The 106,868-nt window shown below is 40.3% G+C and overlaps 3 protein-coding genes and 1 long non-coding RNA gene across 11 annotated transcripts; 1 reads left to right on the forward strand and 3 right to left on the reverse strand.

Annotated features, from left to right (window-relative positions):
- Positions 1-2,449: 2,449 nt before the first annotated feature.
- Positions 2,450-3,890, reverse strand: LOC135186216 (uncharacterized). Its single transcript, XR_010306768.1, has 2 exons — positions 3,584-3,890; positions 2,450-2,883 (listed from the first exon to the last, which is right to left on the reverse strand). It is a non-coding gene; the product is annotated as an uncharacterized LOC135186216 (long non-coding RNA).
- A 289-nt stretch (positions 3,891-4,179) lies between these two features.
- BMAL1 (basic helix-loop-helix ARNT like 1) lies at positions 4,180-54,936 on the forward strand. Of its 2 annotated transcripts, XM_064163778.1 has the most exons (19): positions 4,180-4,310; positions 31,270-31,393; positions 31,668-31,815; positions 34,763-34,783; positions 35,770-35,808; positions 37,354-37,395; positions 38,164-38,321; positions 39,662-39,741; positions 40,739-40,831; positions 41,727-41,844; positions 43,890-44,039; positions 44,859-45,105; positions 48,077-48,183; positions 48,512-48,662; positions 50,008-50,096; positions 50,459-50,567; positions 52,247-52,340; positions 53,597-53,699; positions 54,284-54,936. In XM_064163778.1, the coding sequence occupies exons 3-19, from the start codon at positions 31,676-31,678 to the stop codon at positions 54,442-54,444; spliced, it is 1,902 nt and encodes a 633-aa protein (XP_064019848.1). In that variant the 5' UTR covers positions 4,180-4,310; positions 31,270-31,393; positions 31,668-31,675; the 3' UTR covers positions 54,445-54,936. The 2 variants fall into 2 exon arrangements, with proteins under 2 accessions (XP_064019848.1, XP_064019847.1); XM_064163777.1 differs by lacking the exons at positions 4,180-4,310; positions 34,763-34,783 and having other exon boundaries at positions 31,285-31,393.
- A 336-nt stretch (positions 54,937-55,272) lies between these two features.
- BTBD10 (BTB domain containing 10) lies at positions 55,273-82,165 on the reverse strand. 7 transcript variants are annotated; one of them, XM_064163780.1, is made up of 9 exons: positions 82,061-82,165; positions 74,897-75,055; positions 64,196-64,389; positions 63,260-63,545; positions 60,933-61,035; positions 60,114-60,234; positions 58,854-59,051; positions 57,742-57,852; positions 55,273-56,416 (listed from the first exon to the last, which is right to left on the reverse strand). In XM_064163780.1, exons 2-9 carry the CDS (start codon positions 74,995-74,997, stop codon positions 56,106-56,108), a joined length of 1,425 nt encoding a protein of 474 aa, XP_064019850.1. In that variant the 5' UTR covers positions 74,998-75,055; positions 82,061-82,165; the 3' UTR covers positions 55,273-56,105. The 7 variants fall into 7 exon arrangements, with proteins under 7 accessions (XP_064019850.1, XP_064019851.1, XP_064019852.1 ...); XM_064163781.1 differs by having other exon boundaries at positions 74,897-75,026; positions 82,061-82,159; XM_064163782.1 differs by having other exon boundaries at positions 74,897-75,021; positions 82,061-82,158.
- Positions 82,166-85,407: 3,242 nt separating this feature from the next.
- PTH (parathyroid hormone) lies at positions 85,408-86,483 on the reverse strand. Its single transcript, XM_064163989.1, has 2 exons — positions 86,398-86,483; positions 85,408-85,669 (listed from the first exon to the last, which is right to left on the reverse strand). Exons 1-2 carry the CDS (start codon positions 86,481-86,483, stop codon positions 85,408-85,410), a joined length of 348 nt encoding a protein of 115 aa, XP_064020059.1.
- Between the last annotated feature and the right edge of the window lie 20,385 nt (positions 86,484-106,868).

Below are 106,868 nucleotides of genomic sequence, written 5' to 3' on the forward strand. Positions count from 1 at the left end.
AAGACTGAAATTGTTTGTCCTGAATATTCCACAAAGACTGAAAAATATTATGGAGAAGTGTTTAGTATTTTTTAACTCCCTGGGTTTAGCCTCATTTTTCTTATTGGATTCTTCTTCCTGTTCTTGTTATGCTGCCAGTTGGATTGCAAACTCCTGTGATTTCCTACTGCGTCTTAGAATATTAATTGGTGTTCTTGGAGACCATAGGGCTGAAATCAATGGATTGTATAAGAATGTTCTTTTTTTTTGTCTGAAACACACTTCTAGCTCTTGAAATTGTGACAAAAGTTAGAAACATGCAGAATGGATTTTAGAAAGTTCAGAAGAAAGCAAGCACATGAAAAGTCAAGTTATTGCTTCATATTAATGATTTTTTAATGCTTGAATTTGGGAATACTGTGGTAGGAAGTATACTCTTTAAAGTAACAAGTGTTTATACACACAAGAGCAGAAAAAAGTAGTATTTCTCTGTCTTAGGTGTTGTAATAAATCAAGAATTTGAAGAACTGCGAAAAGAATGAGTAAGCAACAGCTCATTAAGAGCAACTGCTGTATTTTAAAGAGGTTTGAGCCAGCCACACATGAGCTGTGACAGACCATTGTAAATAGAACACCACTACAAAGTTTTTTTGCATCATTTTTTGCCTCTACAAACACTTAAAGACACAGATTCCAGTTTATTCTGTCCTCATAACTGGGTTGAAGCATGGCATCATCTTTGTGTAACAGGGTGAGAAATGTATCTATGGGTTTTTTAAAGTACAGACAGAACAAGAAGTCAAAGTATGAAGCTTACTAAGTCTTGTTAATTTTCTATAAACTATAAGTTCTGCTGCAGGTAAGATCATAGCTTGTTTGTGAAGAGTCAAATTGAGGAAGAGTTTGGATTAAAAAGAGGAAAGTTAATGCTGATCTAGTTGGAGATGTCTCTGCTCATCGCACGAGCAGAGACCTTAGATGAGTTGACCTTTGAGGGTCCCTTCCATTCTAATGCAATCTTTGAAGCTGCGAATGTCTGAAAACCTTTAAACAAAAGGCAGCTGTTTAAGATGTTGCAAGGCAGGTGGATCTACAGTCAGGTGCTAAAACATATAGCACATCTTGGACTTATCTTGTAATACATTAAACAATAAGCACATAAAATACTATCTTCAAACTACTACACAAAAATCCACACTCCAAAAGCTCAAGAGATTTCTGACCCTCTGTATCTCTCACTAGGGTCATGAATCAGATTTCAGAGAAAACACAACTAAAACATCAAAAGACTAATTTGGCAGGTTAATGCTGCACATCTGCTGTTGTTACAGATATAATAGTTGGGACTGCTTCAAGGCAGCCCCTTCCCAGAATAATAAAAAAAAAAAAAATCAAAGAAAATCTCCTATGAGATTACAGAAAAAGAATGAAAATTTGCAGATTCTAAAGTGAAACCACTGAAATATGGCCACCTTGTAATTTAGGCAGGCTGCATTTTAATGAAGATAATCCCTGTCTGTTTGACACAATGTCCAAACCCTAAGTTACTGTAGCACTCAAATGTGAATATACTAAAGCAAATCAATTGGTCAGAACATAGGCTAGTTGTGTTCTACCCTAACTCTCTTCCTATTTTTAAATCATACATTTAAACCAGAAACTAACGTAGATGTTAGTGTTTAAACATGGTATTATCACTAACAGCTACACTGAAGAATTAATTTACTACCTTCTTAAAAAAACAAACCCAAACAACAACAACAAAAAATACAACAGAGGACCTGAAAATTAATCAGGTCAGAGTTGACAGGATGAGGAAATGCTTTCGCTATTTTATCAGCCACACCTGCGCACAGTGCCCTGAGCAGAGCACACAACTGAGCCAGTTGTTCCTAGCAGGTTCCACAAGCCACGGTGTGATCTCAGTTTCAAGTGCTCCTTCAACTACTACCCTTCAAGGAGAAAGAGTTCTACCTTTGTTCAAGTCTGAGCTCTGTTTTTTCCCCTTTTCCCCCACCTCCTTCTCCCTCTCTCCTCCTCTCCTTTTCTCTTCTCGTGTGGCAGAAAATTAATGCAAATTATTTTCTAGTAACAGTAGCTGAACTCAAGTCTTGTTAAACTTCAAACTGTCATTTTTTAGTTCTTCAGTGATAAACTTTGCACCTTTGAACTTTCAACGTATAACAATAACCTGTAAAATAATTTACTAGCCTAGAGAGAGAAATTCCTTCTGCTGAACACTAAATTTAAGGACACTTGCAGAATAGGATTGATATATATCATCATATGCTGAAAATCAGAATTTGATTAACCAGATGCTGTTATTTTCCTTTGTATCTCATGAATAGAAACTTCAGTATAAAAGCAATTCAAAACAATCATTTACTGGGAAATATGACATATGGCCTGCTAAACTGCTTTCCCACAGCAATAGCTGAAGATCATTACTCTTGGCATCATTTCCTGCGACAGTCACTGGGCTCATTAAAACTGACAGTATGTGACTGAGTCCATAAGGAGGATTATTTCTGCAGGTGTGTATTAAAAATGATGACTTTTGAGAATGGAGTAGGCAAAGAGAATTCTCTATCTACCTCTACCACTAAAACAGTATGGTAAAAAGAAGAGATGCATTTTCTCCTTTTTATTCATGATATGTATTTCCTTCTTGCTAATGTACAGTATTTAACTTGTTATCCTGGAGGACAGAAATACCCTGACGCAAACAGAAAGTTTCCATCCAGCAGGGGCCACTTGTTGCCCATATTTAGTTCCAATTCATTTAGGTGAAAACCATACCTTAATGCTCTCACAGGATGAGTTCATCTTCTGCAATAGTGGGTTGGAATAACCACAACCATGCTATGATGTGATAATGCTGCAATCTGAGCTTCTCCGGTGATGCTATAATAGTAAATGTAAACCAAACATTTGTGATGTGGCATCATAAGACAGGAAATGTTAAGGCAATTATAATGTGGCAATGATAATCTGATGTAGCAATAATACAATCACATTTGGTGAATGTTTGCATTTGAAAGCAGCTACGCTGTGATTAAGTTCTTGCCACACATCCCCTTTACACATCATCAGTGTTGCATGGATTATCTAAATTTAGACACGGTGCAGTAGGTGGCTTTACTGTATTCCCTCATTGGCCTTTTTCAGGTTGAATGAATACACTTCTGCTTACAACAGCACTGGTATTGAAACTAATGCTTTGGCAACATTCTGAAGGGTACCATGAGGCTCTTGTACATGGGCTCAAAACATGGTGCCTAATTCATCAGCTTCCTGACTCAATATTGTGTACAGGCACACACATATGCCATGTGCAGGATGGCCACAAGGCCAGGAATGTCAAATTCCCAACATGAGGAGCAACACTATGCTGCAGCTGAGGCAGCGGTGGGCTGACAGACAGACGCCATCACAACCTGGTGACGGCAATCCCACAGCTGGCAAAAGCGGAGGCATTGCTCATACCAGGAAGAAAAAGCCCGGCCACAAGGCACTCCAGCTGGCTGCGAGTAGGACCCATCTCAGTGAGGCGAGGCAGGGCTGCGGCTTCGAGCCGGGCTGGGCACTGATGCCGTATGCTCACCACTGCGTGAGGCGAGGCGAGGCCTAGGCACAGGATGCCACCTTGCGGCCTAGGACAACGACGTCACGGCTGCTCTGCTGACCTCAACCCCTCAAGGGGTGACGTCATGGCCAAGGCAGACGTCCCACGAATGACGCAGAAGCAGGGGCGAGCCCCAGCAGCAGCAAGGCACAGAGGGCGCTGCCGAGAGGGCGCTGCCGACAGCGCTGCCGCCACTGCGCCGCGGCGGGAACCGGCAGCCAGGGGGCACGAGCCCGCGCGGCACGAGCCAGCCCCCACATCCAGGCCCGCGCGGCCGCCACCGCCCCCAGGCCTCGCTACCGCGCACGCGCCCCTCCCGCGGCCCATCGGCTGCGTCCTCGGCCAGGGGGCGGGATCAAAGCTCCCAGGCGCCTTTGTGATTGGCTGTCACTGCAGGGGCGCCCGGGGATTAGCTCCCGCACAGGAGGGCGGGCGCTGCCCGAATGCTGGGCGGCTATTGGGCAGGGCGGCCTGGAAGCCGCTCACCCGTTGGCGGACGGGCGCGTCCGGTCCGGGGCCGAAGGAGGGAGCCATTGGCTGGAAAGTAGGTTAGTGGTGCGCCGTTGGGTGGCAAGCCAGGCGGAAAGTAGGTCAGGGACGGGGGCTGCCTGCGCCGGGCGCCGCTCCGGGCGTGCGGCGCCTTGCCGAGGGACGGCGACCCCCTCCCCCCCGGGGCGCGGCGGCGGTGGGGCGCGCGGAGCTCGCGGTGAGTGCGTGGCGGGTGCTGGGCGATCGCTGAGGCAGCGGTAACGGGCGGTGGGCTGCTGGGCGAGAGCGGCCCGCGGCTCCGGCTTGGGAGGCGGCGGCCCCTGAGAAGGCGTGGGGGGGGCCGGTGAGTGGCCATCCCGAGCTGCTGCCTTCCCGGAGCTACTGCCGCTGGCAGGCCGTATGAAGCTACCTGCCCCAGGAGGGGTTGAGGGCTGCGGCTTTCCCGGTGGGTGGAGGCTGGGCCAGGGGAGGAGGGGACAGGGGAACTCCCCGGCGTCAGTAGTGGGTTGTCCCTCTTGGAGCTAGGTCGGGACGGGGGTCACGGACGGAGCGGCCCCGGTACGGACCGTCTCGGCAGTGTGACAGAACCCGGAGGTGACAGGGCGGACGCGAGTCGCGGCCGATTGTAGCCCAACCCGGGCCCGCCGCCGGCACGGCATCTTCTCCGGACCCCGAGGGCAGAGCGGGGGCTGGAGTTCCGTGCATCCTCATCTCGGTGAAGGTGGAGAAAGGGGACAAACCCGGGGGTGCAGGAGCTCAGAGGAGGCAATGCTGGGCTTATTCCTCCTCCTGGGTTTGAGTTAGTCCCCAGGGGGTGTGGAGGCTAAGGTAAGTCACTGGACAGAAGTGTTGGTGCCCCGTCGCCTGCAGCAGGAATCCATTTCTGCAACCTCTGTCCAGTAGCTGACGAGTAAGTCGGGTGCCATGTGATATTAGGTGAGACCCGAAGCGTGTACGTGTTACACCCCAAAATAATGGTAGTGTTGGAAATGCCTTGGCTTGTATGGGACGGTGGCCAGTCCTAGCTGGGACAGCTAGAGCCAGGCTGCCAACCCCACGGCAGTGGGCTTCTTGGTTCCAAGCAGTGCAGCTCACTTACCCCCTGAATGTTTCATGGTGCACCCCGGGTCCCGAGGCAGTCCTGTCCGCCGGTGTTACTTCTCAGACCCATTCTGAGAGCGGTACGTGCGTGTTTGCTGTCAACAGAACAGATGTTTTCTTCACCACTGAATGCAGAACACTAGGAACATGGAAGGTGGCTTCCCAAGATCAGGATTTTGTGCTTAGGGAGGCAGGGGAATCAGTTTGCATTTTTAATTGCTGAGGTTTCTGTTACTCCAGTGCCTCAATTATAACAGTTTTGGAAGGATTTTAGTGCCTGAAAATAACGGTGCAGAAACAAGTGGGTGTGTTTCCTTGCTTTTGAAACAAACATGCTTGCAGCAATTTTTGTTTCTTAGTCTCCAAGGTAGGAAAGGTCAGCTGCAGAGAGCAATCATCTCTTTCATCTCTTTACAAAATTCATTTGGTCTTTAAGTAGATCGTTCTCCCCCCCCAGATTCTGATCCTTGGACATTCAAAATAAAATTATGATTTTGGTATTAAAGTACTTATCCTGCCTGTTTATGAATGGGAGTGACTGATAGTACAATGGCTGCAGCTAACTTTGGAAGGGAAGTTTGTTTAACTATTTATACTGGCTGACAGTTTCTGTACGTGGTGTTGCAGAAGGCTGAAGTTAAACTCTGCCCTTGAAAGAATGCTTTGTATCCTCTAGGAATATGTAAATGTATAAATAGCTATTTGAAGCATCAGAAACTGTAGACCTAACACCTGAATATTTTAAACTACATTTGTCTGTTAAGAGGAAGGTCTTTAATACTTCTGAGTTTTGTGGGTTCATATTTTCTCTTATGCCTACTTGTAAAAACAAAGTGTGTAAAATAACCCAATAAATAATTGTGGCTATAGAATAATGTGCTGCTTTATCCCATATCCTCTTCCATGCTTTGTATTTCTGTTGTCTGTGACAGTTGTGGTGTATGGTGCTGTGTAGACTCAAACTCTGTAAAAGAGGTGCATCAAGAGACTGTCTAGATGAGAAAGAAGTACCACAGAGAACCTAAGGATAGCTATTTTGTTTGGTTTGTTACAAGGTCCTTCAGGATAGACACAAATGTATCAGTAAACTAACTTAGCTGTCTTGGGGAGTCTATAAAGCCAAAGCTAAAGAATTAAGACCTGTTACCATGTCACTGTCACCACCTGCTGCCAGGAGACCACCTGTATTTGGGAACCATCCCTAAGGATGTATTAGGAAGATAGTATTTATACGGGGAATTTATTTGAGATGTTTCCTTTGGGGTTTTGTTTTGTTTTGTTTTCCTTCAAATACCTGCTCTTGGAGATTTTTTTGAGAAACCAGAAACAGGAACAAGGGAGCACTCACTGGATTTATGTGGCAGAGCTTCAAGTTAAGAGTTCATTAATGCTATCCAAGAGTGTGATGACAAAGCTGAGACCTAATGTGATAGCTGCAGCCTGTCTGCTGCAGATGAGTAAGACCATTTTTCAAAGTCAATTGATATCAAACACACTGGAAATGCCAAGAGATGTGTAGGTTAATTAGTTTAGATGAGCAGAGAAGCACTGTTTTCATGCTCAGATTCAATATTTTAAGCTGTTTCCAACACAGAGCCAGTGGTTTGTGCAGTTTTATTTGGACAGGAGGTACAGGAAAACCTGAAGGAGTGCACTGTTAAGTAAAACAAAGTGAATTTTCTGCATCCCTTAGTGTCTTTCTTTTTTAGTTCTATAACTTGTACGCTTGAAATTTTTAACCTTTGTTACCTGTTTTATACCTGACTCAGGCTTTGAAAGTGGGCAGAAAAGTAGTGGAGAGCAGTTACCTATTGGAAGGAACTCTGAAGTTAGTTGTCTTTAATAAGAGATATGTAAATGTGTATAATACACAAATGACTGCAAAGAGAAGCCCAGATTAATACACATTATTGACCTTGTGTAGCTCACTCGTTCTCAGTTAGTTTACAGAGTATAAAGAATGCTTAAGGTTTCTCTATTTAATACATTAAACATGGTTTGAAACTCATTTTTGGCCATCATTGTACCTCAGACTAAAATAATTGGCTTTGATAAATGTAGTAGTTGAGATAATACTGACTTGAACTCAGCATCAACTTTTGCACTTAGTTGTTGAAAGCTCTTCTTGATCGGTTCGTAGAAATTGCTTGAAGAATAAGTTGCTTTATGGCAGTTTTAAAAGCTGTGAAAGAGCTTTCAGACTTTCTAAGAGTTGCTGTAGATAAATTCTAGATAATGGTCTAAAGTAGAGCAGAGGTATAGCCTGCCTGTTGTGCATGAGTATAAATAAATGTATGTGTGTGGTAGTCTTGCATTGCGGTAGTAAATATGTTCCAGGTTGAGTTAGATCACATGCAAACTGATGACTTTTGCATACTCCAGTGGTGGTAGGAGAAAGTCAAAGCACTGAAACACAAATGAAATGATGCCCTTACAAAACAAGCATGCCTTTCATTTTTAAGAGTGTATTAAGCTATTTAGAAAGCTTATTGAGGTTGCTTGCTGTGTTTTTTTTTCTCTTTCTTTATTTTTTTCTTTTAAGTTCTTTCATTTTTTAAAAAGAGATCCCAGTTGTAATAATCCAGTTGTTTTTATCTATGTTTAATCACTATGAGTATTGTCAGAAAACTTGTGTACATTTAATAGAGCTGCATATCAAGGTGAATTGCTTGCTGGCATGAATTACATATTCCACTTGCCTTTTTTTCACCTCAGTTTGTTGAAAAAAACTGCAGTAAGGCTACTTACCAAGGCCCAGGCTTCATCTCCTTGGAAACCTGATCTTTCACCAGATGTTGAGAAATGTAATTTCTTTTTTAATCCATTCTGAAGAAGAACAGAGATCAAAACAGCATCTCCAGGCTTTCTTAGTCTGGAATGTTCATTATGTAAAAAACAAAGTCTGACATTTCATTCTCTGTCCCAAAGATGATTGGTAATTTCTGTTGCATTTGACATCACTTAGAAGTTACTCTGGCTTTTGCTAAAATTCCTGTACTGGTTGTATAGTTTTATTCCAGAAGTGGCTACTAATGTTTTCATGTGTACAGTGCAGGACTGGTTGTGTTCCCTGTGCCTTCCTTGTCTGCAAATATTCATCTTTCCTCTCTGTGTTCAGGTCATCTTTTCTCCTTTGCAGCTGCAAAAAAATCTTAGCCAAGGCATACAGAATTTGTAACCTTTTCAATCTCCTGCCATTTGAGAAGCTGTTACTCAATGTCTCCAATGTCAGACGCACTTGCAGGTCAGCTGCTGGTGTCCGAACAGCTTGTGATGCGGAGCTGAAGCTATGCTGTAGTTTAGTAGGTTGGTCTTGTGTAGGAATGGTGCCAGTAGGCTACTTACAGAGCAAGGATTTTAGAATGGTGAAACAAGAAACCACATTTCTTGTGGTCTAAGGTGTTGATGTTCTCTTCTAACTTTAAAAAAAAAAACATTCATGTGAATATAAGCAGCTGAGGAAGACTGTTGTAGCTTTCATGTTTGTTCTGACAGTATTAGTAACCTCTGTTTTCCCACAGGTAGAAGGTAATTCAGTGGCACTTTGTGTAAAGGAAGCAGAAAACTTATTGCTAGGCCCTTAATGATGGCATGATGGAAATCCATCTTGGGAAGTGCAGTTGTTGTAGTTCTGAGAATACACAACTAAGTGGTGCATGTTTTTCAGAGATAAATTCTGGGGTCCAGAATACATGGCCAAAAAATTAGGTGGTAGCCTTATATTAAAATGTGCTTACTGATGTTGTCTTGGCTATGTTTGGTTTTCCAGTTTGCAGTTCCAGACTAGAATACACACCTACATGGTATGTATTGGTGTGTCTCTCAAATCCATTTAATATGAAGGCATTTTATAATAAGTCTATATGCAGGCATTTACCTTAATTTCTTTCTGTGTCAGCTAAAAGTAAGTGAATGGAATACATGTGTTTTAAAGATTGGATGTGTTCTTTATACAAGACTGCACAGAAAACTCTAGTTAGGCTTACCTGCTTGGGATTGATGTAGACTTTTGAGGGGGAATTAAAGAAGACTGCCAGAGAACTGAGAAATGGTTAATTGCTCTTGATGTGAGGAGTTTTACCTTGGAAATTTCCTTAAAGTGGTTTTGCCTTTTCTAGTTTTTCTAGCAAAAAAGGGATAGGAACAGAAAGACTTTAATAGAAATTGTTAAATAATGTTATACTGCAAAATATTAATGGAGCGAAGTGAGAAGAAAAAAGCTAGTTCCTAGTGGAAAAAAAAAAACCCAAACCCAAGCAAACAACAAAACAGAAGAAAAAAAACCCAACAAACTATTATGTATTTTAACCTTTTTTGAATAATGGTTTTTTTTTGTTCTGTCTTAAAATAGGTTTAGAGTTTCCTTGAACTGGTTTGATTTTGACTTGTTATAAATAGATTTCTTTTTCTTATCTATGTCTTCTTCTAGGAGTGTTATAAAATTTAGGACTTCTGTTTTTAGGAAGCAAAAGTGTATATTAAAAAGTAGTAAAACTTCTGTCCTTCATGTTGTATGTGTGCATTGTGATTGCATTGAGTGTGACGTCAAAATGGGCTTGCTTTGGGTATTTTTATCCTTCACTCAAGGACCTCAGATAACTCTGACTCCTCCTCATTTTGGTCTTTATGCTGTAGTTTGGCTAGCATCATACTAGTTTTTGTGCTCAGCATTTTGTTCTGTAGTGACACATGAGTCCTTTGCAATATCAGTTGACAGTTGGCTGAATCTGGACAGTAGTTTTGATAATTTGAATTGGATTGCTATGGATAATGTAGCCTCCATCAACTCTCCTGCTCCTTCCTGGCCAACCATTTCCACCCATGTATATGCTCTCTCTGATCAGTGGTGATACATGTTTGGGCAAAAGCACTGAACTGAGGCATCTGCTGTAGCTCAAGGACAAGTTTTTTGTTTTTTTTCCTGCAGAGACTGATTTGAGATTACTCAGTTCACTGGTACAACTTGTGGCTTTGTAGGTTAGGAAACAGCACAGCTCATGAAATGAGTCGTCCTGAGGGAGAGGTAGATAAGACACTAAGTGTGAAGAGTGCTGTTTTAAATATGATATGTTGCAACCTTGACTTGGAAGGAGAGAGTTCATGGCAGAATAACATTGGTTTAAGCTGTGTTGGGTCACTTCTTTCATTAAATACACATAAAAATTCGATTAAAAATCTGATGTTGATACTGATGCCCAGAAGCCAGAAAAATAAGCAACTTTTACTTCCATCTCTGGGGCTCTACACTTGAGCTTTTCACTATTTATTGTGCCATTGAATAACATTTATGTTTCATATCAAGACAGAGTAACTCAGCTAGACCTCTGACTCTCTTCCCTTTTCCCTTGCTGGCCCATGTGCTTCTGGGATTCCAGATAAACAAATATAGAACAGTTTCAGATAGGCAAATCTCTCAGGAGCTCGTTCACCGCAATCACCTGACTCTACTGGAGCAGAACACTTACATGTCCAAGTTGTTGTCAGACTGATAATTTATCTAAAATTGTCAGAGACCCAGCAATGTCTCCAGTTGGGCTTGCCAGGAAATCTGGAGGAAATGGAATATAGGAAGGAGACTGAAAGGAAGACGGTTTTATTTTTCCACCAAGACAACATTAATTGCATACACCTCTGCTGCCTTTTGGGGAAGGGAACTGTCTGAGAAGCTGCAAAACAAAGCAACAATTCCAGAGTTTTTTCACTTGCAATCCTTCTTTTTAACTGATTCTCTTACTTGGCGAAGATCTCATGTTGCAGTCTGTCTACATGCACTGTTTTCTGGAAGCAGAACTCTCTAAAACCTACTCGGAGAAATATTGGCACTTCAGTGTGTTCTTGGTCTTTCTTGATCTTGAAAGGCTATTTCTCATCAAATAGCCATTGAGGGGAGCTCTCCTTGTTTACAGTGTCAAAAGTCTGTGTTCTGTATGACTGTGATGTGCATTTTAAAAATAGATTTGCTAATACTTTGGAACTTAATTTGGAATATAAATGCAAAGAAGGAAAAGCCTTAAGTCAGCAGATAACAGGAGAATCTTTTACCTTCTACTCCAAATGAATTAATGGTTTAGGTCTTTTGTTTGGTTTTTCAGAAATAAACAGGGCCAAAAAAATCCTCCATGGATAAAAAATACTCCTGGTGAGGAAAAAGTCCCTGTTGGTATCTCGTTAAGACCTAGGTAGCACTGCAGCATATTGACAATCTTTTGTCTGTAGGCAAACTGATTTTTATTACTCTACCAGCAACCTTACAAGAGTTTTGAGGTTCCTTTAAATGCTTAAGTTAGTCTAGGAGAGTTCCAGATGCTTTTCAGGCAAAGTTAATGTGCCTCTTAGATTTGCTCAGACAAGTAGTTCAGCTTCCATGGGTTCATTCATGGTGTGCTGTATAACTTGTGTAATCTACTTCCTTTGGCACAGCTTTCAGAAGCATACTTCTTATGTTTTAAAACAGATATTTTGACTTGTCCTCTAGTTTGAGGGCATTTCTGTGGCTTGCTGTTTGCCTGTAGCCCTAAACATTTTGGAAAGATGACATCCTTTGACAAACCTGGAAAAGTACTGATTTGTTATTCATCAATAAGACCTTCTCAGTTTTTCTGCTGACGTTTGGTGAGTTCTGGAAGCTGGGTAACTGGTCTCTGACTTACTTAGACACCAAACTCAACATTGTTATTTTTTTGCACCCTTAAAGTTGACTGTATGAGGCTTTTTGTTCTCATGATGTCTCAGTTCTGTGAGCACTTTGTTTGCTTTTTTGTGTGTGTTGTGGTGATGGTGATGTTTTGGAATGATTCTGTGTTGGCAACCAGGTCACAGAATAACACTGGTGTAACCTCTGAGGTTTGTCTGTAGGAGTGGCTGGTGAGTGGAATTCAGAGACTTTAGGAAGCAGGAAAAGAAACTTTCCTGGCCTACTAATACCTGGAGGAATCTTGATGGACTAGCAGGTTTCTCCTTAAAGAACAAACAATAGGAATAAATACAGTTAACTCTTGCCCTTTCTAATAAACCTAATTGCATGTTGTAATGAAGTACTATAGTTTTCTACCTTCAAAGACCACACAGCGTATCCTCTTTAACTCCTCCCTATGATGTAATTTGGCTGTGTCCTTGTTTGGTATGTAAGTGTCTCTTCAGTCATTCTTTATGGTGCAGTTCTGTATTTTCCATGCATCCTTCCAAAAGTGCACTCATCAGAATGATTTCCACATGTGAGCTAATCATTGTCTTCCACTCGTAAGAGGGGCGGTCAGTTGGTTCCTGCTGGCTTCCTGTATCCTTGTGTTCTGCTTATCATCATAGTTTTCACATTCTTACTAGTCAGTCTGTAGACAGCAGTCATCCCAGTGTCATTTTGCTGTCTTGATGCACTATGCTAATACAGAACAATGTTTCCTAAGTCCAGCTTGCCTAGATGGTGAGTAGCATTTGTACAGGTTATTTCTTGACTCTGTTCCTGTGCATTGGACATTGATTTAACTTGGGTGTTGATAAAAGAACCTTCTATAAAAGGAGTAAGTTTATTCTAAGTGGCAGCTTGGCAACAAAATAAATACCATTTTGTAGAGTTATTCTTGCTGTAATATCCCTGCAGAAGTTAACCTCTGTGTACTTGTGCTCAGGTGTGTGTTTGCTAGGTAAATTATATATACACGTATTGTTGACATCCTCCTCTCTCCCCCTCCTTTGTACAATACTGGTACTTGTGTTGCTCTCTAAATCACCTTACTGTGATCTACTCAGACTTGGAGCTTTTTAAAAAAATATTTTTTGGCAGGATTAGTTTCATCTATTTTGGATTTCTGAGCAGCTCACTCTGAGGTTAGCTTAATGCCAGTACTGTAAGGGAGTGCACAGCTGAGAGATGAAGCTAGGAGGCTAGTAAGTCTTGCAGACACACTTAATTACAAAGGCATAAATGTTTAGAGTTCTCATCGAATAAAAAAGTAAGGATTCTGTCACATGAATCTCCCAAGGAAGGGTCTATGCTGCCTTGTAAAGTCCACATAGCCCCAAATTAAATCAACTAGCTAACCAATTCATGCACTTCTCTGATCTAAGCAAGAATTAGTCAGAAGCATTGTTTCTGGCAATTTCTACTTGGCTTTGTCCCTGATGTTATGCTAGTCTGGATTTGTATCAATTATACAGTGGCAAAAGAGACTCCTACTGGTGAGAGAGCCACCTAGTGCAGGTTGGTCTGTTTAGTTATCACTCCAGTGGTCTATGTTGCTTGGTAAGATCTCACATAAGAAATGCACTGCCAAACAGTTGTGCATCTATATCAGACTTAAGAGATGAAGATTTGAAGTGGCTGAGAATGGGAGGGCCTTATTGACTGGGAGTTCCTAGAGTAGTGTTACCGAGAGATGAAGAAATTGATTTTTGGCTTGGTAAACAATGATATCAAGCTGGATTCAAAGGTGGTTTGATCTATGTTTCACTCTCCTGGACTTCTTTAAATGTTTATACAAAAGTGAAAAGAGTTCAAGGAATAAACTGTGTTTTGCAAACATAACCTTACAGCATGAGGTCAAAGAACTTCAACTAGACTTAATTAGAGGGGGGAAAGGCAATTCAGTGGATGCACCCTTCAGTTAATGACCTGATCAGAGTACATGGTAGAAGAAAACAAAATGAGAAAAAGTAGCTGGCAGGTGACCTACTCAAATTCCTGTTAGGAAAGTTGGAAGTTTTGAACAATAGGAACTAGGCATTGGAACAAAAAGATAGGAGGAAAGTTATAGATCCTTGCAACGTACCAGTTCACCTGGGATATCTTTCTACAATAAACTTTGGCCTAAATTGCAGCATATCAGGTACTTGAATAAAGTAGTAGATGAGGTTGCCTCCTATTGCAAAGGAGATCAGAGAAGTGATCATCCAAGGGAACGAATCTGAATGAATCTGGTGTTGGTATTAAGATAAAACATACTTATCTTTATGCTACTCTGTGCTTGAGTAGGAGGAAGTTAAAGGACATACAGCCTTAACCAGTCTCTGAAGGAGAGGGAGGGCCAGAAAGACCTGTAACAGAGCATAGGACCATCAGTAATGACTCTTTTGCAACCTTTCTTTGAAACAACTTAAAAGGTTAAAAATACTACTGGGGACTCTCATACTGTTACTCAGTATAAGGCACAGGTAAAATGCAATACCCAAGAGTTTTGTTCAGCAATATTTAGAAGCAGAGCAAACCTCGCCTTTGGGCTATACTCTTACTAATTAAAGGGAGCAAATGACAACATTTATTTATTTTTAAATAAGAATATAAAATTTTAGTATCAATGATTTATATATTAAAAAAACATTGGTACTTGGTGGAGGCAAAAGTGGGACAGAAACTTTAGGAGCTGATACAATCAGGAAAACAAAGATGCAGTGATTTAACGTGAAGATAATGAAAGGACATTTATAGTTGTAAGTTCAGGTAAATATTTCCTGTGTAGTCAGTTACCTGAGAATTTATGGACTATAAACTTAAGCTTATACCTCTAGGAACAGAAAATAAATTCAGTTTGTATGGAAGAAGAGGCACAACCCTTAAAGACTGCTGAAAAGGGTTTAGTAGGTATCCTTTAAAAAAACATGTTTTAGTTGAGCTCCAGATGTGTGACTGAAGCAAAAAACACATAGCAAAAGAAAAAACCAAACCCAACCCCTCGAAAAACTCTATTGAAGTTAGGGCAAAATGGCAGATGAGAGTCTAGATCATATTCTGAAGTGAGCATTGCAGAAAAATAAGACTCTGAAAACCACCAGAAATACTTATATCTAGTGACAAGTGTATGATCCCCTGAAATATGTGATTCTTTTCCAGTCCATTCTAAGCATGTTTGTCTGGTTGGAATTTTCCCCATGGTTACCATAGATACTTTTGCTACTTTGGCTCCTTTGGCCTCCATAGATGAGCATTGTGAGCACTACTTGATGATTTAATTTTAACTTCCTACTGTAGGTAAGACTTAGAGCAGAGAACTGTGTGTATATACTGGAATGCTTAGTAACGTGAAGCATGGGACTGCTGTGAGTGTTTGTTCTGGGTGGTTTGTGCCTGCACTCCTTACGTGTTTCTCTGCTCAGTGCTGTTGTTTCTTGGTGCTGCATAGGAACTTAGTTGTTAGCTGGGTTTGAAATTCCACTTATGAAAGCAGATACTTAACATACAAATTTTGTTTCCTATAGTAGCCTAATTTACATTTGCCTTGATAAATAAACTCGGTGTAATGTCTACTCTTTCACTTGGTGTTGAGTGATGTTATGGTCATAGCTGTAAGTTAGCTAATTTAGACCACAGGTAAGCTAGAAAGGGTTTTTTAAAAGGATGTTGTATACTTTACACCTTAATTATGGATGTTCCATGTATGCTGTAGTTGTATGTAGAAGTTTTCTTTGAATATTTACAAATAGAGATAAAGTTCTTTTGCTACTAATGAAAGAAGGGAAGAGTGACCATTGCATGCCACAAAAAAGACCCAATTCCTGTAGAGTCCTGCCTCAAGCAGTGGCTGTGGGTGACTGCCTGGTGAAGACTAAGATTAGTGCAAGCATGTGTGCTCTAATACTGGCCCACAGTTACCTTCAGCTTTGGGGACTTAACAAGCCAGATGTGGTGGTAACCGTCAGAAGAATTCCTTTCCATGAATTGGTCCTGCCTCTCTTTGGAAACCACATGAACTCTGCTGCTTGTCAGAGACTTTCCATAGCATGCCTATGTCCTGCATAGAGAGCTCTGTTGTTTTGTGTTTCAGATAAGCTGTCTTTGTGTGGCATTTGGTGATTTTGTGGATCTTGACCTTGTTAGTTTTCTAAGCTGAAGAATACTGGCTTACTTGATTGTTCCTCGTGCAGAACTCATTGACTGTCTTGTTCCAGTGAGTGAAAGTAGAAAGTTTTCCATTTTCCAATAAATCTGCTTGCTGTGGATTTGGGTGATGTCCAAGTCATCCTCCGTACTATTCAGGAGCTGTAAATAATTATGAGCATTTGTTAGCGGTAACTAAGGGACTGTATTATTAATATTTGTGGAAATAAGATCATCTAAACCCACTTAAACTTTTTTGTGGAGGAATGTGAACTGTCTAGTGGTCCTTCCTAGGCCCTTTGGGATCAGACTGCGTAGGTCGTGGAATGTTCTCTTTTGGAATAAAACAATGGGTTGGAAAAACTTCTGTTTGCAACTCTTAGTCAGATGTCCCTTTGCTCTGTGTTATATCCCCTCGTCATTTGGAGGGGGTTGTTGCATGGGTGGCTCTCTGATGCAAGAAAAAGCAATCATTAACAAAAATAAACTCAACAGCCTTCATTTTGACCAAAAGCTCTTTTGTGTTGTGTGTGTGGCTGTGCTTTGTTGTTTTGGTTTGTTTTTTTCCCAGGAAGTTATCTTTCCCTTTGGTGTTGGCAGGATTTTTTATGGGGCTGGGAGGATTTATTGTGTGTGTGTGTATGTGTATGACACCCTGTTCTTCTCCACTTGCTGTATTTTCTTTTTTGTAGCAGTTAAGATGTCTGCACAGCATAAGGGCCCTGTTAAATGAATTGTTGGTGTTCCCTGATGGTTTCTCTGCCTTTAATAAAGGCTGTCATAATTTCATAATGAGATTCTTGTTCTAAAAACAACAGCAATTTAAAAACACTTTAAAAGTATGCCTTCAGTCTTGACTGTTGATTTAGATGAGATTAGATGTAAAAGCCTGTCTGTAAAAATGCAAGTCTGAGATTTGTATACAGATGCATCTCTGGGCAATGAATGTCACAGGTTTGGTGGTTCCAAGTATCAGCATTGATGTACAAAACAGGAATGTTTTATCAGTCGTTTCTGTAAAGACCTTTCCTACTGCTGTAGGCCTTTCTCAAGAAAATAAAGCTTATACTCCCACTGAAGCAATGAATACAGAGAGGATAGGAATAGTCCTCTGCTGGGCTTGTCTATTCATAACTTGTCATTCACAAAAGAACAAACTCCTGAGCAGAGAAAATGTCAGAGCAGATGTGGATCAGTAGGAAGGTTTTAGCACACCTTGCCTTGCTCAAACTATGCAGGGATTCGCATGTTGCAAACAAAACCTAATGGAGTGCTGTGAATAAGCTGGAAGTGCAGCTCAAGCATTTAAGAGGGATATTTTAACCACTTCATGCTGTTGAAAGGGATAGTTCTGCCTCTCTTTGGCATGTCTCACCTCCTTGCTTGGCTGTCATCTGACCTTTCAGTGAGATGGTTGAGCTTGCTAACCACCCAGAATAACTGCTTTCTGTCAAGGTTTTGTTCAGCCTGATGAGCAGATTGGTTTAAAACACAGTACAGGTAAGCTTTGGGGACTGCATAAAGTCTTTGCTGGAGTGCTGCAAGAGAAATTTGGGGGAAGAGTGACAAGGAAGAGAAAAAGGGAATAAAGCCATCCCTTTGACGGCACTAAGGTGTTCTATCAGCTGTTCTGTGGAACTTGGCTGTGAGCATCTCATGTTTACCCTGAGCTAGACAAATATGGCTTTCCAAGCCATGTACCTGTTACTGAAGTACTTGCCACTCTGAACATGAGTGTAAAAGACAAGAAATACTCTATGGTTTCTCTGCAAAGTATCACATGATTTGCTTCACCACATCTTACTATGAATGCCCACAAAGTCCCTTCAGGACTTAACCTGTTACAACGTGGTCTTGCCCATGGTTGCAGCCTCTCTGGGATGTGCCTGCTCTTCTCATGGGCTTATCCATGGCCATGGATGCTTTGGGGTGTCATGCTCCTGTATGTACTCATGCATAGGTCATAGTCCCTTTGATGTGAGATCACACTGAAATTCCAGTCTGACCAGTACCACAGGACAGAAATAGCATCAATGCTACTGCCATCTGCCAGCTCATGACCATGGCCATTGACATTCATTAAATTATTCTCAGGCACAACAGAGTAAGATGATCAGCAGCACATCAAGCAGTGAAAGCAAAAAGCAGCCACTAATGAGAACTAGTCTCTAATGTACAATATGGCAAGCAAGTCCCATGGCAAGCACAAGAGTCTGTCAATTAATAGCTAAACAGCAGTAAGAGCTATAAATTCAAACTAGTACATTCCAATCAACTTGCCATTGTCTCAAAACCTTTGAGCCCCATGTTAGGCATCAGCAAGGACTGTTGTGGTTTAACACCAGCCAACAAGTTAGCCCTATGCAGCTGCTCTTTCACTTCTCCTGCAGTGGGATGGAGAAAAACACTGGAAGAGTAGAAGTGGAAAAAATGTTCTGAGTTGAGATAAAGAAAATGTAATAGGTAATGTAAAAACTGTGTGCACAAACAAAGCCAAACAAGGAATTCATTCACTGCTTCCCACCAACAAGCAGGTACTCGGCCACCCCCGGGGGAGCCAGGCTCTGTCACACGTCACTGGTGACTTGGGAAGGCAAACGCCATCACTCCAGGTGTCCCCCTCCTTTCTGCCCTCAGCTTTATCTGCTGAGTGTGGTATCATATGGTATGGAGTATCCCCTTGGCCAGTTGGAGTCATTTGTCCCAGCTGTGTTTACCTATGCACCCATCCTGCTGATGGGTTTTCCTGAGATCACCTGATGTGTATGTTGATCCTGGGCCAGCCAGTCTCAATGCAGAGAGCTGAAATGACAAACTGGTAGACCAGAAGGTGATGACAGCCACAGAGTGGACCAATGACCAAGATCTGCAGAGCTGATGGCTATTTCTTGAGGAGTTTGTGCATGGTACAATTCCACTTTCCCACAGCCTAATCTATATTAAGCCCACTGCTGAATCATAGAATCAACCAGGTTGGAAGAGACCTCCAAGATCATCCAGTCCAACCTAGCACCCAGCCTTATACAACTAACCAGACCATGGCACTAAGTGCCCCATCCAGGCTTTTCTTGAACACCTCCAGGGGTGGTGACTCCACCACCAACCTGGGCAGCCCATCCCAATGCCAATCACTCTCTCTGTGAAGAACTTCCTCCTAACATCCAGCCTAGACCTCCCCCGGCACAACTTGAGACTGTGTCCCCTTGTTCTGTTGCTGCTTGCCTGTCAGAAGAGGCCACCTCCCCACCTGGCTACAGCCTCCCTTCAGGTAGTTGTAGACAGCAATGAGGTCCCACCTGAGCCTCCTCTTCTCCAGGCTGAACACCCCCAGCTCCCTCAGCCTCACCTTATAGGGCTGTGGTCCAGGCCCCTCACCAGCTTTGTCACCCTTCTCTGGACATGTTCCAGCACCTCAACATCTCTCTTAAATTGAGGACCCCAGAACTGGACACAGTAGTCAAGGTGTGGCCTGACCAGTGCTGAGTACAGAGGCAGAATAACCTCCCTTGTCCTGCTGGCCACACTGTTCCTGATCCAGGCTAAGATGCCACTGGCTCTCTTGGCCACCTGGGCACACTGCTGGCTCATCTTCAGCTACTATCTACCAGCACCCCCAGGTCCTTTTTTGCCTGGCTGCTCTCCAGCCACTCTGTCCCCAGCCTCTAGTGCTGCTTGGGGTTGTTGTGGCCAAAGTGTAGAACCCTGCACTTGGCCTTGTTAAATCTCATCCCACTGGCCTCTGCCTATCCATCCAGCCTGTCAGGGTCCCTCTGCAGGGCTCTCCTACCTTCCAACAGATCAACACCTGCTCCTAGCTTGGTGTCATCTGCAGACTTATGATGCTGGACTCAATCCCTTGGTCTGGATTGTCAGTAAAGATATTGAACAGGACTGGGTCCAGCACTGATCCTGGGAGAACACCACTAGTGACTGGCTGCCAACTGGATGTGGCACCATTCACCACCACTCTCTGGTGCTTTTCTCCCAGTTGCCTTTCTCATCTGCTTCCAGGATACAGCACTTAGTTATTTTTTTCTCCTATTCTTCTCACATAGTTCATGGTACAACATCTTGCTTATGAGGAGAAACTGAGGGATCTGGGGCTCTTTAGCTTGGAGAAGAGGAGACAGAGAAGTGACCTCATTAATGTTTATAAATATGTAAAGGGTGAGTGCCGGGAGGCTGGAGCCAGGCTCTACTCAGTGATGCCCAATGACAGGATTAGGGGCAATGGGTGGAAGTTAGAATCATAGAATCAGTCAGGGTTGGAAAGGACCACAAGGATCATCTAGTTCCAACCTCCCTGCCATGGGCAGGGACACCCTACCCTAGATCAGACTGGCCAGAACCTCATCCAGCCTGGCCTTAAGCACATTCAAGGATGGGGCCTCAACCACCTCCCTGGGCAACCCATTCCAGTCTCTCACCACTCTCATGGTGCAGAACTTCCTTCTCATGTCCAGTCTGAATCTACCCACCTCTGGCTCTCCTCCATTCCCCCTGGTCCTGTCACTACCTGAATTTGAGACATAAGAAGTGTCATGTAAACGTGAAGAGGAATTTTTTCCCTGTGAGGGTGACAGAACACTGGAACAGGCTGCCCAGGGGAGTTGTGCAGTCTTCCTCTCTGGAGATATTTAAAGCCTGCCTGGGCATGTTCCTGTGTGATCTGGTATAGGTGATCCTACTCTGGCAGGGAGGTTGGACTGGATGATCTTTTGAGGTCCCTTCCAGCCCCTGACGTTCTGTGATCTCTTATCATACTCCAAGGCCCCACACAGACATGAAGGCCATTAGCTAATCCCTGGATTCTCACACTCCTCACCGGTGGGGTGCTGTGAGGAGCAGAAAATTACTCTGTGTAAGCACTGCTCAGCCATGACCAAACCATCCCTGAATTACGAACAGTTTTCAGCACAAATCAAAACCATTGCCCCATACTAGCTACTACTAAGGAAACCAACTCTACACCAGCTAAACCCAGCTCATTCACTTTGCAAAGAGTTTGCAGTTCATCCAAGAGAGTAGGAACCGTAAAAGGCAGCCAGTGCTGCAGCAGAAGCAGCCAAGAGTATGCCGCTTATGCATTCAGTATGTGGTATGATGACACATCTAACTTTACTTTTAATGTCCTGTTAAAAGACTTCTCTTAATTGTTGTTTTGGTTTTACAGTCGTGTAAAACTGGTGAAAGTGTGAAGTGAGGCTGGAAGAAGCTGTCCCATAGAAGTGCTAAGCGCTGCTGTTGGGCACCGAATGGGTCAGCCTTCGGTTATAGCAATTCTGCTCCTGACACACCGTGTCAGTGTCGGTGCTGGCCCTAGGTGGGTGTTGGGAGCCTGCCCTACTTCCCAGTGTTCGCCGTTGCTGTGGATCCAAACTACTTTATGCGAGCCTCTCTGAAAAGCAGAGTATTGGATAATGCCCCAGTGTGAGCTGTCATAACTCTGAAGTGCTGCCTTTCTCAGCAGCAGCAGCAGCTCGCTCATTTGAAAACAGGATTTGGGGAGTGGGGGAGGTTATTATTTCTGAGACATTGAGCAAGACTGAAAATAGTATCTGTAGCTTTTTTTGATGTTCACGTCTTTGCATGCTTTATAGAGAACGTGCAAGTGCTAAATTGTTGCAGCATCTCAGTTTTCACTTGTTAAATTTGGATTTAACTAGCAAACAGTGTGATTTCAGGAAACCAAATTGCTGAGTGTATTCACATTAGTGTTTAGTGCTCCACATATATCAAAGGGACTCCGGGTGCAGAGACAGATAGCTGAGGCTGTTTGCAAGAGTGTATGGGCTGCTCGGGGAGGTGGTGGAGTCGCTGTCCCTGGGGCACTTCAAGGCAAGGTTGGACGTGGCACTTGGTGCCATGGTCTAGCCTTGAGCTCTGTGGTAAAGGGTTGGACTTGATGATCTGTGAGGTCTCTTCCAACCCTGATGATACTGTGATACTGTGATGTGTGGAGGGGTTATCTTCTTAAACCTGGAAATTGGGGAGTAACTGAGTTGTAAATGTCTGCTTTTCTACACATGCTGTAACACAGAACAGTAGCTATGCCATCACTCTATGCTCTGCAAGTGTTTCTTAGCAGGCTACCTACTCATCTACTTAACAAAAAGCTGTGACGCCTTCCTATCCAAAAAACAGTGGTGTAGTGGGAGAAAAAAGTTAACTTGAGCCTCTAGTGTAGTACCGAGGTAGACTGAAGGAATCAAAGAAGTGTAGATTCAGCCAGGTTGGAAGAGACCTCCGAGATCATCCAGTCCCACTCATCACCCAGCCCTATCCAATCAACTAGACCATGGCACTGAGTGCCTCATCTTTTCTTGAGCACCTCCAGGGACAGTGACTCCTCCACCTCACTGGGCAGCCCATTGCAGTAGCAAATACTGGGAAGAAGTACTGGTGCTCAAATAGATGGAGTGATAGGACTAGGGGGAATGGAGGGAAGCTGGAGATGGGTACGTTCAGACTGGATATGAGGAGGAAGTTCTGCACCATGGGAGTGGAATGGGTTGCCCAGGGAGGTGGCTGAGACCCCGTCCCTGGAGGTGTTTAAGACCAGGCTGGCTGGGGCTGTGGCCAGCCTGATCTAGGGTAGGGTGTCCCTGCCCATGGCAGGGGGGTTGGAGCTAGATGATCCTTGTGGTCCCTTCCAACCCTGACTGATTCTATGATTCCATGATTCTGTGACAGCTGATTCTGTCTAAAGTTAAAAGGAGCTTTTAAGAAACCAGTGGAAAAAATGGAAGGTGTTGTAGATATGTGTGTGAGACAACAAAGAGGTGACTTGAGTGAGGAATGGCCCAACTTCGTTCTATAGAGGCTGCGAATATCTTGCTTTTCACTAGGCCTACTTTAGGATCAAAGGGAACCTGACAGCCTGTCAAGTGTTCTTTATTAGACTGGCAGAATGCTCAGAGCAGGGACAGCTTCCTCCAGCCAGAGATGGAATTTAGCAGGACAGTGCCAGATGTGCTTGGGTTGTCGTACTGTGACTGTAAACCAGAATCCACTGTGTGCATATGTTTATCAGTGTTTGAACCAGGTAATTCAACCCAAAGGGAAGTGCAGGAAACTAGGTTTGTCACCTCAATAAATGCACTTCAGAGGCTGAAAAAAGTGTGTAATGGTTCAGCCTATTCAACTGGAAAATTGCTAACATACCTGAATGCATAACATTTAAAAGGCAAGTGAGAAAGTATTACATGTAGTATTAGTCATGGCAGAGCTCAAACATGTCTGGCTTTGATGCCTACTATGCTCCAGTATGAGGAGGGAAGAAAACCTAGCAAAGGCAGAGAAAGATTTGGTGACTGGAAGCTGGAGTAACTGGTGGAGTGCTGGAATTGTGCTTTGTTAATGAGAAAAGTGGATTGTGTTAAGGCTTATTCTCCCTTGGCATCTTTTGAATCAGTTCATCCTAGTGCAAGTTATACTAAAGCACAAGCAGTGGTTATAAGCTTAAGTCCTAGAATGGCTTCCACATTGTCCCAGGTCTCTGGTCAGACTGGGTAAGTGTTAAGGGTGAGATCTGACCTTTGAAGTAATAGAGGAAGGGTTTTGCTAGCCTGGTGTTTCATATGGAGACCTTTTAGAAGACCCATTTCTTAGAATTTCTTGTGAAATGATTTTGCCTTCCTGCTACTGAAAGACACCTTTGGAGATTATGAAGTGCAGAAAGAATATGTGCTGAATTGTGAGGAATAGGAGTTTCATTTAGCTATAGTAAGGGAATCAAAATTGCCCAGAGCATATCACTTAGAATGACAGCTAGGCTTTCAGATATTTGTAAGCTCTAAATTAAAAGACATATGTTTACAGAATCACAGAATGGTAGGGGTTGGGAGGGATCTCTGAAGATCATCTAGTCCAACCCCCTGGTAGTGCAGCATCACTTACCCTAAATCACACAGATGAGTTTTGAATGCTTCCAGAGATGGAGACTCCACAGCCTTTCTTGGGCAACTGCTCTGCCATTCTGAAAGGGAAGATTTTTTTTCCTTACATTCATAAGGAACCTCCTGTGTTTCAATTTGTGTCCACTGACTGTTGTCCTGACAAAGGCAGTTAAACAATAAGTGTTTTGAGTGTTAAATGAGTAAAATTAGACACCCCACCCAAAGGACTTGTTTCTGTTGTTTTAAGTCATTCCCCTCCACTCCTTCCCCAGTGTTTAAAGCACAATACGTTGTTCCTTCCCACGCATGCACAAAGTGTTCTGAAGGACTGGAGTAAACAAATATTAAGTACTACATCTTAACACAGACCTTGTGAACTTATTTTACCAGCATTTAGTATTTTAAAGTGTAATGTGTAATTATCTTGTTCTATAACTCGCTCTACAAAAATTTTGGAGTGCTTTGTTGAACAAAATGTCTGTAGCATTGTCTTAAAATAAGTTGAGATTTTGTTTTGTTTGTTGGTTTTAAAGAATTCAAACTTAGTGAATTCAGTCTTTTCCCAACAAGCAGCTATTCTTTGAACAGCTCCCTTTTATTCCATTCTGGTTGCATCCTTTTCCAGTGAAATCAAATAGGATGTCTTAGATCAGAAGGACCTGTTGAAATCAGGCATCCAAAGGCATGACAGAGTGTGCTAACTGAGAATAGATCTTATATTGATAGCTATACCTGAATATAGTTTTCCTTGCTGTTTGTAGGAGACTGACTGTTACCTTCCAGATTTTGTATGGCAGCTATACTTTTTTTTTCAAAGCCTCCTTAAAACAGCCATCTTCATGACATTTGAAATGAAATCTGAAAATACATTCCTAGAATACCTGTGGGGATCTTGGTGTGTCTGTGAAATGTCACAAGGCACCCAGTTTGTTTGCATAGCTTTGAGGCAAAATTCACTTATTCCTGCTCTAAGCAGAGGCATCTGAACTAGCTGCTCTCATTCTGGCCATTGTGGCTGAGCTTAGGAAGTAGTTCAGCACTCAGTATTTAGTGGTGAGAGGACCAGTGCTCCAGTGCTTGTTGCTTCCAGAAGTCTGTATAGATCCTGAAGTTTGATTCATGTGTTGGGTAACAGCTGTGTTTGGTAGGTGTGCTGTAGAAGCCCCATGAAACCTGTTTTTCCAAGAAAGGCAAGTCCATTTTGTTCTTCCTGTGCAAGCAGTTTCTGGAAGCCCAAGGAGTATGTGTACTAGAGGATTGATTATTGAATTAGGCCAAGTTCCTTTGGTAACAGCAGCATGTTAGTACTGTGTGCATCACCACCTTTTCACAAGGCCATGATTAGTTCCCTTGTGATGCTTGGTTTTGATGACTGCCCAAAATGAAATATCCAAACAGGTCAGCACATGTGTACTTCAAAGAATAAGAGCTCAAAGAGTCTAATCTTGGCTGACAAGAAGCTTATACTAGATCAAGCTTTCAATAATGCTTGCAAACTAGCAAGCTTTTTTGAAACCCTTTTAGCTGAGATTCACTGAAGAGGTAGAGAGGCAAATGGTGTTCAGACATGAGAGGAAATGGCATCTTCTGTGTCTCAGGGTCAGCCTGATGCTTCTGCTTCTGATGATTGTACAGCCTCCAGACCCAGTGGCTGTTGTGTAGAATGATATGCTAGATTTCAACCTATATCTCTAGAAAGAGGCACCAGTCCCTAGGAGGGAGGGAAGTACTTCATCCATGGTGCAGACAGATCCCTTTCAGCTTAAACAGCTGGAAGGGTTTGATTCCTGGAAGTGGTATGGTTTGGCTTTAATTTTGTTCCACTTTAAACTTTCTGACATGAAGGTGGTCCATGAGACTGCAGCCAGCCTTGAAGCAAGCATTCATCTGCTTCACTAAGAAGACTATGCGCTAGCTTTCCCCTTCTTTTCATGCTTTTCTGTGCCATCTGAAGCCTCATGTTTAGAGATGCAGACAATACAACATGGGAAGGATATACCACATAGGTGTGCTGCCTGTCAGAGGGATCTCTCCAAGCCAGAGAAAAGGGTTGACAAGAACCTTACAAATAACCTTATGGAGTTCAGTAAAAGGAAATGCTAAGTCCTGCAACTGGAGTGGAAAATCCTCATGCTCTAGTACAAACCAGGGGCTGACCAGCTAGAAAACAGCTTGGCAGAAAAGATCCTGGGGGGCCATGAACCAGCAATAGTGCCCTTGTAGCAAAGAAGGCCAACAGCTTCCTGGGGTTTATTAGCAGTCATGTTGCCAACAGGCTGAGCAAAGTGATCATTCCCATTTACTGAGCACTGGTGAGACACTTCTGTGTTCCAGGGTCTAGTTCTGAGCTCCCCAGTGCAAGAGAAAGTTTCTTCAGTTACTGCTTATTTTTGGGTTTGGGGCAACAGAGAAGTCCTTCATTAAAAGAGCTGGAAATACAATTAAGTAGTTCCCCCTTTAAGCAAGGAGAGCTGGGATAAGAGGCCTCTCTGGAACTGGAAGTCTGAGTACTCTATGAACAAGACAAAGTTCAGAATATGGTCTTGTGGCTCCATTACCACTGTGATAATGTGGAAAACGCCTGTGAAGTGATGGAATGAGATGACTTGTCCAGTCATTTCCCAGAGACACCAGTGAGAAACAGACTTGGTTTTGTTAGAGTAGCACATATGGACAGTATATTTATTTGTTGAGACACTGCCTTTACGTTAACTTCCTAGAGCTAAAAGATCTTCTTTGTTCATGTGGAGTTTTTCCTCTGTATATTGGGGACTCTCTTGACCCCTATTGCAAAATGATTCATCTTGCAGCTTTGTGGCTGGTTTATATTCACAAGCTGCTCCCCTCCAGCCTACTGTGTTTTTCATAGGAAAGGTGGGAGCTGCTGTTGGAACAGTTAAGTTGCTTGAGCTGTTGAGGGCCTGTGCCTGCCACAGGACAGGGGATACTCATGCCCTGTTGTGAGGGCTGGGGGAGAGCAACAGCTGCTAACATGAGAGATGCAGGAGGCTGTTGGATCACTCCTGCTCTGTGTATGTGGTTAAGGATGTGGTTGAAACGTGAGATACTGATGTCACTAAGAGCTTGGGTTGGGAAGAGCTCTGATGTGGATTATAGGCTGCCTGGGGGTTGATGAACATGCTGATGAATGAGTGATAAAAGGATGATCTCAACAAGCAAACCAGGGAAGAATCACTTCTTTGTCCAGAGGTTGCAGTGGGATGTATCTATGTGTAAGAGGAAGGCACAGGGCTGCTTATCTTCTGGAAGTACGGAGTGTTTCTGCAAGTAGGATGGGACTTGGAAGAATGTGAATGTGCCATTAAAACAAAGCAGTATCAATATGTCAGGCAAATATGAAATGTTCTAACATCAGCTCCTTACGTATCAAAGGGAAAACACCACTGCTTTAATTCAAAATCTTCCTTTGGTTTCTACAGAGTATTTAAAGATACAGATTGGGATGTAGGAACTGCTTGTTACAGCCATGGCCTTGTGTGCTGGTCCTGAAGTCATCACAGGGACTTCTGCAGTCCTTGTGCTGCTGAGCAGAAATCCCTCAGTGGTGCTGCGTGCGTATGCCTCCGGAGTGCCCAGGTGGCCAAGAGAGCCAGTGGCATCCTGGCCTGCATCAGGAATGGTGTGGTCAGCAGGAGCAGGGAGGTCATTCTGCCCCTGTACTCTGCACTGGTTAGACCACACCTTGAGTACTGTGTTCAGTTCTGGCCCCCCCAGTTTAGGAGGGACATTGAGATGCTTGAGCGTGTCCAGAGAAGGGCGACGAGGCTGGGGAGAGGCCTTGAGCACAGCCCTATGAGGAGAGGCTGAGGGAGCTGGGATTGGTTAGCCTGGAGAAGAGGAGGCTCAGGGGTGACCTTATTGCTGTCTACAACTACCTGAGGGGTGGTTGTGGCCAGGAGGAGGTTGCTCTCTTCTCTCAGGTGGCCAGCACCAGAATAATAGGACACAGCCTCAAGCTGCACCAGGGGAAATTTAGGCTGGAGGTGAGGAGAAAGTTCTTCACTGAGAGTGTCATTGGACACTGGAATGGGCTGCCCGGGGAGGTGGTGGAGTCGCCGTCCCTGGAGCTGTTCAAGGCAGGATTGGACGTGGCACTTGGTGCCATGGTCTAGCCTTGAGCTCTGTGGTAAAGGGTTGGACTCCATGATCTGTGAGGTCTCTTCCAATCCTAATAATACTGTGATACTGTAATACTGTGAGTGTACATACATCTGCAGCACCTCTTGAAGAAGCACAGATAATGAAGACAAATAACCCTGTTCTGCTTTTTCTTACTAGTTCGTGCTGTGGCAGTTAACTTTAGTACTGCTGTGAAGGGAAGTAGATGATTTCCTCTTTGTAGCTGTTTTGGGTTTAGTCATTACTCATAGGGACAATAAGTATCTTTTCAATTACTTCTTAAGGAAACCACACCACAGTTTTCCTCTGTCATTGCAAACCAGTGCTTTTAAGGTATGAGACACTTCTGATTCATCAAGTTCTGAATGGTGTTTCTTTTAGAATGCATATGTTTGTATGTTGGAGATAGCTGACGCTTGCCTAGGGGTAAGTGAAACTGGTGGTGCTTGTGTAAAGAGGTCTTGACTCCCGGATGGGTGCTTGTCAGATGCAGTTGACCTACTTTAGCTCCGACCTTGATTTGCTCAGAGGTGTTTATGTACTCGTGATCAGCTTTGCTGCATGATTAAGCTAGTCACGTGCCATCTAACTTTGTTTTTAAGGGATGAACAGTAAGATTTGTTCTTACTGTCTCATTAGCCTTGTTAACAGGGGCTTGGAGTAAGATTGAATGCAAGGGAGAAGAATCCTGAAGGAAGTGGTCCCAGGCAGGCTGTAGAGAGACACTGTGCTGTGATACAGTGACAGCATATTTGTTTGAGTCTCATCAGGAAGTGAATTACATAGCAATTTTTCAAGTAGGTCTTTGGAGTGCTTTGGCAACAGCTTGGGCATCGTAAATGGAAGATCTGAACTTTGCCAGTGTATGGGTAACTTGTGTGATCTTCCTTATAGAGGACTTTTTTAGCCATTGAACATCTAGCAGCTGGAGGCTGAAAAGATAATAAAATAATCCATCTTTCTCAGAATTGCAAGAAAACTTTGCAACAAAATGTTTCTCTGAACTGCTCACTATTTATTATACTGGGGCATGCTGATTTTTTGCTCTAATCATTGGGTTGACATTTTCTTAACTTTAAACCTCATTTTAAGAGACATCCACGGCTCCTGTAATGCCAAAATGTAGGACTGTGGTTATTAACTGGGCTGAGCATTTGAGACATGGTAGAGAAAGGGCTGACTTGAAAAGAAATTGGGCATTTTGGGTTTTGTGTAATTCTTTTGTTCTGCTTAAGTGGTGAAGACACTCAGAACAGCTGCTGTACAGCTATCAAATGTAGACTCTTGGTTGTTATTAGAAATAGCAGCACCAGTGGAGTGAATGATTTTAAGATTTTCATTTTGCAATGAGCAACAAAGCAACTAATTTTTTTCATTAAAGCACACCATTGACTGTGCAGTGGTCTGACAGTTAAGTTAAATTGTTGACTGTTGCAGGCATTCTTAAATGGAGAGGACTATGTTAAATTGGCAAGCCTTCTTTTCCTCCTTGTTTTAATTCTGATCCATCCCAACCTTCTGTCTGAGGTTATCTTAAATGGTCCATGAAACTACAGTAAGCAGTGAAGTGTGAGTTCAACAAGTACACTCACATAGAGAAGCGTTTAGCAACTTTTGGACTGGAAGGCCAGAGAGGGACTTTTCACAAGGCTGTCTAGCAATAGGAAAAGGGGGAATAGTTTTAAGCTGAGGAAGAGTAGGATTAGACTGGGTCTAAGTAAAAAGTTCTTTACTATATGGGTGGTGAGACTCTGGAATAGGCTGCCCAGGGATGTTGTGGATGCCTCCTTCCTGGGGGTGTTCTAGGCCAGGTTGGATGAGGCCTTGAGCAGCTGAGCTGAGTTGAAAGGCATCCCTGCTCACAGCAGTAGATGATCTCTAAGTTCTCTCCCCACCTAAGCCATTCTATGATTCTATAAATTTTGGTCATTTGGGCCAGAAGTTTTAGAAACTACTTGTTTCTAATATGTGCATTAAACAGTGCTTGGAGTTTATATTAGGCTCCAAGCCTCAATCATGGGTGCCCATTAATTGGACAAAGATGTAGTTTGATGTGACAGTACTTTTGTCATGGAATTCATAGGGCTAAGCCACAGGCCACACCAAGTTTAGCTATAACTAACCTCTGTACATCAGCTGAGGTTGAAGATAATGGGTTTTGGATCTGAACCCAGCACAGAGAAGTGGTCAGTGACTGTGGTTTAACTGGTGGCTTGTAAATCGTGCAGCAATCTCATAAACCACAGTAACACAATCACACTTACAATTGTTGGACTACACTGAGTAAGAGAGATAAAGCAGACAACTAAGAATAGGATGACACAGGAAGAAAATAAGGCTTGATCCACAAGTAACTGTGTTAGTGTGAATTAAAGCCTTGTAAAAGAAACTGTGGTTATAGGGTCAGTGGGAATTTATACTTTGATTTAATTTTTTCCTGCTTTAGTTCTTATTAGTGACAAGATCTGGCCTCATAACTTTCCTCTACCAATACACCCACACATTTGCAGATACCTGGGTTCCTTTTTATTATTTCTGAGAAAGGATCACAGAGAAGTTGTCAGGTGAGAAGCTCTGCTTCTAGAACAACAATCTTCTGTTCAGCATTTGGTGCCACTAGAGCAATGACTTGCCTGACCTTAGATTTAAGAGCTGGGATCCTGGCTGTTGTTACTGTGACAGGACCAACAATTTAGATAACTTAAATTTTTGGAATAAATTCTGCATTTGCTATTCTAACAGCTGAAGAAAATCATGGCAGTGACTTTGGGTTTTGTGAGGTACAAACTAGAGCACAGGAGGTTGTGTATGACCCTATAAGAAACAACTCTGAGGGTGGCAGAACACTAGAGCAGGCTGCCTAGAGTGGTTGTGGAGTCTCCTTCTCTGGAGAGTTTAGAAATGTGCCTGGATGTGTTCCTGTGCAACCTGATCTAAGTGTACTCTGCATGAGCAAGGATGTTGGCCTAGATGATCTGCCAAGGCCAAAGAATGCTAAATGGGGCCCAAAGGGAAGTGATGCTGAAGAAGTTCCTTCTGTTTCAAAGCTTTGTCCATTGGACATGTACATCCCAAGGTCTAATCTTTTTGATGGATAAATCTTCGACACTGTGTAAGAGGACTCCGATTCAGTCCTTGAGTAGAAAACATCTATGTGCTGTTGTAAAATTGTTCTAAAGAAACTTATTTCTAAACTGTATTTTAAGCTTGCTGCTCTTCTTCCCATTCAGGTTTTTGACAGTACACGATTGACAGAATATGAGGCATGGAAGAGTTGTAAGGTGATCAGCTGCTTCAGGCTGAGCATCATCATCTTTTCCCACGTGGATCTAGGCTTCCAAGACAGGCTTTCAGGTAAAACCTATTCTGTTTCACAGATGATGCCATTTAGTAATGATGAAACTTTAAAAACAGTTGTGTTAAGTAATGTGTTCTGAGAAGGGTGTTGGGGTTTGTGCAGTATTCAATACACCAGTGACTGGAGAAGGGGAAATTGCCCGTGGTCTAGTTTATGGCAAAAAGAAATAGAAATTGTGTTTTGAGATGGTTTTTGGGGGTTATTTTAGTTAAACAGGTACATTTCTGAGTCTTTTAATGCAGTAGTTTCTGTGCTTTTGTTTTGTGTTAGACAATCCAATGGCAGACCAAAGGATGGATATATCTTCTACAATTAGTGACTTTATGTCACCAGACCCTGCTGACTTGATCTCCAGTTCCCTCAGCACTTCAGGAATGGATTGTAATAGGAAAAGAAAGGGAAGCTCTACTGATTATCAGTAAGTTTGATTTATCTTGATTTAACACTGCTAAAATGAGGTTGAAACACAACAATACAGTGCAGGAGATGATAGAAATACTTAGAGCAGTTCTAAAATAACATTTTCCTGACAACCTATCATAAAGGTTTTAAGAAAGAATCTACTATGCACTAAGAGGAAAGTTCATTATTTAATAATAAAAATAAATCCTGTGGCTCAGTGCAGCTAAAACTGAAGACTATCAGATGGGGTAAGGCTGAGAAAGGAAATATTTGGCCGACGAGGGGAGAAAAATTAATACTGATGAAATATACAGTGTAAAAGTTGATTATATTGACCATTTACACAAGAAATAAAATGTCTAGTGGAAGGGAAGATAATAAATTCATTAAAAAGCAGAAGCAAAACTGGAAATAGTTCCTTTTTCTTCACCTATTTTTTGTCTTCTTAGTCACTTCCTATCAGTGCGCTGCCAGCCTTTGCCTGATGAACTGTTTTGATCTCCCAGTTGAATCTGAGTAGCCTCTGGTTTGAGGCAATAGATTTGCCTTTCCTTTAATCAACTGATTTAATCTTGTGTTGGTCCTTGACAGCAGGCTTATGATTCTTGACAAAATATAATCTTGATTTCTCCTGATTCAGTGGTAGAATGTGGTTTCATTTCAAGAATGCTGCTCTTCTTTAAGGGAAGCTTGTTAACAACAGTGCTCAGTAGCTTTTGTTTTGGGGCTGATATTTGAAACTGCAAACAATCATACCAGCTCTGCTTTAGAACAGTGAGGGTCATAGTATCATAGTAGAGTTTGCCAAAGTGTAACATCTCTTCTGCTCTAGATAAACCAAGACCAACCTACTTCAAGTCCTGTGCAAACCTCCTAAGTATTGTAACTTTATGAAGTCTAGCTGCAGGGTAACTCATGAATGGGTCCCCTCTATAATTCGAGGGCTATGCACTCTATTTTCATGTATCTTAGCACAAATGTTGTCATTATGGGCCTTTGAATTTTTTTTCAAGGAGGGGTAGAGCTTGTAATCCTTACTGAACATGACAAATAAGAATTAGTTCCGTGTGCATAGGGCTTCTCTGTAGGAGAATTTGTATGCAACACTTTAAGTACTCTTTAAGAAGCACAAATGTGCTGTGTACAAACCCTCTCTAACATGCATTTAGTCCTCCTGAAAAGTACATGGCTCCTTACAGTCAAATTGACTACTGCAAAATTTAGCTTTGATCTTACCAACTTCCTCTTCTCTAGAAAGGATTTCTCCATCTTTATTCCTCTGGGTAGGAAGCATTGCTCAAGTCCTCTTTTCCAAAAGGCAGCTTGCTCTTGTAAGTGTTAATTCTGCCCTTTAGGTTGTGTGTGCATTGGTAAAAAATATCTGAATGATGAGCTTACAGCAGATGTTGTCACACTGCCATTCATGTTGTGTTGCAAAGGAAATGCTGGCTAGTAAATATTCCTGTATTGAAATAGAACTTAAGGTAGACTTCCTCCATCTCTTCTTGTACTATGTGGATATCAGAAATGTTGCTGTCCAGCTTTTGCTGCCTGTTAATGGTGTATTTTTTACATACATTGTCTGAGTTTCCAGCTCTATGCTTCATTTGCCACAGAAGTCAGGGGAAAAGCAAGGCAGAACCTGTTCTAGTGAGGCGCTTTGTTCACCTCTCAAGTACAACCAAGCACATTGATCAGCTGCTCCTCACCAGCTTCTTTCTCCTGCCACTCCTCCAGGAAAATTCCTGTCCAATCTATTATTGTTACTTCAGCAAAAGTCGCCTGTTCTCTGCTATGGTCTGTTTCAGTCAAATGCCGGAATCTAAGATGCTATGCACAGGTCTATAAACAGTTCATTTGTTTTCTTGAGAGTAGTGTTTTCAGTTGAGGTAATATATGATAAAAAAACAAGCCAGCCTGAAGTGTTTTTTACTTACTTTGTACTTCTTTTAGATTTTACTTTCTTGTTCTAAGGCTGAAATCAATTTTGCCACAACAAGTATCCTGTAGGTAAAAGTGGCATCACAAGTGGAAAACCAATGCCTCATTTTTGTTTCTGAGTCCTATTCTAGACCTACATGCAATTTCTTTGTGAGCAACAGAAGCGCTTTGAGCCATTGACTAAGACAGTAACACAGCTGTGAAGACTGAGAGATGAAGAAAACCAGCAGCTTATTCAAACTTCCTTTAAAAACCAGTCTGATGTAAAGTGCAGTGTACAAGATATGAAAGAATAGCATACTTATTTTCAAGAGGGCTAACATCCAGTGTTGAACAGAAACAACCAGTATGGTAATGGCTAATACCAGACAATTTTCATAAGGCTTTTATAAAGTATAGCTTCTTAGCATGTTAAAGCTCATTGGTATTTCAGATCACTCTACAGTTTTGAAACAACACCAACAGTTAGCGTGCACGTAGAAATTCTGTTTAATTTCTTTAGGATAAAAGTCTATATGTAAAGTTCAGAATTAGGACTTAAATACCAACTGCCTGCTGGGTGGAATCCAAACCCAAGAAAGTTAGGATGCTTTTTTTTTTAAGTGTAGATTGATTTATTTGTCACCTTATTTATTTCTGACCTTAGCGTCCTCTGATATCCCATTTATCTATCCCATTTATCTACCTATAAAGGCATCATGCATCAAACACACATCTTTCATTTTGGAAGATGAAACAATATCTGCATGATGTTCATAACATAGTTTAGGTCAGCTGTACTGGTTTTCCTACATAAATTAGAATGAACTATGCTATTTTTAATGAAAAAGACAACTTATACTTTGAGAAGGGAGTTTAATTTGAACATATTTCCCTGGAATATGTTTAATGCTATTCTCTTGTTTTCACTGTGCTTTTCGTTTCAAATAGAACATAAATTAGCTTGAGAATTTCAACAGAAAGATTAAGACCTTTTTCTTATTTTCTATATATGGTGTACTTTTATTTTTCTTTCTTTTCAGACTTGATGGCTTTCCTTTTGAGTAAGTATAAATATTTCAATAATTGGTTTCACTTGAAAAAGTTGTGGTTTGCCTTGCCTTTTACCTCCCATTTACTTGAAACGTGCAGGTAAAAGTTAAACCAGAACAAGCCATGCTTTATAGTGCCCATTTAAGCACAGTTGTACACGTTTGTGTATATCAAAAATACTCTCTTCCCAATTATTTTGCCTAACAGTGCTGTAGTATTAGGCATTCATCTTTTATTACCAGATATGGCTATGAAAACTTAGATTTCTCTTATTTCTGTACATAAGGTTGCAACACTAAACTGTAATAAGGGAGGGTCCTACTTTTTGTTGTTCATGCCTCATTTTTGGTATAGAGACAAAGTGAGCCATGTGTCTACACTGCAAGCTGTACTAACTCTAAATGTGCCTGCTTAGTCTCAGTCTCTCACTCTCCAAGCATTTGGCCATCTCCAGTGGTACATTGTTCTAATTACCATTTCCTACTTGCAAATCAGCTACTCTAAGGCAAACTGAAGTGCAAAACACACAGAGGCATCACTGCAAAGTTATTCAGGGCAGGTTGTGAATTTTATGCAGTTTAAATGCCTCTGGTTGTCCTTTTGATGGCAGTAAATGCAGGGTCGTAGCCCTGTTTCTTATGAAGGCATGAAAATATCTGCTTCAATAGGTCTTTGCAATCTTTTTCCCCCTCTAGTTGACTGAAAAACATTTTTCTAACAGATGATATCTTTGAACTGCAGCATGTTTTATTGTCAAAGACATCAAACTGTGCCATTTTGTTAGCTCTGAAGGAGAAACAACTCATTTAAGAAAATGTGTAGATGTTGCAAAAACTACAGAAATTCTTTACTCCTTCCAGGTTCTCACTTTTTATATTTTTTCCTATTTATGATTTAAAGATGACAGAAATGCTTTATTCTAACTTCATGGTAGTTTGATAAGTTTTGTTAATCCTTTACTTAATCTGTGCCATATTGCTTTGTTTTCTTTCTGCAGGGAAGGTATGGATACGGATAAAGATGACCAACATGGAAGGTACTATTGACACAGTCACTAAATTGTTAGTTCCACAGTACTGATGTAGGATCCTGGCTGTAGATGCCTGTTTTCAGTGCCACTGTGGTCATGTGTCCCAGATTGTTTCTTTGCTGGGACAAAGGCTTGAGATTGTTGAAAGAGTCAGACAAACAAAAAAACCCAATGCTTTGAGCCACAGTTTTATAGTTAATGATCTTTTCTGAAGAAGAGTTAAATAGTCATGTTTTTATAAACTGGTTTTAATGAGGATTAGTAGAGATGTAAGGCCATAAAATGGTTTGGTTTGGTTTGGTTTGGTTTGGTTTGGTTTGGAAGAGGCCTCCAAAGGTCATCTAGTCCAAGTGCCCTGCAGTCAGCAGGGACATCCTCTACTAGATCGAGTTTCTCAGAGACTTGTTGAGCCTGATATTGAATACCTTCAGGGATGGGGCCTCAACTGCCTCTCAGGGCAACATGTTCCAGTGTTCCAGCACCCTTGTAGCAAAGAGCTTGTTTCTAACATCCAATCTAAATCTGCTCTTCTCTAATTTCCAACCATTGCCTCTTGTCCTATCACTCCAGGCCTTTGTAAACAGTCCTTTTGTAAGCCCCCTTCAGGTACTGCTAGGAGCAGGTGTTGATCTGTTGGAAGGTAGGAGAGCCCTGCAGAGGGACAGGCTGGATAGGCGGGCAGAGGCCAATGGGATGAGATTTAACAAGGCCAAGTGCAGGATTCTGCACTTTGGCCACAACAACCCCAATCAGCACTACAGGCTGGGGACAGAGTGGCTGAGAGCAGCCAAGAGGAAAGGGACCTGGGGGTACTGATAGATAGTAGGCTGAAGATGAGCCAGCAGTGTGCCCAGGTGGCCTAGAGAGCCAATGGCATCCTGGCCTGCATCAGGAATAGTGTGGCCAGTAGGACAAGGGAGGTTATTCTGCTCCTGTACTCAACACTGGTCAGGCCACACCTTGAGTACTGTGTCCAGTTCTGGGCTCCTTAATTCAAGAGAGATGTTGAGGTGCTGGAAAGTGTCCAGAGAAGGGCAACAAAGCTGGTGAGGGGCCTGGAACACAAACCCTATGAGGAGAGGCTGAGGGAGCTGGGGTTGTTTAGCTTAGAGAAGAGGAGGCTCAGGGGAGACCTCATTACTGTCTACAGCTACCTGAGGGGTGGTTGTAGCCAGGTGGGGGTTGGCCTCTTCTCCCAGGCAACCACCAATAGAACAAGGAGACACAGTCTCAAGTTGTGCTGGGGGAAGTATAGGCTGGATGTTAGGAGGAAGTTCTTGCCAGAGAGAGTGATTTGCATTGGAATGGGCTGCCCGGGGAGGTGGTGGAGGCACTGTCCCTGGAGGTGTTCAAGCAAAGCCTGGCTGAGGCATTTAGTGCCATGGTCTAGTTGACTGGCTAGGGCTGGGTGCTAGGTTGGCCTGGATGATCTTGGAGGTCTCTTCCAACCTGGTTGATTCTATGAATTCTATTCTATTCTACTGGAAGGTTGCTAAATGCAAGTTGACTTGAGAGTTTGAACACTAACTTTGTGATGTCATTTCTCAACAGATTGGAGTATACAGACCAACAAGGCAGAATAAAAAATGCAAGGTAATCTCTACACAAGTGTATGCACTTCTTGTCCTGAAAATAATTCTATTTTCATGGTCTTCTCTTATATTTTCCACATATTCATACTGTTGATATTTTTCTTGTATAATTTTCCTGTAGGCTTGTGAAAGTACTAATTTGGTAGGGGAATTTTTGGCATGGTAAAATATAAAATAAAAATTAATGATCTAGTATTTATCATCATATTTTCTGGTTAAGAAGAGTCTATTTCAGAGGTACCTGAAATAGTTCAAGAATGAGTAAAAGCCTGACATTGCCACTGCAGAAGGTAGTTTTAAGTACATTCATGTACTGTACTTAATACAAGATTTTAATTGAATGCTTTGTTCAAAATTCTTATACACTGGAATTTACTTTTCTGTGACCTGTCTGATTCCAGTGATGTTTCAGTGTACATGGGAAGAACAAAAATGGTGTACAGCAGTAGAAGTCTCTGGATGATTTTGTACTGTTCAGTGGGTTGTTTCAAAACTGAGACTTCAGCGAGCTGTATGGCCAACATTTGATGTGTTTCCTGGTAAATCAGAGTGCTGCAGCCTTGCCTGTTACTTAGAACTGTTACCCAAACAGTCACCGTGAAACGTCTGAAGAATTCAGTACGTGGCTGTCATTTTCCTGAGGATAAGAGGGCAGCTCAGTTTTGAGAAGAGGTTATTTTGGTGGGTTTTTCCACTGGATTGGGGGATTCTAAACAATGACTTGCTCTCTCCTACTTTTCTGTTTTTCCACGCCACCTGCCTGGTGTAGGGAGGCTCACAGTCAGATTGAGAAAAGGCGCAGAGATAAAATGAACAGCTTCATAGATGAACTGGCATCTTTGGTCCCGACCTGCAACGCCATGTCCCGAAAGCTAGATAAACTCACTGTGCTGAGAATGGCTGTCCAGCATATGAAAACACTACGTGGTAAGCTGCCTGGGACTGGAGGGAAGTGGCATGGCTGGGATAGAGAAGGATAGCAAATGGAATTTCCAACAGACATTGTTTTTCTCTTGCTCTTTTGCCATGAAGGAGTGAGTTAACACATTTAAGGGCTTTGATGCTACGTGTTTGTTTCTCTCTTACTGGTTCATGGTTAAATATTGTGACCCAACTGGGAAATTTCTGGATGAAGAAAGAATAATATTTCATCATCTGACCCCATCACTAGATTTAACAGAAGCAAGGCAACTGAGGCAGGTTAGGGGAGTGAAGTGCTTGGCAGTGCTCTTAATGCAGTCAGTGTGCAAAACTTGCTGGATACAGAGGTTAGATTTCCATGTGTAATATTCCTACAGGAGTTTTGAGGGTTTTTTTGTTTATACTTTTAGCTCTGCTTGAAAGAAGAGAGACAGTACTTTTGAAGAGTCATTTTTAGTCTTTTCAATCAGTTTCTGAAGGGGAATCAGCACTTGAAAGGAAACCTGCACATTTGGAAGGATTGAGACTGTTAGCTAATTTCTGTTCTAAAGCTTCATGTAAAACTGAATCGGTGATTGGGTACAGCCAGTGATGATGCTAAAGGCTGAAGCCTTAAAGAAATATGCCCCTCAGAAAAGACAGTGATGCAGCTAATTTGAAAAGAGAGTCACAGCTCTGGTTTCTAGACCTGGTGTCTTCCAGTCATATTTATTATAGCAATTTTGAAAAGTTTAACTTTTTCTGCCACTGTCATTTGATTAGTTTAGTACATCATAGCACTTCAGTGGTTACTGAATTGGCTCTCTTCTGTCTTAATGAAAGGAATAGAATGAGAAGAATTAGCCTTTAATAGATAGCTGCCTCATTTGTAGCTAATTTTGGGCTTTTGGCATTGTGATGCTGTTTTTTGTCTTTGGCATGGAATGAGAGAACTGATTTGTAAGTTCCTAAATGACAATCTGTTTACATGATCTTGTCCTGTTTTACTAAAATAGAAAGAGAGTAGTTTGAAGGTTATTGTGCTTTAGTCTCTTTAATTTCTTATTTTTCATTTCTAATTCTGAGAATGTACCATAAATCAAGGAAATCAAGGTTAAAAAATATGTCAAAGAACAGTTGTGTATCTTGGAAGTCAATTAATTTGGATTACCATTTGTGTTCTAGGAAAAACTTCTTCACCCTTTTTTAAAGTTCATACCAACAGAGGTCATGTTGACAATAAAACACAACCAAAAAAAGAGCATCTGCCATCAATAACAGCATAGGAAAGAGCCAGAGGAAAATTGCTTATTTGAGTGTGTATTCCTAAGTTTGTGATATGGGGATTGTTTGTTTGTTTTGTTCAGGTGCTACAAACCCATATACAGAAGCAAACTATAAGCCTGCTTTTCTATCAGATGATGAATTGAAACATCTTATTCTCAGGGTATGTTTCAACTTTCAATTAAATATCACTGGCTGTGAATATAACTCTCCCCAAGCTAAACACCAGTTCTGCTTGGTATCTTGGCTTAAGAATGTTCTGATTAAGGAAGACAATGAAGAAATCTGCAAGACTACTGCATAAAGTCAATGGGTTTTAATGATGACAAGTGTCTCTTAAGCAGAAAGATTCAAGAGGGCTACCTGAGGAAACTGTTAGTTTGATGGTAACCATCACAATCTTCATGGGATGAACCAAAATTGCATCAACTGTTTCCTTGCAGACTTTCTGCCTTGGGCTACCTTGATGTGATTTTCAGTGCATAATGACATAATGTACTCCTTTTACCAGGAGTCACTGCAATAAGATGGTTTAGGATGTTTGGCTGCTCGCTGTATACTTCTTTTATAGCATGAAGAGTATGTGTAATATGTCAATAGTTAAGCTCTCCCACCAGCTTGCATAATTTGTGAAGCCCTGCAGTGTCCACATACAGCATATGCAGAATGTAATTTCTGCAGCATTGTGACTCTAAAGCTGTAAAATTAGAGCCTAATCCTGCATGTTTGAATGTGACTGAAAAGGAGTATTATTGAAATGGGGATTACTTTCATACAGGCACACAAATAAATATCCAGGTCATGTTTGGATTCTAAAAGGAGAACTATGGAATAAATATAGTTAAAATGATATTTTAATTTGGAGGCATTATTGAACATAATACTATAGGACAAGACATAGATTCTTTCTTCCCATAAAAATGATTTTAGATTCTAGGCATGATGCCCAGAATGATGCCAAAAATGTTTGCAGATGTAAAAAAAAAAATCCTTTATTGTGATTTTGTACCTTGCCTGTTGACTTGGCTCTCTGAATGTTAAGACAGCTCTCCTAGTGTAGGAATTGTACTGTATACAAAGTGTTTTTTAAAGGTTATAATGATGCAATGATGCTCTGTAACTTAGTAATTTACTTTTTTTTTCCTTCTCCCCCTAATTAGGCAGCAGATGGATTTCTTTTTGTTGTAGGCTGTGACAGAGGGAAGATACTGTTTGTTTCAGAATCTGTCTTCAAGATCCTCAATTACAGTCAGGTATTCTTTTCCATTTTAAGTAATATTAGGCTTTAAAGACATGAAGCTTTTTTTTATGATTGTATGTGGAAGGGTATTTATAGGAATAGCCTGTCTTGAAAGCTGTGGTTTGTTGCAAAGAAAGGGCCTTTCTCTATCATGTCATCAGAGAAGATTGTTTCTGATTTTTCCATTCAAACTAAGGAGCTAAAAAAGAACTAAATTTACTTCACCAATTGATGCATTCTGGTCAGGGATTTACCCTCAGGCTTCTTAGCTAATTGGTAATGTAAGGAAATACTGAAAAATCAGCCTGAGGTTCTTCCAGTAGCTTCATGTGAATTTTTCAACTTGTTTTTTTTCCCTGTCTCTTCTGGTTTTGCTAGCATACCTGCTTATGGGAATGGGGAAGCAATTATGGCAAAGCCAGGTTTTTAATATATGCTTAATGTGAGGCTTAACTTACACCATGTTCTTCACTCTGTGTGTCATCTGCCCTTCTTACCAAATGTAAAACCTGTATTAGCTTCAGAAGTTTTCCTTAGCCAGCCTTTAGTTACATATGTGCTAAAAAGCTACTCACCATGAAAATGTTGAAGGGGAACATTTGCAGTTAAAATTCTTGTTCTTCAAATGCAGCATATGACATGAGACTGAAAAGAAAGCAGAATATTTGTAGGTGGTAGACTGAGCATGCTAGTTCTGCAAAACTCTTACTAAAAATAATGAAATAAAGTACTACAGAATATAGCCAGAACTTAAATATTCAGAGCAGACATACCTTCCTGGATCCTCAGAAGTCTGATGTTCCTTGGCTAGACCTATAGGTAAAAGATTTGTGTAAAATGGATGCTGTAACTGGGAAAATATACTGAACAGTTATTTTTATTTTCAACTGAATATTCAATCTCTACAGAATGATTTGATTGGTCAAAGTTTATTTGATTATCTTCATCCTAAAGACATTGCAAAAGTGAAGGAGCAGCTCTCTTCTTCTGACACAGCACCACGGGAGAGGCTTATAGATGCAAAAAGTAAGTGTCACCACCTTTTCAACAACAGTCATGTAGCTGATTCACTGCTGATGAGTATTTGCCGAATGTCAGAAGTGCCTGTGAAGGGTGTGGCTTGATTGTGTGCTGTGCCAAGGAAGCTTTAGCTTTTTAGAGAGAAACAAACAAAAAAAAACCGAAACCCACCCTCCCTCCACCCACTCCCAAACTTAAAAATAAAAGGTATTAAGCCAGTGCCTGAATGTAAAAGCTGATAGGTTGGGCATGCACTCAGTACAGGTGCAGTAATTTAACTCATTTCACTTGGGAAGCATCCTCTCTTTTTCCAGCCATTGAGGTTTAATTTTTTCCCCATTGAACCATAGGAAGCATTTGCTCTATTATGTCATTAGCAATGCTCAGAATAAACTCAGTATTATTTTTGTCATCCTTAGCTGTCTGTCAGTCAAGATAGAGAATCCTTTTATTTATTCATTTATTATTTATTGCCATTTCCATCAATGACCTAACCTTTCTCTTACAAGGTTTTTAACCTGGTCCTTGGAATCATTTCCTATTACATCTCTTAGTTCTATTCTACTCTGGTGTTTTAAAGTAATTCTGTATCTCTACTGCTTTTGAAGTGAGTGAGTGTTTAATTCACTCTCATAACAGGAGCCTGCATTGCTTAAATAGAAGGTGATATAACTGTGAATTTCCAGGTCACTAAGTCTCATCCTTGTCAGGAGCAGAAATCTCTAGGATCTCATCTCAAAGGAGCCACCAGCTCAACTTCAGAAACTGAAGCTGAGAGAGATCATTCTAGGGCAGCAAGCCTAGAGGCTCAAGCTAGATCAACTGAAGCTTTTTTGGCTCCTGGTTTTGGCTGGTTCTTAACTATGTATATCCAGTGCTAGCTCCCTTTTTTATTGTTTTTGTGTGCCTCTGACAAAATTAGGGCAAAAATAAATACTATGAATTGCATCTTCCCATCTGCTATGGTAGACTGATCAGTAGAATTTCAAGAGCTCATATTCTTAAAGAGGAATGGTATGCATGTGTTTTTATGTTGGCATAAGTGACTCAGGCACAGCTTATTCTCTCACCACTGAACAGCACTTCAGAATGCCTGTGGTGCAGGACAGTCTGACTTCCTTGAGGTGACCTCACTCAATTCTGATTTTAAGGGAGGCACGCTTTACACTAAACAATGGCATTGTTGTTTTCCCCCTTGTGTTAAAAGCCTGCAGAGTCCTAGAAGCTTTTCTACCTGTTTATATCTGTTCGTTTATACATATCCCCATGCAGAAATGGTTGAAGTGGGTAGCTAGCTGTGGAAAAGTTAATGTGATTTAAATCTTGGGGTACTGTCCCCAGAAGCTCCAGCTCCGTCACTGGTGTTGCTGATACATCTGTTTCTGATGCATGTCAGGCATCTTACCAGAACTCTGTTTGTAGCAGCACTCTGCTGTTGGCTTCCAGAGTCGATGTGTGCTTTGGTTTTCTGGTCACTTTCCACACACATGAATCTATGAATCACCTGCAAGAAGTCAGGATTGTCATTAGGGCACTTATTTCAGTGAGGCTAGAGAAATTTCCTAGAGGTAATTGGAAGCCTCGGGGATTTGCAGTCCCTGTGTAGTTCCTGCTACTATTTTTTCTCCTTCCAGTCTGAAGGGTCATGAGCCTTTTGAGTAACGATGCATGAAGTAAGGCTCTGCTTGTAGGTAAATAATCTCTCTTATTTTTGATCAGTTGATTAGTGTTCAGAGAAATCATGTTTTTTACCAAACTTGTGTGGACTTACACACTCATTTGCTAATCTTTGCATTTAAAGTCCTCTGTTCTCAAGATGGTGTCAAGGCTTTCACAGTGGGAAATGTAATCAGGAATTTCAGTATTAATATGATCAGTTGAGTCCTGTGCATACTCACTTACACGAAAGCCTCCAAAACAGGACTTCTTCTGAAGAAGGATACAGAAGTACTAGCGAAGTTGAAACACAGTAGAGCTGGATCGTAGATGTAAGCATTTGTATGGTAAAATTTAGCTGACAAAGGTGGCTTCCTCACTTCTGTTTGCTGCAGCTGGACTCCCAGTTAAAACTGATATAACACCTGGGCCATCTCGACTGTGTTCTGGAGCAAGGCGGTCCTTCTTTTGTAGGATGAAGTGCAATAGACCTTCGGTGAAAGTAGAAGACAAGGATTTTCCTTCAACCTGTTCAAAGAAGAAAGGTAACAATTATGCATTTTGATTACTGATGACAATGGCTGTCAGCTGTTCTTTTTTAATAGAATTGCACATTTGCAGTGGTTAAAGTTTTTACACTTACTGAACTGTGTCTAGGTCTGTCACTTCTTCATATCCCTTCCCATCCCCAGTATTACAGACTGTAGTAGCATATAAAAGCCAAATTCTTCTCTCTGCTTTCTTGGGATTTTTGCAGGCAGTTTGTGGTTATTGCAACTTCTTCAGACAGTGATCATACCACGTTCAGTCATGATCTTCTAGCCAATGTCTCAAAAAAGGGGAGCTGTTACCCTTTGTATTTCTCCTTCACATTTAACAAGTGATACTTGGATGGATGTCCAGCTTTAAAAAATGAGTTTATTTGGAGTTCATCTGTGGTTTTGGTACATCCTGAGTACGGGAAATACAGCATTTCTACACCAAAACATTGGTCATAACATCATCAAAGTTAGTTAATATCTTTTTCACCTCACAGCCTCACATTAAGTTGAAAAAGCTGATGTCTTAGTTAATATACTAATTTCTTCAAACAAGCCTTTAGATTAATTTTCATCTTAAACTTTCTCAAGTGACCAGAGTCTGAGGTATTTCACTACAAACAGTGGTTTTGCAGAGAAAACTGTTTCTTGAATTATCTCAGACTAGCTGCTTTGAAGCAGGAGTGCTGAAAAATCCTTTAGTGAACAGTACCCCAAATTTCCTGAATAGGAGAGGTGTTGTCAGCAGAACTGAGATGAAGTTCTCCACAGCGATATCCGTGACCTAACTGCTGTTTTGGTTTTTGCTTTCTTCTCTTTTCACAGCAGACCGCAAAAGCTTTTGCACTATTCATAGTACAGGATATTTAAAAAGCTGGCCACCAACAAAAATGGGACTAGATGAAGATAATGAGCCAGATAACGAGGGTTGTAATTTGAGCTGTCTTGTTGCAATCGGGCGGCTGCATCCTCACGTAGTACCACAGCCAGTCAACGGTGAGATCAGGGTGAAACCTACAGAATATGTTTCTCGACATGCAATAGATGGGAAATTTGTTTTTGTAGATCAGAGGTAAGAATACATCTAATACCTTCCACAAGAAATCACTGTCCAACACTGCTTTACTGGCAGCTTTATCTAAAGCACTGTAGATACCACTGAACAAAGAAATTACTTTTCAGCTTTTCACTGATTCCTAACTGTGAGTTATTTCGGGTTTTGAGTGGAGCTCAAATGTATTACTGTGTATTCAGTATTACTGATGAAATTAAAACCAAACCAAAACCCAAACCACAAAAGGAGCTAAACCCCTCCAAAAACGTGGCTTGCTAGATGTTGCTTGCTATCTGCCACGATTTGGTGCATCTCCTTTCCAGAAAGCCTGATTTATCCTGCAGTGAAAGAAGGTTTGAGAAGTTGCTTCTGATGTCCATCTTGGTGTTTACCCATATAGGGTAACATACCATTCCCAGTTTTCCCACCACTGCAGTGCTGTTAAAAGGTTTAGTTACTAAAGGACTTGGAAATATACCAGAATAAGGTTGACTTAGTTTCTAGTTTTTCCTTTTTGAAGAGAGACTCTACATTTTGCTGCTTTGTGGTTCTTCACAGGCTCTCAGAGATAATTCATCAAAGCAGCCATGGAACTGTTAACAGCTTAAGGGATAAGGTTCACCAGACAGAAGTCAATTTGTCTTGTATGAATCTTTGTAGTGTGTCCCTCTCCAAGTCTTAGAGCTCCCTGTCAGTGAGGACTTCAGGTGTAAGCCACCCGATTAGCACTGAATGTTTTCACTGTGTCTGAGGGAAATACAAAAGTACCCAGCCTTAAATACTATGGGGTTTGTGCTTTGGTGCTTTCCCTCTGGTTCTTCATTGTTACTAAGATGTACTAATTTCTACACTTTATCAGATTTGACCCTTTTTGAAATTGCAGGAGTGATGATCTACCTAACTTCCTTATTACCCTTCCTATTTAATTCATGTTCGAATGGTTTGGGATTGTGACTCTTACTCTGATTTCTTCAAGGAACTATCATTTTTCCTTCAGTAAATTTACTTCCAAGTATTGTCCAAAGTTCACTGTAGCGCAGTGATTTGTTTGCTCTCTGTTCTGGAGAGGATCTGGAATTTGAATCATTCAGCCATGTTACTTTCTATTCTGACATTCTTCAGCAGTTTCACAAAGGCACCTGCAGTTTGATTCTTATTGTGTTCTGTCTTCTAAATTAAATGGTGCACCTTTCAGGGTCTTCCTAGATGGCTTGTCCTGCTTTGTTGCTTTCTCAACTGTTTGTTCCTTCACTAAGAAAGCTTAGAATGATTTTCCCAGGTAGTGGCTGTGCAACCTTGGGAGCAGTGATGTGTTGTCCCTCTCCAAATACCCTCAAAAGTCTTGTCTTATGCTGTCTTCTGGGGACTAGAGGCAGGTGTACGTGTCTTTAATGTACAAGCTAATAGCAGTTTTCTTCTGCCCCTCTCCTTAACCACACATCTGTTATTTTTTCATGTTGGTATTCTGGGTTAGATCAGTTACCCTAATGTTACAGCTTCTAAATCATTAACTCAAGAAGTTATTCTTGTCATCTTGTTTGAACATTTGAAGTATTCCTCATACTGGCCCACTGTAGCTTCTTCCTTGCCAAGAATGACCTTTCATCTTCTAGGTTATATACCTCATGGCCAATTACCTGCAGTGTTGCTTTGCCTTTTACTGTTGAACTTAGTTTAAAGCTTGGGTTTACAAACTGATGCACAAAGTCTTTTTTGACTAGTCTTGTAATGCCCTCTATCCTTGCCATTGGCTCCTTGGACACTATCAGATCAAGGATCAGTGTCTTTACCTTGTTGCGGACTGCAGGTCCATTTCATTCTAAAGGTTACTGATGAGGAAGAAAGTGAGTTGGTATTGTGGCTGGTTCTGATTGAACAAAACCTTGATTTGTTTGCTTCATGCTCCTATTTCATTTAAACCAGAGAACATAGTAGGTTTCTATTCCAGTGGGTTCTTTGGAGACCAGGGAATGCATGCATACATGGGTACCCCCTTCTGGGTACAGTTTCAACACTTTACCATAGCTCAAATACTAGAATCATAGAGAGAAAAGTATATGACAAAGAATGCTGAGTAACTCTATTGATCAAAGAGGAAATTTTACTCATCCTATCTTAACTGAGCAGCGAAACTCTTAAGGTAAGCATCTGCACTGGGAACCACACTGTCGTGGTGGTAAGGCTGGTGCCAGCTCCCTAGGCTCTTGGTATAGATGCGTTCAGCATTCTGTGACACATGGCCAAGACATCCCAGAAGGCCAAAGGAAGGAGAACAGAGCTCCTCCTTTATTTTGGATTCTGTTACATACCATCTTCCCCTACTGCTCACGCACACACTTGCAAGCCCTGTTTCCCCCAGGTCTTATAATTTAGTAACCTAGGGACTATTGGCCTGTTGTAACTTCTGATCAAACACATACCAACTCTTCCCTCTTACAGTCTCTTAGTGCTTAGTCAGGAAACTTCTGTTTGTTGACCCTTCTCTTTTATGGGTGCACTGCTTGATGGGCCATTTTCTATCCCACTCTTAACACATGACTTGAGGGGAGAACATGCTCCTGGAACACTTGTTAGGCTATACTTTGACCTTTGCAGCAACAGTGCTGTGGGCACAGAAGGAACAGAGCAGCTCCCCAAACCTTTGATGTCTATTTTTCAATGGCATTTTATGCAGAAAGGTTTGTATTATGTTGTGGCTGCTCCAAGGCAGCTCTGTCAGGTTTAGACTCTGAAATCACAACATGCCTCCAGAGGTATTTAGTCTTACAGTGGTGATAGGTCAAACGTAATACCTGAGGACTGTTAGTAGTTTTTACATGTGTAATTACCTAAGGATTAAAAAAAGTATTCCTCATGAATGTTTTGGCCTTCTAACCTGAAAATAACCTTTCTACATTACTTGAGTTTTAGTAATCTGACACTAATACTTCAACCTGAAAAGAATGATTTTTCTCTTGTCTTTCGTTCCCCTCTCCCTCTGTTCTCCAAGGGCAACAGCTATTCTGGCATACTTACCCCAGGAGCTTCTAGGTACTTCATGTTATGAATATTTTCATCAAGATGATATAGGACATCTCGCAGAATGCCATAGACAAGGTACAATTATTAATAATTCAGCACAGAGCTTTTGTACAAATACTGGGGGAGATTGGGTATTAAGAAAACCAAAGAATCTTGAAACGATTTGGCTAGCTCCCTGTTTGCAGTGCTTTAGTTGAGAACATTTTACTGCATGTGCAATATGATTGTCTTAGACTTCTGTGGGGTTTTGAGGTTCAGGTTGGGTGATGAAGATGACTGCAGAAACAGCATTCTTCTCCAGGGGTGCAGGGAGGAATGAACTATTTTCTCTGATAAGGGCTCTGCTTACGCAGCTTTGGTATGCATTTGACACAAAGTTGACTAACTTTCTGCCCTTCTCCAGTTTTGCAGACAAGAGAAAAAATTACAACTAACTGCTACAAGTTTAAAATAAAAGATGGCTCTTTTATTACGTTGCGGAGTCGCTGGTTCAGTTTCATGAACCCTTGGACCAAAGAAGTAGAATACATTGTCTCAACAAATACCGTCGTTTCGTAAGTATTTCCCTCTTAGGGGGAATTTCCCTCTTAGGCCAATGGGATGAGATTTAACAAGGCCAAGTGCAGGATTCTGCACTTTGGCCACAACAACCCCAAGCAGCACTACAGGCTGGGGACTGAGTGGCTGGAGAGCAGCCAGGAGGAAAGGGACCTGGGGCTACTGATAGATAGTAGGCTGAAGATGAGCCAGCAGTGTGCCCGGGTGGCCCAGAGAGCCAATGGCATCCTGGCCTGCATCAGGAACAGTGTGGCCAGTAGGACAAGGGAGGTTATTCTGCCCCTGTACTCAGCACTGGTCAGGGTACACCTTGAGTACTGTGTCCAGTTCTGGGCTCCTTAATTCAAGAGAGATGTTGAGGTGCTGGAAAGTGTCCAGAGAAGGGCAACAAAGCTGGTGAGGGGCCTGGAACACAAACCCTATGAGGAGAGGCTGAAGGAGCTGGGGTTGTTTAGCTTGGAGAAGAGGAGGCTCAGGGGAGACCTCATTGCTGTCTACAACTACCTGAAGGGAGGCTGTAGCCAGGTGGGAGGTGGCCTCTTCTGCCAGGCAACCAGCAACAGAGCAAGGGGACACAGTCTCAGGTTGTGCTGGGGTAGGTATAGGCTGGATGTTAGGAGGAAGTTCTTGACAGAGACAGTGATTGGCATTGGAATGGGCTGCCTGGGGAGGTGGTGGAGGCACCGTCCCTTGAGGCCTTCAAGAGAAGACTGGATAAGGCACTTGGTGCCATGGTCTAGTTGACTGGATGGGGCTGGGGGATAGGTTGGACTGGATGATCTTGGAGGTCTCTTCCAACCTGGTTGATTCTATGATTAGCAGATGCATCTCACTGGTGCCTGCTTTGCCCTGGTTTCAGATGGGGTTTGACCTACATAGGTGCACATCTTCTATATGACAATAGGCGTTCCAGGACTGCATACTTGGGGAGAGAGGAATTAGCTTAGTAATTGCAGTGCTTTAATATATGCTTATTAAAGCCTGCAGCAATGTAAATACTTTCTTTGAGAAAACCTACTCTTTGTAGGCACCTATGGGAGATGCATTTTTTTGCTTTCATAGGGCTTTCCTTGAGGGTTCTGTAGGGGTGCAGTGACTTCACAGCAGAGTAACTGCTGTACAGGAATTTTCTTATGAGAGAAGCTTTTTGGGTTCTGTACTGTACACTGAGTTGTAACATGGTGGTTTCTTTCTGTTGTTTATCTAGCCTTGCTGTCAGTCACAGTGCTTTCACAAAGGTGATGGTGACTCACAAACTATTTAAACCCTGGAGCATTCTGTTCTGACACACTGGCAGAACTTTTGTTTTGCACTGATTCTTTTCATTCTTGAAATCCACAGCACCAACGTACTTGATAGTGGAGACGCAGCCTTTCCACAGCTTGCAGCTTCTCCACACAGCATGGACAGTGTGCTTCAGGCTGGAGAAGGTAACCACTGTACTGTGAGGAAATTATTTGCTATCATGCCTTGTTAGCAGCTAATCTTGCCTGCACAAATTTGCATACTATTCTGCACCAACTCTGGACATGAGGTACTATCAGATGCTTGAAACAGGCACGTTCTGATAAGGGTAGGGTAGCTTGTGTACCTGCTGGTGCAGAGATGTCTAAGAGACATAGCGTGGTTCAGTGCAAGTCAGATCTTTCCATACATTTGAGGGTACTCACCAGTTAGTGAATGAACACGGTTCAGAAGGTCTTGCAGCTTGTCAAAGCATGCTTAAATATAAATGCTTTTTGGAAATGGGTTGTGAACTTCCACGTGACATTAAGATATCTACTCATTTCAGGAGGCCCAAAAAGGACCCATCCTACTGTGCCTGGAATTCCAGGTGGAACAAGAGCTGGAGCAGGTAAAATAGGGAGGATGATTGCTGAAGAAATCATGGAGATTCACAGGTGAGAGAAGGTTATATGAAGTTAGAGGAAATACAGTATTATTCTTTTGGAAGAATTTAAGGGAGTCTTTCTTCAAGCTGAATACAGAATGATACAATTGCATTTTCTAAGTAGACAGCAACAGCTGTTTTGAATACCTGAAGCAGTCAAAGCCCTGAGTGAAAGAGTGAAGAAGTTACAGCCTTCCAGCTTCCTACTGTAAAAGACTAGCAGAGGAACTTTTATTATAATGGTGATGATTCTTTGTTTGCCAGAAACAGCAATTTAAAAGAACAGCTAACTTGAAACAATTTCCTTTGCAGACTATTCTTTTTTCAGTGACTTAAGTGTGGAAGTGACACAACCTCCAAATGCCAAAGTACTGACTACATGCCAATATTTGTTTTCATGGGATCCATAATTTTAGATATCTAAGCTGAGGCTTCTGCAGTTCTCCTACAACTCTTCAAGCAAGGAGACAATGATTAAGCTGGCTCTTACTCCCCAGGGTCAGTCTGTCTAACGCTCAACATGTAGGTCCCTGGTTTAAACAAGGGGTCTTGGAGCACCCTTCAAGTAAGGGAAGACAGCAATACGTAGCTGGTTCTCAGAACAGCTATCTCATCTCTCTCACTTGTGAGCAGCTGCTTTAAGTGGGTATCAATTTCTACTGGCTAACAATCCTCATTGTTCGTCAATTCCCTCTTGGGAATTGTTTCCCTCCCTATAAAAGTGGTCTTCAGCAGATGCATAGTGGCAGTCCATTTCACATGGTTTTGTTTCTGGTGCAGGCCAGAGACTACTTATGCATTGCTTAAGGGAACAGCAGACTTATCTCATAAGGCTTCTTTCCTGTCTATAATAGAGATAATAAGGAATGAAAAAAGCAGCACCAGGGCTGATGATTTTCAGTACTTTAGAAAACTTAACTATCACTTTTAATAGGTGTAAAAAACTTAATTAACCTGTGAGTATAGCAGGATAACTTACCACCTATGTTTCCATTTAGTTTCAAGACCCTGGGTTAGTTCCAGTCCTTTTTCAGCAGCTGTTACTATTTTCCAAAGCTGCCTTCTGTTCAGCTTTCCCAGGGGAAGTCTGCCAAGGATAAGATTTCCATTTTCATTGCTTTTCTCTGTAACTACTCCTCCTCCCTTTAGTCTGGAGACTTGTTTGGTTTACATTATCCATTAATAAAAAAAAATGTTTGATCAAGCTATAGAAAATTTAAGAGAAAAATGTTGCTTTGGACAGTTTAAAAAAGAAAAACTACAGTGTAGTTCTGTAGCAGCAGGTCACTTACAGACCCTAGGTTATTGTGGCAGACACCTAAAATTCTTAACTGGTCTGAACTGAAGTAAAATACAACAAAAAAAAAAAGGGATGTGTTTGTGTGCTTTCCTCAACACCCAGGACCTTATCCTTCTGAAGGCTGTACAGGAACAAATAAAGGAGTGAGGAGGTAAATTTTGCAAGTGGAGCAAGGTGGGCAATTTATACACAACTCTTCTCCAGTTGCAAAAAAACCCTTTGCTATTGCTGAGCTCACTAACAGTGAAAAACTGAGGAAATGGCAAAATTCACTGTTTTAACATCTTTATGCCACTTGATACTGAAGTCAGCATTTGAAACTCTAAGCCTCTAGCACTCAGGTGTCAAAATTGCCAATAAATGCATCCCCTGGTTTATCTCTGTTTTAGGATAAGAGGATCATCACCTTCCAGCTGTGGTTCAAGTCCACTGAACATTACCAGTACACCACCACCTGACACATCCTCCCCAGGAGGCAAGAAGGTAAGAATAAACATTACAAACAGTCTTGTGGCAGCAGTGGCAGGCAACACATAAACATGATGAGAGCAACAAATGACAAACAACACTCCTCCTCACTGCTTGGCTGAAAAAGTCAGACAGCAAGCCCAACTACCCTGGTGGCTGGAATCCTTTACAGTAGTTCCTGAAGAGACACTGGGAGCTTTTGAAATCCACCTACTCCTCAGATTTTCCACTTTAACAGGCCTGTGAGAAACAGCTCACCTCCTCTCTCCTAATCCTCCAGAAAATCTTGACCACCACATACTGGTGAATACTGGAAGTGCTCTCATTGGAGCACCAACTGCTCCAATGGATCCCCTCGGTTTCACTGTACTGCTTTAGCACAGAGTATGACAATTAGATGCTTTAGTGCACACTAAGATTTTGTTTTTAAATCAGTACCATGTTCTGTGAATGCTTGAGCAGCACACCCATACCATTACCAACATTCAACCACCCAAACACTGGTACTGGCTGTGCCTTAGTCATCTAGAAAATTGCTGCTTATGATTGTTATAGACAAGGCACTTACCCAAACCCTGATTCTGTGCATTTGAACACTGCCTCAGACTTACAGTCATTTTTTCCCCAGAAATAAGAATTGCTTGTACTGGAACCTATAGCTGACAGTAAATATTTGTGTATGTTTCTGTCTCTTTGGTCTTGGAGCAGAACTTTAAGCTGGAAGTTACAGGTCTAGAAATCTTCTTGCTCCTTCTTACAGTAATTCAACACATACTTCTAGCTGGGGTTGCTGTAACAGAAGTACTGATGCTGCCCTCAGAGGGCTCACAAGTACCTACCTTCCAGGGTACCTGTATCTGAGCAGTTCAAAACTTCAGTGGTTCAAGCTCAGCTATTCCCTTGCTATGTAATAATCCTGGAGAAGGTTCCTCTGTTTCTGGTGAGCTCTGGCGTACACAGCTCTCCTGTGCTGTACCAAAAATGGTTAAGACTTAGAATCCAGGAGCCATACTCAGCTCATGCAGTCTGTCTCTACCTGAGAGGGTGATACTCAGAATTAAGGCTCTTATATCCATCTGATGTCTGCTTGATAGTCATAATGCAGAGGAAGTAGCTCCTACTTTACAGCTATTCTGATTAGCTAACTTTCAGGTGCTGCCTTCTTTTTCCCGTGGAAGCTCATCTTCCCCACATTAAAAATCCCAATAGGGGACAATTCAAGACTTAATGCAACGTTTCCTGATGTTTATGACTTATGCTTTTCTTTCAAGATCTTGAATGGTGGCACTCCAGACATTTCTTCAGCTGGGTTACTGTCTGGGCAAATCCAAGATAACTCTGGTTACCCATATTCTGACAACTCCTCTATTCTCGGTAAGTGAAGTCAAGTCACACACTAACGTGCCTCAATACTAACTAAACAGACAACCGACAAGAGGGTTGGTTTTAGATGTAACTTGCTTTCAGCATCTGTAGGTTATTGCTGAAGCTTAAAGCCTGTAACCTCCCATTCTGCCTAAAAAGAGTAGCCTGGCACTCTCTTCTGCTGGCTTACTTAATACTGTACGTGTGTTTTTAAGATAGTATTTGGAAGCCTCTGCTCTCTTGCTGAATTGGTGTGCAGCAGGTGCCCTCCTCATCTGCTTTTTGCAAGAGCTTTTAAATAACTGAAGGGAAGAGAAAAGCTTAGAGATGTCGATCTGGGCTTTTTTTTGAAGTACAGCACTTACGGTTGTCCTCATTAGGCATACTGGCAACTTTGAGGAGTGACTTACCATTGGCACCCAGGTGTCAAGAGGATAAAGGTTACCTCTGAAACTTCAGCAACCTGGTTATCGAACAGATTAACACCCCCAAAGTAGTTCAGCCTGCTCATATATTCTACCTCAAGTCCTTGCCCACAGCAAGTAAAGTGAACAAAACAAGCATCTGCTAACTGCCTGTATTTGCACTTACAGGGGAGAACTCTCACATAGGCATTGATATGATCGACAACGATCAAGGATCGAGCAGCCCTAGCAATGATGAAGCAGCAATGGCAGTAATAATGAGCCTTCTTGAAGCAGATGCAGGTCTCGGTGGCCCTGTAGATTTCAGTGATTTGCCATGGCCCTTGTAAATGATGCAGCTGGCTTCAACATCCAAATATCAAAGTGCATTTACTGGTGGAGTTCTACAGTCTGTGAAACCTGTTGGACTGTGAAGCTTTTATGTATGAATTTCATAAAAGCTGTATCAGAACGCAACTCATCCTACCATGTGTAACTTCAGACAAAGTGGAATAACCTGCTACAGTGTTCTGTGTTGATTTGGTTAGCTGTGTATAGCCTGCAATACCTGTATATTTTGGATTCTGTTGTTTTGAGATTTTTTTTTTTAAATCACTGTGCAACTCACTGGCATCAGTGGTAGCTTTTATATGCAAATGACCATTTCAGATGTATGGTGTGTTTTTACACTGCAAAACAGTCCCCATGTGGATATTTCTTATACTAATTGTACCATAAAGCTGTTTATTCTTTCTTGTAAGAATCCTTTACTATAAATATTGTTAAAGTGTAATGTATTAGACAGTTAAATATTTTTAAAATAAATGTTTCCCTTGTTCTAAGATGGAGCATTTACTTTGATAAATAAATTTGATAAAACTCTGCTGAAGGTGCATGCTAGAAGCAGCTGATAGCATTTTTTTTTTCAAGCCTTAAGGGAAAAGAGAGGAAAAACAAAGCCTTACACACACAAGACTGTGTCACTACAGTAAGTTTCTGAAGAAGCTATTATTACTTACCAAGAAAAACAGCTGGTACTGTCAGGCTATCTTAGCCTACCTTACTGTTAAGTAATACTTGTTTTTCACTTAGTATTAGCCATCCTTCCCTGAGGAAAGAAAAGCAAGTACTTTCAAAAATCAGCTCTATAAATCTCATTGACAGATAATTCAAACCCATTAAAATAATGGAAACTTTATTTGCATGAAAAACTTGTTTACAATCATTAATAAATGAAGAACGAACCATTTGCATTTTCCTATTTCATGACACTTATGAAAAATGTATTAAATAAATAGCTGTGAACAGAGTAAGGTAAGGCAAAATTTAAGATAAAGCCCCTATCCATTGTTCACATTTTTTGAACATGGCTCACGCTGCAAACAAGTGAAAAAATTCACTGAAGAACTTCAACAAGATGTTACATGGGTAATTGAATCATGTCTTCAATCCAAAAACCCAAGAGTAGTTTTGTGCTCAGCCATATACAATAACTTTTAAAGGGTCAGTCTATTCAGAGCATAACTATTTACAGTTAATACTTTTGATAGAAGCACTTTGTTAGTATTGTGCAATACATTTATAAAAAATGGCTTCAAATTCCATTTATCAACCATTTATAAAGTGCTACTATCAATTCCAATTCCACATTCTAACCCCCATGGAACAACACTGATGTACGGTAGCCACCAGCAGCCCACTGGTTTTTGGTGGCCTTAAGAGTGAGGACAGTCCAGCATACAAATCACCAATGTCAGGACAGTCCAGCATACAAATCACCAATGTCACAAACCTACTGGTAAACACATATATGTATGTAACTGTAACCCCAGGGCCTTTGCTCTGTACTTTCTCAAAACCAATCGGGTACTCCCTTTGGCCTTTTCCAAGGTCCATACTGCAATATCCTGAACACTGTTACACAATGAAAAAACCTGGAATTGCAGTGTAGCATGAGCTGGGTACAGAGTCACTTTAAAGGAGCATGCTTTTATTTTAGTTAGAGTCTGGATCAGAGCAGTGGGTTTTGTCCCTCAGTATCCATCTCACTGTTACTGGGTGGAGGGTGAGTAGGCAGAATATCCAGCTCATCTACCTGGGGGGTAGGGTGCATCACCACAAGCTGATCCTGGGGTATATCTGCTGCTGCCGCTGCTAAGTTTGTGATAGATTTGCTCTTCACACACTGGAAGTCAACGTGTCGGCTCTTTCCTTCCTCCTTCTCCCAGGACATCCGAATGAAGGGTCTTTGCACATAGTTGTAAATCACCTCCGGCCTTCCACCCGGTCGCTTTTTCACCTTCTCTTTGTATGTAGGGTAACCTAGGGAGCAGAGCACAGCAGAAATTAGCATTTCCTGCACTCTGTTCTTAGGCAGAAAGGCAGGCTGTGGAAGCATAATGATGATCAGCAGCTGCCACCATCAACTAACTTCCTGAATGGAAACAGGTGCCATCATGGTGCCTGTGCAAGGAGAATGCAGCAGTTTAACTACCAAGCATGTTGTAAGGAAAGAGGCTACAGTGCTAATGACAGTGTCTTGCCAGAAGACAACTCTTCTAACCTTCATAGGCAGCCAGCTGCTTCTAAAGCAGTATGACCTGGAACACAGGACAGGAGATCTCAGCAGCAGAGAACAGTGTGACTGATCTGTGGTTAAGTTCTCCAGTAGAATCCTAGTGCATTCCTCCCAGCTCCCCACATAATGAAGATACACTGGCTTAGACCAGTGTCTCAGTCATCTCTCCCCTCTGCCTAAGTAATAATTTTCCTTACATACTATTATGGGGCACTAACATTAAAGTTCAGTCAAACAGTTCTTTGCCTAAGCCAAGAAGTGCCAGCAGAAATAATGTAGGCAGCATCACAAACAAAACCAATTCTTTAACTGAATGGCATTTCAGTCTGAAGGTCTGCACCTTCTTCAGCTGAATTTACTTGAGAGACCACAAACAGTTAGAAACATTTGCAATCTGCCAACAAAAGCAAATGAAACTACGATGATTCAGTGAGTGACTGACAGAAATCCTGCAAGTTATAAAGGTTGGATTTTTAAGTATTTGGGTCAACAATCAGATGGAAAATTAAATGCAAAAAGATCCATCTGCAACATTCATGGCAGAAGTCTAAGATTACTTAATGTAGTTGTCTTTTGTGAAGTCAGAGCTGAGGTGTTACCTATCAGCCTCCAAACTTCCAAGACATTTCATTTCAGAGTAGTATTTTTGTGCATTTCAGTGACAGATTTGTATTTCCTGAAAGAACATATTTACCTGCCACATAAATTTTTTTCTCATTTGAAGCCCTGAAAAGGACACCAGACAAAGAACAGAATGTACAAAGCCGTAAAAATTTATCATCACTTCAAATAAAGTACAGAGAAGATTTTGCAGGAATGCAAGCTCTAAGTGAGAAAAAAACACCTAAGTTACTCTCTGAACAGTCCAGGAGCTAGGAACATCTTGTAGACCAGTCATAAGTCTGGAATCGGGTTTTCCAGCTGCACTAGTTCTTTACACAGCGCCACTCGCCCTCTGGCCATTCCATCACCTAACCTCAAAAGGAAAGGCAATAGCAACCCTTTGTTTTCCAACAGCAGAGCAGATCACCTTCCCCAAAAGTTAATGCACATGCAATACTACTCTTACCTTCAATGCCCAGGCGGATCTTCTTCAGCCCCCTTTCCTTCAGAACTGATTTGGCCACATCTCGATTTTCAATGTATTTGAAGAATCTATACAATTTTGTGCTGTAAATAACTAAAAATACAGTTTAATGAGGAAAAGAGCTGCTCAAAATATTAAGCTCCTAGTCTGAAACCTGAAAGCTTTGTCTTTTTAAGTGTTTTGCTTTAGTATTTCTACTTCAGAATAGGGGGAGAAACTCAAAACTCTTGAGAAAAATGGCTGAGGCACTGGGAAATGGGTGGTTGTACCTCTTTTTCCCTGTCCATTTAATCTGTTTTATACCCACATTTTTTTGGTGTGGATATAGAAATGCAGTAAGACAGTTCACTGAGCAAATCACATTACATACTCCTCACCCTACCTTCATAAAAACACCCTCTATTTTTTTTTCCTTTTTGATGGAATCCCTGCAGACTTAAAAAATACCTTTTCATTCTGCTTGCTATTATGAAAGAGATCTCCACAAATCAGTTTCAGAAAATCCAGACTTTTGGAGCAGGACAAGAGGGACCCCCCTTTAAAGTTCAGACTACAGCACCTCAAAAGAAGGGACTTGAGCTTCAATCCTGTACATTCACAGGTGCTTTATTTCATGGTCTAGTTGACTGGATAGGGCTGGGTGATAGGTTGGACTGGATGATCTTGGAGGTCTCTTCCAACCTGGTTGATTCTATGATCTATACACCAATCTGTTATACTTTCAGAATACTAACAGACACTTTCCCCCCCCCCTCAATAAAACCATCTAGTTGTTCACTCACAGTGAACATGACTCCTATCTATTTTTCTCATCAAGCCATTTCTGCAAAAGTGCTTCCTTTCCTCCCATTAACTATACCTTAATAATAAAAAAAAACTTCTCTTTTTAATTACACTGTTACATAATGGGCAACATCTGCTTAATATTTTGCTTCACAGAAGCATAACTACAAAAAAAGAGTGGTTTTGTGAGGCATTAGGGACCTTGTAAAGGCACTGTTAGCCATGCTTACGTACAAAATAAGTTACATCAGCACATTTACTGCTAGTTCTACTGCAATGTGGCTTGGTGGAAACAATGAAATTGAACTTACTTTGTGAATATTCCTCTCCCATTTGTGGGGGATACTCTTCATCCCAGTCAACAACATCATCGTCTGTCAGCACAACAATGTGGCACTCCCTCTCACCACTCTGGGCACTAGCTACCATTAATGGGAGAATCATTTCTTCTAGATAAAACTCAAATTGTTTGCGAGCACCATCATTTGATAATTCATGCATGAGAGCACCTGGAAGAAAATTTTAAGCACAGGCAGATTTGAAAGCTTGGTTAAAAAATAATGAAGTCAGGAAACACAACATCTCTGTTTACTTTGTAGTGTTTACTGCAGACAACTTTAAAGGCACTTAGTCTATTGGCTTGTAAAAGGTCAGAACTTTATCAAATGTATACAAGAAACAACATCACAAACTCAAACGAATAGGACAGTCCTGCAGATACTAACATAACACTGGGCAGACACAGGATTGCCTTCAAGGAGACCTCCTCCATATTTTACTACAGCTGAGCACCCAGGCTTCCTAAAATAAACATTATTTAAGCCAGGTGCTGAAAGAGTAAAGCATGTTACCCATTTCTCATAAGCAGCAGCTTAAAAACAAAGCCTCTCAAAACCCTCACAGCTTGAGCTGCTAAATCTTCCTGATAAGGACAAAGTGCATCAAGAGCGTGACTCAGCAGGCGGAAGGCCCCGAGGTCAAAGCACTGCGGTGAAGGCACAGGTACCCTGCTCAGACCTCACAGCTAGAATACCACAGCTCAGCCTTGCACAAACACCATGAGATCACAGCAAGCAAAGGCACAGGCCATGTAATTTCAACATCGGCCAAAACTTTGTCTGTGCTCAGGGATGGAATGAGCTGAAGAGATACTGCATGCAGGGAGCCATGAGACACCCTACACCATCAGCAAAGCTATGCTGCTGTTCTTAGCAACAGAGCTTAATTCTCTTTCCAAAGAGTTGAGTAAATTAGCCTCATTGTCCTCTGCAAAAAAAAGATACCACTTAACATTACTGTATTGGTACTGCAAATGCAGCAACAGAGTTTAAGAGTTCCACAGAGCTGACCACAGCAGAAAAATGTCAGTGGCTGATTTTCAGATTCAGAAATATTATTTTCCAAAAGGTGTCTCTAGGGCTTTAGAAAAGATTAAAAAAATGGATTTTACTAATGCAGTGTCAGCCATGCTCTTTACCTCAATAAAGGGCAATGTTTGGAATTAACTCCTCCTATACATTTGCTTAAGGTAGTCTACATAGTTCAACTTATTAAACAAATGTTGCACTTACTGAGATCTCTGCATTTAATAGTGCTGTACTCAAAAGAAATACAGAGATAATCGCACGCTTCTCTCAGTTCAGGAATAGATATCCCATCAGGACAGCGTATCACTCCAGTCTTGTAATAATCCTGCAGTAATGCAGCAAACAAAACACACAGTACTCTTCAACATTCACCAACATCTCATTATATCATTTATTAGGCCTTCTCCATGAGAAAACCCTCTAAAAGGTAGAGCAGCATCTATTAAATGAGTTCTATCATCCTCAAACTTCAGTCTTCCAAGCTGCTTTCAGAGCACCGAGCTCTAGTTAAAATTGTTAAGTGATAATGGTAACGCTGACCATTTTTACCTACACTTTATTCAGCTTTTTCTACTCTTAATTCTTCTGACAAAGCAGTATGGCAGCTCTACTTCTTTGTGTAGACATGAAATACATAAGGGGCCATTTTTTTCTGACTGAAGTTTGTTTTATTCCTGTCACCTGCAGTAAGTTAATTTTTGGTACCGCTCTGTCTAATTATAGCACAGAAGAGCTCAATATATCTGATCTAGGTGAACTAGATGTGTAGGAGAAAGTGAACAAAGTTCTGGCAGCAGTATTATTTTTGGTTCATTTCACGTGTGCTTTCTCTCTCCCTGGATGTCACATGTCTAGATCACTAAAGAGTCTTTCACATCAATGATTTTTTCCCCTTTAGAGAATACAGAAGAACAATATTTCTTCCATCCAGAGTTTTGATATGCACGTAGGGTTGGATGAAGATGTTATGCCTCTAGATACTCATATTGCTTGTCCTAACAGTTCTTGCCCCTGAAAACTCACCAGAATAGCACGAAACACAGTGGAACCAATTCCTTCAGCAACTTCATACTCTCCTTTTTCATTAGGACGTGTAAAGTTGTGTTCTCTGCCTGAGCCAAACATCCTGCTCAAGAACAAAAGTTATTTGGTTAGAATTCCTTACTAGGAATTGGTGGATTTTGTTTTGTTTTGCTTTCCACCTGAAAGTAAAATCTCAAAAATTGCATTGAAATAGCTGGGGAAAAAATATCTGTTCTATCTCCTATGTATGTATACTGCTCAGTTTGGTTTGTGTTTAGCAGGTCTACTAGCAAGGAGAAAGCAGGGTAGTGCAATTCAGGAAAATCTAGTTTTATTTTTCTATCTTAACTTGTCAATATCCTTTAATTAAAAAGCTACTTAGATCAAGCCATTTCCTGCCAGTGCCAGAGGTAGGGGGAAACCCAAAACAAGTTCTCCTTGGTGGTTTTGGGGCAATGCAGAAAAACAGGTTTGCTGTGGAATTCTCATTAAAGACATCTCAAGTAATTTAAGAAACAGAACTTAGTGTTCAAGCACATACAACTCACCTCCACCTCATTTAAAATATTTAGTTAATTCAAAAGTTAAAATAACCTTGACAGAAGGCACCCATAATGGAAGGCTTGCATGTACAGCATCTCTCTTCCTGCTAGGATGCAAGGAAAGTCAGACTAAGGAGAACACTACAAGTTCCAAACAGTATCTCACTTTTCAAAAGCACGTCTAATAGTTTCTGTAAGCATAGAGTGTAATTCTGTATTGCCATCTACTCTTTGTTTTACTTCCAAATAAAACCTGATGGCAATGCTTTGCTTTCATACACACAACCCAAAGAACCAAGAGCTGGTGTACAGTATGCATTCAAAATAACTTTTCAACTTAATGATCTGAAATGTTTTCTGTCCATGTTTCAGTATAAGAAATCATATTTAGAATACAAGGCAGTCTAACAGAATGTAAGTTTAAGGCAAATAATGCACTATTATTGCTGTTACTTTTACCTCCCAGAACATAGCAGCTAAGCTGTTCCTGTTTAGTGCCCTGTGAAATGACACTGGGGGAAAGTGGATTTATAAATAACTTACTTCAGAGCAGTATTTCCATATCTTTATTAACCTACTTCCAAATTAGCAGAATAGGCTTGCTCCATGATCCAATCCCAAAGGGAGTATAACTCAGCCACACACACACACACACACAAAATCTAGTGCATTAGCCAGCACCACTTACTGTGAGGCTAGGCATAGAAAAGGAAAATACTTAACCACTTAACTACCTAACTTCACACTGATGGACTCCAAATGATTTTATTAATCCTTATTTTTACTTACTTCCATTTACAATTTCCACAGAGAAGCAATTTTTACTTTTGCTGTGACTCTTACACAATTCTTCACAAAACAGGGAACCAAGGTACTATTTATCCCACACAGCAGTGATTTAAAGTAGAATTTGAAAATAATATTCAATACCTCTACCTTAAGCAACAGCTTTATTTGTATTTCGAGTATCATTGCATCACTATGAGCCGAGAAACAACCTCATTTTAATGAAAAAGCCAAATCCAAATTGACGAAGGCACAAACCTTCAGTTGTCTCTTGCCACAAGTTTGTAAACAGTATTCTTTACATTTGGAAAATGCAAAACCAGCCAGTATTTGAGCAGGTATAGAATCATTTCCTGTCAAATAAAAACGTTAAAAATGTTGCTTATTATAGTTTCTACAGAAAATAGTACACACATTGTGGGCTTCCAATCAACTAACCATTTTGACTGTCGTGTCTCTTTGCTCAGAGGCTCTGGTCTATTATACTATACATTCCCCTGTCCCAAGAAAGCATTTCAGAAGATAAATGTGCTGAGCTTGACTGCTGTCAGGGTAGGCCCACTGAGCAAAATAAATCCCTTTCAGATTTTGTCCTTGCCTTTTTTGAAAAGTGACTGCCTATACTCACTACTTCTATGAATCAACCACCATTAAAAATAAGATAAGGAATGAAGCAGACTGAACATAGATGCAATGCCCAGCAAAATGGAAGGAAATGAATACATCGTGAAATGTTAATTTACTTACGAACTCTTCTGTCTCTGGAAAACATACATCTATTAGCATCTCTGCCAAAACCAGAGAACTTACATCTGATTTTTGCTTAAGGACCTCTGCAAACTAGCAATATTAAACATTAACAGATCAGCTGAACTGATGAGTTCATTAGCTATACTAACAGTTTAAATATCTACAAAGCATGTAAGGCTTTCTTCTACAATTGGAGATTAAGGCAACAACAACATCAACAACAAAAAGAAAGAAGAGGAAGATACCAACCTGCCCAGCATTGTATTAGGTTGCGCAGTAAAGATAGAAGGGTCTACAACAAATCTGGTGTTATCCACTATGAGTGTTACTCGTTCAGAAGTTCTTACATTCCGAGCTCCCTCTTTTCCAGTTTCATACACAAATACCATTTCCCCACTAGCCTTGCAGCTCCCATCAGAACTTGACTGGCTACTATTTCTGCTGCTGTTGCCCATGCTAACCACGGAACCATTTGGGGAGGTCTTCTGAGGACGAGGGCTGCTTGGTCGCGATGAACTGTGATCCTTTTCTCGATCTTCAGTGGAGACAAGGTGGAAGGAGAAGGGACAAAAAAAAAAACAACCAGGAAATGAAATTGTAGATTTATGTGAGCTTTATACAATTTATGTCTTTCCCAGCATGAAATGTGGCAACTTGCTAAGTACAAATGCTTTCAATAAAATCTATTCTAGCTAAAGAAACCTTCAACAATAATTACCCATTTTTAAGATCCTCAAGTCTCTACCACTTAGACAAAGACACCTCACCTCCCCAAAGCATTTACAACAAAAAATTAGCACTCCAGTAGAGAAAAAACAACTCAGCATAATATAATAGAAGCTATGTTAGTGTTGTAGTTCTAAGACACAAACAGAGCTCGGTCACTTGTTTCCTGTATTTTTAAATACCTAAATCCTTTCAAGTAAAGAGGAAGTATTTAGTCAATTATCTTCTCAAAAAAATAGGTTTCTTGTGATTTGAACTAAATAAGAAGACTGTGTAGGAATGAACACTGCAGACTGAATAAAATCTTATGATCAAAAAAGGATACTCCCAGCCCAGGGCACATGTAAGAAGTCTACATGTTGTGTCATCAGAAAATAACGTTTTCTATTGTATCATTTGAACAAAACAATAATTAAGTTTAAGAATTTCAATCCTGAAACACCATAGATCTGAACACACCAGAATGATACTGTCTTGTTGGTGAAGTAACATTCCTGATGCATGGAGTAAGCTGAGATTCTGCTCTTTCATGGGATGAGTCACGAGATCTGTCACTTGACCTGCGTCTGTCCCTTGATCTCTCATGTCCACCACTTGCACCATGGAGGCTCATTTTTGTGTAGTCTACTCCTTTAGCAATACGAGATGAGGTGCTAAAAACAGAAACAAGAGAAACATTGAGCATTTCAGATACTATATACATTTACATTTTAAGGCATTTACGCTCAATATATGTTTGGAAGATTGCTGTACTCATGTTCACATTTACAAACACCAACAACAATTTGGAATGTTAAGGAGACAGCAAAAACTACTTGTCTGTTGCTGTCTGATCTACAGAGACACTGCCTGACCAGTTCAGCCTGCCTGTGAAGCTGTGTTCACAAAAATCCCCTCCAGAACAAGCAAGTCAGTTCCAACAAAGCATCCAGCCTGGTTGATGCTATGATTTTACTTTGATTCTTACTGTTAAACTAAACATTCTGAACACAGCAGGAAATTAAAAGTTAGGGGTCATTTGTCCAAAGAAACTTGTTTGGGAAAATCCTTGAATTTTACCAAAAACACTTATAACTATTTCTGTTTTAAAGAGTACAAATAACTTGTATTAGGACAACACAGACCCATCTGTGTCTGTGCATTCCACTGGAATTCCTGAATCAGTTCCTTTGCTATTTACCTTTCAAGCTTGGGCATGATAACCCTCCTTATTTACAGGTTTAATTGATGAACTTTCCAAAAGCCTCTGGTACTGAAGAATTGCAACAGAAGCTACAAGGTCTGACAAAGAAGGGTCATCATTTCCCTCTGGAGTCTCAATGCCCCATTTTCTCTACAGCCTGCAAACCCCACAACTTTTACCAAGGAACTTTAAATATGACTGTTAGGAATGCTGTAGGATTCAAGAACACAAAGAGGGGAGAGTAATGACCTAGCTGAGACAAAGCACAACAAATTTTAGAAGCATGAAGTGAACAAGGAAGCTGGGCACAATGTCCTCTTTTTATGTTGCCTTGAAGTAAAATTATTTTTCGTTACTAGAAAAAAAAATCAAGATAATTCAAGAAAGTGAACTTCTAGCATGACATGTGTCAGCAACCAATAGGAAGAGGAGCTTAAATCAGAACAGAAAAGGCTATGACAGATCTCATGCTATTTAGACTGGCATAAAATGAGTATTTGCACGATGCAAAGAATAAGGAATATACCTCGCAGCTGAGGAACACAAGCTTCCTCCCACCCCATTTGAATTGGGGAGAGATCTTGTAACTGATAAAGCAGAAGTTTGGTGCAGTGAGAATCTACTGCAATTCTGTTTCCTGCCAAGTTTAAAATATGCTCCAATAAGATGTGCATCTTTAGGATGTGAAGTCAGCCAAAGGTCTATTGAATAAGGTAAAAGAACTGCAAGGCTTGCTTATGACTGAGATGCTCAAGAATAAAGATGATCGAAACACTTTAATTAAAAGGAAGCAAAATTTTTCTCAAGACCCCCAAAGCAATTCTGAATGTATAAAGATGTACAGAATTTAAGCATGGCTATCATGTCTCTTTCCTTGGTTTACTCCTCTGTAAGACAAAGGTAAATTTTGTATTATGAAAGTGAAATGTACAAAAGTTTTCAAGAGTGAGATCTGCAAACCTTCCTTACATACACACCTAGAACTACTCTAAAAGGTATACAGCATATTCACAGACTCATTAGAAACGTGGATTACAACCTATAATTAAAGCCTGACTTGAATGCTAAATCGGATTCCTGCTTATACATGATGACATTCCCTAGTACTACACCTGAAATTTCCCAAGAAAGAGACAGGTATTTGGTTTGGGTTTTTTTTTAAGAACCTCTGCGTCTCACCTGCACATTTATATTTGCACATCAGGGTACAACTGACTATCCCACCCACAAGGCTGGTTGCTTGGGGTGTGTGCATGTGGAATACTCAAATATATACCTAGCAGTCCTATGGCAAAATATCTCAGTAAATCCTAATAAAGCTCCATGTGATTAGGCCTCTGCTCAAGCAGCGATGTGATCCTAGTTCTGATAATACTTCTAACCATGCTGTGAAAAAACCGAGTTTTGCAGGTATCACATTTTATACTATCAAAATGTATGACTCACTATTTCTCAATAGCTAAAGTGCTTTGATTTCTTTAAATAAGGCAAACACTAGAAAATGAAACTGACCCACTGCAGAGATATGCAGGCTTATCATGTATTTTGGCAGAGCAGACACGATCGCCCTTTAACAAGCAAGCAATTAAAATGCAATTCTTAATCCAGAAAACCATCTAAAGCCACATGACCCTCGAAGCAGTGACTCAGAGTTCACGCTGAAGTAGGGTGAACCCTAATAATCTCTTTAAGGGAGCTGAGAAAAACAGGTGCTACCGGAAGTAACACGACTCAGCTGGCATCATCCTTCCTCTTTAGTCATGTTTCACCAAAGGACTAAACATGCAGGGCAAAACCAACTTCAGATGCACCTTTCCTGTAAGGTAAGGAGAGCTAGTTCTGCCCTGGTACATAGAGCCAGGGAGTTTGGGAGGAGAGAGGCAGTGTGCATGGATTAATGTGACTCCTGCTTGCCAGCTATGGCCACCCCCTCAGAGCATGGACACATAAGACATCAATTCTACACCACACTAGGGAAGAGGCAGAGGCCACCAGCTGGAGGATGACAGGATCCTTAAATAATAAAACTAATTACTTCTGAAACAGATTAGCAAATAATATCAAAGAGCTGTTCAAATTGCAGCTGGGCACACCAGTTGAATGCTTGCTTCTCTGCTGTACTTTTCTCCCTTTAATGTACAGATTAAAGTGCCTGTCTCAGAGTTAGCATTATTAGGTGGAAGACGCAAGTCAAGAGCCAAAGTTGCAAGATTTCTGAGGATTTAAACAGAAGCAGTTTGGCTTGCAACGCCACCATCTGAATCATGAATCTTCACTCATCTTAATAACAGCTACCTAAAATGTCAATCTGAAATTTCATCACCGAGTTACAGTATATCCAAACAATTTTTTTTTCTTTGCCTACACACTTGACAAAATCTGAGGTTCCATTTGTTCAGCATACTCTCGTAAATATTAGCACTGAAGTACAACTGTGCTCTCCAATGAGCACAGGAACTAAAGTGAGTTTAAACGTGAACAAAAAAACCAAAACAAAGATGTGGAACCTACCCTGACAGAAGAAACAGTCACTGGCTTTACCCTGCAATATTTGACTAGGAAAACTATCTCACTGAGTTACTCTATTTGGAAAAATGAGTTACATCTGTGTCCAGCATGTGTGAAAGAAGAGCTGTGTCTTGTATTTTCCTGTAAAGAAGCTTTAGAAGTTGCTAATCAGAATTACCAAATAATTTTGATGTTTTTGATAGAAAAACCTGGTTTTCCCTCTCTAACAGAGCCACTGTGGACAGGAGGTTGTTTCTGCAGGGAAATGCAAAAACTGTTCGCTCAATACTATCAATGTGTGGATTTGAACTACAAATCTGTCCCCAGTAACACAGGCAAGCCAAACTGGCATTCACTAGGGAGTTCCACAGCTGTGTCGATGCTGCTGCCTACCTACAGTGATGGCAAAACAGAGCTATCCCACTTGTGCAAACTGCAAACTGTTAGGAAGCATTGTGGTTCACAGAAACACTATGAGGAGCAGATGCAACAGCAACACTTCTCAAGCTGATAATTAAAAGTGCCAGAAAGCTGCTGGTCTCCGGCAGGCACCTGGCTGCCATACCGTATGGATCTGTAAATTCAGCCTACAACAGTCAATGCTGCTCTGCACAGTGTATGATTTCAAGCCTCCAAGAAAGTCATTATAGCCTCAGATATCCATCTCACTCTGAAAAGAAGTGCTTCCAATGTCAACTTTCAGTTAATTTCCCCAGCTGATGACTACCAGATGCAACCTGTGCTGTGGAAGCCATGGGCAATGACAGAAGCAGAACACCAGTCTATAAGCAAAATGTTCTCCTGCATGATTAACAACATACTGCATTTAAACTGAAACTGTACAAGAGAAAAATAAAAAACAAATAGACATTTTAAACCTGCAGCCTCATTCACTAAAACTGGACAAAGCCTCATATATGTAACCATTTGAAACTCAAAAGCTTATACAGGAAAGATCAGTCTTAATTCATCAATTACAAGCACCAACCCTATGAATATTTTTAAGAAGATCTTCACAAATTCAACATACAGTTTTTCTTGGCTCCAAAGGGACACTGGGACACTAGCACTGCACCCACTCAAGAACTGACCGAATTTATTTTCCCTCTCAAGTCAGGGACCAAGGAAGCTCTTCCTTTGTGAAGAAAATGCCTCTTCCCTTTAAAATCACCTGCCTCACAATGAAAACCAAGTAATATGAAGGTTTTATTTAAGCAAGCCTATTTAACGTGATATAAAGGAGGAAAAACAGTACCACCTAAATGCCACACTTGTCACACTGGTGTGCTTCCTATTTGTGCAGTAAGGGAAGAGCTGTCTTTAAAAAAAAAAAGGTAGATGTTCGCCCATTTAGTGATGCCTTGGAGTCATCTGTGGAAGGAGGGCTTCAGTTTGTCTTTATACACAATGACATACTGCTCCAATTACTAATTATTAAAAGAAGTCATTAAACTGAATTAATTCTACTGCCAAAGCAATTAACATGTATTCAAATACAAGAATTACATATGCATTCTACAGAATACTGCCAATAAAGATGCCTGGTTTATGAAACTGGCTGGTCTACACAGAATTATGGTGCTAAACCAATATACTTATTACCCCACAAACCACTCTAACACCTTATTTAAATGAGAAGGGTGCAGCAGTGGAATATTAACCAAGACCCTTTAATCTCCCTTTATCTAAAATGTACATTTTCCCAAAACACAAACTTAGATCCAGTGATTTCCTGGGATGATTCACACAATCAACACTTGTCAGATAGAGAGCTTTATCTAATACACTAAGTTATAGATACAATCCTAAACGGCTTTAGAAGAAAGAAATCTGTTCTGCTCGTATGCTAGGACTTACACAATGACAATGCTTATGCCCCTCTTCCTCCCCCCGAAGTCTGTTCTTTGTCAGCAGACGTTTCAATTGACCAGTGCATACAAAGGACAGTACTTTTCCTTTTCCTCATTCTTCTGAATAATGCCCATAGATTATTCCTGTTAACAGATACGCACCTTCCTCTTGTATCTATCGGGGAGGAAACACAAAAGCATGGGAATAATTTTGAAATCAGAGCACAAAAGAATTCTGTTCCTTCCAAGAAGGCAGCTTTGAAAGCCAGATCAGCATCCTTTGGCATTACTTGTTAAGTTCAGCATATTTGGTATTTCCATCATTTCTTCAGTAGTTCACTGCACCATCGTCGAGCTTTACTTTTTCCTCCATCACCTTCCCCTCAAGGATAAGAGATTGTAGCTATACAGTCCATTAAGTGCTCAAAGACGCAAACCCCTCTAGATACTAATTCAATTCAATTTCTCACAGTCACTGACTCAGCCATGCGTAGTGCAACACTGACGTCTGACCTCACAGCCTCCTGTGAGCTGAATTCATACTTGCTGTTTCCCCATCTCTAAGCAGCCATTGGGTACCGCAATTGACAGGCAGGGAGGGGAGCGTGCGAGAGGAGAGCTGCTCGGTACCGTGCCAAGTACCATCTGCGAAGCTATTTCTAGTCCTGCCAGCTTGTCGGGCTTCAGCACACAAACAGCACATCTGAAAAGGTTATTGCTAACTTTCTCTTGTCACATCTCTCATTTGTGCTCATGATCATTCCAGACAGACGAATCCATGCAAGTTTCAGGGGATGGTTAATTTGTTCCTGTAAAGTCTGTCTGGATTAATATTTAAAATTAATTCACCTTTCACTGAGTTCATCAGTAGGAAGAGCAATAGCATTTTGAGAACAAGGCAGCATAGCCTCCAGTTTTAACTACAAGCATCCCCTTTTCCAGTAAATGTACTGCATTTAGTGGGAATCTAAGTATTAGTTTATAATTACACTAATCTCTATGTTTACTGATCAGAAATCAGTTCACTAAGTCCTGACATACTGCATCTTCACATCAGTAGCTGACTAAACGCTTGACAAGTGAAGTCCACCAAGCACAAAAAAACCAAGCCAGCAAATTAATATGCAGAAGGATACAAGTTTCCAAAGTTTTTTTTTTTCTTTGAGGGAGGATTAAGTAAGCATTATGGTACAGGTTTGGGGTTTTTTTAATGATTATTTTTAGAACATCTGTAGGCTGTTTTAAGGAGTAACAATACACTGGAGGAATAGTTTAAAAGCAAGTCTTACAATAAATAAAACTCAAGATGTCACAAGCAGTAAAGTGGAAATTAAAATATGATGAAAGCTGAAGGAATAAGGGGAATTGTTCAGCAAAAGATGTTATAAACTAAGAAAAACAAGAGACTTGTGCTTAGGAAGGCAGGAGAAGATTGGCATTACAGTCTGAATAGCCAGCTCTTTAGCTAGAAGGAAAATTTCTGATCATGCACTTCAAGCTACCCGAGTCAGTGAGTTTTCTCTCGTTTTTAGGGTCTTGTGGGGGAGGGTCAAACAACCACCACCCCCCATGCCCCAGAGATAGAATAACAGTCGTAGTCTTCTAACTCTTACTCTCCCTTCACAGTAAGCCATGGAAGACATGCCTACAATAAATTAAATAGAAGCTTTTTCCAGTATGCTTTCTTTCCCAGTTTTTTTTCCTTCCCCATCAAGTACACTCAGGTTCTTTCAGCACTGGTTTCCTACACAGGGTCCTCTCTTGTAGCAGAATTAGCATGTTTTGTTCTCCTTAACTCCTGTTTTAGGTACAAAGTACATGCCGTGGATGGACTGACTTCAGATTCCCATAAAACTGCCCTTCAGGCTAGGATGTGCATTCACCCAAATCTTGTGGTAGCATACACCAGCAGTCATACATAACATGGGGCCCTGCCTGCACTTAGAACTCTCTCCACTGAAGTGTGGGGAGTGCTACAGGATCTCCCCTCAGCTCACCACAACACTGTGGACACTCTCCTTCTCCAAGATAATTAAATATTCACATAATTTTAGTCTTCAGAGGCTCTCTTAACCATGAGTAACATATTTCTTAGTAATTCAATTCCACTTCAGGAAGGCAATAGAGAAATCCCATGAGCATTCAGTTGTCAAATGGATTTTTCAGGCAGCAAGGAACCGACCTTCAGGCACATACACATTCACACCTTATGACTTCCGCCAAGCTGCCCAAACACACAACCTCCATAAACGAATGCCAGTTTCTACTCAAACTTTGATTTTTGGTCTCTCATCCTTTTTTCAAAATTAAGAAACTCAAGAGCCACGTTTCTTCTCAGAAATCTATATCCTGGTGCCAATAAAATACGTATGGAGAGTTCCAGATCTGTCAGTATCAGGTTGCAATTAAAAGCAGGAATGTTTGTAGTTAAAGATGATGCACAGTAACTCACAGACTATGACCCAAGTTTGTGACAAAAGCATGCCCAATTATTTCCATGTTGTACATTCTGTAGATCTGCCTCACACTATAAGATGTTCATGAAGGGAAACAAAACCTGTCCTGCAGTGGAGAATAGATGATATGTTCTGATATGATTCCAGATACAAGAAGAGAACCCTTCTGAGGTTGCTTCATGTTCTTACAAACTGCTTAGGGAAGCAGCACTTCCATTCACAGACCCTGAATGCATCCTCCCAGCATGAAAAATATTAGGGAAAAAGTTCTCAGCATTCAGCACCTACACAATAACTTGTCACATACAGGATTTTTTTCCAAGATGTTGAAGATTTTCAGGAGTCATGACAACAGAATCACATCACAGCCACATTTTGTTCATTAATACAGCAGGACAGGCAGGACTTTGAATCTAACACTATCTAAACAGAATGAAGAAGCAAGAAACTAAACCAGAAGCACTTTAGAAAGTTTAATCCAGGCAAAATATTAAAGAGAAGGCAAATTAAAGACACAAATTTTTTTACCACAATACCAGAGAAAGTACTTGGTACAACAGAACTAGAATTCAAGAGTTACAACAGCAACAACAAAAATAACACTATAGAGTACATGTGGGAAGCTAATAACCAATGAAAAGTAAAATAGAAAGGTCAGAACAGCAATACCTAATAATGCAAACATTAATTCAGAGATCATTTACCTCAACCTTATCCACAGTTTGAGGAACCACATGTAAACTAAAGTTTTCTTCTCTCTTATTTGGGTACTTAAATGAAAAGAGTCTCAAAGATGTTTGTAATAGCTTGGACAAGCAAGATTGCTTGTATCACTTGTTACAGTCATCTTTAACACCATATAATTTCATTCTGTCACTCTTTAGATTTATACCAGGGATAATTTGCAATGTATTTTTAATTCTTATTTTCTGCATCTCTCCCTTTTGAGTTTTCCATTACATTGCCCATCTCAGAACAAGTAAGAAAAAGGAGATAAAGACAGAGCAACTTGTCAGAGGTTTCAAAAAGGAGACACTCAAACTAGAGAGAAAAAGATGCCATGCTCAGATGTGTAATTGTTTAGGACATACACCCCACTAATTTTGCCACACATCCTTTGATCTAAACGGACAGCACAGTGAAGGAAGCCAAGCCCTGTGGCTCTCTTTGCTCCTACATAACCCTTACACACATAAGGATGGCTCACAGTCCTAGATTATGATTTCTATGAGTCCAGAAAATTATTTAAGCTATTTTAAGAATGTTAAGGCTGGAGGATTAAGCACTCCAAAGCACCAACAAATGACAAGCTACACATCCATCTTAAATATTACTCCCTTTGAAAGTTTTTATTTCACCATTACCTTTTTCAGACCTTAAGTATGTTTTTCCTTATAATAACAAAGCATATTTCACAAGGGAAATCAAGTAAGACCGAAGTACTTAACACTTTAACAAAGCAGTTCTATTCAGATAATAGCTTGGCTACAGCATCCCTACCAGACACATGAAAAACTGTCATAAAAGACTAGCTGTTGATCATTTACTGGAAACACAAATTGTGTTTTGCCAGAATCATGTTCAACTTAGCTGCAGCTATTTTAGAGGCATAGTTTCATAGCTTTGTATCAAAGGGATCAACAGCAGTCTTTCTGAAAGGCAGAGCCTATAGACTTTGTTCAGACTATTATCTGCATCAAATCATCTTTCCAGAAAGCTGATCAACTTTTTATTTAAGCATTTCCCCAGACAGATAATCCACAAGAGACCACACATGGTAAGACATGTGCACTGTTTCTTCTGGGCTGGATTTACCTAGTTTCAGCTTCCAGGTCATCTACATCTTCTAGGTTTTATTCCAGATGACCAGTCATGGGAGGTAGCATGGGATCAGAGATAACTACGTGAACCAGAATCAGCAATGAATCACTCATTTCAGTCACACTATGAGACCTGGCAGTGAGCAGCCCTCAGCTAGCACACAATGCCCTGTTATATCTATATTGTTCATTTGCTGATAAGAGCGTCACGTTCTGATCCTAAATAAGAATCACAAATCAAGCATTTGCCAGACACCATCATCTTAATGAAATCATCAACTGAACAAAGCTACATTCCATAGCTGACCAGTAGCACCAGCCACCCTTCTTCAGTTCTGTGTTAACCATTCCATTATTCACACCACAGACAGGCCTATAATTACTTGGGTCTCCCTGTGAGCCTTTCAATTACTGGTGCATTCTCTTTTCCTGCTCTCTTGGATATCTCTCAATTATCCAAGACATAATGACAAGAAAACAACCCACAATATTAACTGCCCATAGAATACTTCAGGCAACACTTGTCCAATTTATCCAAATCTATACAATAAAAACTGAATTAAGTTGCTGTAATTGATCATGTACCTTAGCTCTTTTACCATCATCTCACAAGTGTGAAAGCTTAAATCACAATTTTAGCCAGCTAACCGAGATTCTTCAGTTATATTTAGCAATTCTAAAAGGGCAAAGTACTTGGAAGATACACAGTTATTTGGATGCTTATATTTCCAGCAACATGCTTCTTCACATACACTTGCTAGATGACTAACTGCCTTAGTTCATTTTTTAACAGTATCTGCTGTTTCACTTCATAATGTCCTCAAATCAATAAGCATTGAAAAACAGTCTTACAGTGAGACATGCAGGCAAAAACCCAGATCTGACACACAGCTTTATAAAGAAAGTGCTATAGAGCGTGATACTTTCATGCAAGCAACTATTAACTGATAGTTATCATGGTGAACAAGTTGCACATCTTAAGTACACTACTTAATTGAAGAGCACCAACAACTCAAAAGTGATGAAGAGGAAGTAACTCATAATAAACACCCCCCCAAAAAAGGACTTATTTAGCCACTCAGCTACTGTTTTGAGATACACCCAAGACGTTCAGTTTTATTAGAAAAGGCTAAAATCCCACACCTAGCAAAACAAATCTAAGCACAGATTAGGGAAGCTGACAAACCAGTTTGGTGACAAAATACTTTTTAAGAGAACTAGGAAACATTCCTTTTAAAAACTCCAAAATTTATGACAGGACTTGCCACAACCAGATACAGTATCCTTTAGAAGGAATGTTATTCATAGTTCTTGAGATGCAACAGATGGTACACAGCACCTACCTTGAATGTTTACAAAGTTTACGAGGTCTATTATGCAATTTCCGATCCCAATTCTCTGGATCACTGGAGTTACTGTCATAAGGATGAGGCCGTCCTGCCATTCCACTGCCAGCTTCCTCACACTACTGCTCTGAAAAGCACACATGCAGCACTCACAACCTACATTAAGAGAGCAGTATTTACCTTTAAACAACGCCACACATCCAAAAAAAAAAAAAAATCAGACATGCAGAATTTAGTGTGTTAGATGTTGGGCTTTTTTAAAGCACAATCACAGAAATCAGGACATAGAGAAGCATAATCTCTAAATTGCATGACAATAATATTCCATACATTTTGCTGATACCTGCACTAACAAAATATTTCGTTATAAGGAATAAACTATATCAATTGGTAAATAACTTTGATGTTGCTACAGTTAATTTCACTGTATCTGAACAGAAAATTCACTGGTTATAAAATACAAAGCAAACACACAATAATTTTCTTTCAAATAGACAAAATGAGTTCAAAGATCCCAATTGTAGAAGATTTACCATTTGAATAGCTACCCAAGAGGAAAGCAGAATTAAGTTTAAGAAACAGTTATATAAGAGTCCTTACTCCAAAAGACAATGAACAGCAATCCTTAGAAATGCTCAGTTTCACTGACTTTTGCAGCAAAATTACATGGAAAAAAAAATCATTATAAGCCTACCCTTACTTGACACTACTACATTCAACTTGCACTAAAATTCTCTCGTAGTTACAACAAATGTGTGTCAATAAAGACAGCCAATCTTAAGTGACTGATGCTCACGTCATATCTATAAGTGATACTTGCGTCAAGAGAGTTGTATAGTTTAGAATGACCTGGTTGCAAAAAAAAGTAGCCAGAAGTGAACAGCTGACAATTGTACAGCATCTGTTAAAAAAATGGCAAATTACTTAGAAGGCTTATCTATCTCTAAAGGAAAGATAAGCCTACTATGTTTCTGTAAAATTTTAAGCTAAATATTTCAGACACACCACCCCCTTAGTTATATTATTACATTCACTGGAATTTATCTTTTTTGGAAGCAAGTCCCAAGGGAATTGAGACTTCTTTTTTAAAAGTTGTCCCTCTAGTCATGGAAAATGAAAAATTCTTCTGACTAATTAAAATTTTCTTGGCTAAATTTAGGCTCAAACATTTTTGTAACAGTGGAACAGTACTGAACAAACTTATTAAAAATGTTTAGTTCCATATGAGTCTTTCCTTCATATTCAGTTCTAACACAAAAAAAAAACCACTTTATGCCAAATATACAACCTCCACCACAGACCTGTTTTTTTTTTTTCCTGTTGAGAGTTTCTATAATTAAGCACACTTTGATTGGAAGACTCATGGTCAGGCATCCATATAGAGTCAGGAAAAGGAAAAAAAAATAAATCACAGGAAATACTCAAATATCTCATGCAAAAAAACCCACCACAACCAAAAAGTGTCATTGTGCATTGCGTGGAAATTCAGGTTATCAAAGCACAGTCAACATGTGATAATACCACAAAAACACAGGTTACAGAATTTACACACATCAGGTGTGTTCAAATGCTTAAAAAAGAGAAACTCACAACCTATTTTAGAACAGAAAGGACATTATTAATTAGACAAGGGGAAGGAAGGCTGATTTATAAATCCAGTCATGAGTTACTTCAGCAGCAGAACTTCGGTGCCATATGCTGTACCTCTTTCATAGACAAATAAAAAAAGACACTTTTTATCCTGAATAGAAATAAATTGTGTTCATTAGACTGAGTCACCTGAGCAAGATGTGCAGTGAGTCTTGCTACTACTCATGGTAACAACATGGTTTAGAACAAGCAGCAAAGATGAGTCATCTCCCAGAGGAATATCACAGTCCCATTCTGAAATCACTCCCACCTACTGACTACTATCATGTCTTGTTTTCCCTCCTGTATTTGCTGAAGCACCACAGTGACAGGCTAATTTAGCACAATATGCTTCAAGTTTTTCCAAAAACTCTCTTTTCTCTTTAAAACAATCTAAAACATTAAAATAATTTGAAATCATCTATAAACACCTCAGCCTCCTCTCAGGTGTGGACCAAAGCAGGTACCTTATTGGAAACAGGTTGATACCCAGGAGTTAAATCTTAATTTGCTTCATTGAGGTAAAATGTCAGCATTTGAATTCAGCTTTTGTACTAGAAAGACAGCAGCTGGGTTCATGAGAAATATACCACAAAGAATATATTAGAGTCACTTTCTAAAACTGCCTTACACTTATCTGCCTTCTCCCCATCTTTCATTTAATGAAAGCAACAGATGCAACAGAAGAGTATAAGTTCACATCCACTTCAAGAGAAAAAAAGATTGTTTCAAGTTGGATCAGTTCCTCAGTCTGCTAGGATCAGTTTCTCTGCTTTGCTCTGCAGGTACACACTTAAGCCATTATAAACAATAGGTGACACAGGACAGAAAGAACATGGGAATGCTCCTCATGAACAACGGTATTCCCCTTTTCCCAGCTTAAAGCACGTGAGGATCCCCAGCAGTGTCACTGATGAAGTATTGAACTGGCACACAACTCAAAATGAGCCACATCTTGTGAAACTTCTAATGCAGTTCCAAACATGTCATATTATGAACCTGAACAATAAATGGTCTTCCCTCCAGCCCCTGCTTAGCAGGACCTTAACAAATGAGACTTCCTAAGAAACAAGTGGCTGTAACACAGACAATTTTTTTTCTTCTTGTAATTTACCAATTGTATTTTAGGGATTAACAAACCTGTAAGCCCATAAATCAGGAATACTTTTAGTTCCTTTTCTCTATTGAGAAGAGGAATTTCCCATTAGCAAATGTTGTATAAATTCTGTAAACTAATTAAGTAATCCTGATTAACACTTTTGCAAACACACTTTTTTTTTCTGCAGTAGAAAACAATAATTTGACTATGGATCTAAACGTGTATTTTTAATGTATTCACACTGTGGGCAATAAAGAAAGCTTTTTTTGCTGAACATTCTGGTCATGTACATAAAAAAAAACCCTAAAGCCACAAGAGTACATGAACTACAAAATCAAAGAACTGCTTTCGAAATGTTGGTAAAGGGGGAAGGTACTGAGACCACATGAAATAAAGACTGAAACCAAAATAAACCCAAACAAACATAGACAACAGCCCCCAAAAAAATTTCACGAACAACTGAATAAACAAAAAAAAGACAAACCACAAAACCAAATCCAACTACCCTTTGTAAATCACAGAATACTGTCAGTATTTGCCATATTGGCCAAACTGACTGCCATTCCAATTAGCTAATAAGCAAGTATCCAGGTGCAAGAAAATATTTCTTACCCCTCTGCAGAAAGTTAATACTCCAGAAAATTATCACAAGGAAAAACTGTACAAAACAGGAAATCAAGAAACACTTTAATATTCAAAGCTTTCAACACATACAGCTAGAACACCTCAGATTTGCTAACCTCAACTTGAAGTCAGAATCATCACTAATTTATCAAAGTTGTGGACTATGAAATACAAAGGAATGGTAAACACAGATGCCCATTGAGATACCAATATGTGATGTAGTAGAGTCAGACCAGGTATTGCAAAATAAAGTAATTAATGTGCCTGCACTCTCATGAGAGGATGCATCATATGCTAAGTTATGATAGCTGCCAAACAGATAATGTTAAATAATACCTGAAGATGTTCAGTTCTGTGCTGTAACAAAACACAATGAACAAAAGACGCACAGCACACTAAACACGACAGACAATATCACACACTGGGCAGAAGTGGATCTACACTTTCGTGAGATGCAGGGCTTGCACTCCTCAAGGTACTGCAAGTGAGGAATGAAAATGTTCCTTGGAAATCTTTCAGGAAAGACTTCAAGTTAAGCTAATCTCAACCAATATCACTATGTTTCATACCAGACTACTATACCATATTCACTGAATACTTGCAGGGCTGCAAAGCTCCAGAGTCTTACTAAAAAAACATTATTAAAACAGCCTGAAGATTTGAGGCAGAGGCCCATGATGCTGGTTTATGGACACCAGCTCATCAGGCAGAATGAAACTGATCACTCCAGCAGTCAGAAGCATTTTCTAAAACAGGAAAGATTTCAGAAGCTCATGGGCTCTAACCTGCTCCAGAAGTGAACCTGAGTGTAAAGTTGAACCAGGATATATGGCAAGATCCAATAGATAAATAACCAGCTCAGACAAAACCTAGCATTAGTTGTTAAACTCCCAAGATTCAGATTAGTTAGACCTTCTGTAAGGGTGACAGTCTGCTGTTCACTGCCTTTAGTCATCAAAGCACAAAGAAGCAACAATAACTCACAAGTAAGATTAACTGGGAATGCAAACACAGCGACATTACATCCTAATTAAGAAGCAGAGTTCAAAGTACACATGCTCATAACGCAAATACCATATGTCACACAAAGCCATACATGCCAAGTGAGTTTCTTGCAAACCAGTGCAGACAAGAGCCACAATACAGCCACATAAAGTAGCTTCATAAATTATCATCCTTTGCAACAAAGTCTCAACATTAAGGACTGAAGCTTGTCTTAATAAGTAAGATGTCAACAGGAGTAAACCAATAAATAAAAGAGCAGTCACAAGAAGCCAATGATATTCCTAAATGGAACACAATAATAAAAACCACATTTGATACTGAAAGCTTAAAAAGGAAGAGGCAGATGATTCCCAACTCCTCCTCTGTATAAGGATTCATCATGCAAAATCAGCCTAGGTCTACCTGTAAAAAGCTCAGTGAATTAAGCAACTTCACCCACACAAAAGAAGGATCATGGTTATCACTGCAGGAAAAAAGGAGAAGAGCCTAATTTCTCACCAGTACTACTACTCTCATCCCCTGTGGCCCCCAAATATAAAATAGAAAGTGGATAGAATAAAGGTTTGTAACACTCAGCATCAGCAACAAGATGAATAGCATGAAACAGAGCATCAGGTATATTCCTTGAAGAAACACACATGATTGTCACCAGTAGTAGCAATACAACTCCTTGAGTAAGAAAATCTCAAATAATCTTTCATATTTTAAATTAATTCTAAATTAGCTTTTGATCTTATATGTATTTTAAAGAGATACTTTTATTGATAAGCAACAGCACCAAGTCAAGATTTAAACAACACTGCTAAAGGAAAGCTGTGCTGAAAGAAATTGGCACGTAATGAGATTGCGTTTTGTGTGTGCATACAGGATGATACAGTTGCAGCCTCAAGTGTACAATCTATGAAAGCAAACAGTTTATAACAAAAGGTGACAGAAAACCCAACAGTGATGATATCTGTGACTAATTCAATAAGCAGTTTTATGACATATCAGCTGTTCATAGTTTTCAAATCCAGTAGGGCCTGAAAGGAAAACAGGGCTTCAAGAAGAAATCTAATAATGAATAGGAGAGCTGCTTTAACTTGTCTTTCTTAATCTCCAGTTTCCCTGGAATTAACACACTGGGCAAAAGCTCAAACACAAACACGTGCTGAAAATGCTAAGAATAGTCTTGTAAGAACAGCATCATCAGTAGATGGCAATGATAACCACAGGTAGAATGCAATAGACTATGAGGCTTTGAGATAGAAATGGTACACATCAAGAGGTGATATGCAAGAAGATTTTTGACAGGAAATTCGCGTATCTGAATAGAAAATTCTCTGTGATGTTTTGTAAGAAAGAGATCTACTCAAAAAACAAAACCACATTGACAGACCTGCAAAACAAACACAGTAGTATAGGTTTCCTTAACTACAGAGAAATAATTTTTCAAAACCCATCCAGTTTCTTTTGTGTGCAGGCTATGGAATTAATGGTAACCTACACAAGATGATGCAGGGACAGATTTTTATTACTGACAAAAGAAAAAGCATGAACTGTCAAATAATGAACTAGGAATAATCTGAAACTGAGAATCTGATCTTTATTTCTGGACCATCTAAATGATGAAGATTGAAGAAAGAAAGAGAGGGCTTTCCAGGGGAGAAAAAATCACCAAAGCTGAAGCAACAACAGAGATAAGTACTCTTAAATTAATTACTGAAGATGATTCATGAAGAAAAATGACAAAACAAAACTAAGGAGAAGTGAGATGACAGTCAAAAGGCCACTGAGAAGACAGGTTTCAAGCATGTACCCTTCTTATTTAAACATCTGTAAGCAGCAGACAGCAGTAGAGAACAAGTAAGACCCAGTGCTCAACCAACAATCTGTACAGAGCCAGACAACTAACAGAAACAAACCTGGAAAAGGTCTGTGATGGATCTGTATCCAAATTCTGCAAGAATAGGGTTCTGAAGTAACACATTTGATGAGATCAGAGATAAAAGGGAAACAGACACAGAAGTAATAGCTGGAAACAAAAGTGAATTTAGAGAAAACGAAGAAATGCTAAACAACAGCAACAGGCAATTGTAGTACCACACATTTATCACATAAGAAAATGATATTTTCTGCAAATAAAATATGGTTATGTGGAAAGTTTTACAAACACATTGAACTCACTATGAAATCACTGAAGTAGGTAAATCAAAGCTCAAGGATTTCCTAAAGTAAGCAAACCCAGGATTACACGATCGCTGTCAGGCAGTCTTCGTCAACAGCAGTGTTTCTGTACAGCCCTCGCAGGAATTGCAGGTTTTGCCAATAACCATTAGACGAATAAAACTAGTATTTCGAGTAGTGTTCAGCCTGCTCATGACACCACACGTAACACTGTTACCAAGACACTGCGACCAAACGATGCTTTCGACGCGCAACAGCTCTCAGGAGACAGGGAAACCCGAGGCACGGCCCAGGAGGCCACCTGAAGCACTCTGAAACGACCGTGGGCGCCGCTCGGGTCTCCCCCAAGGGTAGGGGCCGCCGCCACTCACACGGCGCAGTCACGGACAGGCCGGCTCTGCCGCAAGACTCAAGAGGGCACAGACCAGGAGCCGCAGGCGAGAGGCCGGCCAGAGGGGCACGTCGCCACCCGCATCCTTCACCGGCTCGATCCCAACAGCAGCGGCCCTTGCCGCGAGGAAACGGCCCGGCAGCCCCGGCACAGGCCTCCGCAGAGCGGCATTCGGCGCAGCCCGACTGAGCCCGGCCCTCAGCGGACCCGACCGCGTCCCGACGCAGTGCCCCCATTCCCCACTCACCGACGCGGGGCCGCGGCCGCGCCACCGTCCGCCGCCGTCACCGTCCGCTGCACCCAGGCACGGCAGCCGTCGCCGCCAGCTCTCGCGAGAGCCGCCCAACACGCAGCGGAGGCGACCGCGGCGCCGAGATCTCACGACACCTGAGGAGCAGGGCGGGCTGAGGCGGCGCCAGCGACGCCGTTGCTAGGGGCGGGTCTGCGCTCTGAGGGGCGGTGTCTGCAGTGCTGGCCGCGGCGGCGGCGGCGGCGTTGGGGTTGCCCTGAAGGCCGGTGCCGCGCCGCGGGCAGCGGGCGTAGGCCAGGTGCAATTGCGCCGCGTGTCGCCGCTGAGTGTGCGGCGAACAGGCGGAGCCTCGGCCGCGGGTGAGGCTGCCGATGTGAGGGCCTGGGAGCAGGCGCTGGAGAGCGAGCGCCGCCCGCCGGCGAGAAGAGCTGCACTTGGCGGGCTCCCGCCTGCCGCCTCGGAGCGCTGGGAGAAGGTGAGGCAGGGTTCCCCGCGGGCCTGCGCTGAGGGGATGGTGGCGAAGCAGGCGTCGCTCGGCGGGAGCTCTGTCTGTGTTCATACGCAAAGTGTTCTGAGGAACAGCCGTTACTGGTTTTACATGGCAGCGGGTAACCTGCACCCAGGCCTCTAGCACAGCCCCACCATCCATCTGGCACCAGAAATACTCTAATTTTTGTCTGCACAGCCCTGAAGCTTACATAGAGTCTCTGTAATCTGCAGTCTATTCAGCAGTGTGATTAGTGGCTTTTCTTATATGATACCCCAGCAGAGCTGTCATGTTGCACATCACTGGCACCCTCAGTGTACTGAAGTGACACAGTTACTGTGGTAACACTTAAGCCCTCTGCACGCCTCATGTGGGGAGCACAAAACAGTGTCAAGCTTCAGGTGTGTTCATATCTAAAGACAGAATTTGTCTCTTTTCTAAGATATTCTGTCATTATTAAACGCATGCAGAGCTTGGCTTCCACGTCAGGTGAAAGGACTCTGTAAACTCTAGGCAGTGAGTGTAGTGAAGCAAATTGGAATTGGTGGAGAGTTTGGGACGAGAAAGAGAATGGGAAAGATTTCTGCCAGAACTTGAACGTTCATCTCCTTTGTGCACTGTCAGGTTGCCTGGTAGATGTTTTGCTGTAGTCCCACCATGAAGATCTACCACTGTGGGTCTTCTGAGTCTCAAAAAAAAAATGCTGTTCTAAGCCACTGTTGGACCAGTTGACAAGTTTACTCTCAGACTCCAGGGAGTGGAACTATATAGCCGATGCTTCTCATATACATCTTATATATCTTACAGAACATCCTTCCCTTTCAGGGCATAAATTCATTGAAGATTCAGTGAGTGTTCACTGCTGGACTTGCCTGATGGCATTAGCAGGTATGACTGCTTCGGGCAGGGAATGTTAGGTAAGTTGTACACCTTACCTTCATTCACGAGAGGAGGGAAAAAGAGGGGGCAAGAGTGCAAAGATTTGTGTCTTTGAAATGCCTGATACAAGACAGAAATTTTGCTACAATATACAGCAAAACATGAATCTGTTAACAGATTCTCTTTCCCATCCTTTAACAAGAACCACAGAGATAAACCACACAGTTCTAGGAATCTGCTAGCAGAACAATGACAGCCAAGCAACCTGCAAAAAGGCTGTGAGAATGTACTAACTAGGTGAGGAGTCAGATGATCTGTGCTGTTTAACAGGGAGCTGAGCGATATCAAACAGCAGTATGTACAGCAGTCAAAGTTAGATGCAGCCAAGAAGGTCAAGTTGCTATCAAAGGTTAGATTATATCAGAAAAGTTACAGGTCAGTCTGTTATTATGCTTTGAAATAATGCCCAAGAGCTTTTGGTCCACTTTATTTGGTAATACACAAGTGAGATATAGGTACAAAAATGCAATTTTTTTTCTTTAAGTTAGCACAGATGTCTGATAAAAGAATAAATAGAAAGTGCGCTTTAAGGCCTTGATTCTAGAAATGGACAAGTGGCATGGACAGCACCCACATGCTCAGGTACATACCTTCTTGCAGCATAAGGCCCTTTACATTACTAAAAGTATAGCCAAGATTGTGAACTACAGTTCCCTAGTTGCAAGTACCTTTCTAGCCTCCAGCAGATTCCCCAAGGTGTGCTAGACATTAAACAAATAAGAAGCAATATGGGAGCATCCATATAGACACTTTGCCTATGAGTATCAATTCTTCTAGGTTTGACCTCTGTCAATGACAAACTGGGAGGCAATTGCCATTAGTCCTACTGAGGAGACATTCTTATTAGTCATAAATAATTGATTGTCCTAAGCACCTATGTGCATATACCATTCAAAATAATGTTGTATTTGCTACTTTTCTAAAATCATCATTGTCTTTTTTAAATCCATATTTATGTCTGATTCTTTCTGAGTCCTGCTTACAGTTTTAATGTATTACAGCTAACGGTTCCTCTTCCAGGTTTCTTTCTGCATGTTAGTGGTTCTTATTTGGGGATTTGGCAATCTGAGAACCCAATTGTTCAAAAAAATTGCATACGAACATGAGTAATTTTATTAATCAGAGACACTGGTCTAAAAGAAACCCCAACTTGCACATCAAGGCTAATGCAACATTCATAGTTAGTGTACAGAGAAAATAAGGGACAAAAATATATATTGGAAGATCTTTGTTTCAGCTGTAATTGTCTGGTACAGTTCTATAGTTAAGGCCATGCTACCATATTTGCTTCTACTGTTTCTGAAGTTAATTATATGTTCTGTTTCGTACAGAATTTATTTTCTGTCATTGTACTTTAATCTTAAGGTTTACCTTCCTACTTTAATTTTTTTATGTTTGCACTCTTTCATCCTAAATTATTATCATGCAGCTTTGGCTAAGTAATTAATGCTCAACTGATTTTAGGCCTTGTTCTGAATATAAATATGGGCTTAGTTTTACATATTTTTATTAGTATAAACAAAATTTAGCTCTAGGCAAAATGATGCCCTGTTCTGGAGGCAGGTTTTACTGCATTTATTCACAGTGATTACATGCAAATGTTGTCCATGTAGGAGTAGTAAAATTAGTCCTAAAAGATTTTTCAACTTTCATACTATTTTGGGTGTCTTTTTCTTTTTGTGCTGGAAATTTATGATGTATTTTAAAAGATATTAGAAATTAGCAGCAATGGTCATGGGCGAACTGTAAATACATTTTATTATTTGATTATGAAAATCTAGCTCAGTGGGAATATACTCTTGAATGTAGCCTTTAAACCTTATTGCATTTTGAATAAATAATAATTAAATGCCCTACTTGATCAGTGATATACAGATACATGCTTACTTGGACAGACATAATGCTCTGACTTTTTTCATTATGGCTTTGTCTTAAAGACTACATCCATGTAAGCTTTGTCCAGATCAATAGATTTCTTCTGCAAGTGCTCAGGGAGCAGCCTCCTATTTCTTGTCTCACCCAGGACAATATCATCCTTGTTTCGAGGCCTCTGGGTCCGAACATCCTCAAGGGCACTGTGCACATCCTGCAGTTTCATCTGAAGCCAGTCTTGTCTCTCCACAGTGTGTCGATGCTCTCCAAGATTATGCATTAATTGCATTTCACTCACTGATCTTTTCCTGTGTGAAAGAAAAGCAAAGAAAGAGACTCACAGTGGCCCTTCTTGAATTCTTGATCTTTACTCAAAAACCTTGAGTTTGGGAACTTCTGAGAGGTATCACAATACTGAGGCTTAAAACCTACCTTTCTAATAGAAATGACATCTGGAGAAGAGGAGGGTGGATCGTGAGTTGTTATCAGTAATGGATATATTGCTGAGAAGGCACCAAAAGTTGTCCAGTTTCGTGACAATATTTTTTGACTGCACATTTATAATTTATTTTAGCTGTTTTAGATTAGCTTAGGGCTCATACAGTAATAGGTAACTGATTAATAAAACTGTGGCTTTTATCCAAACATAGTTTTTGGTGAGCACTGGAGTTTGGATTTGTGTCTCAGTTCCAGGTAGATTCTCACATAGTAAAAAAGTGTCTCTTCTGTCTAAACCTCCAAAAGTGTCTAATGAGAAATTCAGCTTAACTAGTTATATTCATAAGAGAACACTTGTCTGAATTTTCTCCCTCTGCTCAGCTGCTTATTTTTGAAAATTGTTGAAGAACTCAAGAGTATCTGAAATTTCCACAACTATATCTAGAGGACTGAAGTTGGCCAGCTTGGCAAAAGGGTTCAACAGCAGAGGCAGAAAGACTCGCATGCACATAAACTTAGATATGGACAAATAAACCAGGTTCTCAATAACAGCTGAAGTCATCCTCCAAACTTTGAAAATGTATAATAATGTACTTACATCATTGGTCTTCCATGAGAGTTTGTAAAAAAGCATATGGTGTATAAAATGATTGCAATCCTGGCCAGATTTTTTATAGAAGTCATTTTGTCTACAAAGATAGAAATGAATAAATGTATAAATCTCTACTTCAAGGTACTTATGTTAATTCCAAAGAAATTTACTTTAGAAAAAAAGTTGCAGACATCAGAAAAGTGTGATTTTCAAAAGCATTTTTATTGTGAAATAGAGTAAATCATGCAAATCAGGGAATTTAATTCTAAATGTTACTAATTTTATGAGTAAGCATCTTATTCATACTCTATAGGCAAGTCTGAGAACTTTGGTCAGCCTTAGGTAGCCATCTCTTGGATAACTGAGTGAAAAGTGCCATATTCTTTTACTACTGTTATCATTGTGGCTGTTATTATTTAAAAAGCACATACATTTTGTATGTTCCAACTATGTTGAAATACTTGTATGTAGCTCTGCAAGTGAAAAGTTTTGTTCTTTTGTTTGTTTTGCATATTCTTTTGGATGAAAGGGCTGACATGTCTCTTGACAATTTTCCAGAGGCATAATTCTACTGAGTTCTGTTATTCTGTGTTTATTTATATCAGAGAAATAAGTACTGAGCCCCTTGGTGTTTCAGTGCTAAACCTACATTGCTAGTACGAATTACACTCTACTTTGTATATCAGCAACAAAACGGCCACTTGGCAGGAAAAAAAAAAGTATTACTGCTGATGCTACAGTAGGCAAAAGTTAAGCAGTTCAAACTGTTTCCAGTTTGGATTTTCAGCATTGGCAGCTAGAAAAGGCAGCTTTTTGTTATAGCTTAAGGAATGTGATGCAGAGTAGCTGAAACTTAAGAAACAGAAAACTTCACATTGCCATTTTTGCTATATTTTCTGCAGCTTTATTCCAGGCCAGAAAAGCATTTATTAGCTGAAATATTTCATGATAGTATGAATGTGATCCCAGCAGTCTGTATAACCCAATAATATAAATTCAGGAGTTGGATTCAGTTCAGGACATTTCTAACTCACTGTCTCACATTTTTTAATTTCATAACTTTGTTTCAGATAATAAAAGTCTGATCTTACTAATATTCAGTTTATTTTAAGATAGTCTGAAAATAAGCTGATGTAAAAATGAATAAAGAATTGATGATAAATGTTTTCTTAATAAGTCTCCTAGAGAACTTGGAAATAAAATAGAATATACTTACCAGTTAGTATCTTCAACAGATTTTTGGTTTGGGTATGTCAGCAGATGACTGCCTCTTGATGTCAAGTATATTTAAAGACTACTGAATTGGTGTAGTGAACCCCTTAAATGTAACTTTAAAATAGAGCTTCTAAGTAACTTGGAAGCCCTTTTATTGTCTCAGTTGATGTCACTCTCAACACACACCCTCCTGACCCTCATGTACCCACCCTCAGATGCTTCTGTTAACTTGGCATTTGCAGGGAAAATAAAAGGTCTCAGCAAAAAAGAAAGTGTCCTGAGCAGCTGTGAAGAAGTTTATCTTTTAGAATCAGATTTCTTATTACTCAGATTTGTGTCCAAGATAACTTGATGTCTGAAGCTGTTGGAAGGATTTGCAAAGAAAATGCAGGCAGGTAAAACTCAAGTTAGGCAATGAGGTTAGTCATCTACAAATGCAAGATTAAAACAAAACAGTGGAAACCTAAGATCTACAACACTTTTAGGGAATAACAATAGCCACTTCAGGTCAGTTACTAGATTTCTTTGTGAAAGAATATACTGGAAAGAGCAGAAGCCTCAAGATGGCAGAGGATTGTGTTTTTTATGAGAAGACTGGAAATACAGTGTTAGTCCATCACTGTTCTGTTATACCTGGACTTACAAGTATACCCCCAAATCTGTCTAACAAACTAGATAAAATGGAGACATTTAAAGAGGCTGCAATACAAATTAGTACTTTAAAAATGTTGGAAAAGAAACAGATCTCTTTGCCTACATTCTAAGAAGTGAAATGTGTAAATCAGCAATACATTCACATATGTATGAAGAAAGATTCGCTTTGGCTGCAAGATATTTTTCCTACATGAGATGATGCTTCTGAGTTTCAACACATTTCTCCAGGAAAAAAAAAAGCCTATATCTACATATTTTAACACACCATTTGGAAGCTATTATTACTTTCATCATGAACACCATTTTTCCACTATACACCTGTTGTATTTCATCAGGGGGTAAAAAAGATGTTTTATAACATATTATATATATGATATGTATTTATAATATGTCTATCTTTAATATATGTAATGTATTTGTAATACTGATTTACACAGATGGTATTCTCATGAGGAAAGGAATGACCAGAAATTCCAAAAAGCTCTAAAAGGGATCTCATGGTTTCTTCAGTAAATGGTAAACTGAGAACTACAAGTTAATGAAACAGGGTAGAGATGGCTTCCAGCATTACACTGGCAGTTGTCAATATCCTTCTACCTACAAAAAGAAAACATTTGAATGTCTATAGGGATAAAATATTTTCTTAGGAGATTTTTATCTGGTGTGGCCACTAGGGATGCTAACCTGAAATCTTTAATGACTAAAACTGTACAATAGATGTGGCATGCCACTGAAGGATTGGAAAAATCTCTTATAGAGTTGCTAATAGAAGGCTCAATTTTTTAGATTTCACTGTAACAAACTCTTTAATGCAAAGCCTCAAGGCAGTATATTTACAGGGTCCTGTCATTCATATGGAACCTTTAGCATGACAACGAAGATTTGCCCAAAGGACAAGCATTAGAATATCTAATGTCTGTGTACAAACCCCCCCTGTGCTTTCATATAAACTAGCAGCAACTCATAGCAAAAGCTGGCAATAAGCTGTTAGTAACAATTGCAAAACAGGTGGTAGCAGATTTGAGCTACTGATTTTATTCTTTTAATTGTAGCTGCATCTTGTGCAACATGCATGGAATTCTAGAAGAGATCCCAGGCTGGAGATTTTAATGAAACTGAGAGAGAAAAAAAACACTAGAGCATGATGTAGTTGAAAATAGTCAATTCACTTCACACGACTTATAGTGTGGTAGTGCAGATGCCCTTAAACAAGATGTGCATTTAGCTGCTTATTTCCTGCATGGCTAGTCTTAAAACATTTCTGAAACAGATTTTTTTTTTATTCATCACCACTTTTTTAATTCAAAGTACTAAACAAGTTGTATCTAAAACCCAAGATAATTAAACTTTTAAGATTGTTTAGATTTAAAAGTACTAACGTGAACAAATGCGGAAGGCATTAGAATTGCACTGTTTGTCTCAGGTGAGTGAAGACACAAAAATAATAAAAATATAAAATATAAGCCCCACTATTTGTAAACAAATTGTGATAGTATTTACAGAAGCTTTAAATTGCAGCTCAAAGTTGGCATAGCTTTATCGGTATACACAGAAAAAATAACTTCTTTGATTTGGATTTTTACCCCTGATGTCCAGAAATAGCGTCATTTGAAAATGAATGTAACCTTTATTTCCTAAACTTGGCATATCAAATGTGGGAATTACAAATAATGAACCAAATTGATGTAGTTCTTTTACAAAATGCTGTAATTGTATATATTTTTGTTTGGACATAGCATATCCACTATGTTTCTTAAATGATGTAATGAGGAGGTGAAAGTGGTTGAGCTCTGTTTCAGAAAGATGAAGATTCCTGATCATATTCAAAATTTTCTCTTTCTTAAACATACTTTTAAAAAATTCTGATCTTTTTTTGGACATTACTTAATGGAAAATCCAAACCCAGGAAACCAGGGCTAACACCTGGTGAAATGCTGCTCAGTAGGGGACCTGAGACTACTCAACTTTATAGACACTGCAGTAAAAAAGAAGTATAAACTCTTATGACAGAAAGAAAAAACCAAAACATTACCTCTTTAATGAATAGCTATTTCATGATGCTTTGTAGGTGTAAGACTGTGTATGGTAATAAAATGTCAAAATACAGTTGAAAAAAATACCCATATTTGTTAGGAAATTACCTTCTACTAGCAAGGGTACATTTCTAGTGCCTACAAACAAGGACTGACCTACAGGAGACAATTTTTGCATCTCTTAGAATGAGAGAAGGGAAAACATAGTGGATTCTGGGTTCTCATATTCTGAATTCTACCAAAGGCTACCAATTCAGAAATTGATTGCAAACTGTTGGTATATATATTGCATTAATAATACTGAAATTTATTTTCCTTTGCAAGAGGAAGAACTGAGAATGGGTAACTTAATGGCTGAAATACCATAATGCTTAGAAAATGGTACTGGAAATTTGTGATTATTTCTTCATGTGCACCAGCAAACTGTCTCAGGCTAAAAACCTTAGAATGTTACAGTGGAAGTGAGACAGTATAGCACTGTATCCTATACTTAGTTACAGTAATGGCTTCTCTATGCCCTGAGGCATAGGCATCAAACAAGGGCATGGCAATTCCGAAGATGAGAAAGAAGGCCGAAGACCTGAAGATGCTGGAATCACAGTATAGGAGGGAAGAGCTTACCACAACTGTTTCCTCTGATGAGACTTTTTCTTGATCACTCAGGGAACTACCCTTCTGTGACCTTCCCTTATAGATTGTACAGATACTTGAATTAGCTGTGCACGAAAAAATCTGTATTGCTTTGTTTGCAGGTGGTATGCCACTTACGTTGTGTTTGTGACACTGAATGTAATCAGACTCCAGTGTTGAAAACAAGCCAAACCCAAGTAAATAGATTTTACAGCCAGGAAAGGGAGCAATGGCCATAGTTTAAAAATTCTGAAATCTTTGTAATCTGCTTCATATATTCTTTTCATTTTGTCAAGGAAAAATGTTATACTGCATCTTCAATTTAAGCAAATCCTGAGAAATACATTACCAGAACATGGTTAGAAGACAGAAAGTTTTCTAGAATTGCACTCTGATATTTTCACAAATCAATTATGCAATCTAATATATTAATATTCCTACAGAGTTCTTGATCTTCTTAAAACTTAAGTACTGCAGTCAGATAGTTCCTGTTCTGTTTACAAAAGCAGGCTTTTTCCACTTTGCTTGCCCAGATGATAGTTCCTAACTGCAACTATGGCTAAGAGAACATTAGTAGATCATTGAGAAAAGGAACAAAGTAATTGGTGACACACTGAATGATTGGTGAGGCAACCTTTCTAAATGTGTCCAAGGAATGTTGACACAATGAAGAGTCAAAGTAACAGTCAGTAAACTCTTTAGAACTTCATTTGATTGACAAGATTTGTGGCTTTTCAAATACCACAGCAGCATGTTTGGTAATATATGTAAGCAATGTTGGGTATCTTCAGGTATGTTTTGAGTACTTGAAGCTAGATGAAGTTTTGACCACATGCTAGTTTCCAATTAGATAAAAACCAGCAGGGATTTATGTGAAAATCAAAAGATGGTCTATTACACTTTTAGTTTGTGTCCAGTGACTTCATGCAACGTGTTTTTAGCAGCTACTGGCAAAAAATAATTTGGGGCTAATTGCCAGTATATTTTTCTCTAGTTACAAACAAAAACCCTTTTATCTGAGGTTTATAATTGATTTCTTTCTGAGGAAAGTATATACTGATGATGTTTCTTTCTAGATTATAGACACTCAGGCAAAGAGATTAAATTCAAACATCACTGAAAAAAAGATAAGAGAGAAAACAGAAGCTGGTAGATTCTAGTCCCAGGCCCCTGACTTTAAGTACATTTTCTTAGTTTAGGAGATAAACTGGACATTGTAATGATAATTGTGATCAAGATTTTGTACAGTTTTCACTAATTAAGTGAAACATACACAATGCCTGAGTGCACACTCCCTTTCATTCTCAGTGCAACTTAGCCACCTTATCTAACAGAGCTATCCAATTTATCGTGTGGTTTCTCTATTGCCCTATCATGGGCATGCCAGTCTTTGATGATATGATCACGAATGTATGAGTGTTTGCTCTCTGCATGCCACCCTATAGTATGGCTGCATAGAATTTCACATAGCATTACATGACTGTTTTGGGTCCTAAATGGAGAGCCCTGCTTACCTCATCTCTCTCTCATGAGAAGAATCTTAAGCTTGATGAAACAGCCCAGAGCAGCCTGGAGGAATGCTAAAATGGCTGTTAAGGAAAGTCATGAAGATGAGGTACCTCGTAGCCTCTACAGAGACATATTTCAGTGGTCAGGAACAAAAATGCTGTTGTGCATCATGAACAGTAAAAAAAGCCATGGTTAGTTTCAGCACATACATATTGGCACATTTTTGAGACATGATTAGTGAATTGTAACTAAATCTATGAGAATGTATGAAGTTATGTGTGAATTCATAGGTTGTACTTCAGATTTAAAAGTTCTAGTAAATTATTTGACAGTCAATTACAGGATATTAGGCCTCGTGACACCAAAATGCCATGCTGTCAATGATGAATTCACTGCTGTAATGAACAATACCAGTACTTTATGACCCTCTTCAGTAGATAGGAAGCTGGTACAGTACTCAGAACTGCTGCTGGATTATTTTTGGGGATCAATACCACTTCAGGATGTGGTTTAATGGCCGTGGTGGTTTTAGGTTGATGGTTGGACTTGATGATCTTAGAGGTGTTTTCCAACAAAATCAATTCTATGAATCTATGAAATTGAGTTATGCATGTGCACATGCACACATATTTATAGTCATAGATAGGCCAGAGTGTTTATCGTCCTCTTCCTGTCTCTAAATACTTTGTGTAGGCTTGAGTTTCCTTGTAATGACATGCAGTGTAGTTAGAGCTTTAATAAGAAGTCATATTCTGGTTGATCATCCTTGAAACCCACATGGCATCTCTGACAAGCCACACAAGGAGACTAGTTCTGAGAGCACAAGTAATCCTGGAGGGAAATGCATCTAAGAAAGAGCAGTGAGTCTAAAATCCACCTCACCTCCTTTTCGAGTCTGAAGCACCTCACTCAAGCCTTCAAGATTCAGGCACTCTCTCTTCAGCATACATACAGATACATATGTGCACATTCTATAAAATTATCCTTTTAAAAGCAATTAAGACACCTACTAAAGAAGGTTTAAGTAATTAGCATCCATTTGATCCTGAAAGCAGGAGGTAGGGAGCAGCAGGTATCTACAAGGATCGGCTTTGACCTAACAAAACTGTTGTAAGAATGGATGTGCTAGCTGTGCATAAAATAACCCTGAAGACTCAGGATAGTACAGAACAGAATGATGAAGGTCTGCATGTTTTATGCAGGTAACCACATATTATTCTGTCCTTTCTACTGGAAAGACATTTCAAGTTCATCTTCCCATATTTTTTGCAGTCACTGCAGATGAGCAGATAGCATCCAAGTAAGCAATTCGAAGCTTGATGAAATCTCATGGGAATGATGAGTACAGTTTATAAATTAATGATAACATTTCAGACCTTTCCTTCAATGCAATGAATGTCCTGAAAAAAATCATAGTCCTTAGTCAGATGAAAAACTTGAAAACAGAGAAATGCCAAAAAAACCCCAAATTGTTTTATTTGTGTTTTGGAAGAAAAAAATATGCTAAGTACAATACAGACATGCAAGAAGATACAGACCTCCTAATAATAAGTTAGTAAGTTTTATAAAAGTGTTGTATTTTATATGAATCTTTTTGTTATTTGAGATACTAATTATAATAAACAAAATGTTTTCAGATATGTATTAAAGATTTTGTCCCAGAAATGAAAAATGAAAACTTCTAGGTGCAAGACTTAGCAAAGATTAACTCAGTAGTTAAATGTTTTGATGTGAAGTTTCTGCAAGATACTCTCTTAATACAACTGTACATATATTTATACTATTTTCTAAAAGGAGAATACTTTCCCATATTTGCTCTATTTAATCCATCCTTCCCATATTTGCTTTAGTTAATCCACCCTTTTCACTAAATTATTAACCAGATTATTAATAGCTGCCAGAATCAAATTTTTGAATTAATAATTTTCTTTAACAAAACTCAAAAGGCATTTTAAATATATATATTTTATTTGCATTGTAGGAGTATTTTGAATTATTCTAAGCTATTATTTTTCTCAAAATTATTTTTTCTTCTTACACCTTCCTGAAATACCAGAAGTAACCTGAAATTCTTACAGTAATTCTTAAGATCTAGTTCATCAAGAAGTGTAGGACCTTACATGAATTTTGAGCATCAGTCATTTCCTGCCCTACTTTTTACCTTTTTTTCTCCCCCTCCTTCCCCCCCACCCCAGTTAGATTTAACAGCATAGCCTATGAGGAAATGCAGTTTACGGTGTGATGTTTAGGTCTCATTGCTCAACAGTTATGTGCTTTTGTTTCTTTGTTGATCTGTGTTTCAGTCTCTTATATTGAGCCAGTGAGATAGAAAAAAAAGAAAAACTGGAGTCTGGCTTTGCAGATCTTTACCCTGGCCTTTTCTACTGCAATCTTCAGTAGAGAAGACCATTATTACTAATCCTAGTGGTAGTTTCAGTTAAGTAGATAATTCTACTATGTCTCTTCTAGATCTCCCTTGCTGGCATACGTATTTCTCTCTCACAAAGCTATACAGACTAGCTCAGTTTAATTTTTTTTTCCAGTTAAAGCATCTCTTTTGGGATTCTGATGAAATCTGTTCCTGAGATGTGTTCCTTCTTCCATATGAAATTCAGATTCTTCATTTTAATTTTTTAGGCTTTAGCTTTCCCAAAACTAGCGCCCCTTATCCTCTCTCATACACTGAGAAACTCCTTTAAAAAGAGCTTCTGCACGTCTCTGTAGTACAGATGACCTGAAAAGGCATGGTCTGAAGCTAATGGGAAATAGGGCATACTAATGTGCAAACAGATGCTGAGCCAATAGACCCCTAAATCTCTTTATATATGAGAGATCCATAGACTTCTGTAAGATTATATTCACCAAGGTGCACAGAGGAGATGACTTGATCTAAGAGTTTGTTTTTGTTCCATGCTAGCATCTGTGCTGTAGCTATAGGAACGGAGTCTATAAATAACCCAACCCGGTTACCTTTTTCAGAACTTTGGGGATGGCTATGCCCCGAAATAGATGAATTACATAACTCTGTTCTCTCAACACATTTGCTCTGCAAATTGGGTTCTTTGCACACCACTATAAAATAAGTGCATCCCTCTAGCTTACATTCATGCTAACTGGAGCAGTTGTTCAGTTGACATACTCATACTGACCCAAATGAGCAATGCTGATTTTCAGCAAATGAGGAATCAGACTTCAGCTGCAGATATTTGTTGAAGCAAGTTTAAAAACAAGATCAGATCTGAAACATCAGACTATAACACTGATTCTAAAGTTATATCAGGTAGGGTCAAAACGGGCTATTTTTGACACACAAGGCTGGGATGCACGTAGCGGAGTTATATGAGGGGAAGCAAATATTCAAACTGAATCATGCACATTTGAAAGACTGTCCTTGAAGTTAAGTTACAACTGAAGCTGAAGAAGTGGTTTTTTTTTTCTGGAAAACAAGAGTATTTAAGCAGCACTGTATACTAAAGGGAAGATCTCATTCTGGAGTTCTGAACCCTGTCCTTAAAGGAACAACTGTATTCAAATCTTGTATTCTGAGTGGAAATGCCACTGTTGCTAACTCTCCAAACTCTAGAGACAGAGAAGGTGTGCATTGGAAGCATCTGCAAACAGATTACTACAGGAGTTCTTAATGCATGCAACTTGATGTCCAGTTACCAGCTTCTCAAGCAGAATAATCACATATGTCACTGCTAGAGTGGCCTACCAGCCTAATAATGTAAAGAGAAGACATTGCATTGGAATGGGCAGATCTGAAGACACACATGCTCAGGTATGATCTCATCACATTAAGGATACACTTAGAGGAAGAGTATCCTTCCAGAAAAGAGTGCTCTGCAGCTAGGTTACCACTAGTGCCTGAACAAGTCTCTCGCTCAGGGTAGTTCTCATACCATCTTTAAGGGAAGAGTTACTTTATGCATTTTGCAAATGCACAAACAGAAATGAGAAGAACTATCTCCACAAACCTCAAATCTGAAATCTATCTAGAATGACAGGCAATATCAGCAAAAGGCCCCAGCATCACTATGTTTAAGTGGAGGTACTTTCCCATAAAAGTGGTCTGCGCTACGTAACATGGTTTGAGAGAGAAAAAGATGAACTTGTTTGGTATGTGAAGACTGCATTCCAGGAGGCAGGACAGACCACAGGGCTGCAAGTCTATTACTGCTCTATTATGTAATGTTTACAAGCTCTTTGCCACAAGTGATCTAACACCTGCATGAGGCACATATTTCCCACTCTACTAGGGTTGCAATCTCATCTCTTCTTTCCTGTATTGATCTTCACAGAGGAATGATACAAAATCTTCAGACTAATGATTTTCATCTTCTTGATTGATCTTAGATTTTCACTCTGTCTTATGCTTTATGCTCTCCAGACATACTTAGTTTCTTTCCATCAGCCTTCACTATTTTATCCATCTCTATTGTGTTTCTCTCCTGGGTTTTTTTATTCCTTATTTATAATCAGTCATACGACATGCTACCTACCATATTTCTGAAGAAATACGAATACATATTGTTCTGCTTAATTTATAGCTCCCTTCTTTTAAAGCATGAAGTAAAAGCTCTATGTAAAAATATGAACACTGAATGGAATGATTGTCATTTTTGGGATTTCTGGGGAGCCTCACACTGACAGCTGTTATTGCTGATGCCAATCTCATCTCCAAGTAATAAAACACTTCTCTGTATTATCTCACTGCACAAGTATGGTAAATACTTTGTTACAAGCTTTTACTTACATCCTATTCCTTCTGTGATGGTGAAACACAGGTGTTAACAAGTCACTCAGCTTCTGTGGCTGCATTGTAAATAGCATTAGACTAACCAGGTGATGATACCACATCAGTGTTTTGCATTAAAAAAAAAGGCATTTTAATTAAAAAGGCATTTTGATTTTTTTTGAGTACAGACTATGAAACAATACAAAGGGCTTTTCAAATTTCTTGGTGTTAAGATGAGATTATTGTCCAAGTAACAAGCTTTCAACTACCTCAGTTGAATCATACTCAGAGGACTTGCAGTCCAGTTGCCTGCTCAAGGCAGGGTCATCAGTGACTTCAGAACAGGTTTCTTGAGCTCTATCCAGTTGGATTTTGAAAATCTGCAAAGACAAAGACCCCAGAAGCTCTCTGGGTAACCTGTTTTAGTGTTTACCTTTAATGAGAACTTTTTTCCCTGTAGTTGGAATCTGACATATATGGTAGTTAAGTAATCTTCAGTATTTAGTTTTGTTTACACTAAGCAAAGCATTCAGTAGAAATATCCTCTGCTCTGTAGGACAGGGAAGCAGTTGTATCAGTCTTTGAAAAAGCCTCTTCGGGGTGATTGAAGTGTTATGCAACAGTAAGCTTTACTTAGCTACATTGGGTGCCTTAATAATTAAAATGGAATAACCAAAAATGGCAAGATTAACCAAAAATAATCAAAGATCTTTTCTCATCTGTCAGAGTTGTTTGAGATTGCTAAGTGATAGATAAGAAAGACAAAATGGATCTTGAGTATGATCTGATTTAGTAATTTCTGTATTCCTAAGAATATTACATGCCAAGAGATATCATCCATTGAAGCGTGAGTTTCCCACAAGGATTTTGTCCCCTTATTTTATGTTTTCATCAAGAAAAAAAAATAGATACTAGAAAAGTATTTGTGCATTCTATTTTTTTTTCCCCACAACTGTGTTTTACCTCATTTAGGATTTTTTATTATGCAGCATCTTGGCTGCAAATTTGCTTTGGCGAGTTTCATAGAAAATTATTGCTTCTCAAAGAGCTATAGCAAGCACTGGCAAAACATTCAAATACAAAAGCTTTTGACAATTCCATGTATTTGCAGCATCTCAACAGTAAGTGTTCCATTATAATTAAAACTGTAGCATTAGCCATGAATATTTGTAATCAAGGGCAGATCTGCTGAGGTGGTTGTATCACAAAGGTCATTCTTTGCCTAACGTGCATTTTTCTTGGCTCATGTTATCATTACGTCTGTACAGCTGATTGATGTCTTCAGCTATCTTTCTTAGCACCAGAAAAACAAATCAAAGGTACAAAATATGAAGTGGGAGGAGGTGTCATTTGAACTTCCTAGATTGTGTAAATCCCACATGCAGCAAGAAGGAGCAGCACTTCAGAATGTTTTGCTGTTCACGCAGTGTGCGCACGCAGAGTATAATATTATGATATTTTTGTGACCAGTTCTGAGCTTTGCCGTGGCTTCCAGCAGTATAAATTGGATGGACCAGATTTTCTTAAGTGGCCCTTGAAACCAGAGTGCCAGGATGTTTCCTTTCTTCTAGTGGTACAGTTATACATACACAGAACCTCACGTAAGTTTCCTCAGAGCACTGCTCTTAAAAGCCTAACATTCTGATTGAGGAAACTCCCTTCACTTGTGCCAGTGATCCTGAAAAGACAATTTGGCCCACAGATCAAATTCCCTACTTCCCATTTTTTTGCTCTGAGAAGCACCCAGCAAACATAGTTCTTTTGCCATTGTACTGGCAAGGATACATAGCAGGAAGGCTATTCTCTGAAGTAATTTTCATACTAAATTCTGATATGATGTCAGTTCATTAACATAATCTGTTGAATTAAGTATTAAAAAACCATTCAAATGTAATTTCCAAAAAGGTCTGTGAAGTGTGTCCTGCAGAGCTGGTGAAGTTTTAGGAAGGCTCTGCGTTTCTTAGAGACCCTCCAACTCCTAGCACAGGGCTAAGTTCTGCAACTCATACGTTCTTCGACAGAGTTGAACTGATGTTTGAGTTGAAGTGACGTTTGACCTGGGAACCTTAAGTGGATAACATCCACGGTAAAAGATTCAGGTGCCCCCTGTACTGCCAACAAGGGTAGGGGTTTACTTGCTGAGGAAATGAGAAGAAAATGGTAAGAAGTCTGGGGGGAAATTGCTCATGATCTCTGCATAGGTATTCTTTAGTTCTTGCATATATTAGGAAGTTGAACGAGTATATCAGGGCTTAACTAGTATGCTGTTGAAGGAAGAGGCATGCTAGGTTGTAAAACACCTATAAAGAGGAAACCTTTTCATCTGCATTTTACTTTAAATTTTTCTATATTGCACACCCAAAAGTTACAGAATAAATAGTTACCTACTGAGGGACAGCTAAAAACTCACCGTGAATGCAGGCACGGCGCTGCGTTTGAGCTTGCCATGAGCAGCACTGCCCTCTGGTGAGAGAAGGAAAGGGTTGCTTCAACTTCAGTCAGGGACCATCAAGAATACGGGCACTGGCTTGGCTAAGGTGAAGGGGAATGGAGCTACAGAAAGAGAAGAGCAAGAAGTTTGTGAAAATATCCTAGGTCTAGTAGGTCTGGTGTGTAGAACTGAATTCAAATGTGATTTTTGCATCAGAGATAAGTAGTTCTACTTTGTGATGCTACATCGCCCTTGACAGTTTAGGGATTAAAAATAGTTGTTATTATTCATATTCTGATGGATTTGTATAGTTAGTAGCTTCTGTCTAATTGGTCTTTCCATGACAGCTGTGCATACTTCAGAATTACTCCAGAATCTTATGCATGCATCCGAAAATTAAGATGGGCAGGCAAATTATCTATCACACAAACCAAAGTACATAGACACAATTTCCCACTCACTTACACATACTGTAGCATCTTGTATTTCTTTTCACAAGGTGCAGATCACCTGAGATGTCTTGCAGTGAAAAAATCAAAATCCTTTCATGAGTCACAGATATGTCAAATCTTCCTAAATATGCAGTTCTGGATGCAAGGGGCTTGCTTTGTTTCTAGTTCATTGCAGTTTAAAGTGAAGTACTCATCAGGTTCAGTAGGATTAAAATTGGTTTGCCTATGGAAAAGAGCTGCCAAGCCATGTAATGCCTAGCAACTCAATCTTCTATCAGATACTTACTGTCTAAAACACAACCTCACAAATTATCAAAATGTAAAAGGATAGATTCTGTGATTCTGTGATATCTAAAAACACTCTGGTGGAGTGCTCTAGTATAGATTGTTGCTTAAAGAAATCCTTGTGTTAAACTGTCTCAGTCTGGGGCACACAGATGTAATAAGTTCCAGCAGGTAAAGCAACTGTAATAATGCCTCCAGAGAACTAGCAGAAAGATTTCATCATTCATAAAACACTGGTTTCATGAAATGATTGTACTTCTTTTGAGTGTTGATTTCTCTCATCCTTCTCTCTGCAAAAGTCACGGATTATTTCATATCAGTATATTCCACTTCACAACCATAAACAGTGTAGGAGAAAAAAATATCTCTTAATACGCAGAAATGTGAGAATATTTCCTCAAAGCATTTTCAAATGAAATTCAAAAGCAGTTTGTCAGTTCGTTGGATCTTGGCCATGACCTCTAGATGGTGCTCTCACGTTGAGATTAAGGAGTTCCGCTCACTTTTTCATTACAACTTTCATCACTCTCTCAAAATCAACATAAACTCTCTCAAAAGAGCAAGGCAAAAAACTTTCTAGAATGTATATGAGTGCAGCATATGTGAGTTTAAGGTAACTGATATCTCCCAGATTGTGTAAGGAAGTAACTCCAATTCTAGGAAAATAAGCACTAAAACCATGTAATGCTCTTCTGTAAAAAAAAGGTGCAGATTCTATAAAACTTTAAGCCACATAATAAGCGTTAGTTAAACCATACTGTCATGGGCAAATAATATCAGTTCCAAACGGGTACTAGTGCAGTATTGCAAACTGAAAACAAAGGCAAAGGGATTATTTGTTTTGCTCAAATTCTTGCAAACTGTGCTCAGAGTGTGCGAGCAGGTGATTTAACACTTGCTTGTCTAAATAGAGAGCACAGGTATTGTTTTCTGTGTTGCTGAAGTGCCTTTCCTTGATGTCTTTCTAAGGGGAAAGTAGGACTAGGTTCACCTTCACAGCACAGAATAGGTGTACTGTAAGCAAATGGCAAAAGAAGGCCTTCCAGTTGAGAAGCTGTATTTTTCCTAGGGAAGGAGGAGAGCTACATATTGTCACAGCAAAACCAAGTTGTATAGCTGTGCAGCATGTCCATATTTCACTCTCTTTGTGTTTCTTCTCCCACACAACCAGTGACAGAACAAGGGGACACAGTCTCAAGCTGCACCAGGGCAGGTTTAGGCTGAATGTTAGGAAGAAATCCTTCACAGGAAGAGTGATTGGCGTTGGAATGGGCTGCCCAGGGAGGTGATGGAGTCATCATCCCTGGAGGTGTTTAAGAGAAGGCTGGATGAGGCACTTAGTGTCATGGTGTAGTTAATTAGAAGGTATTGGGTGAGAGGTTGGACTCGATGATCTCAAAGGTCTTTTCCAACCTGGTTAATTCTGTGATAAATTTCTGAATTCACAACTGCTGTGGTGCTGGAATTGCTCCCACTACTGGCTGCACAAGTGCAATCTGTGAGAGCCTCAGACTGGTACAGGGCTTGGGTCAGAACTTTGGCATTTTAGCAATGAAGCTCAATACATTTTTCTAGAAGGTGAGTTCCACTGTTGGCTGTGTGGTTTGTCTGGATCTGTACTTGCATATTTCTACTCAGTGTTCTCCTCCATATTGGGGCAAGTATTTTGGCAGAAGGTGATTCATTTGTCTCAGAGACTTCTGACAGTGTCCATTGTCTTGGAGCACAAGGCTGATTTTTACATCATTTATAAATACTGTGCAGTCAGTTTTTCATTGCCACAGTCATTTTTGAAACAGAATTTTCTGTCATCATGCTCCTTTCACACAGGTGAGCCATCACTTTGTATGATGCTTTCAAAGTTTTAAAAGAACACATCAAATTAAATATGATCCAGGCAAGAGTTTTCTAACACAAGCTTTAACAAATGGACAGATCAGTATAAATGCTTCTTTAATGTGTTTCAAAATGTCAGTGGGAACAAATGAATATTTTATTACTTGAAAGACGAACTCTTCAGCATTAGCTGGGGTTATGTAACTTTAAATTGCATCTGAGCACAAGTCTTCCACAAAAGACAGACCCTGGATCCCAGAAGCACTGTATTGCCTGTCACAAGGACACCACAATCAAAAATTACTCAGGAGCTGCAAATGAAATGGCCTTATAAACAATAAAGTATTCTAGAGAAAGCTCCAGAGTATGGTAAATGTGTCTGAAACACTAGGAGAGTATGTCTGGAATAATCACCCTGCAGCACTTAATACAAAAAAAGTATGTAAGAAACTCTGAAATTCAGGCAGAAAGACACAATTTCTAAATAATACAACATCCCAGAGAAACTGAAAAATAGCAGCTCAGGAAAGAACAGGGCACAGTAATGTGTATGAACATAAAAAAATCACAAACCCTATGAGGAGAGGCTGAGGGAGCTGGGGTTGTTTAGCCTGGAGAAGAGGAGGCTCAGGGCTGACCACATTGCTGTCTACAACAACCTGAACGGAGGCTGTAGCCAGGTGGGGATTGATCTCTTCTCCCAGGCAACCAGCAACAGAACAAGGGGACACAGTCTCAAGTTGTGCCAGGGGAGGTCTGGGCTGAATGTTAGGAGGAAGTTGTTGGCAAAGAGAGTGACTTCCCATTGGAATGGGCTGCCCAGGGAGGTGGTGGAGGCACCGTCCCTGGAGCTGTTCAAGAAAAGACTGGATGAGGCACTTAGTGCCATGGTCTGGTTGACTGGATGGGGCTGGGTGCTAGGTTGGGCTGGATGATCTTGGAGGTCTCTTCTAACCTGGTTGATTCTATGATTCTATGGCAAAATTCCTTCAAAAACTGCAATAGACAAAGGAGTAGGGATTGGTAATTTGGATAATGTGGTAAATCTTGCAAAGTGAGGCTGATCCTCTTCTAAAGGATAAGGCTGAACAAATCAGATATGGTAGCTCTGTCTATGCTAATAACTGCAGTATAAAAAGCTACCCAATGATGTACTAGGAACTAAAAAAAAAGATTTCTTACAGCTAGGACAAGCAGTGCAGTCCTTGTAAAATGAATGCTCTGCAACACCTCAAAACCAGATGCATTTGGTGAAGAATTAGGATATGGACCCAGACATAAATTATAATCAAGATTAACCAGCCACCAAGTAACATAAAACCGACAAGCAGTAACATCTTTGACTGGAGGGAAACAAAGAACACTTGTGAGGAAACACTGTGATGGTTGAGACAATGACTAAATGGGAGTTGTGCCAAAGAAGATTAAAGAGGTACATGAAAGCAAAGATTGGTGAAACCATGTATTGCACATAATATGTGAAAGCCAAAATGAAAACCAAAACAAAACAAACACAAACCAGTAAAATAATACAAATCAAATAATTTCTCAGCCTGGAAAGCTGAAGCTTTGTATCAGAAACTCAAAGTCTTCTGCACTATGTATAAATAAGGAAAGAAGAATAAAAGTAGATTTTCTGCTTACATCTTTGTACAATTTCTGGATGCAAAAAGACTAGAAGTAGGCTTTCATTACTATCCTGGAACTGGGAATTAATAAAAAAATCTAGAAAGGAGCTTCTCTGTAGGAATAAAAACTTGAATTGTGAGAGAAAAGCCATGGAGACTGTTTCAGAAGGCTATACTGAAGATGTGCATTGTGGTGGACCCCCGAGTCTCTGTCCTCTGATCACATAGACAGAGAAGTTAATGACTTCTACAGCCTCTTTCTATTGCCCCTAGTTTTATTCCCATGTGAACAAAAACATGAGAGAAAATGGAAGAAGTGATAATGCAGTAAAGGCACACTCTAATGTAGAATCAGGATAGAGCTAGAGCTGACATTTGTATTTGTGAGCCTACAGGCAGGCCCAGACCCTCACTTTACACATGGACAGAAAGACTGAAAGTCTGTTAAGCCTTCTGTATGTCCAGAAGGTCACAAGTTTGATCAGTGGGGAAAGCATTGTACCATTTCACAGTTCTAGTATGACTAAAAAGCTTGTTCTATCATCTAATTTTTCCTAGGTTGTCATATTGAAGAGAATATGTGACTTTGTCTAGAGCATAGGTTTTGGGGAGTACAACTCCTGATTATTTCTGCTGCAGCACTTAGAATTAAAAATGGCCAAAAGTGTTTTCAGGCTTCCAGATAAAAGATACTTTTTTCAGTAAAAAAACCATGTGAAGGGGATAACTAGGCCAGTGTCTCTTACGAAGTAACTATATGTGTGTCTGTTCCAGACTACTGTGAAATCAGATAGCCCAGCTGGCTGTGCTAACCCCAGAACTGGAATCAGTATCACTGCATCCTCATGGCACTGCACTCAAACTAATTAGCTGGGTGTTGAGGGACAGAGCTTCTTTGACTGGCCATACGCTTTATAACATATTGTATCATAATACTTGCTCTTGGGACATGTGTCTTTGTTAGCCTGTTGGGAGTTTGTGCAGGGGTCTTTGCATGCTGCCTCCTGTGGGGTATAATTGGGCCCTGAGGAAACAACCCTAAATCATTGGGTAGGGCCTTGGAATGGGAAAAAGCTTCTAAGAGGGAGTGCAAGAAGAGTGCAAGGTTGCCTGCGCCTTCAGCTGAAGGCACAACTCCATTTAATGACATTTATAAAGGGAAGAAGTGCATATTGGTCTCTCTGGCTACAAGGCTTCTAACTCACTGATTCTGGTAAAGAAGCCACCAGGTTATTGCTGTTGATATGCTTTGAGTACAGCCTCCATCCTTATCCTCCCTCTGCCAGTGATTTAACTGGCAGAGGCATTTCATGCTGCTACATGACATTTAAACAGAAATCACAAACCCTAAAATGTCTTTACCTACCGTTCCCTTAATTCCTGCTTGCTGTCACCACTGAGCGCCATGGTTGCATTTCTCTGTCCTGATACAGTTCAGTTTCCTTTTCAAGGGACCTTTGTTCTGAACTTCTCTTTTTTTTTTAATACTTGGATTGAGTATTAATTTCAGATCTCTGTGGTGTATTCTGACTTAAATTAATGCTGGATGTCCTTACCTCCATTGTAACTTAGAGTTTGGAAATTCTAGAGCCCTGCAGTGATATGGTTGTACTTGATCCTTTGTTCACAGCAGAACTCACTGCCTACACACTATGGCAAAGAGCAAAATGAAACACCCAGGCACTATGCTTATAGTGTGTCTGGGTTAACTCCAAAACAACTACAGCTCCTTTAGCATGTGTAAGCATTTACAGAAACAGTAGAGATGACATCAGTGTAAATTAGAGTAACAGAGCAAGGGGGTGTTGCAGCTAAAGCAGCAAGATTTGTCTTTGAAGTCGATCAAATGTTGGAGTTGGCTCTGCTTTTGATGAGGCATCTGATCAGGTGAGGTACCTTCCATCTAAAATTTTTCTATGATTCTAAGAAAAGATTGCAGCATGAAGTGGAGATAAAGGATGGAAGAAATAAGAATGGGAAGTAGGGGAAACAAAAGAAAAGGTTAGCCTCTATCTACTATTGGATTGCTATACTTCAGGAAAAAATGTAAGGGAACCACCTGCTACAGTTTTCATTCCCATGAAGTATCAAGGAATGTGAAGGCATGTAGCTACTGGGAATAGGCAAGCTAAATACGATTCATTTAATATCAGGGAAACCAGGATTTGACAAAACAAATTTACAATACAATACTTTATGCCATAACAGTTTTGGCAAAACATGACCTGCATCAAGCAGTTGGAAAAATATTTAAATTCCAGCTATGCCCTGAATGTCAGATCTAGAGTATGGCCAAAGACCAGAGATCTTGACCCACTCTCAAATTAAAGCAGCTATTAAAATGTTTCACAGAAGAAAAATATTCACTTCAATTTATTTTTCTCTTGAGCTTTAGAGTTCACTAGATCAATCTAAATTAGGTTTGCAAAGGTGTTTCATTTTTAGGCAGCTGACTGCTTCCGCTCACGATTGAAACCCTGGATCCCAAAGTGATGCATTCAAGTCTAAACTTGCTTGTGGGTCCTGACAAGAACAGGGGTCGATGTAATTTACACCCCAAATGTAAGAAAGAATCTTTCTCCCCTGTGCTGCTGTATCTGCTGCTGTATCATTTAGGGACAGTTCCCAAGCTCTGGTCAGAGATGCTGGCAGAGTAACCATTTCACAATAGCAATAGAGATCACTTCAACATAACATTTGCTTCTTTGCGACACAATTTCATAAGGTGAGAATTGCATTTCTCCATGCTTTAATTGTGTTGCAGTACAACAGGGATTTCACTCCTCTGTTGAAGCTGTAATTTGCCACGAGTCTGAAGCTGTTCTTACGGACTCCTTGCATTATGCCAGCCTAAACATTTTGATGAAGAACAGCAAAACTACATCATATGATGCTGTGTATTTTTCCTCATCTCATTCAAGGGATTCTTCAGCTCTTCCTCATCCATGTTTGAAATACTTTATTTTCTCTATTCTGTTTTCTGTTACCGTTCCCTCCTCGCCGATGTCCTTTTTTCTTTTATCACTTTTTTTTTTTTTTAAATCTTTATCTATTTGCTTCTCTCAT

Source organism: Pogoniulus pusillus, chromosome 24, assembly GCF_015220805.1.
Source record: "Pogoniulus pusillus isolate bPogPus1 chromosome 24, bPogPus1.pri, whole genome shotgun sequence".
In the NCBI taxonomy this organism is placed as follows: Eukaryota; Metazoa; Chordata; class Aves; order Piciformes; family Lybiidae; genus Pogoniulus; species Pogoniulus pusillus.

Coding starts and splice junctions, on each gene's coding strand:
- BMAL1 (XM_064163778.1), top strand. CDS start 31,676: ATGGCAGACCAAAGGATGGATATATCTTCTACAATTAGTGACTTTATG. Junction 38,322..39,661: donor GCATATGAAAACACTACGTG/GTAAGCTGCCTG, acceptor TGTTTTGTTCAG/GTGCTACAAACCCATATACA. Junction 40,832..41,726: donor AGATCCTCAATTACAGTCAG/GTATTCTTTTCC, acceptor CAATCTCTACAG/AATGATTTGATTGGTCAAAG.
- BTBD10 (XM_064163779.1), bottom strand. CDS start 69,564: ATGCCAAAGGATGCTGATCTGGCTTTCAAAGCTGCCTTCTTGGAAGGA. Junction 59,052..60,113: donor TATTAAATGCAGAGATCTCA/GTAAGTGCAACA, acceptor ATTTTCTTCCAG/GTGCTCTCATGCATGAATTA. Junction 56,417..57,741: donor GATCCGCCTGGGCATTGAAG/GTAAGAGTAGTA, acceptor TCTGCTCCCTAG/GTTACCCTACATACAAAGAG.
- PTH (XM_064163989.1), bottom strand. CDS start 86,483: ATGACTTCTATAAAAAATCTGGCCAGGATTGCAATCATTTTATACACC. Junction 85,670..86,397: donor TCTCATGGAAGACCAATGAT/GTAAGTACATTA, acceptor TCTTTCACACAG/GAAAAGATCAGTGAGTGAAA.